We start from the raw sequence: 144,179 nt of genomic DNA, 5'->3' as shown, positions 1-144,179 counted from the left end.
CAAAACACTAACACAAATTCTTTACAGACGATTGGAAAAACTGGTAGAAGCCGACCTTGGGGAAGATCAGCTTGGATTCCATAGAAATGTTGGAACACGTGCGGCAGTACTGACCCTATGACTTATCTTAGAAGAAAGATTAAGGAAAAGTAAACCTACGTTTCTAGCTTTGTAGACTTAGAGAAAGCTTTTGACAATGTTGACTGGAATACTCTGTTTCAAATTCTGAAGGTGACAGGGGTAAAATACAGGGACCGAAAGGCTATTTACAATTTGTACAGACACCAGATGGCAGTTATAAGAGTCGAGGGACATCAAAGGGAATCAGTGGTTGGGAAAGGAGTGAGACAGGGTTGTAGCCTCTCCCTGATGTTATTCAATCTTTATACTGAGCAAGCAGTGAAGGAAACAAAAGAAAAATTCGGAGTAGGTATTAAAATCCATGGAGAAGAAATAACAACATTGAGGTTCGCCAATGACATTGTACTTCTGTCCGAGACAGCAAAGGACCTGGAAGAGCAGCTCAACGGAATGGACAGTCTTGAAAGCAGGATATAAGATGGACATCAACAAAAGCAAAACGAGGATAATGGAATGAAGTCGAATTAAGTCAGGTGAAGCTGAGGGAATTAGATTAGGAAATGAGAGGAGTTTTGCTATATAGGGAGTAAAATAACTGATGATGGTCGAAGTAGAGAGGATATAAAATGTAGACTGGCAATGGGAAGGAAAGCATTTCTGAATAAGAGAAATTTGTTAACATTGAGTATAGATTTAAGTGTTAGGAAGTCGTTTCTGAAAATATGGATGATAAATAATTTAGACAAGAAGAGAACAGAAGCTATCGAAATGTGGTGCCACAGAAGAATGCTGAAGATTAGATGGGTAGATCACATAACTAATGAGGAAGTGTTGAATAGAATTGAAGAAAAGAGATATTTGTGGCACAACTTGACTAGAAGATGGGATCGGTTGGTAGGGTATATTATGAGGCATCAAGGAATCACCAATTTAGTATTGGAGGGCAGTGTGGAAGGTAAAAATCACAGAGGGAGACCAAGAAATGAATACACTAAACGGATTCAGAATGATGTAGGCTGCAGTACATACTGGGAGATGAAGAACCTTGCACAAGATAGAGTAGCATGGGGAGCTGCATCAAACCAGTCTCTGGACTGAAGACCACAACAACCGATAGTTGGAATATATATTTCCTTAATATACAGAATTTAACCTTGCGGTCTTCAGCCATTTTATTGCGTTGATCTCTTTCTGTGCACCTTGTGGCCCAGCAGCCCTATTACAACCTTAAAACACTGTGGCCTTCTGTCTTCAGTAATCATCATAGTATATTTGGAATTTGGAAGCTTTAATCCGGCGGCCTTCACCCACTCCACATGCTCATATCATATATGTATACCATTTATTTTATTCGTAAATTTAACTGTGTCAAGTCTTTTCAAATTTGAACTTATTTAAAGCATCTGTTTAGAGGCCTTGAGCCGCGAAGCAAATTTAATTCTTTCAAAAGTGTGTTTGTGAACTAAATGATTGTAAAATACAACTGTGAAATGAATCCGACCGCAACTCCCTTGGCCCTTTCTACAATCCTAATTACCCGTTAGCCCTGCGTGATTTAGCGGTCGTCCTGAACAACCCTTCTGAAGTCCAAACTGCGATTTGATGAGGATATTACTGCCGCTCAGATCAGATACTCTTCTACAATACATCAAAATCTTAAAAAGGTGTAACTTAGTTTACTTTTGCTGAGGGTGACTTTTTATAACCATGATTTCCATGTGTAATGCAGTGTTCCACCCTGATTTTCAAGCTGCACTCACACACATATCCTTTCCTTTCATAGCAGTTGCATGGCTGAATTCTTTATCAGATGCGAACCATATAAAGTTTTGATGGTATCTTGTGAATCATTACCACAACACAGCTTCACAAATATCGCTACAGTAATGCATTTATTTATCTGTCATATGAAAATAACTCATGGGTCGCTCTTACTGGGGATGAGGGGCTTCAGTCGCATTTTCGTTGAAATACATTGGTTTAGTGATACTGAGAAAATTCACAATGCAGGTGACAGTGAAATAAGTGATATGGAAGGTTAAGTATTTAACAGTGAATTCACATGGTGAATCTTAAAATCGTAATTTGTGTAATAAACGCATTGCAGGAAGCGGTAATGAAGAGAATGCTTGGTAATGAAGAAAATAGGGCGACAATTACCTCGCGGTCCGAATAATTATGGCAAACAATAATTCTTCTCCTTATGAGTAGATTATTGACAGATAAAATTATTATAAATAATGAAAAGAACACTCAAACAAATTAGAATATACCAAGGTGTTGAAATACTGCTAAAATTGACTGAGAGACCAATCTGCCACATTAGCTGTTATGTTGCAGTCGCTCAGAAACCAGTTTCGAAACGTGCAGGTACATCCTCCTGCATATTTGAGGTTTCAGTGTCCCAGGTTATCTAAATTGTATAATACATGTTCCACAGCGTAATGAGGAGCAATACTGACACAAGCATCAGCAGAGGTCAAAGTTAAGAGAGCCTGAAACTTCATGGCAGATTAAAACTGTGTGCCGAATCGAGACTCGAACTCAGAACCTATGCCTTTTGCGGGCAAGTGCTCTACCAACTGAGCTACCCAAGCGCGACTCACGCCCCGTCCTCATAGCTTTAATTCCGGCAGTACCTAGTATCCTACCTTCCAAACTTCACAGAAGCTCTCCTGCGAACCTTGCAGAACTAGCACTCCTGGAAGAAAGGATACTGCGGAGACATGGTTTGGCCACAGCCAGGGGTTAAGAGAGCGTGTTGTTACCAACAATTTGCGTTTAAGTTTGACGTCTGTCGGTTGTTGTCATTAGTGCTCCTCAGTGCACACTGGAACACACATCGGCCAGCCGGAGTGGCCATGCGGTTCTAGGCGCTACAGTCTGAAACCGTGCGACCGCTACGGTCGCAGATTCGAATCCTGCCCCGGGCATGGATGTGTGTGATGTCCTTAGGTTAGTTAGGTTTAATTAGTTCTAAGTTCTCGGCAACTGATGACCTCAGAAGGTAAGTCGCATAGTGCTCAGAGCCACTTTTGAACATGCATTAAGCAATTTAGATAAAATGGAACACTAGACCTTAAATACACCTCAGGATGGACCTGCATGATACATAACCTCTTGTACCAGACTGTAAACGTCTACAATAAAACAGCTGACTTGGCAAATTATACTCTCTAACAATTTTAGCAGCATTTCAACACGTCTTTACATTTCAGTTTGTTTTAATGTTTCTTTCAGTATGTAAAAAAACTATTCCTCACACAGAAAGCAATTCCTTGAATGAAAATAAAGTTTTTACATGTTATTTTATACTGCAGCAACCAAAATACATCAAAAATACTGTACTGCATAACTGCTTGTATTTTTTCATTTGTGGGATACACAAAGTTGTGCAAAACTTTAAAAAGATATGTCGACTTCAGAAGGTAATAACATCACAGATAATGTTGTGTGTATTGATGTTAGTAAAACTCATTTGATTCAGATTACAGCAGCTCTATGAGTAAAGTACTGGATCACACTTTACATGTACGACATGGGCCGTGTAGCATTTGTGGGAAAAGTGATTCCAGATGACCAAAATTCAGTGTATTCACAGACTGATAGAAATATCATTTGGCAAATGAAATGGAGGAGAAGAAACAGACTTGACAGAAACAATAGAAAGCAATAAGACGGTCATCAGAAATAGAAAATAAGGAGAAAATGAAGAAATACTGAATGTGCAACATCATGAAAGTAACAAAGCATTAAGACCGTTTGACAGCTTGTAATAGCCCAGCCATATTTTTCTGTACAATAGAGTTTTGGTGGCCTAACCACATTACCGATGATGAAAATGTAGCAGCGTGCTTACTGGAAGGTGCAGTTGGGGCAAATAAATGAAATTGTCGACACACTAGCACACATTTCGATATTACAGTCTTATAGTTGCGTGTACAGACTGGAGTGTTCACGTAAATTGAAGTGCATACAAGTATACCGCAGAAAAGTATTCAATCTAAAAGAACATATCAATGAATCTATTGAAGCCGTTGACACTGGTCCTTGACAGTGATAAATTAATCAGAAAAATAATGTTCTTGAGTTGGAGCAAGTGTTGTATGCTGATTAAACACTGGAACTTGCAGAAAATAAACAATAGTTATCAAAATAATCACCATTACACAAAGTAACTTGAAGGTCTGAAGAATTTTAAGTTATCCTGGATTTAGTAATGTGGTTCTCTTGAAATGAGTGAGCCGTAGCTATGCTACTGCATGCTGCTGAGTATCCTGAATTATCGAGGTGTTTACTGGGACACATGTTCAGAAGTACTGTGTTGATAAGGACACTGGAACTGGAACAGATACAGCCAAAGTTAAATGAATTCTCATGACGAATTTGTGTGATTGACTTCTCCTGTTCAACTGTTCTTCATTCCCCACACTCGGTGTTTAACAGTTCTATAAAACCACCTTCGCTTGTCAGAGGAAAACCTTGCATCGCTATAATCTGTTTACTGAAACTGTGTTCAACTATAGACTGACCGTTTACGTGAATCACAGGTTTGCCCACGGAATGTCAGGTTAAACTGGCAGGACAATAGGTAGAGTCACATGTGTGGAGATTGTTTTGGGGCAGCATGGTACAGAGAGGTCGTGAAGCTGAGGACATATAATAAAAATAACAAATATGATATAAGAGTGCACACAGTGGGTATGTAATAACTGATACGGCCACAATAAAAATTTCCTGTTAACTGAGCTAATTATTAAACTGTTAGCTAGTTTTACCAATAAATCACTACAGTTTCTTGCAACAGTATTTCTTTTCCCACTCCAGTTCAGTGTCGTAGAGTTATCGGTAGTAACAACATTAAAGAACAAACGTCTAGTATTAGTAGACAACAGCAGACTGAAGAGGATGAAAGTTTATGAAATGATTTTTAGATATAATGCTGCCTGGTCACTGAGAAATTAGTTCTTTATGTTCCCCCAGGTAAGTGTTACTCGTTTGTTCCACATCATTATATAGTTTAATACTTTTTTTTGAAACTTCATTTACTCTTGTTTACTACGATCGATTTTTATAAATATTTTACCTCCAATTTTAAGGAAGATCTCTTGTATGGCTCTACTGCTTATGTTTCTCCTTGTGAATACACTAACATAAACTATATGCTGTGTCCTGCATATACTAACCATATACATTTGTACATTTCTATGCCTAATACTGTGTACACAGCTGGGAGCACGAGCATTTGCTACTCCTGTACTGGGTCATGCATCTATGCGGGCTTGATCCCGTTTTGGTGGATGTGGATGGCGCCACATAACTCAAAAGGCAAGACAATCTGCTCCCTATTTATACAAATATGCACTAGTGGACGAATCCGGTTATTTGCTTTCGAATACTTCTTGACAATTTTCGAGGTGATGAGTCTCATAGGACACCATGTGAGCTATTTTAAGTATCTAACAAGAGCCACAACCTGCTGGAGCTTTCATGTTGTCTAGATGCGGTTTCCTCTACATTTAACAACTTCTATTAAATAAGTTCTTTTATGTACTTTTTAAAATGTTGTTGTGTGTGCTTTGGTCTTTTAGTGCACTATACTGTTTACTGGCCTCTGAACATTTTGCCGGCCATATTCGGGTATAATTAGCTCTTAACTTAGAGGGCATTGCATTATGTTTTTAAATTCTGATCATGGTAGTTTCCTGCAGGGAAATTTGTATGCATGGCATCATTGGCGCTTAACGCCATTTTTTGAAAGTAACTTCTTCATTTTTTCTTGCTAAATGCTATTTATATAAAAGATTGTATTTTTTCTCGTAGTCAAGTTTGAAAATGCCTTGGCTGCACAAGTCATTGGAGAAGAAATAAAATAAAAACTCCAGTTTGGTACCAAGATCGTTTGGTACTTTCAATAGTTTTTCTGGCTGTCTAAAATTCCATTTCATGTATATACTGTTGCATGCAAAGATAACATGATAGGTAAGAATCATGAAGACTTTGCAGGAAGAGAGTAGGAGCCTGATGTTGATGATTAATGTATATAACCGACAAACAGCAATGAATCATTCACAGATAACGAAAAAATCGTTACAAGGAACATGTCATCTGTCTTTCCATTTTCCAGTTTAGATGACATAGGTCTAGCAGTAAGCAATCAGCTGACAATTTAAACTTGACGCAGAAAAACAATTGTATTGCCCACGAGATACTACAAGAAATTCAAAGCTACAAACTCATGTGTTAAAATGTACCAATATTTAAAATTTTAGCAAAAAGTAATTTGAACGAAATTTGGCTTTGTTTTCTTCAAATACAAAGGGAATAGTGGCTTATGCTTCTTACCACCATGATTAAAAGAACAGTACATCAACCGTTTACTGCAAATTGGCAAGAATATTGGACCCTTAAGCTACTGTTAATAGCTGTGACTCAAATTGTTGTGAGAATAATTCCAGATAATTCATTGTCAAAAGAGCTTTTAGGAACGAATCAGTGAAACTGTGAATACAAATTTACAGAAATGAATTCTTAAAAGATAGAAAAGCCCATAAGACTTTAGCAGTAAGATATACAATGCTAGATCACTGATCTCACAAAATGACATAAAAATATATTCAAAAGGAAAAATTAAAATGAGATACATTATCCAATTGGCGACTCTGTGCCACAAGAAGAAAAGTATCCTCTTTTATTATATTTGGCATTCTTCTATATTATTGTCGATCTTCTTCACATTATTCCACTGCAGCTTTGGAAAAAAGGTAGATATATGTGACTACTGAGTTACTTTCGTACTTTAATAGAGTTTATTAAACAACAGTAGCTATCTGACATTGACAACTTTGTGCATGTCAGTAAATTTCAGAGTTTGTATACCTTATGCAGATGTAATTATATTAATTTACTAATAGAGAAATTCATACAACTGAGGAAGTATATAATAAGGATTTCCAAAACGCCATGATGTGTGCAAGTTTACGACTAAAAGTTGAATTAAGTTTACAAATGCATTCTGTTTCACCACATTTAATATGTACAGATGCAGTAGTGTGAACTTTGTTCACTACATACAAATCTGTCACATTTAGAACACAACCAATAAAATTTATTTCAACATCACCAGATATATGAGCCTTCTGCAGTGTATAGAATGGGCTGCCGCAAAAATTCAAAGTAGCAATATAAGGTTTAAATAGAAAAGTAAGTCTGGTTTCCATAAAATAAGCACTAATCTATGTGCTATGGATATCAATATGAACTCTACCACTGCAACTAACATTCTTATTTCTGACACCTCGCTCTGCCAATTTCTACTGATCTAATTAAGGTCATGGGCAGGTCATGTAGGGTCTGTCTGCCATTTTATCTATGCCACAATGGTATCCTATTTGCATGATTTTTGGCTGGTTTCTTACTGATATGTATAAGGATACCCTACTTCAGATCTCCAGATGTAATTAAAGCTGTCCCACAAATGGCATTTGTATGTAATCTTAAGTCCTTACATACTAGGGCGTGCCTCCTGAGACTGCTAGACCTGGTAAATAATTTTCCACAGACTTCACATTTGTGTGCTCTGCATGCAGTATGTGTTAGTAAATGGCTTTTCAGAGTATCAGACCTAATATAGCACTTTCCTCAAACACTACATTTGTGACGTCTCTGGCCAGTATGGCATAATGTATGCATTTTCAGATGGGATGACTTACTAAAAGATTTCCCACAAACATCACATTTGTGTGATTTCTTGCTAGTGTGTGTTAATGTTTGTGTTTTGAGATCATAAGACTGACTAATGGATTTCCCATGAACTTCAAGTTTTTGAATTCCCTCACTGTCGTGTACTGTAGCCTGTTTTTTGAAAACATTTTATTAAGTTAGGGATTTCTCGATAACGGCAGATTTTTGTGGACTGAAATTTTCAGTTGTAGTGAAGGTTTCCTTAGAAAAATCGAATTTGGGTGGTCTCTCATCAGCACACACTATTTCATGGGACTGGGTTCTACGAAATTTATTGGTGATTGTGCCACATTGATATTCCTGTTCACCAATCTCTGGCATCGTCACAGAATGTGTGGTGAAACTGCTATGGGTGACAGATACTTCATCAGACGATGTACAGTTACGTGCAATTGACTGAACACCATCGGTGTTAAGCTTCTTGTCTGATGAAAAATTCTGCTTGCTTGAACTGCAGCTAAAGTCTTGAAACTCCTTTTCCTTTAGGTAGTGTTATTTGTAGTGTATGATGTGCTGTCCTGGGTACCAAATACTTGTGTTTGAACACCATTTCCAACGAAATGCGCCGATGTCTCTGCAGTGATCTCCAGATATTCAGCAGTCACTTCTTGTAGGCATGTTTCTTCTAGTAACGCTTTACCAGGCTCAATGAGAGTTTGCCTCAACCTTAAACGTGAATATGAGTGCAATAAGTAGCTATTCCACTGTATGCTAAGAAAACAATGTAACTAAACAATAATTTTTTACTATAAATTGAAACTATTTCACAAGAGAAAAATTATATTCAATTAGCTTCTCACAAATAATTACAACAAAATAAAATTACCACTGAGCTAATGTGTTTATATACATATTTGCTGAGTTTCCCCTCATGGTAGCTTAGCAAATCAAACAACAAAATGTACAAAAGGAAGCACAAATGAAAGGTAGATATACAAGTATCTGGAGTGAAACAAGAATTGTTGGACAGCTTGCTCTAAATACATAAGAACAAGAATCACGCATAATTCAGAGTGCCAATAAGAATCATATGTGTTTTGTGTGGTACTATGATCATCAGATAGCGTCAGTAGCTCATGTTTTAGGGACCGCACCAAAGGAAAGGCAGATGACTAATACGGTAACTGTAGCTTTTGAAATGAGTGTGATACAAAATTTAGAAAAGGAAGTGGCACAAAATTTGAGACAGAATGGAGCTCATAAATTACTATTAAAATACTAACATACAGATTTTAATATATCCCAGTTAATAGAATTCCTTCACATTTGCCAATGATCGATCTCACAGAGTAGATGAATGCTAAATATCTTCTGTCTGTGAAGATAAAATTGTGTTAGGAAGAAGAGTACAGAAAGCAGGTTTAATGTATGAGGGTAAACCGCAATTCCACTGATAAGCTTTCAGAGATTGTTTTGGTATATCTTTTGAGGATTTTGAATGAGGGACATTTGCTCTACAACACCTTATCGGAGTTATTGCATTTCGCATGGTTTATTGTCCCAGTTACCTTCGTATCTGAACTGCACTGACTATAGTTCACAACACTGCAAGTGTCCAAAGTATGCAGAGTGTGTCCCGTTCCCATTCGCTCATGGTACCTGCCGAGCACAACGGTTATGACCCCCTTCCCTCATTGCCATTACGTTTACATTCAGCACTGCTCGATTGTGTGTAGGGCTTTGTTCTCCAGCAGTGTCAGTTGTGCTTTACCTGTGATACGCCCCAGTACTATGGATACGTTTGCTGATGAGGATTTTTCTGTGTTTGAGTTCACTGAATGTGATGCGAGAGTGGCAGGGCGCTACTGTGCTGATCTACTGCCACACTGACGGCAACTGCGTCATAACACATATACTTCTGTACGTAGGCGCATATGAGAGACAGGATACTTCTATGTTAGAATGGAACGTAATGACTTTGTGGCGTAAGTTAGCTAAATAGAGAAGAGAATGTGGTAGATGCGTTTCGCAATAATGCTGTAGTCAGCACATTGAGCCATCTCTGAACAAAAGTAAATTAACAAGTGCATCCACAAAATGTGCAATTCTTGCAGCCATTAGACTTTCAATTCTATTGAGATTTACTGATTGTTTGCTGCAGCAATGTACAGAAAACCCCAGTTTTCCTGGTTGCGTTTAGCTCATAGTATATTTAAAAGGGTATGTTTAAAAGAGTGGGTACGTTCAGCAGTAACATTAGCCTTGTATGCGATGACGAAATCCATAAACACTGCTGCATCCTATCAACAGACACATACTGTGAATGTGTGGGCTCGTACAGTGAAACACTTAGTTACTCGACCATACCTACTAAATGATACAACGAACAAATTCATGTACAAAATATTCACTTAGTCTGTTCGTCCGCATTCCTTAGAAGTTTTGCCGCTTCTAATTTTCCAGCTGACGTGGTTTAAATATGATGCAGAGCAAAACGCTTTTAGCAACTACACTGAAATACTCTTTGGACGGCAATGTGTTCGTCGTGGTGGCCCTGCTCCATGGCCAGCTCCGTCACAGGGCATGACACCAAGTTAATTTCTCTTCCGGGAGAATGTGAAGACTCTAGCTTATGTTACTCTGGTCGATACTGACACGGACCAGGTTCCTAGAACTGTCGCATACGTATAACTAGTGCCAGAAACTCCTGGAATTCTTGAGAGTGTAAAACACTCGATGAGTCATTGTTGACACACTGTTGGGTTCACAGTGCTCTGAACTTCGACTAACTCTTACAAGGGAATAGCTCTGAACGTGTTAAACATGGTGCTGTATACTGAGAGAACAGATAAAACACCCAGTGATACAATTGTATGTGAGTTGTCTGAGGGTTGTTGCATTACTTTGTTGTTTGCGTTGTACATCTGTTTGCTATGTATAACAGGCTTCTTCCCTGTCGTCTATGTATTTTCACAGAAACATAGATGATTCAGGTAACTAACCCAAAAAATCATAATTATATTTTCACTCAGTAATCTGTGCCCGAGACGAGTTTCCCTTGTACCAAAATCTTCAGATACCCTCGTGAAGGACTTTTCGGAGTCTGTCATTGGAACTCGGGTTCATCCAGTTTATATACATTTTGTTGACAACGCTTTTACTCCAGTGGGATTCAAAATTCGTTTCATTATTTTATATATTGTAATCACGTTAGATCAGACTGTGATTACCTGGGGTAACAAGGAGTCAGTATTATGAAAACAACGAGAAACAGGCCATAAGGCAGTGCATCAAGTGTAATTCTTCAAAGTATCACTAAATCATAATAGTACATAGAAAGTGGTTGAAGGCAGCTGTCACTTTAGGCAATGTGGAAAAGGTGTAGTCTGATCACTGACAGATGAAACATGATCACAGAAGTACATGTCTGTCTGTGTCTGCAAGATGTGTATGTATTATATCAGTGGCTATAGAGTAAAATTACTGTTCTCTCTGGAGCAAAACGTTATGAGATATATGACTCTCATTTATTTTCTCAGTGGAGTGCAGAAACATATCAGGGACTTTGGAAGAAAAGACTTACGTTAACAAAGACATTTTACAGAAATTTATACACAGTGTGTTGGGAGAAGCAAACAATTGTGAAAGGCATTGATATTGTAATTAGAGATGGAGTTTATGAATGGAGAAAAGCATCAAGAGGAAGTAGTGAAGAATAGAGAAAACAGATGTATCAAACCTGCATGGACCATATACTACATCAGATTTTATGGTAGTAACCATTTCAGTTGCGAACTGTACAGCGTCTCTGCACGTTCGAGTAACTGTGATCAACTTTGACTCGGGTTGGTAAGGTCACCGGCAAGGCGTTGGGCGGAGGCAGGTCCAGAATGGCGAGAAAAGGCAGTCTGCTGGAGGCGTGGAACAGTAATACAGTGACGCGAGAACTTGACAATAAGTGACTGAGTTAGCTGGCGCAGCTGCAATAAGTGTGCCGAGGTTGTGCTCCGTCGTTTCTCATGGTATCCGGAGTGGGTGGCTCAGATGCTTTTGTATCCCCCTCCACATTACTGAGTAGTTCTGTTTGAAATTGGAATGAATCACGATAATGTGGTAAGTTACACATGCCAGGAGGTGTGTTCCTTCCCTATGGAGCGACGACAGTACAACAATTATTAAATACTAATGGCAGTTTATTTCCTGACATAATGTGCTTGGTTTATCCAAACTGTATGCTAAGTTACCTAGTCCTCAGCAATGGTGTTAATCAAAATCTGGAAATTTGTCATGCAATCCAATGGATGATGTACTCAGATCTGTATGTGTAATTAACTGACCTATGAGACCAAACAGCACTAAGGAGAATGACAAACTACAAATTTAGTTTGTTTAAGTAAGAGGACACTTGTTAGAATCGTCTTGAAAGACATTGAACGAAAGGAAGGAACTGATGATCTGCTGTCAACTATTTACATAAATATGTCAGCACCTAAAACATTGCAACAGTGATTATGCAAATGGCACAGTTAGCAGCAAAATTATGAAGAAAATGTTGCTAGTTAAGTGAGCAGAATAAGTAAAACGGTATGAGTATATATTTATCACATACTGAGACAAATATAATACAGTATTTATTGTAGGACCTAAAACCTGAAGATAGAAGGAGTATGGTCTTTACTAAGGCACCAGAAACTGTGATACCCTGAATCGATATCATCATTCAGGCGTCAGAGTTGGCAACGGAACTGCAAGTTTCCTTCAGACGCTGGTAGCGGTCCTATGGGCCCCTCGAAGCAATGCTGCTCACCCCCCGAGCCACGCTCCAAGCTGCCCCGGACTATGATAGCCCTCTGCCGCCACTATATAGGGCGGCAGCCAGATAGCCCAGTCGCGTTTGGAACCTCTTCGCTACAGGACTCAAATCAGACACCACCTAGTCGCAGTTCCGACAGCATTGTTCATCCTTTAGTTCACAGAACCTCATCTTTGTAGACATTGAGAGCTGCATTTTATTTCTTTGTGCATTATTTGTAATGAGTTTTCATACACTTGGAGGAATGCTAGTTAAGCAAATCCTTTGTTTACTGTTTTTTCTTCTTCGATTATCATTTCTGCTCCTGTCCAGCTTTCCTATGACTACAGTTGCTGCACCACTCTGTGGCCCTTCTCTTCTTACCGCTGTATAGGAAGTTTCCCACAGCGGCAACCTTTATGGAATTACTTTTCTACTGGCAGGTAAAGGGGACGAAATTTATGGGTGAGAGGAGACGAAAGGATAAAAAACAGGAAAACTTGCGCAAGGGGTTGTACATACTGCTTCAGGATAAGACGTACCCACAGTACCAAACTATTATCATAAGAAGCTGATACTGACATTTTTGCTTATAGAGGGTCCAGACTGGACATTGAGTTGTTGGCACTGCAGGATGGATCGACACTTGGGAAGGAATTGGAGAAAAAGTGGGATTCCATATAAAAAACACTGGTGGTGTAAGCCAGGGTATTTCACAATAAAAAATAAAAGTGTCATCCAAATAACTATAATTAAAGAAATTATTCATAGCATTTAGCCACCATTCATATGCTGTTCGATAAATGGAGGACCTGTATATGCCATACTGTATTCTGAAATTATTATACTATGATGGCCTTGGATGAATACAGGTTTGACATAAAATGTTTTCTAAATGGCCACCGACAAACAAGGGGCCAGAAAGCTACATGACATCAAATAACACGAATATGGGAGTAACAGGTCAGATTTTGGTAATTATTTGGATAGGTTCATGTAATTGGAGAACTAATACCAGAATAATATGGGGCTTTGCGGTCCAGTTCCTTTGGCATAGTAGGGCTGATTTCTGATTGCGCAAGTAATAACTCCTTTTTCAAACCTGAAGCAGAATATAAGACAACCTATTGTCAACAACACGAAAGCACACGGTCAGAGGTAGTCAAAGCCCAGGTAGACAATTTGACGTATCATCAAAATGAGCCACTTAGTGACCTACAAGGCGAGATTAAACAAAACATTATAATAATATGCCAAGAAGTTCCTAAAGTGCTAACTACAGTGCTTGGAGCTACCTCCTTAATTGAGTACTTATTCCTCTGAGGTGATGGACAATATTCCACTGCGGAAACCCTGTATTGGCTACGTCCACTGAAAATGAAAGAAAGAAACCAACTGTCTGTTGATAGTCTACATAAAGATGTTATTTGACGATATGAATGGTCATATGTCACACTTACATTTATAGTTCCCAAACAAAGTGGTGAAAGTAGGTCTGTTGTCGAGTGCAGAGAACTAAATAACGAAACTGCTGTATGATCAGTTCCCTTAGCCAATTTGCAGTCGAGTCTTAGATGGTTTAGAGAGACCAAGACATTCAGATTCACGGATCTTAATCAGACTACCAATCACATACCATTAGATGAGAAGTCTAGGCCTGTTACTGCGTTGTTGTTGTTGCTGTTGTGCTATTCAGTCCTGAGACTGGTTTGATGCAGCTCTCCATGCTACTCTATCCTGTGCAAACTTCTTCATCTCCCAGTACCTACTGCAACCTACATCCTTCTGAATCTGCTTGGTGTATTCATCTTTTGGTCTCCCTGTACGAGTTTTACCCTCCACGCTGCGCTCCAATACTAAACTAGTGATCCCTTGATGCCTCAGAACATGTCCTACCAACCGATCCCTTCTTCTAGTCAAGTTGTGCCACAAACTTCTCTTCTTCCCAATCTTATTCAACACCTCCTCATTAGTTATGTGATCTACCCATCTAATCTTCAGCATTCTTCTGTAGCACCACATTTCGAAAGCTTCTATTCTCTTCTTGTCTAAACGATTTATCGTCCATGTTTCACTTCCATACATGGCTACACTCCATACAAATACTTTCAGAAACGACTTCATAACACTTGGATCAATACTCAATGTTAACAAATTTCTCTTCTTCAGAAACGCTTTCCTTGCCATTGTCAGTCTACATTTTATATCATCTCTACTTCGACCTTCATCAGTTATTTTGCTCCCCAAATAGCAAAACTCCTTTACTACTTTAAGTGTCTCATTACCTAATCTAATACCCTCAACATCACCCGACTTAATTCGACTACATTACATTATCCTCGTTTTGCTTTTGTTGATGTTCACCTTACATCCTCCTTTCAAGACAGCATCCATTCCGTTCAACCGCTCTTCCAAGTCCTTTGCTGTCTCTGACAGAATTACAATGTCATCGGCGAACCTCAAAGTTTTTATTTCTTCCCCATGGATTTTAATACCTACTCCGAATTTTTCTTTTGTTTCCTTCTCTGCTTGCTCAATATACTGATTGAATAAAATCGGTGAGAGGCCACAAGCCTGTCTCACTCCCTTACCAACCACTGCTACCCTTTCATGCCCATCGATTCTTATAACTGTCATTTGGTTTCTACACAAAGTGTAAATAGCCTTTCACTCCCTGTATTTTACACCTGCCACCTTCAGAAATTGAAAGAGAGTATTCCAGTCAACATTGTCAAAAGCTTTCTCTAAGTCTACAAATGCTAGAAACGTAGGTTTGCCTTTCCTTAATCTAGCTTCTAAGATAAGCTGTAGGGTCAGTATTGCCTCACGTGTTTCAATATTTCTACGGAATCCGAACTATTCTTCTCCAAGGTCGGCTTCTACTAGTTTTCCCATTGGTCTGTAAAGAATTCGCGTTAGTATTTTGCAGCCGTGACTTATTAAACTGATAGTTAGGTAATTTTCACATCTGTCGACACCTGATTGGGATTATTATATTCCTGAACTCTGACGGAATTTCGCCTGTCTCATACATCTTGCTCACCAGATGGTGAGTTTTGTCAGGACTGGCTCTCCCAAGGCCGTCAGTAGTTCTAATGGAATGTTGTGTACTCCCAGGGCCTTGTTTCGACTCAGGTCTTTCAGTGCTCTGTCAAACTCTTCACGCAGTATCATATCTCCCGGAGGCAGATACCATAGGGTGTCGTCAAATGACCAGAAGTGGCCTACCTCTAAGACAGCCTGGAGTATTGTCCCCAATGCTGGTGGGAGTGCTCCCACGACTTTCAGGCCCTCTGCCACGGTAGGGCAGCGACTTCGAGACTTTTCCTGGACGAATGAGTGGTTTTCTTGGAGTCTGCAGGTGTCTGCAGGATGGCTGGACAGGGATCTTTCTTTCGAGAGATGTATATCCACTAACATAGTAAAACAAAGCCCTGCACACCTGGGTGTCTGACAGTCCGTCACCGTTCCAACTAGTGAATTTTTTGGATAAATTGGTTTCAACGCTAAGGAATTTTCCACATCCACTAAAAAATAAGCTCCGTATTGGAATCAGAGCCGTATCAGTGGCATCGGTGGCAAGCCTCTCGATTGGGGGAGTGTCTTTTTCCCATCTCCTGGAAGAGGAGGCCTTGTGTATTTTAGATTTAGCGTTTGGCGTAGAGGAATTGTGTCGCATGCAGTTGGTGGGCTGACTTTCAGAGGCACTCCATGTGAAGTAAAATTTATTGGAAGGGGGGATTTTAGAAAGAGACCGAGAGATTTTCTTTCGGAATGTAAAGAACAGGTGAGGAGTTCGTTCAAGGACAAAGTTGTGTGCGCATTGGGATCCATTGCTAATCTATCAGGTGAGTAGTTTGTTTGGAGACAGCTTTGTGTACACATCGGAGGGTTTAATCCATGGGTGGCGATCAAGGCAAAGTGTCATGTTCCAGTCTCAGAATGGGCATCCTGTTCACAGACTTGCAGATTCTTCACATTGCTGAGTATGGGTTTCCCTCAAAACGTTAAACAGAGTTTGCAAATTGTTGTGATTTCGGCGTTGTTCTGTTAGAGTGCCACGTGAATGGAAACTACCAAAAAACGAGGTTAATACCGGGAAAGAATAAAAGTAAACATTTTAACAGCATGGAACATAGCCAGAGTAGAGATGAAGTCACATCCAGTGAGGAGGTGATCAAATTTCCCACAGAACCGTCCGGGGCAACTGTGGACGATATGGAGAGAGGAAATTAGATAAAGTCAACTAAATAGTTGGAGATGAAGATTTAGTCTGTTTTTGAGAACTTCATGCGTTCCAGTATTAATTTATGGTATGTCAGTCATGGCAACAAACTGCTCTTCCACGAAAATTCGTGTGGCTCCACACCAGAATCCACGATGAAAGAAAAAGAAAAACACTCAGATTGACACCGCCCTAAGATCCCTAAAGTAGTCAAAAGAGAGGAGGCCGAAAGAAACTAAGGACTCAGTGAAGAGGGAGTGGGTGGAGGCTGCTGTTGTTGTGGTCTTCAGTCCAGAGAGTGGTTTGATGCAGCTCTCCATGCTATTCTATCCTGTGCAAGCTTCTTCATCTCTCAGTACCTACTGCAACCTACATCCTTCTGAATCTGTTTAGTGTATTCATCTCTTGGTCTCCCTGTACGATTTTTACCCTCCACTCTGCGCTCCAATACTAAATTGGTGATCGCTTGATGCCTCAGTATATGTCCTAGCAACCGATCCCTTATTCTAGTCAAGTTGTGCCGCAAATTTCTCCTCTCGTCAATTCCATTGAATTCCTCCTCATTAGTTATGTGATCTATCCATCTAATCTTCAGCATTCTTCTGTAGCACCACATTTCGAAAACTTCTATTGTCTTTTTGTCGAAACTATTTATCGTCCACTTTTCACTTCCATACATGGCTAAATCCATGCAAATAATTCCAGAAACGACTTAGTGACATTTAAATCAATGGTCGATGTTAACTATTTCTCTTCGTCAGAAACGCTTTCCTTGCCATTGTCAATCTACAATTTATATCCACTCTAATCTGACCGTCATCAGTTATTTTACTCCCCAAGTAGCAAAACTCGTTTACTACTTTAAGCATCTCATTTCCTAATATAAATTCCTTAGCATCACCCGATTTAATTCGACAACATTAAATTACCTTTGTTTTGCTTTTTTTGGTGTTCATCTTATATCCTCCTTTGAAGACACTGTCCTTCCGATCAGTTGCTCTTCCAGGTGCTGTGCTGTCTCTGACAGACTTACGATGTCATCGGCGAACCTCAAATCTTTTATTTCTCTCCATGGATTTCAATTCCTACTCCGCATTTTTCTTTTGTTTTCTTTACTGATTACTCAAAATACAGATTTTGTAACATCGGGGATAGGCTACTACCCCGTCACACTCCCTTCCCAACCACTGCTTCCCTTTCGTGCCCCTCGACTCTTATAGCTGCCATCTGGTTTCTGTACAAATTGTAAATAGCCTTTCGCTCCCTGTATTTTACCCCTGCCACCTTCAGCATTTGGAAGAGAGTATTGCAGTCATCATTGTCAAAAGCTTTCTCTTAGTCTACAAATACGCAGGTCTGCCGTTCCTTACTCTGTTTTCCATGATAAGTCGTACGGTCAGTATTGCCTCACGTGTTCCAACATTTCTAGAGAATCCAAACTGATCTTCCCTGAGGTCGGCTTCTACCAGTTTTTCCATTCGTCGGTAACGAATTCGTGTTAGTATTTTGCAGCCATGGCTTATTAAACTGATAATTCGGTAATTTTCACGTCTGTCAACACCTGCTTTCTTTGGGATTGGAATTATTATATTCTTCTTGAAGTCTGAGGGTATTTCGCCTGTCTTTTACATCCTGCCCATCATATGGTACAGTTCTGTCAGAGCAGGCTCTCCCAAGGCTATCAGTAGTTCTAATGGAATGTTGTCTACTCCCAGGGCCTTGTCAAACACTTCACGCATATCTCCCATTTCATCATCATCTACATCCTCTTCCATTTCCATAATAGTGTCCTAAAGAACATCGCCCTTGTATAGATCCTCTATATACTCCTTCCACCTTTCTGCTTTCCGTTCTTTTCTTAGAACTGGGTTTCTATCTGAGATCGTGATATTCGTGCAAGTGGTTCTCTTTTTTCCAAAGGTCTCTTGAATTTTCCTGTAGTCAGTACCCATCTTATTCCTAGTGATATACACCTCTACATCCTGTAGTCAGTATCTATCTTATTCCTAGTGATATATACCTCTACATCCTTACATTTGTCCGCTAGCCATCCCTGCTTAGCAGTTTTTCACTTCCTGTCATGCTCATTTTTGAGAAGCTTGTATTTTTTTTTTTTGCCTGCTTAATTTACTGCATTTTTGTATTTTCTCCTTTCATCAATTAAATTCCATTTCTCTTCTGTTACGCAAGGATTTCAATTAGTCCTTGATTTTTTACCTACTTGATCCTCTGCTGCCTTCACTATTTCATCTCTCAATGCTACCCATTTCTTGTACTGTACTTCTTTTCCTCCCCCCCCCCCCCTTGTCAATTGTTCCCTAATTCTCTTCCTGAAACTCTCTACAACCTCTGGTTCTGTCAGTTTATTTAGGTCCAATCCCCTTAAATTCCCACTTTTTTGCTGTTTCTTCAGTTTTAATCTATAGTTCATAACCAATAGATTGTGGTCAGAGTCCACATCTGCCCCTAGAAATGTCTTACAATTTAAAACCTGGTTACTAAATACCTGTCTTACCATTATATAATTTATCTGATACCTTCAAGTATCTCCAGGTTTCTTCCATGTATACAACCTTCTTTCATAATCCTTGAACCAAGTGTTAGCTATAGTTAACTTATGCTCTGTGCAAAATTCTACCAGGCGGCTTCCTCTTTCATTCCTTACCCCCATGTCATATTCACCTACTACGTTTCCTTCTCTTCCTTTTCCTACCACCGAATTCTAGTCACCCATAACTATTAAAGCTAAGGAGCCAAAAAAACGAAGGCAATTAAAGACTTAAAAAAGAGATCGACAGATAACTGAGATGAGACGAGATGACGGACGTGAAGAAGGTGTCAGCTCTGTCGAAACAAATAGCAACTGAAGCTAAGAAAGATAAATGCCACAGGAGCCAAGAACGTGGTGGTAGTAGCCAGGAAACATTCAACTCTGGCCTTGAAAGTAGCGAATCGATGTACGAAACTTCTGGCTGTACTGCAACCTGATGGTAAAAACATAGTAGAAAAAACTCCTGGACGAAATATCCAAGTCTACGAATAGACGAGATACATACAAATCAAACAGAAACACATGAGAACTTTAAAGAAACGAGGAATCCCGTAGGATATGTCATGTGGAAGGTGGCAAAATGCTCAAAGAGAACTATCTGAAACAAGTGAAACAGGAATTGCGAAAGAGAGGATCTCGAGCTGACGTAACACAACAGGTGTGTACGATAGACTTCCTAGTATGTTGTCCAGTAGATGCCTGTCACACACAAGTCAGCGTGCCACAGACAGCGGGCCACGAGACGGAGAGCGCTCTGTCACACAGCTATTGTCTCCCATTAAGGAGGTTTGGTATCCCCATTAACTAGGAAAATAGCGCAGGGAAAAGAACCAGCCTCTTGCACCAAAGTGTTATGTGTCATGTGGAGAAAATGAGACTAGCAGAAGTGGAGACAAGAATGAGCCTGACATGGCTTTCACCTACAGACAATATCATGGCAGAACATCCAAAATTATTGGGACAGTGGATACACGCTGTATCGGCAGTGTTTGATCGCCGCATTTGATAGGTCTGTACCACTATCCTGGGATTTCGAATATAAATTGGGGTTTATCTGCAGACACGTGGAAGGATCGGCAGCTAGGAAAATGCTGTTAATTGCTCCCGTCACCAGATCATACAGGGAGCTCAGAGAAGCTTCCCACACCACCTATTTGTCACGTGAGACGAAACGCTGAATCAAAGAATGATGTCTAAAGATTACGAATAGGCAAGACTGAGAAGCCCAATGAAACACTTCGAGACATGAGTTAAGGAAGATCAGTTACTGGGTGCCCCTGGTAGCGCAAGTTAATTAATCAGGTTCTGTTATCCGAACTGTCCCTGAACTTAAAGCAGTTACTTGCCAGGTAATGTAGGGATAGTGTGGAAGCTTTCAAGAATGTTCTCCGTCAGTTTGTGCATGCAACACACAATGCGAGGGAGAAGAAGAAATATTGGGAAGGAAACTAATGTGAGCCATCACGCAGAAATAATGAGTGGTGGATGATAGGAATGGGCGACCTGGTGTACACCGTCATGTGTGATCGCAAGCAGAATAAAAAGGCAACTGGGACAATTTTAATGGGGGGAAACAACAGTCGTCGATATGAACGAAACTGAAGTGGAAGTGAGATTACTCACCGACCGTCAAAACAGCACTTTATTAGTAGCACTTCTTGCAACTGACATAATGTAGATACAGGAAAGGCTCACAACGCATGTTTGATGGGAATCGAAACGATGCTGAATCAACGCGCTGTACTATGGAGATGGTGTACAATTAACATTAGAAGAGGGAGATGAAGTTAAATGCAGCGCAAGCGGAATCCGTCAAAACTAACATACGTCATGTATGTCACATTAAATAATATGTTTCATAAAGAGTTGATCTGGGCTCAGTCAGGGTAGGAATACCTGGTAACCTTCCAGTAATAGTGATGTTGGTATTAATTATCCATGGAATCACACAGTTTGTAAGGACCATATCGTGATGTCCAATCTCTGTACTTGCCCATTTATCCTATTACGATGATAAGAGTAATGAGTGGTGCAAAATCTATAGAACTGTATTGGAAATAAAACTTATGTGGTATGCTTACTTAGAACTGTGCCCCATGTTTCTCTGTACCAGGTTGACTATCATGTGGGGAAGTTGGGTGGCTAGGTTGTGGACATCTGGATGGTTTATCATTCAGAGACTTGGTTGTCTTTGCATTCATTGGTAACATCAGGGGTGTTCTTGACTGCTGCCAGACCTCTGGTGCGTTGATCCATGTTACTCTCTCGAGTTGGGACTGTGTCTACACCATTGTCGTCTGTTTGACGCATCTTGAGCCATTGAGTTAGGTCCACACTAAAGTTCTGGTGGACCATATTCGTGGATGATGGGAGGTATTTACCACGCCACAGCATACAGAATTATTCCTCTTTCACAGAGGTTTACAGTATGTCATAGAGGACGTACAGCCTTGTATAGGAAGTACCCAGGAAACACCTTCTGGATGACAATTATCTTGTCAGTTCAGAAACAGTCAACAATATCAGCTTTTACGACTCACTGGTGCCAACTTATGTAGTATCTCCATATTTTCTCGTTGATGTAGAAACAGATTAAATAGGGAGAGCATTAATAATTTCATATCTTACCATTGTTGTCACACAGTTAAATTTGTTCTTTTGTTCTGTTGACACATGCAACAGCTGTTTTGGTCTGGGGTCAATCTTTCGCAGTTTCCATATCATGTCACAGCTATCACACAACAAACATTTTCTTAAGACGCAAAAGCAACACAGACATTGGCTTCAAGTAGGCATTCATTTAAAGGAATGTGGAGAGTTGAGAATTTGTGCCAGACTGGGATGCAGACCCAGGTCTCCTGCTGACTGGGCAGTTCCCCTGACCACTGAGCCATCCGCAACCATATGGACTATCCTAATACGCCTCCTGTCGGCCTCTATTCCTCAACGTATCCACACAGTACTAATATACTGCCCCTTGTGCATTATTGTCATTACTGGCGACATTTCGCCAATTCCCATAAGAGTTCGAAGCTGTTGAGCACCTGCACTGAAGAGATCATTGGCTGTCTCGCCTTAATTTTATATATGTGGTGCCTGTTGTTTTGGACATATCCAAAATGACACAGCTCACACACAGACGCACACAGACACATCTGAAGTATGAATGACTGTCAGTGAGAGTGCTACAGTTAAACTAGTCCTTTTAGTGAATGGTGGCTGTGAGGATTTCCTCGCAAACTAAACATTTGTGCACATTTTTCGCTTTTTCAGGGAAACCATATGTTGAAGAGGTACAGGGGTTCCATTTCAGAGTCCTCATTGTTTTTAACTATCTTTACTTTCATCAATGGAAAAGCAAAAGAGCCTGAATGTTAATATTCTGCATACAATTTATTTGAGAGTTCTGATTGTCTAGACTGAGTCTGTCACATTAAATTTCTATAACATAAAAAATACAGCAGCAATGTATATGTCAGTCTAGCTAAGACAGTATCCGAGAGAATGTTTGTGTACTGGAATCTGATCTAATATGTACTGCACATATTCAGATTGCTAAGGCTGACTTCAAATTATCACTGCTATACAGGAAACAATTTGACTATAAGATTTATATTGCATTACTTTATAATCTGTGCTTCCTCATGGAACGCTACCTAAGATACGCCCATCATAAAATTTTACTCTTAATAGAGGGAGGACTAAAGGGGTTACCTCATTTTCACATTTGTTTTTATTATGTTTAATGAGATTGGATGACGGTGACTGCATAATGAGAGACTTGGCATCTAGCGCCACTGGGTAATCAGAGGTGACACGCCTCTTCCTCTGTTGACTAATATTGTGTGTTCTGTCTGTGCTGGCACAATGGGGAGAGAACCGCGGTCCTATCCAACAGCTGCCTTAACGAGTCAATTTCGGGGAATGCTGTAGAATTTAGCCAGAGATAGAATGTTGGAGAGTACATAGCACCTTTCATGTTGTGGCAGTTTGCGCGAGGGATGGGGGGATGTGCCACATGGAGTTTCCAAGGTACCGGAACTGGCCTATTGCTAACATGGCCCAGCATATTGTCCCCAATGCTGGCCAGAGTGCTTTACCACTTCCAGGCCCTCTGGCATAATGGGCCAGTGGCCTCAAAATCATTCTTGGGTAAAACAGAAATTTTTGGAACCTGCAGATATCTGCAGTTATAGCTGAGGAACTATTATTTAAGAGAAGCGCTTCTGCCAACATTGTGAAACGTTCCTCTCTGAATCTGAGGTAGCCCCTTGCTGACAGATGTCCGACAATCTGTCACCGATGCAGCCAGTGTAAGCATTCATATAGTCTTGCACACAAGTTTCGGTAGTGTTCTTAAGAGTGGTTCAGGGTTGAGAATTATTTTTGGATAGACATTAACCTGATGTGATTACCACACTACGAAATTCGCTGGCATGCTGTAAACTCACCACCTAGAAAGAAAGTATTAGGAACACAAAAGCGATCAGAAAGCATGTCTTGTGGTGTTCACCCACAGTCGTGATGTAGGTAATCCTTAATGGACACAGGCGTTTAAACTGCACCATTAAAGCACGTAAAGTAGCTTGTGGAATTCAGCATAAATAAACCACGATAATCTTAGAAGAGTGATACGGACAGCTACAACACCAGAGGGAAATTTGATTTTCATTATCCATTGTAAAGCTGTTAGCGGCTCGGAAAGGATTTAAATATGCACCAAGAAAATGTTTTGCTAATTTTCCCAGTAACATACTTTAAAATTTCTGTATGATACAAACCAAGTTTGAAATTTAAACACACACTATTCCTGCTTGACAGCTCTTTCCATTTCATGGACGAATTTGTGCTTCAAACCTGTTAGCATCTAATACGAAAATTGTTCCTTTAACTGTAATTGCAGGAGCAGAAATAAAAAAATTGAAAATGTTAATTAATGTAAGGAGCCTACATAACTGCTTTTGTACATATCCTAATAACGTAAAAATTGAGTGCAAATGATTTAAAAACAGTGTATGAAGCTACAAAATATTAGTATATCCCAATATTTGTCTTAGTTAAGTTATCTGGTAATTAACATAGTTCATTTTAGACTTTCAATTAAAATGTAATGAGAAGTCAAACAAGACATCATTAACGATCAGAAAAGGCCATTGGTAACGGTATATTTGACATCACAGACACAACTGAGCACTCTGAGTGGGAAATATTTAAGACTCGGATATACACATATACTTAAAAGTGAGCAACACAGATGAGTGGCTTGTCTTGTGCTCACCTGGCTTCCACTGGTGGATCAGATACCAGCCGACACACTTCGATCAAATCTTCAGGCTGGCCACGCATTGCATCTGCCCAGGCCTGCGTGGCCATCACACTCACCAAGTGGGCCTTGATGTAGGCGACGGCGGCCTGCTTCAGGCTGTCAGCAGAGTGCCTAATCGCGAGGACAGCGGTGGCCGCCGCAGTCTCGACGGACAGCTGTGCGGCCACCTGCTGCTCACACTCTGCCTTCAGGACGGACACTCCGTATCTGTCAGCGGCGGCCAGCAGCTGGTGGGCCATGCCGGGCAGCTGGGGCGCCTGCAGGGTGTAGAGGTAGCCCAGCAGCTCTTGCAGTACTGGGCCCTCCACGTCAGGGACTGTGAGCTGGCCGCTGCTGGTCTCCGGTGTGCCGTGGCGGAACATGGCGGCAATCACGGGGCTCCTGGCGGCCAGGACGGCCCTGTGCGCCACCAGCCGCGTGTCGCCGGCCACCAGAGCCACCACGGAGCCGTCCCCAGCGTCCAGCAGGGCGCCCAGGCTGGCCTCCTGCACTGCTTCCATTGTGGACGATTCTGAAACACGGAGTAACTTAGAAGAGCTTTGGTCTTACACAAAACTCTCGAGATGGTAAAGATTAAAGAAACCGACAACCTGCTGTGATGGAAAAGGACGAAAAAACTTGCTATGAATAGGAATCAGGAAATGCGTCGTAGCTATGACAGATGGCGCTAACGAATTCAGCTCCTCTGACAATGAGCCCTGTGTTTCTTGTGTTGCAGGCTGTGTGATTGTGTCAGGGTACTGTAAACAGCAGACTGGTCTAGTATTCACGTCAGGAACAAGCCGAGATGGTGTTTGTGTATGGCCAAGAAGATCGAAACGGTCGAGAGGCAGCTTAGGTATATCAAAACGGGTACTCTCCAGTAACGTAATATAACATTTAGGCCTTATATGGGCGTTTGTGTGTTCACAGGTCCTTTCAGATTGACGAACATGCGGAGAGGCAGCGAAATGTGCATACAACAGATTTGGTGGACCAGGTTCTATAAGTCATGCTGCCTCCCAACCGTTTCCATCTGCTTGCCTGTATACAAATACCATCTCGGCAAGTTCCCGACACGAATAACGGATGATTCTGCTGCTAGCAGTATGCTGCATCAATCACACAGCCTGCAACACGTAAGGAACACATGGAAGAGGAATATACAGTCATCAGCGTCAGATACCATGGCAATGATGCTTTTCAGACACATGTTCATGGGACCTCCATTTGCAGTCAGGAATCCGTCCCTGCAGATTTTACGTTTTATTAATGTTCACCCTACATATTCTGCTAACCAAAAGCAGACATATATGAAGCACCAATTGGTATGTCAGTTGCAACAATGTTACACTGAAGCGCCAAAGAAACGGCTATAAGCATGCCCATTCAACTACAATGTAAACAGGCAGAATACGACACTCTTCAAAATGGCTCTGAGCACTATGGGATTTAACATCTGAGGTCATCAGTCCCCTAGAACTTAGAACTGCTTAAACCTAACTAACCTAAGGACAGCCCACACATCCATGCCCGAGGCAGCATTCTAACCTGCGACCGTAGCAGCAGCGCGGTTCCAGACTGAAGCGCCTAGAACCGCTCTGCCACAACAGCCGGCAATACGACACTCTGATTGCCCACATCTATGTAAGAGAACAAGTTTCTGGCACAGTTTTTACATCGCTTACTGTTGCTGCACTGGCAGGTTATCAAGATTTAAGTGGGTTTCAGGATACTGTTATAGTCGGCGAACCATTAATAGGACAGAGCAACTCCGGGGTATCGATAAAGTGGGAATTTTCCCGTATGACAATTGTACAAGTGTACCGTCAATATTACGAATCCGTTAAAACGTCAAATCTGCAACGTCGGTGCAGGAAGATACAGATCCTGCGAGGACAGGACCAATGACGACTGAAGAGAATCGTTCAACGTGACAGGGGTGCGGCCAGTCCGCAAACTGCTGCAGATTTCAATGCTAGGTCATGAAGAAGTGTCAGGAACCATTCCGGGAAACATCATCGATATGGGCTTTCTGTGCTGAAGGCCAAGTGGTGTATCCTTGATGACCATGACACGAAGCTTTACATGTCACCTGTGCACATCATCACTGAGATTTACTGTTGATGACTGGAAGGATGTTGCCTGCTTGGACGAGTCTCGATTCAAATTGTATTGAGTAGATGCATGTGTGTGGGTATGGAGACAACCTCATGAGCTCATGGACCTGCTTGTCAGCAGGGTGCTGTTCAAGCTCGTGGAAGCTCTGTAATGGTGCGGGGTGTCTGAAACTAGAGAACAAGTTTCTGGCACAGTTTTTACATCGCTTACTGTTGCTGCACTGGTAGGTTATCTAGATTTAAGTGGGTTTGAGGATACTGTTATAGTCTGATATATCTAGATACGACTCTGACTGGTTACACCTACTTTCGCACCCTGTCTGATCACCTTCATCCGTTCATATTGATTGTGCATTCCAACAGCGTTGGCCAATTCCAGCAGGACAATGCGACACACGAGGCGTTCAGAATTGCTACTGATTGGCTCCAGGAACAGCTTCTGAGCTTAGAAACTTATGTTGGCCACCGTACTCCCTAGGCATGAACATTATTGACAATATGTGGGCTGCATTGCAATGTGCTATTCAGAAGCGGTCTCCACCCTGTCGCACTCTTTGGGATTTATGGACAGCCCTACAGGATTCGTGGTGTCTGTTCCCTCCAGGACTACTTTAGACATTAGTCGAGTCGATGCCACATTGTGTTGCGAGACTTCTGTGTGTTCACAGGGGCCCTACACGATAATATTTAGGGCTACCAGTCTCTTTGGCTCTCCTGGGGTTTTTCGGTTTTACTCCTATTCGCCCCCTTATATAGCGTGAGATACAGGCAGATTTTTATCAAGCAACAGTTGCTAACTGTTGTCCATTTTATTCCAGTCTAAATGACGCCATAGGTGAACAGCAGAGGCACAGCTGCTGAAGGTATAAGTAGACCAGTGCCCAGGATGCCCCCAAGCACACGGGACCTCTACACCTCCATGAACGATGTTAAAAAAATTTGTGTAGTGTCCTAGCTGAATCAAGAGTTTTTGACTTCTATCTTTTTGGAAACTGATTACAAAACCTCGAAAGGCACCAGCTGAAAACAAAATTTCTCCCAGCTACATAGCATAAACATAACAAGCCGTATTGCTTGTCCGCTAGGACTGGAACCTTTCGCCGTTCGGGTGTTGTCGATTGAATTCGGATTTGCCGTGGCTGCCAATCTTTGTGAACGGACAGTGAGTGGCGCAGCATTACGATCAGTGTGTTTGACAATACAGTGCGTGATCACGTTCGAATGTGAAGTCCCTACAGTGTATTATTACGGAACATTGTTGCTGCCGTGCGTCGTTTCTATAGTCAAAAACGACAGAAATTGCACGCGAAATGGCAGGCCATGCCGAGCACCGATCTTTACTTCCCACGTCTGCGAAGGCTTTGCTCCACATAATCCCAGAATCCTCTGCGGCATCGAGTGGCCACGTCGTAATGGGGAAGCCATAATACGACATTAAGCATGGCGATTCAGCAGTTTGTGTACTGAATTCCAATAAGCGAATGATCCTTAAAAATAGATCACGATAAAGTGTTGTAAACAGTGGCCCTCTGAATTTGATAAAAGAAGAAGCGGAAATGTGGATCTCGGTCTTGGATGGTATAGTGGATTGTGTTAGTGATCGGTTCGTCATCAGCGTAATAAGCAACAGCTGGAGTGGCGACGTGCGATCGAATGCAGATATCGAGGGCATTAAAGGAATACTGGATGAGTTAATGACGATAACTACTTCCCTCAGCGCCTTCACTTTCTTTACCTGCTCTTTTTCTGAACTGACATATGCTTTCCATCTGACTGGTAATCTGTCTATTTGCGAGGTTTTACCGTATTTTAATTCACTGTCTTTGCTGTTTTGTTGTTTCTCTGTCAGTCGTCGTTTCTACAAATTATCTGCAGGTGTTCACTTAACTATGAGTTAACTAGTGTGGCTGGCCAGTCAGCGCAAATGTGCTGGTAATATCTGTGTGGTTGTCAGATATTTTTCGGTCTTATGGGCGACATTAGAGCACGATTTATCTTATCATAATCTTACTTGAGCGTACTCGAGACGGCGTGCCTTAACGTCCAAGCGAACGACAGGCCAATGAGGTAAGAGCAAACGCGGAACTATACATGGTGGAATGTCTGCATCAGGGGTTATTATTAACAACATATAAAGTATATGCAATGCAGAGCAGTGCAGGGGGTGTAAAACCGACGTCCCATGCCTTTGCCCGCCGTATTGAATCACGATCTGTGACGTCACCGGGAATCTACCGCTGTTTAGTTAAGACTAAGGTCTCTCAGTGTTTCTCTTGTGTCGTACGTGTGAGTTCGTGTTACGTGTCAGTTTGTATTCCTTGCTCTACCGAATCTTCAGTTATTTAGCACGTGGCTTTGTGAGTTTCTTGCAATAATCACTACAAGTATGTCGTATTGTGCAGTTGCTGAATGTAGCAATAACAGACATAAGATTGAAGGAGTAATTTATCATCTTTTCCAACAAAAATTTCGAACTACAGCGTAAGTAGATTGCTCGTTGTAAACGGAAGGACAAAAGTAAGAATTTCTTCTGAACATTTTTGTGAAACTGATTGCAAATAAAAGTTGCAGAATGAGTTGTTACGTGTACCTACACGGGAACTGCTGCAAGATAGTGCTGTCCTGTTTTAAAAAATTGCAAACAGGCACGGATATAAATTTGAAGTTGCAGGTTCTGCCATTTCCCATATTACTGGAGGCGTTGTTACAGAGACAGGACGTCGTCCTGAGACTAGAACAGTGGACAAAAGAGCTCTCTCAAGAGCTGAAAATTCTGTCTGTGAAGAAAAGTAAGCTGAACAAACATGATAATTTCACTTAAAGACGAGGAAATTCAAGAGCTAAAGAAAGAATTGGTTAGTTGTAGGATTAAAAATACTCCACTGAAAAGAAAAATTAAGTCTATGAAAAATGTTACAAAGCAGGCTGCATCTATAAAACGTAATATGTCTCACACTAAGAAGCATAAATGTGTATGCTTGGATGTGAGAACTATACTTCCTCACTCTTTCAAATCAAGACAAGTTCACCGTTTTTGAAAGAACAGAAAGAATATAACGTGGAGCTCAGAGGACACTGCAAATGCTTTTACTTTGAGAGCTTTACCTCCTAAAGAATTTACGTATCTGAGAAGGAACAACCGTCCTTTTACCTGCAGGTCAACACTCCAGAAAAGGACAAAACAGTTGAAGAGCCAATCAAGTATTTTGAAACCACTTTCGGAGTTAATTAAGGTTAATTAAAAATGTTCACGTCGTTAGAGGCAATTTCCGTCCTAAGCTTTGACGAAATGAACATTGATGGGCGTGTCTCGATTCATCTGACGATGTGGCATTCGGACAGCACAACAAAATCCAAGTCGTTATGGCCCGCAGCTTGTTTTCAAAGCGGAAGCAGCCAGTGTATCACGACTCTGACGTTGCAATGTCTAGTTATTTGTTGCAGAATGTCACAAAAGGAGTTCTGTTGTGTGTGAACTGAGAGTAAAAATCTGACAGTGTGGAACCAACTTGGTGTCCACACCCGGTAGCTGAGTGGTCAGTGCGACAGAATGTCAATGCTAAGGGCGGGGTTCGATTCCTTTCTGGGTCGGAGATTATCTCAACTCAGGGACTGGGTGTTGTGTTGTCCTAATCATCACCATATGATCCCCATCAACGCGCAAGTCGCTGAAGTGGCGCCAAATCGAAAGACTTGCATCCGGTGAACGGTCTACCCAACGGGAGGCCCTAGTCACACGACATTTACTTTTACCAACTTGTTGTGTCTACATCCAAGGCATTTTATTGAACCCTCTCGATCATAGCAGAAAATTCTTTTTTTATGGTCCACATTTGCTGAAATTATTAAGTAATCGTGTTACTGATGATGGTATCTCTTTTCCTGATGGTACTGTGAGTGCCGAAACTGTGGTAGAAGATCTTCTGCGATGTCAGGAAGGATATCTTTCGATCACTCATATCGAAGGTGCACACTAAGGTTAGTGGAGGTGATCGCCAGAGTGTCCGAATGGCTGCACAGCTACTGCCACGTTGTACTGCCCAAGCTGTGGAATATGTTGTGCATTAAGATAGCGAAGGAAGCTTCTTTGAGCTGGTGAACGATGTTTTCGATGTTCTGAACTCGGGATACCCTCAAGATCATACAGCTCCACTTACAAGTGGTTATGGGTTTAATAACAGAAGTCAGGAAAACTCTCTAAAAATTTGTTGTAATATAGGGAAATATATGGCGTAAAACTCAAACTGGCAATCCTGATCTGTGAAAGACTTACAGTTTGTAAAGTAAAATTAATGGGAAAAATTTCACAGCCTTTCAAAATAAAAACTGGCATAAGACAAGTTCACGACTTATCCCTATTTCTTTTTAATAGTGAGGTAGAGAAAGTAACAAAGATTTGGAAAGAAAAACTTATTGAACTCAACATCCAACCTATAAGGTCATGAAGAGGAAGCAGAATCACCGAAATCAACTGTCTTGCATTTGCAGATGATTTTGCCATGCTTCCCGAAAATGTCGCATGAGCTATAACACAAATGAATATCCTGGAAAAAATAGCGAACAAAAACGGCTCAAGAATTTCTGCAGAAAAAGAAATTTTGTAACAAATGTTAAGGGCGCTCCTAAATTTATTGAAAGTGATATTGGCCAAATGGCGGGGGGGGGGTAACAAAATTCAAATATCTAAGAGAGATAAACCAAGAAAATGCTTTGGAAAAATCTGCAGTAGAGAAAAGTTTGCACAAAGTGGGGAGGACATATGGTATCACCAAAGACTTCTGCAATACAAATTCCCTATGCAAAAACGAGGCACTACATCACAGTAGTAAAACTAGAATGCCTAACTACAAGAGAATGCCTGGCACTGAACTATAATTCTGGCAAATTAGAAGTAGTAAGGAGGTAAATTGTACGGAAAATATTAAGACCAGAAAACACAGCCGAAAGTTGGAAATATGAAGTATACCAAAATTTAGAAAGTATTTCAAATTTATTGAGACAAAGAAGACTAATGTTTTTTGGACATTTATTTCAGAATGCAAGACAGTAGATTAACTAATAAAGTTTGCCAATATTTGTTGGTAAGAAGTCCACATGAAGCTGGGTCAACGAACTAAAAAAAAAAGGATTTTGACAGAAATAGCTTACAAATACGCCATATAAACAACAGAGGACCCTTTCGGGAAAAAGTATTGAAAATGAAAAAACTCCATGGCAAATAAATAAATAAATCCATGGCCGGGTAGCTAGAAAGAGTGGATCAAAATTAGAAAGAAGAAAGACAGCGAGTAACTGTCTCTTCGCCTTTCGAAAGGGATTCATGATATCAATAAATTGACTTTTTTGACTTTATAATGATGTCAGAAATTTTGGAGTAACTTACACATCTACAGCCTAAGTGAATCAAGATTCCCTGGAAGATTTCTCTTCTGGAATTGGAGGTCTTGGTGTATTTTATAACCACCCCACACATTTCGAGGTGAGGAGCAGAACTCGTTTATTAAAGCTAACCGGAAGTGCAAGTGATATACCTTTGTCTCCTGGTACTTCGACTGCTGTTGACAACTATCCGACACCTGCCGATGAAACTGAGGAAGACTTTGCACACTTCTTCTCACGTGATATATCTTACCAGAGTAACTAAAGAAGCATTCGACGTCGCTACAGATGACGAAAACTTGATCTTCGACCCCAGTGATTCGGTTTTCAACAGTAAAGACGTGAATGAAGTCAGAAGGAAGGTTCTTACAGCAATATTCTAGCCATTATAGAGCTTATCCCCTTTTATGATCACATATTGCAGCAAGTTTTTGATATGCCCAAAGGTAATTTTGATTATATTATTCTCACTTCTAAGTAACTTCTTAGCGTTTTATTCTTTACTTTTTCAATTGCTTGCATTAGAAAATATTTTTTAAGAGAAGCCATTTTGTTTTTAGTTTCCACAAGCAGTCTCATCCCAACAATTCAGAACGAAATGATTGCTTAACGAACGAAACTCAAAAAAAGCTGCTAGCAACAAATTAGAGCATTATCGATTCCTCCATCGTAATGGTTCATTCGAATGTTCACTCATTACAGAAACATCTTCAAGAAGATGCAAAGCACCACAGACACCAGGTTGATCGACTAATTTTGAGCTGTGATGAGAAAAGAAGAAAAAAGTCAGGAGTGGAAACTGACGAAACGACTGAAAAAGCTTTAAAGAAACTTCAAACGGGTTGGACCTTAAAATCATTTGTGTGTTTTGTGGCCTTGACGACTAAAAAGTCAGAAGCATAGAAAAATTTGTTAATATTGAAAATTAGTTTAATGTAATTATTGAGCCCGCATCTTGTGGTCGTGCGGTAGCGTTCTCGCTTCCCACGCCCGGGTTCCCGGGTTCGATTCCCGGCGGGGTCAGGGATTTTCTCTGCCTCGTGATGGCTGGGTGTTGTGTGACGTCCTTAGGTTAGTTAGGTTTAAGTAGTTCTAAGTTCTAGCGGACTGATGACCATAGATGTTAGGTCCCATAGTGCTCAGAGCCATTTGAACCATTTTTTTTGTAATTATTGACAATCTTGTAAATATTCCAGTTTTTCTAAATAAATTTAATAGGAGACAAAAATACACTACAGTTTTGGTGGTGGTCACTGGAAACGACACACTGTGAGCTAAATGTCTTTCGAAAGTTCTAAAATATTTTAAAATGCAGACTGACAAGACAATGTGAAAGTCCATTCCTTTTCCATCGAATATTGGAGCTGTCGCTTTGAGAGGTTCTTAGAATCGAAACCTATGTGGACGGACACCGAATACAAAATGTATGCTATGGAAACGCAGGCAAATGACAACCAATTAAATCCATGATTGACCTTTCCGTTAGAAGATCAGTGAACCAGCATGAAATGCGTAAAGACAAAATAAATTATGATACGAAAGTGACCGGTCACAGTTTTGCAACCCTTCAACATACGTTGAAAATAATTGCTAGTAACGGTTAACTGCAACAGGCCTGTTCTGGATGCGGCTGGGCGAGCCAGGGCGCTCACGCTTGCTCGCCGCGTGGGCTGTTGTAAGTAGGCTGTTTAGGTTTCTATGTTGGAAACGCCACGTAGCGCTCTGTATGAAAATCACTGGCTATGCTGTGTGGAGACTGTGGCTGATTTGGATTGTTGGAATATTTGATATTGTAGTGTCGGGCAGTTAGATGTGAACAGCGCGAAGCGTTGAGCAGTTGGAGGTGAGCCGCCAGCAGTGGTGGAAGTGAGGAGAGAAATGGCAGATTTTTGAGAGCGGACGATCTGGACGTGTGTCCATTAGAAAGAGTAAATTTTTAGTACTGTATATCATGAACTGATATAAATATGATGACTTTAGAATATTATTTAGGTGAATACAGTGTCTGTTCTCTATCAAAATCTTTCATTTGCTAACTAAGCCTATCAGTCGTTAGTGCCTTCAGTAGTTAGAATGTTTTACTTTGCTGGCGGTATTGGCGCTCGTTGTATTGCAGTAGTTTGAGTAACGAAGATTTTTGTGAAGTAAGTGATTCATGAAAGGTATAGGTTATTGTTAGACAGGACCATTCTTTTGTAGGAATTATTGAAAGTCAGATTGCGTTGAGCTAAAAAATATTGTGTGTCAGTTTAGTGATGATCAGAATCAGTAAAGAGAGAAATGTCTGGGTACGTTCAGTTTTGCCCAGCTGTTAGAAAATCAAATAACGTAAGAGGTTTATCAGCACTGTAATTGATAAATTTTTCTAAGGGGATGTTCCACTAGGAGCGCTCGCTGTACAGTTTACGTGCCGCAGCACAGCCCACTGGTAGCACAGGACGAGTGCAAATAATATGCTGCCTTCAGAGGAATGAGCATAATGAATTTCGGCGTTTTTATGGTGCGGTGCGTACGCGTACACTTCACTCAAAAATTTAACTTGTCTTCCACTTTCCCGAAAGCATAATACATTTTAAAATCGTGTGTATTATGAAAAGATGTAGCAGTACCTAAGTTATGATGTACACAGCGTCATAGCTTTTCGAGTTCTGAAGTTTTAATGCGATTTTCATGGTGTTCTTGAAAACCAGCTTTTGTTACTGACACCACAATTTTCGCATGCTGGATTCTGTACGTACATCCACCAGTCATACCTCAGTGGTTCAGTGCATTCATTTTATGAGAAATAATAGTAATTTGGTTTCAGCGTTTATTTCAAATTTCAGCTTTAAATTTTCTTTAATTATCGATACATTAATGTGATGATGAAATAAATTACATTTTCTATAATTTTAATAGGCAGAAGTATGTCAACATTTCCAGACTACTTTCTGCAAAAATTTCAGTCAGGTTGGTTAGTATTTATAACAAAAATATTGCCACTCAGCTTATAAAAGCAAAACAATTTTTTTTAATTTATCAAGAAATGTATGTAGCTACAGGACACATAGCCTTTGAGATTCACTGTCCCCGTGGTGGTTTCCCTTCCTGGTTACATGATGCTTCTTCTTATCATTTGAAAAGCAGGGTAACCTTTCCCTTGAATTTTCTTGATAAAGATCTACTCACGGTCTTCTTGACGAGATGCAGTGGAAGGGATATCTGATTGTAAGCTAATGCCAATGTGCTTGGAACTCATTCACTGTACTGAACAGGACTTCAATCTATTCCTCAAATTTAATTTACACATTCAACAATGAAAGTAACGGATTTCCAATGACTGGCTTCACTGGCTGCCAATTGTTTCACTTCAGTTTCCCTGGAAATCTTGCAACTTGTTTTTCGCACTCTGAGTTATGCCAAGGCCAAAGTAAAGATGGTTGTGTTTGATGCTGATAGAAATGAGACATTATTTTTGGCATCTTTCGGTATGCCACAGCCCCTTTCGCAATCAGTAATTCAAATATTTCTTAGACGCACTTGTAATTGTAATTGGGTTTTAAGAGTCAGCTCTGCAAAAGTGTGAGTTGCCAGTACTTTTTTCTAAATGAAAGGGAAGTTTTAGGCTCAAGTCTTCCTTAAAAGGTAGGGATGAAAGCTAGCATGGTTGTTCCGTTAGGAGCTTCAAAGCGGTTAGAACATCAACATCTACGTGAGAGTGTAGGATGCCTAATCTACATGTTTCTTATATGCTACGGAGCCACGATAAGTTACAGTTTTATTAATACACTTAAAAACTCTGAACACGACGGATAAATTCAGTTTACAACTACAGCACAACAGATTTCAGTGCAAAAGATTATGGACACTTGGATGGCAAGCACTGAGAAGCCGAAGTGAAGAAACAAAAGAAAAGAATTCTCTTTTAAGCAATATGATTGAAGAAAAAACATACGAGACCAAAGAAAGAAATGTCTCAATAATTTTCCCAACAATTTCACTTTGAAAATACATTTTTGTTTTAAGGAGGAACTCTCAGCGAATGAATATGCAGTTGGGTCAAGTTACCATACTGCTTTTCACGTTGCAAAGGATAGCGCAGTTCCACTGATTTTCCGGTTATGTTGACAGTGTGGAAACTCTGCTACAGCAGGAACCTACACACCTACATGTTTCGCTGGATGAGTAGTTTCAATGCGAAAGAGGTCTCCTAGACTCCAGTTGAGCCAAAGTAGTGTTGTAAAACATTTCAAGTATGTTGGTAAGATTACGTCGCTGTTTAGAATTACAAGTAGATGCTGCTTTTTTACGCGATAAAGAGAAGAAATCCACCCACAGAAGCTCACTGCAGACTTCAATGTAACAGCTTGTCTTCGAATTAGCATTACTCGAAAAATGGTAACAGACATTGGATCGTTCAGTGAACAGCAAAATAAGTAATATTCATTCATATTCCGCTTGTTTATGTTTAACGTTAAATAAAATTGTAAAAAAAATTAAATTGTCAGTTTAAATTTCGTCCCAAACCGGCAACAGTCGTAAGAAATATCAAGTTTCTTTCTTAGCTGTACTCAGTTCTTTACATCAACAAGATATTAAAAAGAGGAGTTCAATTTCATTGTCGGTTCTCATTAATGCAGCAGTCTTAGAAATAAACTAGGGAGGAAGTGTTTTAATGAGCCACCTTGAGGAGATGTACTTGTCTGTCTGTATAACACACTGGGCTGTATAAGTGGCTAATCTAAGATGTAAGCATATGTCTGAGGAGATTTTCTCTGAATTACCGTTCTAAAAGAGGAGCAGCATCAGACATATAGACAAATTTTCGTAATGCCAGGGTACCCGTGTCTGCTGTTTGCCGGATGTCACGTTTGATGGAGAGTAACGGTGTGCGGCCGCTACTTGTGCAGGCGGTGACCTCTCGGCTGCTCCGTCTCCCTCAGCTCGACACTCACTGCCACAGAAGGACGTGGAACGCCGCAGTGCTGGGCTGCCATCACCTGTGGGCAATTCCGATAACGGGGACTCGTGTATCAGCTTATCTCTTACTGGGAGTGTCTTATTGCCAGCTGCGGCGTTTGTAGATAAATCCCGCTGAACTTGACGACAGACTCGCAACAAATTAGGTAGTCCTACTTTCTCTTTTTCCGTAAAATAATGTAATTTTTGTTTAACAGTATATTCAATGTCTTTAAGATTTATAAATTATGTTCCTGCTCATCCACCTATCAGAGCTGTAGAACATCTCTTGTTACTAGAATCTTTCAACTGAAACGGCCAATCGTCTCGAAAAGAGCTCAGAAACAGATGTTCGATTCAAAGCATCATCAAAATATTTTTAAAACTTTCCTTGTAATTCCTTCGAGACCACCATGAATTCTCCAAACCTGATGTTTTCTTTAACACCAGTGATCGTAGGGTACTGGACTGTCTCTGTCAGAGTGCGGTCCTTCTACAACGCGATTTTCTTTTTAAATGCCACCCCGTCAAATTAGAAGGAAGTGGCCTTGCAGTTTCTTATTGAGGGCAGTGCGCAGTCAATTCCACTTAAAATGTAGCTTCTGCAGATCGTTGCGAATGGTCTAATTGTCGTTCTTTCATTGCGTTTTCCTTCATATAGCGTGTTTTACGTAGAAAAATCGTGGCACGCATGCCTCTTGACTTAGCATACTTTCCAGTAATAAATCAAGTCTCCGTACCCTTCGTTCAATTCGACTGAAAACTGTTCCAACTCACAATGCATGTGACTTCAGAAATTTCGCCATTCTTCAAATGCTTCCGGTCTGGAAATTTCATAAAGTGCTTCTTTATATACAGGACAATGAATTCCATCTCTCAACTATTGTAGTTTCCGCCCATTCATTGTCAATTAAATTTTTAAATTCTTTCCTTATGTTGTTGTAAAGTTGTTTCACAACACGTATGTAGTACCTGTCGCTTGTGTAAACTGAGAATTCTCATCCCTCCTCCTTCTAAAACAGCCACTGGACTTGTGAACGTCCTTCATATAAAGAAAATGTAGCGAATGTTGAACAGAGCTGACAGCACGAGTCTGCCGAACACGAGACTTGTGCCGACCTAAAAATGCCGCCCAGCAATGCTGAATGCAATGCAGTGCTCTTCTGCATACTTGGAGAGGTTCCGAACACAGACGAGTGACGAGCCTAACCTTGGCTCACACGTGGCACGCACACACAGCACGTGTGAAGTCTGGCACGCCGCCGCCGGTCCTGCCCTCCATAAAGGCTTCCAGGTGAGGGCTGTAGGCGCCAGAACACTTCACACTCAGCTGTTCAATGAAGTGTACCACGTGCTGCTCAGTTACTCTGCGTGGCACCGAGTCTGTGCTTTATCGGCTGCTTTGGACACTGAAAAGTAACCATAATGAAGTCTAAAAGAAAAATCGTTAAGAAATAGTTGAGTGAGGACGACACAAATACTGAAACATTCTAAAATTTTCAAAATTAATGTGCTCTGTGACAAGTGGTATATTTGATGCTTTAAGATCACACTGAAAATCTCTAAGCATTGCTAAGTATGAAGAATTCAGAATACTAGGACACAAAATAACTGTTATGTCACCATCTCCCGCTTCAACAGAAAATACGACACTCTTGATTTAGGCAAAATTTTCGGAGGGAAATCAAAACCTTGGAACGCAACATTAAAATTAAGGAAATTTGTAAGCTGATTTCAGAATTTTCTACTGATAATTTCGTGAGGGACATCGGCTCTAACCGCTGAATACAAGTCGTGATGCGATACTATCAGTAGTCACTCAGTTTTATTTTCCATTCAACATCATAACCATTAATAAGAAATCTACTACCAATCTAGGATTCATTATTTAAATAAACGGCTTGACTACCCATATCCTGTTGTTGTAATTGAGGAATGATAATTACGTACATTCCTCTTTAGAATAAAAAAGACTAACCTCTGATTACGATATTGCTTCCAATTAATCACCTGCTACCGTCTGCTGGTAACAGAAGCTGTAAATAAGCAGTGTTTGAGAAATACGAGTTGCCTGCAGAAACTAAGTTCCCAGGGCCTAGAAGTCGCATCAGTCTGCACCTGAGAGTCGTTGTGGTGGATGAGATGAAAGTCACTAGGGGCAGGTCGGGGCTGTAATGTGGATGGTCGAAGACCTCTCATCCAGACTGACTCAACACATTTCCCGTGTCGTTTGCTGCATGGTGTCTTGCATTGTCATGCACAAGAATAGTGCCTCTAGTCAACATTCCATGTCTCTTGCTCTGGGTCACCCTCCTCAGATATTTCAATGCCTGATAATATCAATCACCATTTCACGTCTCCCCTCGTGGTAAAAACTTGCACAGAAGGACACCTGGTCGATCCCAGGACAGTGCACGTGATTTTTTGACAGGCTGCCTTGTTCAATTTGGTCTTTACACATGAAACACTATGTCACCAATACATGGAATCCTGTATCGTTTCTGGTGTGGTATGCGATACGCCTGTCTCCTCTCCAGCGACAACATGGTTGAGCAACTAGTCATCTTTCCCTGCGTGCTGCTGCAGGAATACCAATGCTCCAGTCTGACTTTTATTTTTGTGTTTATGTTTCAGTTGCCTTGACACCATCCTGCTCGCACTTTACGAAAACCAAGCAAGTGGGACACAATTTCGGGAAACAACGAGCGAGACGTTTTGGGAATTGACGAGAGAGTTCAGTAAATTTGAAGCGCCGATTCTGCAAAATTCCTCGCCGCACACATTTCCAGCTGTTCTGGTGTCACCAGGCACGGTCGACCACCGACCACTGAGGTGGTGAATACTGGTTCGTCCTTCAGCGAATCGCCTGCACCATCTTCTGACAGTACTGTCGCTCATAGTGTCGTGTCTGTACGTATGGCACACCTAGCGCTGAACCTCTGCAGGAGTGAGCTTCCGAGCATGCAAACATAGGATAACTGCACGAACCTCGTAGTTGGTGGGAGACAGTGTTAGGGCAACCATTTTGTCCTAGCACTGTGTGGTAACCATTGCCGTCACAACACTACAACTGCAATATATTATTTGAGACGAGCTTCTCTCCGTCTCGTTTAAACAGCGCCCTAGTTACGCCTTGGCTTCCCGCCGGCGCTTTTCCGCGTGGCAGCGCCGTCTGTTCTCCTTTGTCTCATGCCCCGCCCTCTAGGTCGGTGGGTTGGAGTGACTGAGTCGTGAAACGAGGTAGTACGCCATCGACTCTAGAAGTGCTTCTTTGTCTTACTTGCGGTGGTTTGTTTGGTGTCGGCCGGCTCATTCCACCGGGAGGTTCTATGGCATAGCGTGTCTGACTTTGAAAAGCCGTTAGCTCCGATTATGCTTGTTCTTGTCGGAAGACAATTGAAATAAGGAGCTGTGATGTTGCTGTTCCGGAGAATAGTGGGAGTCGCCGAGGACGGTTGCTCCGCGAATGTTTTGAGCACTGAGGGCGGCAGGTTTTCCTCCGGGACTGAAGTTGGGTATATTTCTCTATTGCCGTTGTGCTTTTGACTTGCTATTGCCTTGTATTAGTGTGGTGTTTGCGACTTCCTTTATGTTCCTGCCGCCGACATTGTGTGTTTTCCGTCCACCAGTTAGCTCGCCGGTTCTGAACCTATGAAGGAAAAGGTTGCGTTTGCGGAATTTGACTTCGAGTGTGTAGGTTGTTCCTGTACTGCTTGGCTGGTTCCTCGGTTAGGCGTCGACGTGAGCGTGAATTGATTGGTTAAAATTTGCAGTAGGCACTCCGGGCATGGTAGACGCTGTACAACGAGGATAGTAGAACATGTTGAGTCAAAGGCTGTGAATGTGAACGGTGGCTCTGTCATGTCACACTAGGAGACTGTCTAATTAGGAACTGATGTATTGGTGGCTATCTATTGATTCTTGTGACCAATTTGGTAGTCAGTTCCAAGCCTACGTGTTCTATGTATGTGAGAGAAAGAAAAGAAGTTTGTGTAGTACGTGGGTGTGCTCACCTTAAAAGTTGTTGGTGCATGCGTTTATCTTAAAGATTGTTTTAATACCGTATGTTATTATCAGCACCCTTTCAGACTGAAAGTTTTACGGGGTTAGAGAATTTTATTTGCATGTTTGTCTATATGAGCAGTGTCGATTGAGCTGGTGGCTTTTACGCCAGTTTGTGAAATGTGGCAGCTTTACGCTGCGGTTTAATGATTTGTAATTGAAGGGCATCATTTCATTCCTCTTTGGGGCTCGCCTTGTATTTTTCCTGTTTCGTACTGCTTGAAGATTGTAAATCATGATATTGGGGCACGATGACTGATTGGTAGCCCTGCAGCTGCTTGTATCTCGTAATCAGCAACTGTGGTTAAACTTTTGTAAATTTGCTGGCCATGTTGGTGTGCGATTGTTTGCATTTTAAATTTAGATTTTATGCAAGTTTACCTTTTAGAAGTATATGCATGTACTGTTGTCCCTAGGTTTTAAGCTGTACAGTATCAATTTATTTATATAAGGTTGCTAAGTTTTAGGGAATTGCTTCGCTGTATGATAGTTCTTAATGCTTAATGTGGATTCTAAATGTACTGTGGTCCTTAAGGCTCGATTACTGATATATTTGTTGATTTGCCTTCTATTTTTGAGAACTTGCCTAACCTCAACCATCGGCCAGCCCTTCAGGCTGAGCTGTTTATTAAGTACCTTGATGAATTGGCCCTTCACGCCCCCCTTTGGAAGTTCTACAGCCCTTAAGGCTTTGAAATCCAGTTTTAATACTTAACCTCCCTTGTTAGCGTACTGGGGCCCTTAAGGCCGGCTTACTGATAAATTCCTGGCCATTAATTATTTATGGCAGAATTTGTTTGACTAATTTCATTTATTACCAGGCCCTTAACGTCGAGTTGTTAATAAGCACTTTTTATTTTCCAGTTGATATTTTTAAGATTTTCTTATCTTGTTAATTTGGCGCTTCAGGCTTTCTTTGTGATTGCAGCCCTTAAGGCATACGCAATATTATGTTGCGTGGTACAATGTTAAATTGTTGATGAACTAGTTTCTTAAGGTTGATTCTCCCGATATTCATTATCTTGGCAGATTGTACATTGTATTTTAGCTAGTTTTAATAAATGCATTAGAAGTAAGGTGTTGTGTTACTTCTACCAGCACTTGGCCCTGCTTCCTCGCTCGATCCTAGTGGCTCCTTATTTCCTTGATTGTTAGAATTTTTGCCCGTTAAACTGTTATAGGTATCACATCCCGTCTCTACTCCTTCGCGTGCACATCCCTATCACACGACTCAAGCCATCTCAGCACGTGACTGGAGCTTACTTTATGTATGCACCTCATACCATCTCATATAATGGAGCGAGTCCCATCTTGAATATGACTGTATCCACGTCTTCTCTTGTTGTTCATTTTCCCGTTTCTTCCACTTCTTTATGGGAGACATATTAGCTTTAAAGAACTAGTAGTGACATATCTACAACTTCACTCATTTTCTCATTTTCTGACCTTAACGAATCTTAGTGTTCATTTGATTTTGTTTTAAAACCGCTTCTTATTCTGCTCATTCAGCATCATTTTCTAAACACAAGAAGTTCAGACCGTTGCGGCTTTCGAAATCAAAGAATTGAAACCTCTACAACGTGTGGCTAATATGTCATGTCATTGTGACGTGAGGAATGTACTTAGATGCACTACGGCAATTGATAAATGGCCTGATAAAGCTAACTGGTACCGCTGTACTTCATTAGTCACACGAATCAAGAGATAACACTTTCCTGAGATGTCCTCAGTTGATGAAAAATCTCAGCTACACACAAGTTGGCAGTTTCTGAGGGTCTCTCAATTTTTAGAACTTTCTGCATTGTTTTATTGGTAATTGACATTGTGTCTTCTTTCCTTTTCAGACAACAAATATGCACTGTAGTACTAACTTTAATAGGTGTTAAGGAATTACAGACCTTGGCTGCCAGCGTATATTGATTCAAATCAGTGAGAAAAGTGGAAAATTGGTGGCAGACTGCGATTTGTATCCGGGTCTCCAGCTTACTAGGTAGATTCTCTTATCATTAAACTTCCCAGATGTGCTGGTCATTGCAACCGCACGAATTGACCTAACGCCTTCTGTCCAACCGAAATATTCAACTTCTCCACATACTACTAATTTAGAGCACCTTCCCCATTATCAATATTACTCGTGGAATTTTGCAGATTCCCGTAAAAGTTAGAGCGTGCAGTGCATGTGCACTGAGGAGATCGTTGACCATCTCACCTTAATTGCAAATACACTGGAGACGCGAACAAACAGGTCCATATACCTAATATCGTGTAGCGCCCCGCGAGCTCGCGAAAGTGCTGCAACACGACATAGCATGGACTCGACTAATGTGTGAAGTAGTGCTGGAGGGAACTGACACCACGAGTCCTGCAGGGCTGTCCATAAATCCGTAAGAGTATGTGGGGGTGGAGATCTCTTCAGGACAGCACGTTGCAAGGTAATGATCTTGTCTGGTGAGGTTGGTGGACAGCGGGAGCATTTAAACCCAGAAGAGTGTTCCTGGAGCCACTCTGTAGCAATTCACCACGTGTAGGGTGTCGCATTGTCCTGCTGGAATTGCCCAAGTCCGTGGGAATGCACAATGGACATGAATGGATGCAGATGTTCAGACACAATGCTTAATTACGTGTCACCTGTCAGACTCGTATCTAGATGTATCAGGGACCCCATATCACTCCAAGCGCACACGCCGCACCATCCTTCACCAGCTTCAACATTCCCCTGGTGACAGGCAGGGGTCAGTTATTGTGGCAAAGCAGTTCTAGACGCTTCAGTCTGGAACTGCGCGATCACTGCAATCCCTGGTTCGAATCCTGCCTCGAGCTTGGATGTGTGTGATGTCCTCAGGTTAGTTAGGTTTCAGTAGTACTACGTTCTAGGGGACTGATGACCTCAGATGTTAAGTCCCATACTGCTCAGACCCATTTGAACCATTTTGACAGGCAGGGTCCATAGATTCATGAGGCTGTCTCTATACCTGTACATGTCCATCCGCCGCATACAATTTCAAACAAGACTCGTCCAAACAGCCAATATGTTTCCACTCATAAACAGCGCAATGTCGGTGCTGATAGGTCCTGGTGAGGTGTAAAGCTGTGTCACACAGTCATCAAGAATACACGAGTGGGCCTACGGCTCCAAAGGCTCATATCAAAAACGTTTCGTTGAATAGTGCGCACGCTGACACGTGTTGATGGCCCAGCATTGATATCGGCAGGAGTTTGCGCAAGAGCTGCACTTGTATCATATTCAACAATTCTCTTCAGTCGTTGTTGGTACCATTCTTGCGGGATCTCTTTCCAGCCACCGCGATGTCGGAGATTTGATGTTTCACTGGATTCCTGATATTCACGGTCCGCATCTCGTGGTCGTGCGGTAGCGTTCTCGCTTCTCACGCCCGGGTTCCCGGGTTCGATTCCCGGCGGGGTCAGGGATTTTCTGTGCCTCGTGATGACTGGGTGTTGTGTGCTGTCCTTAGGTTAGTTAGGTTTAAGTAGTTCTAAGTTCTAGGGAACTGATGACCGTAGATGTTAAGTCCCATAGTGCTCAGAGCCATTTGAACCATTTGATATTCACGATACACTCGTGAAGTGGTCGCACGGGAAATTCCTCAGAGGTGCTGTGTACCCATCGCTGGTGCGCCGGCTATAACTCTGTGCCCAAACTCACTTAAATCTCAATAACCTGCCACTGTAGCAGCAGCAACCGATCTAACGAATGCGTCAGACACTTGCTGCCTTATACTGCCGTTGCCGATCGCAGCGCTATATTCTGCCTGTTTACATATCTCTGTGTTTCAATACGCATGCCTATACCAACTGCTTTGTCGCTTCCGTGTATATGTGGTGTCTGTTTTGCCGGACATGACCGAAAGAACAGGCACCACCTGTTTATTTAACAGGTGTTTTTGTCAAACTAACATAAATATTTCAAATAACGACGTGATACCAGCAAAGTCGGTAAGATGAGTTGTGGTATTTCTGTCAGTAGTAGGCTTGAAGTGAGTTATAAAGGCTCCTCTTATTAAATTCGTTTGTGTTTTCCATGTGGACTCTGTGGTTTTTATCAAAGGCTGCCCAGTCTTTCCTGTGTCGAGCGTCAATACGATCACTGCCTCCTCTTCCATATCTACGTCAGCATTCCGTTAGTCGCTTACGGTGTGTGGCGGACGGTATCTCTGCTACCTCTATGATTGTTTGCTCCCCTCGCCTGTTCCATTCGTGAACGGTGCGTGGACAGAACGGCTTCCTATAAACATTCGTATGAGCTCTGACGTCTCTGATTTTCTGGTCGTGCTGACTTACATGTGGGAGGAAGTGATACATTCCTCGTCTGTGATCGCGCGTACTCGGACTTCCAACAGGAGCCCTCTCCATGGTGCAAAGCGCTTGACTTGTAGCGACTGCCACTGCTGTCTGCTGGGAATCTCTGTGAGATTCACGCTGCGAGTGAACGATCCCGTGGCAAAACGCGCAACCCTTCATCGAATCTTCTCCGCCTCTCCCGCTCATCCTTCCGTATGACTCGTACGCTTGGGTCGGTGCTCTGCTGTAGGGGCAGAGGCTGCGCAGTTCACCCTTACAGCCAGGAATGACGCTCTGTGTGTTTGCGTGAGCCCACACGAACACTAGTTAGTTGACCACATGATTTCTACCAGATTTCCGCTGTCAGCAGCTCATCCCACTACCCTTTTCCATTTCTTGATTGAAAATGTTTATTTATACAATTTTGTATTAAAGGAGATACAAAAGTATCACAGAGGGTATCTGGCATGTAGCTTAGTAGTGGAAAGTAATTAAAGAAAAACAGCATATTTTCAGTGGACCTGCAGAACTGGGAAAAGCGTCCGAGATTGTAGAGTCGACACCTAAGGAAATGTAGGAACAGAGTGACAATTATTCGACTATACGAAACAAAGTCGTCACAACTTCTGAACGGTTTACGCGGGGCAAGATTGGAATTAGTATGCGCCTGCATGGTTTGTCTTAGCGATGAAGCCCACCTCATTAGGTTAGGTTCGTCAATAAGAAATACCGTCGGATTTGGGGGGCTGGGAATCTGCATTGCCTCACACATGGTTTATGTAAGTCGAGATAACTGGGTGTCCTTATGTAGTGTCTTCCGACACACACACGCTGTAGGACATAGGTTTCTGCTGAGCTGTCTTTTCTGTATGAGGTATGATAAAAAATTTCCGTAACGTTTTTAATTTCGGACCAGTGCTGTGCTGGAACGAATTGGGTTGGCATCTCTGAACACGCCTGTGTTAAACGTGTAACTGGTGGAAGTTTCATTGCTGTACGTCCGTTAGTTATGGTTCAACGCTGTAGTGAATAGAAAGTTGAGTCCGACAGGGTGCGAATTTGGAGATAGCAGAGTTAGAGGAGCAAAGCGTCTGCATTACATTTTACGTCAAACTCAAGAAACCTTTACAGAGACACAACAAACGATGTGGGAGTAGTTAAGCTGTACTCGGCGTTACGGATGGTTCACATGGTGTAAAAAGGGCTGGACGGAAGTTAAAGATGATCCTCGTTCAGGACGCCCTTCCACGCCTACCGACGACGCTCATGTCAGGAACGTGAAAGAAATTGTGCCTGTCAATAGAAGACTGATTACCCGAGAGATTGCAGAAGAATGTAACATGTCACGTGGATCATGTCACGAAATCCTCACACAGCATCTTGGAATGCTACTTGTTGCCGCCAAGTTCGTCCCACAGCTTTTCGATTGGACAAATGAGAACGTGATGTTCTTTAAAAGAGTAATAGCTGGTGATGTGATGTGGATTTCTTGTTATGATGTTGAGACCAAGGGATGACTGGGTGGTGTGTAAGGAAACACCAGGGCCCTAGGAATCAGAGGATGGAGAAGGAAAGTAAATGAGAGTGCACAATTGAAGGAAACTTCTGAGAAGGCTAAGACCCATGCAGCGTTGTGAAGGGACAAAAAGAATTAAAATGGTTCTGCAGCAGCATCAAATGTATATCTCATTTTTGTGTAGTCAAGAGTTTATGTAATGAGAACTGCGCTGTTTTTTTCAACAGACTCTGTTAACACGTTGTGTTGGTAGGTAATTAATTATTGATTCCTCTCTCAGAAATCTAACTCGTATGTATACTGGGTGTTTGGAACAATCAATTACAAACTTGTAGGACTTGTAGAGGTGAGTGAATTCATAATATCTCGAATAGGTTCTCTTCTATTACACTTTTAGTTCAAATGTTTAAGTCATGCACTTCTACTTGACGAATTGAATGATCCGTGACACAGTATAGATATCAGGTAACAATTCGAAATGAAACACAATGAAACAGGGCTTCATTTCTTAAGTAAATTTATTTGTATTAGAACTTAAACATTAACTGTTTAGATTATACCGAAACAAAAATGAACCCAGCATGCTGTATGCACAGAACACTGCTGAAGCATTACAACAGGTGCTTGATGTGGCGACCACCTGCGTTGTTACAGACACTGTGCCTATGAAGCATGTTCTGCTACACACTCTCCTTCCCACCAAGCGTCTCTTTAATTCCTAGTGCAGTGGCCAGAGCTAGTGCCAGCATATCTTCTTCTATCTCTGCAGGAGTGTTAGATAGAAAACCTTGCATACGACATTAATGACATCAGGTGAACATCAGATGTAGTGCACGTCGTCCTGTGTACCCCGTTGCACACAAGGACATGAAAATTCTGAGGCTTTTTTCTTCCCCTCAGCAGATGTGTACACGTTACACATCTGAAGTGAAACTGTGATAGAACAGAAACAGTTCATTTCGGGATATGAATTCCTATTCAAGATATTACACACTCACTCCTCTCTACAAGTCCTAGGAATTTGGTGTGGCGAGTATAAGTGCAGATACTTTTATATGCGGTGCCTCACACAGCAGTGTAGTGGTTGTTATTTCTCTGCGATGAACAGTCGTCACACAAGCATTTGATATAATTTACTGTCCGATGTTTTCTGCATCGTTCTAGCTGCACCTCTAAGTGGACTACCTTTCTTAATCTATAATGTCTACCTATTTTGCATCCACATGTCCATACTTCATCACCTACCTTCTGCCCAGGACATAGTAATCATTAATGGCTTGCTGTTGCCAAAAGTACTTGAGTTAGTAGCGAACCTAGAAACATACTATTTGTAATTGCTATAATTGTCAGTCTGCAAATGATGTAAATACTGATGTAATGGGTTCAGTACATCATACCCAGCGACCAATAGAAATATCAGAACTTAACTTCCAGTATGTATATATAGAGGGCGATCAGAAAAAAGGTTCAAATATTTGCTGAGGATGTGGTATGCATCCAGAAACGAAAAATGTTCCGAGAAACATTACTCATAAACCACGTATCTTTAACATGATGGCCTGTGTGTGTGTGTGTGTGTGTGTGCGTGTGAAGAGCATATGAGGCCCACCATGTACTTTTACACAATATAAATGAGGAAACAGCATATGTACTTGACATTTTTGCAACACAGTGTGTTTTTATTCGTATTAAGCATCCACCCAACACAATAAGGTTTACAGTATTCCACAGCATACTGCAGTATGTGATGTATTGGTCAGGTATGTTATTTACATCTGGTGTACCCATAGGGCTCACAAGGTGCATTGTTTGCTGTGACACAACAGTACATTCCTGCAATTTGTTTGCATGTCTGTCACTGGATGTACAGTACCCAATGGAGGCCTGTCCTACTACTCAGCATTGGAGATGGCAGGTATGGTCTTCTCCTTCTGGCAGGAAGATGGAAACAGCTTATGGGCATGTAACCTTTATGTTACAAAATATGCATGACATCATACACCATTTTTAAGGATGTTTATTACCCTGTTCCAGTGGCATTATAATATGGGATTCTTTGCATGATGAACACATGATAGTGGTAGACCTCCAACAACTTACAAACCTGATATGGAGAAATGGACATTAGAATGTGTGGAGAACAGTACTGGAACGAGTGTCTGAAGAATGGCTGCAGCAGAAGGTGTTGCACAGTGTGTTGTTTCGACAATCGTCCACAAACAGTGTCTCCTACAATTCTACTGGGTTCAATATTTGCTGCCACACAATCAGCTTGCCAGATTGCAGTTCTGCCATTGGTTTTTACAAATGTGCGCTCATGTTCTGTAGTTTACAGCAAAGGTGTTGTTCACTAATGGACTGGGCTTCAGATGAGATGGTATCATAAATTGCCATAGTACACACACATATGGGCCATTGCCAACCCATGTTAGCTTGAAGAGAAGTGACACCACCACATGTTTAGTATCAACATTTGTGCAGACATCCGTGGGAGCAGAGTGCTAGATCCTTACGTTGTGCGCCACACACTGAATGGTGCTAGGATTCGTCATCTTCTTTGGAACCAATTACATGTGTTGCAGGAGAATGTTGGTACATGCATTAGGTGAAGCGACACCTAAAACGAATCTTGGCTGAATCTTTGAGGAGTGATGGACTGGTTGGGGAGGACCAATAGCTAGGCCTGCCTGTTCTCTTGACCTTAATGGTGTGGGCTTTTGGCTTTTCTAACATGTAAATACCTTGCCATATGCAGTCCCCATAAATGATGTCGATACACTAAGAGAACTCTTGTTCAGTGCCTGTGACACAACCTGACAATAATCAGAAGTGTACCAACGAATAGATGATTGCATCTGCTGTAAGACTGCAATGGCTGGCGGTCACATAGAGCACATATTGCGAAGACTAACGCAGCGACATGGTGATCGTTGAGAGTAGTGACAGTAGACAATAACTCGAAAGGTACAAGGTTCACAACCAATTTATATCGGAGAGAGAGAGAGAGAGAGAGAGAGAGAGAGAGAGAGAGAGAGAATTTATCTGGTTTATGAAGGTGCTGATCACTTAGAATCTTATCTGGCTAGGCAGTTTTGCCTTTCTTATATTCTGTTATTTATGAACTAATGTGAAGGGCATTGTCATGCTAGGCGACCTGAGTTGAATCTGAACTGATGACCTTAATACAAGTATGTTACGTCATAGGTGCAGAAAAAATATTGAACCCTGTAGAAGCCATTTCTCTAGCTGAACAACCAAACAACAATGCTCGTTTGCCTGAGAAGCTGGCAAGTGTGTGATACAAAGGGGTTGCCACATGCCAAGGTTTAAGATGCTACTGAAAAATTACGCATATCTGTAGAGGAATTTGGGAGAACATGATTGCACTTAACAATATCCTCAACGGTGTTCAAAAATGGTTTGAGGGCTGTCGAAATGACTACTGTATTGTAATTGATAAGGAACAATGAGTTCTGTAGAACTGCTAGAGGTGATCTCACATGGTGCAGTTCTGAAATCACATATCGTGGACTGATGGACTGATGTGAAATCAAGATATATCAGTGACAAACAGTGTATGGGCAGCGTCATGAGAATAAAAATGTCAAGTGCGCACAGACTGCTTACAAGCTGATGCTGTGTGTGGCTACCCCGCTCCTTCAGAATCACATCATTGTGTGTTGTTGCCACAGAAGTGGAATGAGAGTGTATCGCATTTGAGAACTTTTCTGAGTTATCTCAGATGTTGTGCTGATTTGAAAGACGCTTATGTCTGTACCGTAAACGCACAAAACTAAAACTGAATATCGAGCAGAAGGAAAATCTCAACATGATGCCGGAAATCGGACAATTTTATTATCAGTATTCTGAAACTATCAAATCATACAAAAAGCTGCTCTTATCGTAAATCCTGTGAAGATAGTATTTCAAAGTTAAAATGTTAGACGAAACACCACTGCGATGTATTAATCCATTCCTTTTCAAATAACACTAACTTGAGTTTTTCCTTGTATTCATCTTCAAATTTTGATGTAGCACAGCACCATGTGAGACATGGCACCTTTTAGAGTTGTGTTGTCCACCCCTAAGAGTTTGCTGTCACAAAATGGCATACATGCATTGCTGAGGTTGCAATATGGCTGTTCTTCGCTGATGTCACAGTGATGTGCAGAGTCGGGTACTTCCATCCCCAGGGGAAAAGAAGACTGGTTAACTGAAGGAATGGTCTATTCCTTTGCCTGTATTCTAATAAAAGTCCAACTGCTTCACTCATCACAAAACAAATGTACAGTATACACAATTCAAACGCTCTTACTGGATGAGCATGTAAACTCAAGAAAAATTAAATCATGTGTGTAACGATCAGCTCAGAACTTGTATGTTGTATAATTTAGGGTGTTCAGCTTCAATTTATAATAAACGATCAGATGCCTTTACCACAATAATCGCGTTATGATACCAAAAGTGATAACCTTGCTGAAATGTACCAATTCGCTACGGGTTTTTGACCCTTCATTTTCCTCAAAACTGACCTAAATAGGGAGTATATTTCCTGTAAATCTAGGGAATATATGAAATCTTACCTTGAACCACCTAATTGCCGGTAGTAGAATATACTAAATGTTAAAAGTGCCTTGTGTTCACAGTTGGCAGTCTGCCTTCTGTCTGAAGTGTCACTTCAGTTCTTTTGACGGCTGTACTTTGGTGGCACGAAAGAGAAAGGACAATGTTAATCAAATACTAATTTTATTTTTCGCATACGCCATCTTTTATTCACGGTTGTATTAGTGCTTCTGGTCACTCCTTCAGCTTTCTTTACGCTAAACTAAATTGATCTGTTGTTCATATTTCATTGAATATAACTTGGTTTCCGATACTCAGTGTCAAAGCTGATTGTATTACATTGCAATTATATCAAAGCTTCTATCGGAGACTGTTTGCTATTACCTGGCAGTCTTGTGTTTAAGAACAGAGTCTGCTGAGTGTAATCTTCCACTGTCTGTTTTGTCAAAAGTCAAAGTTCTCTCGATCTTTGTAGCCATTTTTTAAATATTATGAGTGCTTTCACGTTTTACCCCTTGAGAAAGGATTGGCATTCACGCACTATCTGACATGTTAAATTTTCTGACAGGATTGCTTACACAAAGTCCTCATTCGGTTCCACACTTCCAGCAAGCCGTAGTTGGGCAGACCGATGCCTGACGCAGTGGAGACGCTGTCGGCAGGGGCGGCTGTCTGACCAGGGCTGCTGTGCAGCTGGTAGCAGGGCGGCCCCTGCAGACGCGTTGTAGACGTGATGCCTGACAGAGGAAAATGCACTGACGATGGGCAGAGGAAAGTGTGGATAAAGGGAAAAAATTCTGTAGCTTTCAGTAAGGTGATAGTGGATCAGTGTTACATGATACATGGTAACACAAATCGTAAGTAGAGTATTACAGCTGTGTCTTGTATTTGTGATTATTTGTTGTTCTACTACTTTTTTTCTTACTTTAAGATAAACTGTTGCACTTTTCAAATGATCATCATCATCATCATCATCATCATCATCGTTTAAGACTGATTATGCCTTTCAGCGTTCAGTCTGGAGCATAGCCCCCCCTTATACAGTTCCTCCATGATCCCCTATTCAGTGCTAACATTGGTGCCTCTTCTGATGTTAAACCTATTACTTCAAAATCATTCTTGACCGAATCCAGGTACCTTCTCCTTAGTCTGCCCCGACTCCTCCTACCCTCTACTGCTGAATCCATGAGTCTCTTGGGTAACCTTGCTTCTCCCATGTGTGTAGCATGACCCCACCATCTAAGCCTGTTCGCCCTGACTGCTACATCTATAGAGTTCATTCCCAGTTTTTCTTTGATTTCCTCATTGTGGACACCCTTCTGCCATTGTTCCCATCTACTAGTACCTGCAATCATCCTAGCTACTTTCATATCCGTAACCTCAACCTTGTTGATAAGGTAACCTGAATCCACCCAGCTTTCGCACCCATATAACAAAGTTGGTCGAAAGATTGAACGGTGCACAGATCACTTAGTCTTGGTACTGACTTCCTTCTTGCAGAAGAGAGTAGATCGTAGCTGAGCGCTCACTGCATTAGCTTTGCTACACCTCGCTTCCAGTTCTTTCACTATGTTGCCATCCTGTGAGAATATGCATCCTAAGTACTTGAAACCGTCCACCTGTTCTAACTTTGTTCCTCCTATTTGGCACTCAATCCGTTTATATTTCTTTCCCACTGACATTACTTTCGTTTTGGAGATGCTAATCTTCATACCATAGTCCTTACATTTCTGATCTAGCTCTGAAATATAACTCTGCAAACTTTCATTCGAATCTGCCATCACCACTAAGTCATCCGTGTATGCAAGACTGCTTATTTTGTGTTCACATATCTTAATCTCACCCAGCCAGTCTATTGTTTTCAACATATGATCCATAAATAATATGAACAACAGTGGAGACAGGTTGCAGCCTTGTCTTACCCCTGAAACTACTCTGAACCATGAAATCAATTTACTGTCAACTCTAACTGCTGCCTGACTATCCATGTAAAGACCTTTAATTGCTTGCAAAAGTTTGCCTCCTATTCCATAATCTTGTAGAACAGACAATAACTTCCTCCTAGGAACCCGGTCATATGCCTTTTCTAGATCTATAAAGCATAGATACAATTCCCTGTTCCACTCATAACACTTCTCCATTATTTGCCGTAAGCTAAAGATCTGGTCCTGACAACCTCTAAGAGGCCTAAACCCACACTGATTTTCATCCAATTGGTCCTCAACTAATACTCGCACTTTCCTTTCAACAATATCTGAGAAGATTTTACCCACAACGCTGATTAAAGAGATACCTCTGTAGTTGTTACAATCTTTTCTGTTTCCATGTTAAAAGATTGGTGTGATTACTGCTTTTGTCCAGTCTGATGGAACCTGCAGACTCCCGGGCCACTTCAATTATCCTGTGTAGCCATTTAAGACCTGACATTCCACTGTATTTGATGAGTTCCGACTTAATTTCATCCACCCCAGCCGCTTTATTGCACTGCAATCTATTGACCATTTTTTTCACTTCCTCAAATGTGATCCTATTTCCATCATCATTCCTATCCCATTCTACCTCGAAATCTGAAACATTACTGATCGCATTTTCACCTACATTGAGCAACTCTTCAAAATATTCCCTCCATCTGCCCAAGGCATCCACAGGATTCACCAGCAGTTTTCCTGACCTGTCCAAAATACTTACCATTTCCTTCTTACCTCCCTTTCGAAGACTGCTAATTACACTCCAGAATGGTTTTCCAACAGCTTGACCCATAGCCTCCAACCTGTTTCCAAAGTCTTCCCACGCTTTCTTCTTGGATGCTGCAATTATTTGTTTGGCTTTGTTTCTTTCTTCAACATAACTTTCTCTGTCTACCTGGGTTCTGGTATGTAGCCAATTTTGATACGCCTTCTTTTTCCTTTTACAGGCTGCCTTGACTGTATCATTCCACCAAGCTGTTTGCTTCATCCTACTTTTACACACTACTGTTCCAAGACATTCTTTAGCCACTTCTAGTACTGTGTCCCTGTACCTTGTCCATTCCTTTTCCAATGACTGTAATTGACTACATTCAACTAACTGGTACCTTTCTGAGATCGCTGTTATGTACTTGTGCCTGATTTCCTTATCCTGAAGTTTCTCCACTCTTATCCTCCTACATATGGACCTGACCTCCTGCACTTTCGGCCTCACAATCCCAATTTCACTGCAGATTAAATAATTATCAGTGTCATCAAAGAATCCCCTGAATACACGTGTGTCCCTCACAGCCTTCCTGAATTCCTGATCTGTTATTATATAGTCAATGACAGATCTGGTTCCCCTGCCTTCCCAAGTATACTGGTGAATGTTTTTATGTTTAAAAAAGGAGTTTGTGATTACTAAGCCCATACTGGCACACAAATCCAAAAGTTGTTTCCCGTTCCTGTTGGCCTCCATATCCTCTCCAAATTTACCCGTAACCTTTTCATACCCTTCTGTTCTAATTCCAATCCTGGCGTTAAAATCACCCATGAGCAGAACACTGTCCTTGTCCTTTACTCTAACAACGACATCACTGAGTGCCTCATAAAAACTATCCATCTTATCTTGATCTGTCCCTTCACAATGCGAATATACTGACACAATCCTAATTTTCTTGCTAGACACTGTCAAATCTATCCACATCAGTCGTTCGTTTACATACCTTATTGCAACTACGCTGGGTTCCATTTCTTTCCTGATGTAAAGCCCTACACCACATTGTGCTATTCCTGCTTTGACTCATGACAGGTAGACCTTGTATTCTCCCACTTCCTCTTCTTTCTCACCCCTTACCCGAATGTCACTAACAGCTAAAACGTCCAGCCCCATCTTACTTGCAGCCTCTGCCAGCTCTACCTTCTTCCCAGAGTAGCCCCCATTGATATTAATAGCTCCCCATCTCATTACCATTTGTTTGCCAAGTCGTATCTTAGGAGTCCCTGGTTTGTCAGTTAGAGGTGGGACTCCGTCACCTCCAAAGGTCCGAGGCATTTTGCTCTGATTGTTGCCAGCATCATATTTAAAGTACCAGGGAAGCAGGTTGCTAGCCTTACTTGCCCCGAGTCTCATTGGGTTTTACCCGTAACGGCTGAGGGACTAACCGGTGGATTTGGTAGTCTTTGCCGTATGAGCACAAAGGTGACCACGACTGAGAATATGTCCGAGATGCCCAGCCTTATTCCAAAGTAACTGGTACCCCGACTGTCGGGACCACTTACTTGGCCACTCTTACGTTGCCTGTGGTTCATGAACTAGGACATGACTACAGGAACCGACACCATGAACCACACTTCAAATGATCAGCACATAATTTTGTTTGATTATTGCTGCAGATGCCACATTAAAGTTATACTCATTAATCACTGAACTATCTGGTGTGCACATACATGAGTAAATTTGTTCCGGTGTAAAGTCGGAAACGTTAGAGCAGAGAGCGCTGTGGAGAAGACGTCACCCAATACCACACTGACTGACACCTCTCCTGGACAACGCAATAGTAGCGGCCTCTGGGCGAAGAGAACACAAGCTCAGCTCCCGGCTGGTCGTGGCTACTTCTACAGTAGCATCGAGATTAGGCACATCAAGACCAGCGACTTAAGAATTGTGCATACTGAAGAGACTTTTCTTGCGACACTTCTGTGTTATTTTCAAAGTTAAATATTGTCATTGACTAATTTAGTAATACAATTTTTTAATATGGTTTGCTTGAACTGCTGTCTAGCGATCCGAGAACCAGGTTCCCTAGGCACCCGATATTCGACATCGAGGGAGGATACAGCATTGGCGATGAATCTTAAGAGGAACCCAGTGGCTGATGGCCAAGGATTTTCTTTTCTGTTTTGCTGCCGTCTTAATTCTACATTGGCTTTTCTATTCAGAGGTGTGTTTACATGCTTTAATAACGTCTCTTATAATGTTTTTGCTAATCAGTGTTTTCGGGTGAACTTTGCGAAAATTTCATTTGTTTTTGTACTTATTTTTTATTGCTTGCCTTGTCTGTTTATTGCATTTCTCTCTTCCAAAATGAACAACCCACCTCTCTTATCCTCTGCTCCAACGCCACAGCGGCAAGTGATAGATGGAGCGCTGCTGAAACAGATGTTTCAGTTTCACAGTCAGCAAATCGCAAATCTACTGAGTACGGTACAGTATCTACTCATCGCTCAAGCCACAAATGCAGCACAAAATACCACACCTCTAGCACCGAGTGCAGTACCGCCTTTTCGCCAGTTTAATGAACAACAAGAGAAAAGTCCAGAAAGGTTTCACAAGTTTGAATCCCACGTAATTCCTCACAGCGTACCAGGTACTGTGAAACTTTGTTATTTCTTATCAACAGTAGGAAGTGCAGTCCTTTGCCTCATCCAGAAATTATTCCCTACCGCAACTCGAGTGAATTTACCCATGACAAGGTTGTACATTCGCTAGTTAACTATTATGACCAACAATTGGATATGGTAGTAGCTAGGTATCAATTCTGTCATTGCAAGAAACGGTCAGAACAAACTTACTATGAGTGGATAAGAGATTTTCAGGGTGTGACGAGGAAATGCAAATTCAAATGTGGATGTGGTGCTTTGTATTCAGATTTATGTTGCGTGATGTGAGCGTGTACATTGTAACTGATGTCACATTTAGGGAACAGATTTTGAAACAGTCTGATCCAACAATTTAGCAAGTAGGGCAAACTTTAGATCAGGGCAATTCAGGTACCATGTCGGCTGATAAATTTGGGCCACCAAACTGTCAGGTAGAGTCCCTTGTTGCTCGCGACGGGCAAATTAGGCAGCGGCCACTTGCGAGCGCCACATGTTAACAGTTCTCTATGCAGCATAACCAGCTCTCAACACAGGCAAACAGAGTTAAGTCATGCCCTTGGTGCTATTCATAGCACAAATGCCATGACTGCCCGTCTAAACAAGCACCATGTTAGGCTTGTGGAACGAAAGATCACGTACAATCTGTATGTATGCTACAGAAAAAAATTCTAGTCAAAAGGCCCATGTAAACAATCCAGTGTACTCAAAGCCTGCTGCAGGCATCAGCATAACTAGCAAGCGAACAGTTTCTTCAGTGCTACACCAGTCCAACAAACGTTTTGTTCATTTGCATATTAGTGGAAAACATGTGAAATTTCAGATGGACACAGGCTCCTCTGTTACATTACTGAATCGTAATACATATGAACTTCTGGTCTCCCCACGCCTGTATAAACCTAGCATGGACCTAATGGCTTATAATAGGCAAGACATTCCTGTTCCCACAAAATATACTTTGCCTGTCATGTATCGCTCACATACGTGAAATGTAAGTGTGCTACAAACATGTGATTGTGAGAACATATTTGGACTTGATTCATTTGATTTGTTTTACTTTCAAATTCAGTACAATGTGTTGGCAGTGAATGCAATCAATGCTAAAGACAGTGTAGCTAGCTAGTTAAAATAATGCCCTGAACTCTTTTCTGAAAGTGTAGGCAATGCTAAAAATTTTGTTCCGTATATTACTCTGAAAGACAATGGTCAGCCGAAATTTTTCTGGGCTAGAACTGATCCTATTGCATTACTGGACGAAATAGCTGCTGGACATAAAGAATTGCTAAATAACAGAGCTATTGTCCCTATACAAGCTAGTCAATGGGCAATTCCATTAGTTTTGCTGCCAGACTTTCAGGTCGCATTCGCCTCTGTCTCGACTTCAGGTCCGTGGTCAAGCCACAAACTGTGATTGATACATATCCCTTACCTCGCCCAGAGGATCTCTTGGATGGATTAGACGCTGGGCGCTACTTTTCAAAAATTGATTTGTGCGATGCGTGTATTCAAATATCGCTCGATGTAGAATCTCAAAAAGTGTGTGTAGTTGGCAGTGCTTCCATATCAGATGTTTTCCAATGGTATTTGGAATAGCTGACTGCTCGAGTGCCAAACTGTTACAACTATTTGGACGATCTGACAACGAAGTGTGTCATGAAGACGTTATGATCCGGCTGCATACCCGAGAAGAATATTATCTATTTGGACGATATTACCATAGCAGGTCATACACCTGAAAATCATAATGTAAAATTGTTGTGTGTTGTCTGATGCAAAGACTAAAGTGCAGGCTGGATAAGCGCGATTTTTTAAAACCTGAGCTGCAGTATCTTGATCATGTCATAAACAGCCAAGGCGTACATCTTCTTCAGTTGCATTTGTCAGCCATACGAAATTTGCCTGTTCCTCGCAATGTGCCAAATTTCAGTTAGCCTTAATGAAAATGAACTACACTACTGGCCATTAAAATTGCTACACTACGAAGATGACGTGCTACAGACGCGAAATTTAACAGACCGGAAGAAGATGCTGTGATATGCAAATGATTAGATCTTCAGAGCATTCACACAAGGCTGGCGCCGGTGGTGACACCTACAACGTGCTGGCGTAGGGAAAGTTTCCAACCGATTTCTCATACACCAACAGCAGTTGACTGGTGAAACATTGTTGTGATGCCTCGTGTAAGGAGGAGAAATGCGTACCATCACGTTTCAGACTTTGATAAAGGTCTGATTGTAGCCTATCGCGATTGCGGTTTATCGTATCGCGACATTGCTGCTCGCGTTGGTCGAGATCCAATGACTGTTAGCAGAATATGGAATCGCTGGGTTCAGGAGGGTAATACGGAACGTCGTGCGGGATCCCAACGGTCTCGTATCACTAGCAGTCGAGATGAGAGGCATCTTATCTCTATGACTGTAACGGATCGTGCCGACACGTCTCGATCCCTGAGTCAACACATGGGGACGTTTGCAAGACAACAACCATCTGCACGAACAGTTCGACGACGTTTGCAGCATCATGGACTATCACTTCGGAGACCATGGCTGTGGTTACCCTTCACGCTGCATCACAGACAGGAGCGCCTGCGATGGTGTACTCGACGACGAACCTGGGTGCACGAATGGAAAAACGTCATTTTCTCGGATGAATCCAGGTTCTGTTTATAGAATCATGATGGTCACATCCGTGTTTGGCGACATCGCGGTTTAACACACATTGGAAGCGTATATTCGTCATCGCCATACTGGCGTATCACCCGGCATGATGGCATGGGGTGCCATTGGTTACACGTCTAGGTCACCTCTTGTTCCCATTGACAGCACTTTGAACAGTGGACGTTACATTTCAGATGTGTTACGACCCGTTACTCTACCCTTCATTCGATCCCTGCGAAACCCTGCATTTCAGCAGGATAACGCACGACCGCATGTTGCAGGTCCTGTACGGGCCTTTCTGGATAAGCCAGTCACTGCTCTTGATGAACTGCATGAAGTTGCATGGGCAGTTGTACCTGTACACGCCATCAAAGCTCTGTTTGACTCAATGCCCAGGCGTATCAAGGCCGTTATTGCGACCAGAGGTGGTTATTCTGGGTACAGATTTCTCAGGATCTGTGCACCCAAATTGCGTGAAAATGTAATCACATGTCAGTTCTAGTATAATATATTTGTCCAATGAATACCCGTTTATCATCTGCATTTCTTCTTGGTGTAGCAATTTTAATGGCTAGTAGTGTATTACACTTGGGTCATACCGAATGCTGCGCATGTCGCAGCTCCATTGCATCGCTTGCCTTGCGAGAATGTCCTCCTTGTTTGGAGGGATGAGTGCCGTTTGCTTTCCAAAATCTGAAAGATGCGTTGCTTAGTGATCGATGCTTACTTCAGTTTGATCCTGACAAATCAGTTGTGTTGCAAACTGACGCTTCGTCTTATGGAATCAGTGCAGTGATTTCACACAGAACTGGTGACATAGACAAGCCTACCGCTTTTGCGTCAAAAGTGTTGTCCAAGGCTCAGTGTATCTATTGAAAAATTCAGAAAGAACTCTCATACCTGCTAGTCAATTGGCAGGTCCACTGGTTTTGCTCCCCAAACCTTCCAGTCTCATTTGCCTCTGTGTTGGCTTTAAGTCTACAGTCACCCGACAAGCTGTGCTTGGTATATATCCATTGCCACTCCCAGACAGTCTCATGAATAGATTAGACGCTGGTCGCCACGTTTCAAAAATTGATTTGCGTGACGCATGTCTTCAAATACCAATAGATGAAGAACCACAAAAAGCATCTGTTGCGAACACTCATGTGGGTTTGGTTAAATGTTTGCGTTTGCCTTTTGCCAGTGCCTTCGCACCTCCATTTTTCAACGGTATTCTGAACAGCTGACTGCTCAAGTACCAAACCGTTCAAACTATTTAGACGATATTGTCGTTTCAGGTCGTACACCTGAAGAACACATTGCAAATCTGCTTGCTTTGTGTGTTATATGATGCAGGACTAAATTGTAGACTGGGCAAGTGTGATTTTCTTAAACCTGAAGTACAATATCTTGGTCATGTCATAAACAATCAAGGTTAACATCCTGTTCAGTAGCATTTGTTAGCTATACGAGACCTGCCAATACCTCGCAACGTCACAGAATTCCAGTCAGTTTTAGGAAAAATGAACTATTATTTTCGGTTCATACAGAATGATGCATAAATTAGGTGCATGTTTGGTGGTATGTGCAACTTCTATAAAACTGAGCCGAGTTCCCATGCCATTTATTGTTTGTCATCTTCTCTTTTGGTACTACCACCTCGTTTTCCTATCCATTTACTTCCTGTCTTACTTCTCCCTGAGCGGCAGCAGCAGCTCGTGTCGATAAGTGCACTGTCATACGGTCCGTGGAGCGACCAATGGTATTTCCGGGTCGTCGTACGTCTGGCAGTCTGTTGGAGATGGACCAGCAGTGCAGTCGGGATGCAGCAGCAGTGAAGTCGGGGACGAAGCGCCGATGAGGCGCCGACAGCCAGTGCTCACCGACCGCTGGCGACACACACGAACAGTCCAACAGAGGGAGGTTGGAGAAGGACGACCGTTGGTTGGTCGTCCGCTTGGCCGTCTCCTCGGCCGACGTATGTTTGGTCCTTTCACCGTTTCCAGTTGACATGGAGCAGCAGGGAAGTCCCCGTCGCACGGAGTAGGGTCAGAGCCACTGGCGGCATGCACGCGCGGTTGGAGTTTCAGACGCTGCTTTCAAGTGCTACAAAGTTCGTCGCCCACCGATCTAGGACATGAGAGTTGAGTCCTCACTTAACATACTATCAAGCCTCAGCTGTTTACATTTGTTCGTTTGAACCTAGTAGTTGCTTTTGTGACATTCTTGCGAGCAACAACGTGGGTGTTTTCAAGTTGGCTAATGTTCCAGCCATCTTCCTGTGGAGTTTAACTTAATTTATTTTCTGTTATTGAAGTTGACGAGCGGTATCATCTGCCTTGTGGCCCTTGACGTTCCGGTTACCTCTCCTGGTCGTTGACGTAATTTTAGGCAGTGTATTTTCCTCGTTGTGTTGTTGCTGTCTAGCACGGTGTGTAGATAGACGGCTGAGGTGTTATTGGTCGTTGCGGTCGCCAATATTCTGTGTGTCGATGTATTGAAATCTTGTGGTCGTTTTGCTGGCTGCATGGAGCGGAACTCATATTGTTCATTGGTCGATCGTCTGTCTGTCGGTTGAGTTGCCGTGAGATTAAGAAGTCGTTGCACAGGCTGGCTGTCTTACCTAAATGAGAGTTAGCGTTACAATCCCAGGTCAACCCTTGGAAAGTTCTGAGCGCCGTCCCTTGTGTGTTACATAATAATTTCCCTCTTTGGGTTTTAGTTACTTGGTTAATGTGTGGCCTTCAGCCGAGTATCAATATCTCTCAATTAATGTTGTTGTCTTGCCCTTAAGGCATGGGATTGTTATTCTTTTATATGGGGCCTTTATCCCAATTTTACACAAGATGTTTTAAGGTAAGGCTTTCTGCCTAAAAGGCCTTAAGCCGTTAAACATATTTTGTCGGTATGTGGCCTTCAGCTGAGTATTAATATCTCTTAAACGAAATTTCTTCTCTTGCCCTTAAGGCATGAGATTGTTATTCTTTAAAGGGCCCTTCAACCAACTTTCATATGAAATGTTTTAAGATTCGGCCTTCTACCTTTTAAAACCGAAACTTTCCTTTCTAGGGATTAAGCCGTTAAATTATTTGTAGATGTGCAGCCTTCAGCCGAGTTTTAATGTCTCATAAATTAATGTTCTTGTCTTGCCCTTAAGGCATAAGATCGTTATCCTTTTGTTTTAAGATAAGGCCTTCTGCCTTTTGATTTCAACTCTTCTTATTTCTTAATATGCAGCCTCGAGCCAAGTTCAATTAAAATTAAATTGCTAAGGCCTTCAGCCTGTTTAGATTGAAGATTTAGAAACTATTCTTGGGTGAAAGCTCCAGAAGAAGCTTGTCCTTCAATTTCTTACTTAGGTCTTGAGTCTTGGATTTTGAGTGTGGCCTTCAGCCGATCTAAGGTTAATCAAAGGAGGTCGATAAAAGTTTTGAGTGGTTTGCTCCTTGTTGTAATATTGTGTGTGTTGATTAGTAAAGTTTGTATTTTAAGTGAAACTGGCATTAACTTATTTTGGGCCCTTTCCACAACCTCATCTGCTCTGTCCTGTTAGCCCTGGCATTTCAAAAACATCTATTAATTTTGTCATTTTATAGAAGTTCCACATAGCACCAAACATGGACCTAAAAAGCATTTTCCACTAATAAAATACTGTAGAAACCTGATGTTTATTATTAATGAGAATTATTCAATTTCTTTTGAATTTTCAGCAAAAGGAGTGCCTCTCCTTTTACCTGTAATAGTCTAGAAGCATTCTTGTTGTAACGGTACTGGGGTCGTTGTATGTACTATGTAAATATAGGTGCAAAGCAATACTGCAGGATTTTCGTAATTCTTTATGTTAAAAGTAGCAGAGGTCGCATAGAAAGCTTTATTTACTCCAGATTCGTTTTCATTACACTGAACTTCATCCTAGGATGTATGTGAGCTGCTGGTGGTTGTTCTGCTCGGCTAGGTCCAGCGGGGTGTCCGCATCGTCATTCCTGACTTCCCTGTCAGCCCCTGCCTCCAGTAGTGCAGTCGCCGCATCTGCGTGTCCACGCCATGCCGCATCGTGCAGTGGTGTGTTCCCATCGCCATCCCTGGCGTTGGGGTCAGCAGAGGATTCCGCCAGGAGCCGCACCACAGCCGCATTGTCATTCCATGCAGCCTGATGCAGAGGCGTGTTCTGCCAATTGTCCCTGGCGTTGACATCTGCTCCATCCTCCAGCAGACACCTCGCCACCTCCACGTGTCCCCTGGTTGCTGCCCAGTGCAGTGGTGTCCGCTTGTCGTCGTCCTTCGCCTCCAAGTCGGCCCCCACAGCCAGCAAAGTTCGCACCTTGCTCACTGACCCCTCCTTAGCGGCCACGATCAGCATCTGGCCCTTCTCTTCTCCAGAAAGATCCCTACATCAAAAGAAAGACACTTACAAATTGCACCCAACACATAAGTCAGAGGACAAAACACTATCGCAGAACTGTGATGAGTTCCAAAAAGTCATTTCTCCAAGAAGGTTACCACAATAGACTGGTGTCCAAAATTAAAGCAAGAAACTGTGATTTCCCCATCGTGTGTCTAATTCCCAATGTAATCATGCAAACTGGCAGCAGATGCCTGAACCATGGTGTTCTGCATGGAAGCTGGCATTCCAGTCAATGAACAATTCCAACGATGAAGTCAGCGAAACTACAAAATGGGGTATTGTTTGCTGGGTTGTCCCACATCCACAATCGCTGTAGACACAGTCACAGACGGTGGAATATGGTACAGAGAAGACGCCTACCGGCTCCCTGCGCTCTGGTGTTTCTCAGATGTGGGGGCAGTTTGTAGAGACAGAAACTGTATCTCAAAGGCGAGGGCAGGACCCAACATGTGTGATACCAGAAAGGGAGGACCGCTATCTGGCTAAAAGGGCATCACAGCACCGCCTTGCTACTGCATGGCAACTGCCATCTAACCTCGTAGCATGCACTGGGTGTGTTGTATCGAGGTAGACCTTATACAGAAGGCATCAGCAGAGTGGCCTTTATTGACAGAGACCTGTTGGATATGTACCTCTGACACATATTCACAGAAAGAAATGTTAAAGTCGTCAACATGCCACCTAGATGGCCGAGCAAAGGGTCCATGTCCTTTTCGCAGGTGAGTTCCAATATAGTCTGGAGAGTCATTCTCGACGGATTTCCACCAACAATTCTATAAGAATTGCGAGTAGCTCTGCAGGAAGAATAGTGTGATTGCCTCCAAATGAGAACGATGACATAATTCACAGCTTTCCCTGTCACTGTCAGGCTTGTATGAGACAGAGGTGGTCACACCCGATGCTGAACACATTAACCAGTTGTCGATTGTGTGTGCAAATCGGTTAAGTTAAAAAAAAAAGAACATTTTTATCTACCTTTGTGGATTTTGTAGCTGTTTATGTCTTTATATTTTGCATCGTTTCTGTTTTACTATCACCTGTTTGTACAATTTTATGGCAAAATATACGCAACCTTGCAAAATTTCCGTTTGTTGCTTTAATTTTGGACACCAGGGTACATCAAATTTCACGCGCTTTTTATACCATTCAAATTACTAGCCGAGCTGCATGTTGGCTTCGTCAACATACTAAAGACCTAGTGATTCGGCCGAAATGTCGGTTTTAGTTTATTATTGTTGTTAGTTTTTAGCAATGACGCAGCATAACACCCAGGAGTATTTTAATCACTATGACACCGGCCGTGGAATCCTACATTCTTTTAACACTAAATACCTGACAGCATTTATGTATATTGATGTTGTTGTTGTAGTATTCCGTCCAGAGACAGCTCTGATGCTGTTCTCCATGCTACTCTTGCCTGTGCAAGCTTCTTCAACGACTAGTAACTTCTGCAACCTACATCTTTCTGAATTTGCTTAGTGTATTTATCTTTTGGTCACCCTCTACGACGTTTATCCTCCACGCTGCCCTCCAATACTAAATTGGTGATCCCTTGATGCCGCTGAACATGCCCTAGCAACCGATCCCTTCTTCTAGTCAAGTGGTACCACAAATTCTTCTTCTCTCCAATTCTGTTCAGTATCTCCTCATTAGTTACCTGATCTACCCATCTAATCTTCAGCATTCTTCTGTAGCACTGCATTTCTCTTCTATTCTCTTTTTGTTTACATCGTTTCCTGTCCATCTTTCACTTCTATAGAGGGCCACACTCGATACAAAAACTTTCAGAAAGTACTTCCTGACACTTAAATCTATACTCGATGTTAACTAATTTCTCTTCTTCAGAAACACTTTCGCTTCCATTGCAGTATGCATTTTATATCCACTCTCCTTCGACGAAGATCAGTTCCTTTGCTTCCCAAATAGCTTTACTCATTTACTACTTTAAGTGTCTCATTTGCCGGCCGCAGTGGCCGAGCGGTTAGCGGCGCTACAGTCTGGAACCGCATGACCCCTATGGTCGCAAGTTCGAATCCTGCCTCGGGCATGGATGTGTGTGATGTCCTTAGGTTAGTTAGGTTTAAGTAGTTCTAAGTTCTAGGGGACTTATGACTACAGCAGTTGAGTCCCATTGTGCTCAGAGCCATTTGAACCATTTTTGTCTCATTTCCTAATTTAATTCCCTCAGCATCACCTGATTTGACTGCATTCCTTTATCCTCGTTTCGCTTTTGCTGATGTTCATCTTATATCCTCCTCTCAAGACACTATCCATTCCATTCAACTGCTCTTCCAGGCCCTTTGCTCTCTGTGACAGAATTACAATGTCATTGGTCAACGTCAAAGTTTTTATTTCTTCTCCATGGCTTCTAATTCCTACTGCAAATTTTTCTCTTGTTTCCTTTACAGCTTGCTCAACATCAGGGATAGGCTACGAGGTACGCTACACTCTCAGATCAAAAGTATCTAGATACCTCTATCTAATGTGTGTCTGACCAACAAATGTAATGAGAGGCCGATCCGCCAGTATAAAAGGAGACAGAGAGACTTGTGTTGTCAGTACAGAACCAGAAATAGCAGAATGGGTCAATCAGGGGGTTAGGGACTTAGACTGTGCACTAGACGTCACCTGAGTCGACTTTTGGAGACGCTGTTTTGAAGTGGAAATGCAAAGGAACAACCATAGCAAAAGGTAGAAGAGGCATGTACTGATGGACAGGGACCATGAAGCTTTATGGAGGGTCGCTGTAAAAAAATCGCTTGAAGCACTGCAGCCAGCACAACGACTATGCATAGGGAGGTAAAAAGAATGTTGTAAAATGGTCGAGCAGCCCCCCCCCCCCCCCCCAATGAGGCACACATTTCTGCAGTCAGTGCTACGCAACACTTAAATTGGTGAAAAGGGTAACGCCACTGGACAATGGATGAATGGAAACAAATATCCTGCACAGATGAACCACCTGTGGCAATCTGATGGAACGCTCTGTTTTTGGCTTATGACTGCTACCTGCCATCTTGTGTAATGTCAGAAGTGAAGGAGAGAGGAGATGGCGTTAAATTATCGGCATATTTCCATGGTTATGGTATTATTCCCCTATTGAGCTTAAGAGATCACTTAATTCGACAGTATAGCAAGCACGTTTCCCAGCTCTGTGTACTGCATACTGTAGAGCAACATTGTTTCCGTTAGCAAGACAGTGCTTCTTATCATAAATCATAATCTGTCAGGCGAGAATTTTTGGATAACAACATTCTATTAATGTACTGTCCGCCCAGAATTCCGAGCTGAATCCAATGCAATTGCTCTGGGATGAGTTAGAAGCTGGCTTCGCTGTAGACTGAAGCGTCCAACGTTGAGGAATAATGGGTTCTCATTTCTCCACAGAAGTTCACACCCATTACTCAAATTTCCCTCAGCAGAATAAAAGCCGTGATAGAGATGAAACTTTGACACACCCTTTATTAATTTTCTCTAATAGGTGTCCATATACCGTCGATGAAACTGAATGTCTACTGAGAAACAGGCCATGTTATTTACATGTGACATAAACACCTACATTTTGATACTACGAACTGGGTGTTGCATGCTCAAGAATAATATGTAGCACTTCCTTTACGAACTAAAGACAATTAAGTACAGATACATTCTATTAATCTGTCAAATGAGATTATTTTAGCCAGTAGTTTTCTACTCGGTTTGATGTGGCCTGCCACGAATTCCTCTCCGGCACCAACCTTCATCTGAAAGTAGCACTTACGCCCTACACACTCAATTAATTGTGGGATGTATTTCAATCTCTGTCTTTTCCTTCAGTCTTTACGCTCTACATATCCTTCGTCTTGTCAGTGTTTCCGTATGTCGCTGATTCTGGAGAGTACCCCCTCATTCCATATCTGACAAATCCACCTAATTTTCAACCCTTTTCTCTAGCACCACATTTCACACGCTCCTAGTCTCCCGAGTTCCGGTTTTTTGCCACTGTCTACAGTTCAATATCATACAAAGTAGTAATCCAAACATAAATGTTTCATAACAGCAGAATTATGTTGGCTATTTGTACCCATATTGCCTTTGCTACTACGCTTCTCATGCCCTTCTTGCTTTGTATATCAAGGTTTATTTTGGCTCCAGAATTTCTTAATATCGGCTACTTCATGACCACCAATTTAAGTTTTCTCACATCTGCTATTTCTCAGTAGAATTTTCTTTTAGTGATTCATTCTCAATTCACTTTCCTTGCTCACCAGACTCTCCATTCAATCAACAGATCCTGTAACTCTTCACTTTCGCTGAGGATAGCTATGTCATCAACCAATTTTTTCATTGGCATCCTTTCACCGCGAATTTTAATCCCACCCTTGAACTTTTATTATATTTCCATCACAGCTTCTTGAATGCGTAGATGGAATAGCAGGGGCAAAAGACTGCTCCTGTCTTACACACTTAATCTGAGCACTGTGTTCTTTATCTTCCAGTCTTACTGTTCCCTCTTGGTTCTTGTACATGTTGTAACCTACCCATCCTTCCCTGTAACTTTATCATACACTCCTGGAAATGGAAAAAGGAACACATTGACACCGGTGTGTCAGACCCACCATACTTGCTCCGGACACTGCGAGAGGGCTGTACAAGCAATGATCACACGCACGGCACAGCGGACACACCAGGAACCGCGGTGTTGGCCGTCGAATGGCGCTAGCTGCGCAGCATTTGTGCACCGCCGCCGTCAGTGTCTGCCAGTTTGCCGTGGCATACGGGGCTCCATCGCAGTCTTTAACACTGGTAGCATGCCGCGACAGCGTGGACGTGAACCGTATGTGCAGTTGACGGACTTTGAGCGAGGGCGTATAGTGGGCATGCGGGAGGCCGGGTGGACGTACCGCCGAATTGCTCAACACGTGGGGCGTACATCGATGTTGTCGCCAGTGGTCGGCGGAAGGTGCACGTGCCCGTCGACCTGGGACCGGACCGCAGCGACGCACGGATGCACGCCAAGACCGTAGGATCCTACGCAGTGCCGTAGGGGACCGCACCGCCACTTCCCAGCAAATTAGGGACACTGTTGCTCCTGGGGTATCGGCGAGGACCATTCGCAACCGTCTCCATGAAGCTGGGCTACGGTCCCGCACACCGTTAGGCCGTCTTCCGCTCACGCCCCAACATCGTGCAGCCCGCCTCCAGTGGTGTCGCGACAGGCGTGAATGGAGGGACGAATGGAGACGTGTCGTCTTCAGCGATGAGAGTCGCTTCTGCCTTGGTGCCAATGATGGTCGTATGCGTGTTTGGCGCCGTGCAGGTGAGCGCCACAATCAGGACTGCATACGACCGAGGCACACAGGGCCCACACCCGGCATCATGGTGTGGGGAGCGATCTCCTACACTGGCCGTACACCACTGGTGATCGTCGAGGGGACACTGAATAGTGCACGGTACATCCAAACCGTCATCGAACCCATCGTTCTACCATTACTAGACCGGCAAGGGAACTTGCTGTTCCAACAGGACAATGCACATCCGCATGTATCCCGTGCCACCCAACGTGCTCTAGAAGGTGTAAGTCAACTACCCTGGCCAGCAAGATCTCCGGATCTGTCCCCCATTGAGCATGTTTGGGACTGGATGAAGCGTCGTCTCACGCGGTCTGCACGTCCAGCACGAACGCTGGTCCAACTGAGGCGCCAGGTGGAAATGGCATGGCAAGCCGTTCCACAGGACTACATCCAGCATCTCTACGATCGTCTCCATGGGAGAATAGCAGCCTGCATTGCTGCGAAAGGTGGATATAGACTGTACTAGTGCCGACATTGTGCATGCTCTGTTGCCTGTGTCTATGTGCCTGTGGTTCTGTCAGTGTGATCATGTGATGTATCTGATCCCAGGAATGTGTCAATAAAGTTTCCCCTTCCTGGGACAATGAATTCACGGTGTTCTTATTTCAATTTCCAGGAGTGTATTTATATAAGACTTTCGAAGATCTTGCAGAGTTATATAATGTCGAACGCTTTTTCTAGGTCAAAAAACTTTTTACTTGCTTTCCATTATAACGTACAACTTTCGAACAGTATGTCTGGTGCCTTTACTTCTCCTAAAGTCAAACTGACCGTCATCTGACAGTTTCTCAATTTTCTTTTCACTATTTCTATATATCATTCTCGTCGGCAACTTGGATGCATGAGTAAGAAAGGTGATTGCGCACTAGTCCTCACACGTATCCTCCCTTGCTATCTTGGGAAATATGTGGATGACATTTTTGTAAAAGAGTGATGGTATGTCGCCAACTTACAGATTCTACACTCCATCTTGAATTGTCGTTTGGTTGCCACTTTACCCAATGAACTTAGTAGTCCTGATGAAGTGTTAGGTACCCTGTCAGTTTTATTTGTTGTCAAATCATCCAGAGTTCTTTAAACTACTGGCTCTAATAGTAGATCCTGTATATCTTCCACGCCGACACAGATTCCTTCCTCTATCAAATCATCGAACAAGGTCCCTATTCGTAGAGGCTCTCAATGTAATCTTTCCACCTATGTGCTCTGTCTTCTGAGGCTGGCAGTGGAATTCCCATGGGGTTTGTAAATTTGATTTTTCTATATTATGTGTCAGTCCTGCAAAAGACAATTTCTTTTTAGTTTTTTCACAATTTTTCTGCAGTTGTTTCACCTAGTCTATGCGGCACATCCAACATATGTCATTTCTAAATGGCCTACACTGAGGTGACAAGCCATTCAATAGTGGTGTGCACATATACAGACAGCGGCAGTATCACATACACAAGGTAAAAAAGTGCAGTGCATTGGCAGAGGTGTCATTCATGTGAACAGGTTTCCGTCGTGATTATGGCCACACAGTGGGGATTAACTTTCAACACCAAATAGTAGTTGGAGGTAGATGCATAAGACATACCATATCGGAAATAGTTAGGGAATTCAATATTCCAAGATACACAGTGTCAAGAGTGTGCCAAGAATACTAAATATCAGGCATTATCTCTCATCACAGTCAATGCTGTGGCTGACAGCCTTCATGTAACGACCAAAAGCAGCGGCTTGTGCATGTAGTGGTCGGTGCTAAGAGACAACCAATACTGTGTGAAATAACCGCAGAAATCAATGTAGAATATACGACGAACGTATCCACTAGGACAGTGCGCCAAATTTGCCGTTAAGTGCTGTGGCAACAGATGACCAATGCGAGTGACTTCACTACCAGTATGTTACCACCCGTAATCCCTTTCCTGGTCTCGTGACCATAATGGTTGAATGCTAGACGACTGGAAAAGCGTGGCCTGGTCAGATAAGCCTCGGATTCAGTTGGTGAGAGCTGATTGTAATGTTCAAGTGTGGCGTAGACCCCACGAAGCTATGGACCCAAGTTGCCAACAAGGGACTGTGCAAAATGGTGTTGGCTCTGTAATGGCATGCTCTGTGCTTACGTGGAATGGGCTGGGTCCTCTCGTTAAACTGAATGAATCATTGACTATAAATGGTTATGTTTGGCTACTTGGAGACCATTTTCAGCCATTTGTTGACTCAATTTTCTCAAACAACGATATAATGCCCGTGGGCAACAACTGTCCACGATTTATTTGAGGAACGTTGTGGACAACTGGTGTAAATGATTTGACCACCCGGATTGCACATCATGAATCCCACCGATGATTTATTGGACGTAGTAAGAGGCCAGTTCTTGTACTAAATCTTGCAGCAGGTACACTTTCGTAGTTGTGGATGGCTATAGAGGCAGCCTGGCAATATATTTCTACAGGGGACCTCCAACGACTTCTTGGGTCCCCACCACCTCGAGTTGTTGCTCTAGGTTGCGCACAAGGAGGTCTGACATGATATTAGGAGGTATCCCACGACTCTTGCCACCTAAGTGAATGTAGCTGTCTTCCTGTCTTTGTCTGAACATTTACATGCTTTCTTATTTCGTTGATCAGTTGCAGTCTATCTACAGTTACTCAAGGTTTCTTCGAAGTTAGCTTCCCTTTATCTGTGTTTATCTGTCCACCACCACTGATTTTACGTTCCAGAGATGTCCACTCCTCTTCAATTGAATAGCCTACTGTGATATTCCTTACCGCCATTTACACATCGTTCATTAACTTCAAGCACATCTCATCATTTCTCATTACTGCATGATGCTACATCCTTCTATGCTGATTCTTCTGGACGATTCTGTTAAACTTCACTCTACTCTTCATAATTATTAAATCTTTGTGTACATCTGGGTACACCTTACGTTCCAATATCTGATGTCGGAATCTCTGTCTGACCATGAAGTAATCCAGCTCGAATCCTTCAGTGTCTCTGGATCTTTCCCAAGTATATTTTTCCTCACATGATTCCTGAACAGAGTATTCGTTATTACCATTTCAATTTGACTGCAGAATTCAATTAGACTCTTACCCCTCTCATCACTGTGCCAAGCCCATAATCCCCATGACAATTTCTTCTTTTCTTTCCTCTACAATCGCATTTCAATCCCATGCTTCATCTCTTTTCTCTTTTTGCTTGTGTCGTTGCCATGTGTACATAAACTACTGTTGTCGGTGTTCTTTTGATGTCGAATCGCCGGCCGGTGTGGCCGAGCAGTTCTAGGCGCTTCAGTCTGGAACCGTGCGACCGCTACGGTCGCAGGTTCGAATCCTGCCTCGGGCATGGATGTGTGTGATGTCCTTAGGTTAGTTAGGTTTAAGTAGTTCTAAGTTATAGGGGACTAATGACCTCAGATGTTAAGTCCCATAGTGCTCGGAGCCATTTGAACCATTTTTTATATCGAATCTGGTGAGAAAACCTCTGTCATTGAGCAGTTCACAGTAGCCCACACACTCCCCTGATTTCCTATTTATAACGAATCCCATTATATAATATGCTGTTGATATTATCCCAATGTGTCTTATGACAAATCCTTTGCTTTCTTCTATTTCACATCAACGACCCCCACTGTATCTACACTGGGTCTTTGCAGTTCCGTTTTTAGACTCCCTAGCTTTCCAACTACAATCAAACATAGGAATTCAAAGGTCCAAGTCATAGAATGTTATCCCTTTGTAACTCATTCCGTCTCTTTTCTACGATCACTTCCACCTTGATAGTCCATTCCCAGGGATCCAAAAGAAATTGAAATAGAAGGTTCTTCTGGAGGTTTCACCCTTAAATATTTTCTAAATTCTCAGCCGAAAGAGGCTGAAGGTCTTAGCAATTTAATTTAAATGGAACTTGGCTGGTGGCTGCATATAAAAGAATAAGGAGAGTTACCATGAAAAGGCAGAAGGAGTTATCTTAAAATATTTCATGCAAAAGGGCAAGACAAGAACATTAATTTAAGAGAGATTGAAACTTGGCTGAAGGAAGCACATCAGTAAATAATGTAATGGTTTAAGCCCTAGAAAGAAGAGTTTGAATTTTGAAAGGCAGAAGTCCGTGTCTTAAAAATTTTCATACAAAATTAGGCTGAAGGCCCCTATACAAAAATTACAATCCCATGCCTTAAGGACAAGGTAAGAGCATTAATTTAAGTGATATTGATTCTTGGCTGAAGGCAACATATGAAACAAATTGTTCAACGGATAAAGGCCTAGAAAAGAGTTTCAATTTAAAAGGCACAAAGCTTTGTCTTAAAACATTTCATGCAAAAGGGCAAAACAAGAAAATTAATTTAAGAAATATTAAAACTCCGCTGAAGGCCGCACATAAACAAAATAACTAAAACCCAAACAGGGAAATTACTATGTAGCACACAAGGAACGGCCCTCAGAAGTTTCCAACGGTTAGCCTGGGATCGTAACACTAATGCAGCCTGACCAACAGTCTCTAAATCGGAAGGCAACCCAACCGACAGACAGCCAACGAAACAAGCACCTGATTTCGGTCACCGGACCAAAAACACTACAACGAAATTGCCAGCGAGGCGAAGAGACCATTAACCCTCGTCTTCAAACATTGTTGTGTTAATAGGCCCAGGCACAATAACTACTGACAGATATGAACATCGCAACGGCTGTGGAACTACACGTCGTGGGGGACAGCATCAACTCAGTAGGAAAACATTCACTCGCTGCTGTCTTAGCCGATCAACTGGCTACTGCAGTAAGCAAACAGCATTACAGAACTTCTACACCTACATCGATACTCTGAAAATCACATTTACGTGCCTGGCAGAGGGTTCATTGAACCACCTTCACAATTCATTATTCCAATCTCGTGTAGCACGTGGGAATAATGAACACCTATATCTTTCCGTATGAGCTCTGATTTCCCTTGTTTTATCTTGGTGATCGTTCCTCCCTATGTAGGTCGGTGTCAACAAAATATTTTCGCATTCAGAGGAGAATGTTGGTGATTGGAATTTCGTGAGAAGATTCCGTCACAACGAAAAACGCCTTTCTTTTAATGATCTCCAGCCCAAGTCGTGTATGATTTCTGTGACACTCTCTCCCATATTTCGAGATAATACAAAACGTGCTGTCTTTCCTTGAACTTTTTCAATATACTCCGTCAGTCCTATCTGGTAAGGATCCCACACCGTGCAGCAGTATTCTAAAAGCAGACGGACAACAGTGGTGTAGGCAGTCACCTTAGTAGGTCTGTTACATCATGTAATTGTCCTGCCAATAAAACGCTGTCTTTCGTTATCCTTCCCCACAACATTTTACATGTGTTCCTTCCAATTTAAGTTGTTCTTTACTGTAATACGTAGGTATTTAGTTGAATTTACAGCTTTTAGATTAGACTGATTTATCGTGTAACGGAAGTTTGAAGAGTTTCTTTTAGCACTCATGTGGATGACCTCACACTTTTCGTTATTTAGGGTCAGCTGCCACTTTTCGCACCATTCAGATATCTTTTCTAAATCGTTTTGCAGTTTGTTTTGATCTTCTGATGACTTTATTAGTCGATAAACGACAGCGTCATCTGCAAACAACCGAAGACGGCTGCTCAGATTGTCTCCAAAATCGTTTATATAGATAAGGCATAGCAAAGGACCTATAACACTACCTAGGGGAACGCATTGCTCAGTCGAACTGACATAGGGTACACAGTGTTGCACCGAATACCGCCACAAGAAACTCGAACACTCGTAAAACGAATGACTGATGAAGAACTAGGACATACCACAGGAGGACACACACACAAAACCGAAGGACAGTCGGTGACCAAACACGTCGTCTGACCACACGACCGACCAGCAGGCAACCAAGGCCATTGGCACTCAAACCACGTGTATCAGCAATGGTCGGGCGAGTCTTGCCTATCCGGAGCTCACTGCAGCTCCAAACAGACTGAACCCGATGTCTGTCGGGAAGTGGAAGACACGGCGATCCAGGCACAATGGCTCTGACCCAATCACGCAGAGATAGCTCTTGCCCATTGGCCAAGACGTTCCGCACAAGAAGGAACCGAACCACATCCAGCAAGATGACCCAGTGATGAGGCCCAGAAGCGGTGAAAAGATCAAATATATGTCGGCCGATGAGACGACCAGCGGTCGTCCCACTCCAATCTCCGTCCGTCAAAGAGTTCATCCTGTGTCACGAGCGGTCTGCGAGTACTGGCTGTCCGCGACTCACCGGCTCTCCGTCCCCGACTTCACTGCTGCTGCGTCCCGACTGCAATGCTGGTGCGTCTCCAATCCAGCCGACTTTCTTCGGATGGATGACGTCCCAGAGACACTGGTTCGGACACAACCATGCAGAGGGAACACAGCCGACATCTCTGCACAGGAAGGAACCGAAAGAAAATACACCTCGTCGATGAGGTGACGGACCGAACGCCCAACCAACGGTCGCCCTCGCTGGTACCAGCTGTGTGGACCTCCGAGGCTCAGTATCTGACTGCACCTACGTTTCGACTGCACTTCTGCCGCGTTCCTACTCCAACCGCTCCAGGTCCGATCACCCTCACTGACTACCAGACACACGACGACACGGAAATACTGTAGGTCGCTCTAGAGATGGTACGACAGTGCACTTATCGAAATGCGCTGCTGCTGTCGCTCACGGACAAGTAAGGTAGGAAGTTATTGACGCTAGTAAGTAGAATAAGTAAACGAGGCGGGAGTAATGTAATAGAAGATGACATCGAGTAAATGGCATGAAACACGAGCCACCACAGAAAATATCTCATTATAGTTCAGGGAGAGTAATCGTGGAAATGCAAGACAATGCAAGTTTCAGAAAGTCCTGCTCATGTGCTGAGGCATCCTAATAGTGAAGGTGATTGCTAGTCATAAGCAACAATCAAGATCCAGCCCCTACAGAATTAATTCATAAGATAGGAAGCCATCCCTGAAAACAGAAACTGCCTCTAACACACCAACACAGTTGCTATATTTGGGGATATATTCAGTATTATTGCATCTTACAACAAATAATTTCATTAAGCGGCTCAGTTGTGTTAGGAATTGAAAATACGCCAAGTTTCAAACCCATAGAAGAGTGTAGAGAATCCCTTGCATCCTTGCCTCGTCGAACGTCACAGTTATAAAAGCAGTAACTTTATACGAGAACTATAACCTCTGCTTTGTCAAAAACAGGAATCAGCGACATTCCATGTCTTTACTGTAACACTAGGCTATCCTCCCAACATGTCGCACTTTGACTGTGTACAATCTGCACAAGAAGTGACGGAACTCACCGCAGCAGAGAGACGGCGGCGTCATCAGGCTGTGGAGTGGCCTGGGGAGTGGTGGGGGGCGCAGCTGCGGCTGGGCTCCGGCCGTCGTCGCTGTGGCCACTGTGCGGCTGCGAGGAGGGGCCGGTCCTGCCCTCTCCAGCGCTTGGCGTGCTGCACAGAAGGAACACTGCTTCCAAAAGGGTTTTCACATCGAGTCCAGTTGGAAGAGTACCACAGACGGTACAGCTGAGGTACTGTCCGAGCCCGCTAAGATGAATCACTCAGAACTCAGATAATCAGTTTACACATTGCTTCTCCTAATTTTCTCGTACCTGTAACCTAGAATATTACACAGTATTTGGTACAAAATGAAACATAAACATAAGGCTCGTACGAAGCTCAACAATTATGCTTATGACAGCTATGTGTTGACATAGTTTCAAAGCACAACAGCATAAATCACAAAGGAATTGGAACGACAGTTCCCCTTCAATGCACTTAATGTGTTGTTGCCGTCATGAGATGATGTTTGTAGTTAGTGCGTTAAGGGGGGTTGGACGTCAGATGGGCAGACTTGGAGCAGGAGAGGCACCACAGGACACTTTAATATACACTGTCTATACTTTTACAAATAAATTCGTGAAGCTGTGTCAGCACGAGCAAGAAGTTGTGGATTCACACTCCTAACAGTGAAAGTTCAAAAACATAACAAAATAATTTTTTTACCTGTGAAATTTCATAATTTTTTTCACATACTGTTGGCTGCATTTATTGCTATAGGTACACTTCCCTTCATAAGCAAGAGAGATTCTTCGGTGAATTTCGCACACCATACAAACCACAGTTATAGGTGTATGAAACTAAGAAATTTATTTAATTAATGAAAAGATGAATTAGGTGTTTCATTTTGAACTTCGTCTTTAGAAACAATTCAAATTTTATAGTTAAATATTTCAATTATTACCATAATTTTTAATAGCTTTGAAAAACTCTACAATTTTGCACTAAAGATTTTGTATTTAACAAACATACCAGGTTAGAAAGTAATAGGATATTTATTTTGGATGTTATATGTACCTAAGTACAGAAATCTTTGTTTTGCGGAAAATGGCAGTTAACGTTTCTCCTTGTATCTCTTATTCATTTACAGCTGCCCACCTCCATAAGCAGGTCCTTTTCAATTTTCCTAAACCAGTTTTCTTTCTTTTCACATTTCTATGATACACTCTTCTCTCATCCCCAAAAATAATTGATCTGTTTCACTACACTCTCTCTGTCCATTGCATAGAAAGCTTTGATGGAGTTCCCTCCTGCCTTGATTCTCAATTTCTCTAAAGCATGTTTCCTGCTTTTTTCACCATCATTATAACACGAAACTGCATCATAAAAACCAATAGCAAGTCCATTTACTCCCGCAAAATATGGTTTTTATGACTCCTACACACATTGTTTAAAATTTTGATTTGGCTTTTGGGTACCGCCACAAAGACTTTTCTTCAATAAGTTTTCATTTGCAAGTCTCTGAACATAGGTTTGATGGCTTCCATTACAGCAGTTGGTAGATAATTCCTGTGATGATATTCTTCACTACTAGCACTAAGAGATTGCTGTCCTGAGCCACTAGTGTCATATTTGTTGCAGCACCCTTTACTGTGTATATGTTGCCCTGGTGCCGTTGTTCACAGTTGAAGCAACGAATTCTAGGCATCTTGTGCGATAATATGCCACAAACGAACACAAAACTTTCTGTGTAAATTTGACCCGATTTTTCAACCACCGAAATAACATCACGTACTGTCTCAACCCGTGAAGAATCATTTCGTTTCGTCAGCCATTCTCGATACTTCGGTTCTTGTTGAGGCATTGTATACTTAAAGATAGACTCTACATCATAGTCTTAAATGGAGGTTACCTTTCCTGTCTTACCTGCTTCACTGTCTACAGACTCTACCCTTCTCTTCTGCTGCTGATAAACCCCATACATTTATGTTCATGTATGTTACTCGTATAGCAGTGCACCATTAACCTGCTTCCACTTCCATTCTCTTCAGGATTAATTTGGGACATACATAACCAACAATGAAACTAGAAACTCTATCCACTACATCAATATATACAGTATTGTATTCTATTGTATGTTAACCAGGGACCTAGAACGAAGGAGAGGCTCCATCCCCACCGCAGCCACAGTGGTTCACAACCCCACGACGACTACCGCAGTCCACTTCACCCCTCCACCGCCCCACACCGAACCCAGGGTTATTGTGCGGTTCGATCTCTCGTGGACCCCCCCCCCCCCCCTAGGAAACGTCTCACACCAGATGAGTGTAGCCCCTATGTTTGCGTGGTAGAGTAGTGGTGGTGTACACGTACGTGAAGAACTTGTTTGCGCAGCAATCGCCGACATAGTGTAACTGAGGCGGAGTAAGGGGAACCAGCTCGCATCCGCCGATGCAGATGGAAAACCGCCTAAAAACCACCCACAGACTGGCCAGTTCACCGGACCTCGACACAGATCCGCCAGGCGGATTCGTGCCGGGGACCAGGTTCTCCTTCCCGCCCAGAAAGCCGTGCATTAGACCACACAGCCAACCAGGCGAGCTAATATATACAGTAACTTCGGAAAAGAATTTAGATTAGCAAACATTCCCCATACTACTACACTGAGCGAACATTTGGTATGAAAATAATCTACACAGTCAGTGCAGATGAATACGTGGAGATTCAAAGTCCTTACATGAAATCTCTAAATTGAACGCCATTTCCTCTCTGAATCCAAAGAAAGATGTCGACATCGATTAAAACAATAAGTTTACTGTTAACCATCACAACCTCTGCTTTTAGAAACTAAAATATTTTTTCACCATAACACTTCGGTAACGCCACCCCCTCTAATTTGTTTCATATATCGTTATGTAGTGACAGAACTCAGGACATGAAAGAGACGGTGGTACCATCATGTGCGGGGGTTGAGTGGGGACCTGTGGTCTGCACAACAGTGACGAGTGTCTGGCAGTAGTTGCTGTGCTCGCTGTGTGGCTGTATGCTGGTGGTTGGTCCTGCTGTGTCCAGTGGTTGGCATGCTTTGCAGATGTAGACTGCTTGGATACGTGTATTGACACAGAGACCAGACGCCATCTGTCCATCCACCCATCCACAGATAATGGGACAAATACAGCCGAAGACAACAGCAGGTCCACTAGTTCACTAAGGTAAATGACTTACTAGTGAGACAATCACTTTACACGCTGCTTCTACTGAGTTCCTCATACCAGCAGGTTAACATACCAAACAACAATCACACAGAGATTAGAAATGCAGTAACTCTTAAATGTACTTAATATGCTACTATGTCCATCAGATGGTGTTTTTAGGTAGAATGCTACAGACCAGGCTGTAGGGGGAACATACAGTAAATATGATGACAGATACTTCTGAAATGACCAGTGAAGGACATTCAGAGAAAAACGTTTTATCGCATTTGTCATATTACGAAGCTACTACAGTAAAAATTTGACTTCCACTAAATACTTTATTACAGATTTGAAACTTCAGCCAATAGATGCATTTGACACCAATAAGCACTCACACGAAATAGGTGAATGTTGAATATTACCTGACTGGAAGGATGAATGAGGCTATGAGGATGATCAGTAAAATAAGCAGACACATCAATTTTATATATATATATATATATATATATATATATATATATATATATATATATATATATTAAGAATTTAGACTCGTTACTGTGTTCAGTGTATTACATAAGGCTATGCACAAAATATATCTATGTGAAGACTCATGAAATCATGCTTTTATATAAAAATTAGGGAAAGTCCATTGAGTGTTCTCCTAGAAAAGAGAAGATACAAACAAATGTCTGGAAACTGAAAGATTGGCACTGAAGTCAATGAACGTGTCTGTGTGTGTGTGTGTGTATGTGTGTGTATCTCTGTGTTTGTGTGTGTGTGTCTGTTATATCAATGTTTATTAATTGTAGATGGTTTTTGGATGACATGGAATTTACAATTGGTTCATATGAAGCAAGTGTTGTCACGGAAAAGATAAGAAGCAATTCAAGAGTTTTGTGAACCATGTTACATGTAACAGCGGTGTTTAATGGCTGCAACTGTTTGGAAATCCATGTATCAAATGAGAACTACGTTATTGAAGATGTGGCACTTTCTAGTTTTGACAGCTGTAGTTGTGTTAGGTGTGTGTGTGTGTGTGTTGGTTAACGTTTGTGATTTCTCATGAGAAAACTGGGCAATGAATATAACATTGACATAACAAGAGATTCTTCATGTATATGCGTGTGACATGGATGGATAAGTGTGTGTGAAGTGGTTGTCATGGTAAGCTGATGATTTGCTACAATGCAATAGTGTACATAGCTTGAGGCAATGAAGAAGATAAGGGTTAGGTCTAGTGACATGCATCCTATTTACGTTAGGAACTGCATTTCCCAACTTTACTTCTAAATAATTCAGATAAAATTACATATTTAATGTGTAAATAATGGGCATCTTGAAAACCTAGCTGTGTCGATATGCATTTTCGTTCAAACATTAATTTTCGCTTATAATTACAGAATGCAGTTCTATAATAATAAAAATAAATGAGTGATATGTCATTCAGTGTTAGGAGTATTGTGTGAAAGATAAGAAATCCAGTTTCTCAAGCAACTCAGTGAGTAGTGCATAAATATTCAGATATATGTAAAAATAAAAGTAACTTATAATAATTCCTAGTCAGAAGTATTGTAGACCCGCCACATTAGCTGAGAGCGCTAATGTGCTGCTTCATGAACTCGGGTAGGCGCGTCAGCCTCGGATCGAATCCGCCTGGCGGACTAGCGAGGACGGATACGGTTTTTAGGCTCTTTTCCACATCCCCCTAGGTGAATACCGGGCTGGTCCTCACGTCCCGCCTCAGTTACATGGCTCGCAGACATCTGAACACTTTCGCATTATTCCACGGACTACACTAGTCGCAAAAAGGTGGGGTACACTAATTCCATCCAGGGGGGTACAGGGAAGGGCATCCGGCCGCCCCTTAATCTAACATTGCCAAATCCGATTACTCATGCTGATCCTGTATACTGCAGGACGAAGGCACAAGCAAAAGAAAGAAAGAAAGATAGTGAGAAGCATTGTAGTAAGTATTTATAATTTGAAATGTTTATAACGAAGACAAGAAGGATCCCAAAATCTCTTTCATATTGACGTGGTTAGGGATGGACCTGTAATTGGAACAGGCCATATATGGAAAATTCTAAGATCTATCATAACAAAACACTGCAGGACTAACCTTTACTAAAGCCGCATCGAAAATTAAGCGAAGATTGGTCACTAGATATTTGACAGCCTCTAAGAGGCAAGTATGGAGTTTTCACACGTAAGAGTGCCTTTCTTTGTTTGTTCCACAAGGGAGTGCACCGAAGTATGGCAATATCATGAGAAACAACACAGTGGAAGTGGGAAGGAAATGTGAAGGAAGACAGATAGTTATGTGGAACCGCCTGAAGTGGCAGTGCTGTTGTGGAACCCGGTCTCCTTTCCTGTGAGGTGTTTATGCGGTGTTTACGTTCTTACATGACCTTCTTTGCCGGCCGGTGTGGCCGTACGGTTATGGGCGCTTCAGTCTGGAATCGCACGACCACTACAGACACAGGTTAGAATCCTGCCTCGGGCATGGATGTGTGTGATGCCCTTATGTTACTTAGGTTTAAGTAGTTGTAAGTTCTAGGGGACTGATGACCACAGATGTTAAGTCCCATAGCGCTCAGAGCCATTTGAACCATTTTTTTTTTTTACCTTCTTTAAGAGAAATATTCCATATATGCTCCTACAGAGAACGACATCAATTTCCTTCAAGCATAGTATACTTCACAAAAGTTATTTCTAATTTCCTTCGACTACATGATTAGAGTGAACGAATTTTTGTAACAGAAATTGTCACTGAATCCCTCATATGTATGTATAAAGTAAAAGGGAGATACACAACACACATAAAACTCTATTACTGATATGGGTCTAGCGTTTAATGTGACTGTCTACTCTCCTACAAGGAAGATTTCAGGATTTACAGAATAGAAACATCATGAAAGGGGAATTTGAGGTACGTTGCTAGCAATGTTGAGCCGCGCTGCAGCATACTACCGTACACTATGTGATAAAAACTATCTGCTCACCTGGCTGAAAATGAATTACAATGGCGCCCTCCATTGATAACGCTGGAATACAATATGGTATTGGCTGACACTTAGCCTTGATGACAGCTTCCGCTCTTGCAGTTATACGTTCAGTCAGGTGCTGGAAGGTTTCTTGGGGAATGACAGCCAATTCTGCACAGAGTGGTGCACCGAGGAGAGGTATCGTTGTCGGTCGGTGAGGTCTGGCACAAAGTTGGTGTTGAGAAATACCACAAAGGTGTTCTGTAGGATTTAGGTCGGGACTCTGTGCAGGCCAGTCCTTTATAGGGATGTTATTAGCATGTAACCACTCCACCACAGGCCGGGCAGTGTGAACAGGTGCTCGATTGGGTTGAGGGATGCAATCGCCATCCCCGAATTGCTAGTCAACATAACACAACCGGCTCCGAATTTTACTATTGGCACTACACACGCTGGCAGATGAACTTCACCAAGTATTAGCCGTACCCACACCCTACCATCGGATCGCCACATTTTGTGTCGTGATTCGTCAATCCGACAACTTTTTCCACTCTTCAATCGTCCAATATTTACGCTGCTTAAACCAAGCGAGGTGTTGTTCGGCATTTACCGGCATGATGTGTGGCTTATGAGCGGCCCCTCGGCCATGAAATCCAAGTTTTATCACCACTCGCCTAACTGCCATAGTACTTGCAGTAGATCATGATGCAGTTTGGAATTCCTGTGTGATGGTCTGGATAGATGTCTGCCTATTCCATATTATCACCCTCTTCAACTGTTGGCACTGTCTGTCAGTCAACAGACGAGGTCCGCCTGTATGCTTTTGTGTTGTATGTGTCCCTTCACGTTTCAACTTCACTATCACATCGGAAACAATGACCTACAGATGTTTAGGAGTGTGAAAATATTGCGTACAGACGTATGATACACGTGACACCCAATCACCTGACCACGTTCGAAATCCGTGAGTTCCTCCTAGCTCTCCATTGCGGTCTCTCATGAAGTCCAATGACTACTGAGGTCGCTGACATGAAGTATGTGACAGTAGGTGGCAGCTCAATGCACCTAATATGAAAAACGTATATTTTTGGAGGTGTCCGGATACTTTTGATCACATAGTGTAAATGTTTCTCTGGTGCTGATAAGGAGCGACTGACTTGCTCCACTTCTTCACTTTCACTTTATACATCATAGCGCCATTTATATGTACCAAATTGTCAGTAGCGGGGTGGACAGCAAACGAGTACAAAGATTACTTTGAACTAATTGCCCTAGGTACCAACAGTACATGTCACTGCGTCTCACTCTGATCTGAGCCGCCCACCATTGTGTCCATCACTAGAATGGCACCTGCAGTGTCCACAGCTCATTTTCCTTGTTCTTTAAACACATGATGACGTAAATAATAGATTGTTGTACACATGCAATTTAATAGAAGTGACGACTGCAATTAGGACCTAAATAATTCATGAAGTTATTAAAATCTTATCTATTGCATGATTTTTGCGGGCTAACCTATCTACTAACAAACTCTGTTCTGTGCAGAGATTTGATGAAACTGTTAGGAGAATTCAACGAAAGCATCGTGAGCCATCAGAAAATGCTATTGCTTTTTCCAGTGTCTATGTTTAAGGTCTACTATGCAATGGCCTGCAGACATGCATGCATGTTTGAAGAAACAGGTACAGCTGTGACCTACAGCTGCTTGAAGTACAAGAAACGTATGCACAATAGAGAATACTGTGACACTCTAACTGTACAGGTACTGGTGACGTAAGAAGCTTGATGGACCTGGACTGGAAACCGAATTTCCCACTTCCTCTATGTGTGCATGCTTCAGTGATCGACCCAAACCTGCAAACATCACCATCAGTTCCCATGTCTTGCTGTAGAACGATCACTGTAACACAGGAAGAAACTTACTCATTTTTAGTGCGGCCTTTGCCTGGGCATGTAAATACTACTTAACATGCTTGCACTTAAGAGCCTTCTATGGCATATCCCTCAGACAAGGAAGCATGCATGTCTGAAGGAACGGACACTGCTGCAGTTCACAGATCTACAAAACATAAGAAATGTGTTCGGAATAGAAAATACGATGAATACAATTTATTGGTGACATACGAAAATCTGCGCCAGACTAGGACCTGAACCTGGGTTTCCCACTATATGCGAGCAATAGCTTTAACAACTTCTGCTATTCGAGCATACTTCTATCATCCGGGTTGGAGTCTCAGTTTCGAAAAAAATTTTGCTGTTTTTATACAGTGGATTGGTAGTCCGGGGCTCGTATTTGAGCCATGCATGGCTCATGTTCCCACTATCATCTATTTTACGCCCTGTTTTTAACGTACTTGCACCTCTCTACGTTAATTTAAATTACTACTGTCATTGAGTTGTTGTTTTGCCTGACCGTGAGTGGCGTTAGCAGCATGTATCGATATACCCCCTCTCGTAGTACCTTTGCTCGACTGCTATTACTTCCCAGATGTTGTCTGTCGTAAGCTGTTCGGCTCTGGAGTTCGTGACGGGAGTTTGGGTCTGCCACTCAGTTGGAACGCGTGTGCAGCGCAGTCCAGTCATGCCAGTCGAGGGTTGCAATGCGGCAGTAGTGCAGTCGGGTTGGAGCAGCAGTAAGGTTTGCGTCGACATGGCTCGCCCGACCAAATGCCGCCACGCATCACTTGAGCCGGGCAATGGTCTATCGTCGGTCGGTCGTCCTACCAGATGACGCGTTTTGGCTCGCCAATCGTTCATGAGTCGGCTGTGGAATTGTGCATCGCCTCCCGATTTGTCTTCCTGTGTGCTTAGTTACCGTTGGGTATCGTTCAGGTCTTCGTGCAAGTGTTTGTCAGGTTGTGTGTGTAGTGGCGTTATTTCCACTGACGAATATTTTAGATGTTGTCGGCATTCCAAGGTGGTCTGGAGTGAGTCGGTTGGTTGTAGCAGACGAGGGAAGGTATCTCCATGCTACGTGCTTCGTGGTTCACCGACCCAGGACGTCAAGGTTGAGTAGCGGTTCCAACTACCCAAGCCTCATCCATTTATGTTGTGGTGGTTCGCTTCGATGGTTTTCTGTTAGGGAGATTTTCCGGTGAGCAACATCGAATGGTTCTACTGCTGAGAGTTAGCTGGCATGCGGTGCAATTAACTACTTTGGTGGGGTACGATTTGAGTGCACCAGTGGAATTTTCTGTCTTGTGGCCATTAGTGTTCTGGTTACCTGGCTGGCCACTATCGTAATTTCAGGCAGCGTTCTTTCCTCACCTGTTGTCACAGTCCAACATGGTGTGTAATTTTGACAGCTACTACATACTCCACTGTCGATTTTCACGTTTGTAACATTGCCGGTTTCAGTTCTCATGTACTGATTGGCAGGAAGCAAGTCGTTGTGTCGGTCGGTCCGTGGCTGTCCCCTGGTTGGGTTCCGATGGATCAAGTATAGTTGGGCTTACCATCTGTCTCACCTAAGTGAACGAGGGCAGACCGACCTCTCTGGAGGCCATCTAACTCCCACCGGTTTTTAATTATCTGTTGTCAGTTATTTTAAATTTTAGGCTTATGGTTATTTGTTTTGTTTTCTTAAAATTTTGCAAAATTAAATTTTAAATTTATCTTTCAAGCTTAAACACTGCAGCCTTCTGCCTTTAAAGATTAAGATAATATAATTTAAAATTTTGAAGTTTAATTGTGGCCCTCTGCCATTGGTACTGCACTTTGCATATGTTGCCCCTTTAAATTATTTTGTTGCTATCTTAACTGGATATTTATCTTGCTGATTTTTAAGATTTTTTGTTGTTAAACATGCTGGCTTTGTGCTTTTAAAGGTCTATGGCAATATATTCTGAAGTTATGAAATTTGTGTCCCTCAGCCATTTCTGTTGCACCTTGCATATGTTGCTTTTTTGAGGTTTTAAATTATTTTATTGCCATCTTAACGGAATTTTTGGTTTTTGTAAGGTTTCTTGTTCGCCTTCTTCCTTTAAAGGTCTATGCCAATATATTCTGAAATTTTCGAATTTAATTGTGGCCCTCAGCCATTTGTATTGCATTTTGTGTATGTTGTTTCTGAATTATTTTATTGTTTTCTTAATTGGGTTTTATCTTTAAGATTTCTTGTTGGAGGCCTTCAGCTATGGAAGAGTTACATTCGGTAAAGATTCGGCTATGTGCCATTTTGGTTGTAAAGGTTATTAATGTAGAATGAATGACAGTTGGAAGCAGTAACTGACTGCAACCCTTGGCCCTTCCCACAATCTTATCACCTGTTCTGCCCAGCGGGTTTAGCGGGCGTATCAATATTGTTAGCCAATCAATAGATTGTAGTAATACCTAGGAATCGTATTTTTGTGCAAAGATACACGTTTTTAAATAGAACCACTCCTATTGACATTAACAGACTAAAAGTAGCGTAAATCAGAATGTCAGTGGTGGTTGTTGCAGTAGTCCTTTACGAGATACCGAATTTTGAAATGTTCCAGATCGGCACTTCTTTGAGGCATCTATCCTGCTTAGCTGCTAATTACAATTTCTTTATATTTGCTTACATTGTGCTTGCATGTTCTTTGAGAGCATTTCAACATGCTATTCAGTTAGTGTGTGACAGTCCAATGGTAACAACGCCGGTGTTTGTATGACATACATATGTGACCAAAGGCATCTGGACACCCCCAAAAACATTCGTTTTTCATATTAGGTGCATTGTGCTGCCACATACTGCCAGGTACTCCATATCAGCGACCTCAGTGGTCATTACACATCGTGAAAGAGCAGATAGGGGCACTCTGCATAACTCAAGGACTTCGAATGTGGTTAGGTGATTGATGTGTCACTTGTGCCATACGTCTGTAAGCGAGGTTTCAACACCCCTAAACATCCTTAGGTCACTGTATCCGATGTGATAACGCAGTGGAAACGTGAACGGACGTACACAACACAAAAGCGTACAGGCCAACTACATATGTTGACTGACAGACTGCCGACAGTTGAAGAAGGTCTTAATGTGGAATACGCAGACATCTATCTAGACCATCACATAGGAAATCGAAACTTCATCAGGATCCACTGCAAGTACTGTCACAATTAGATGGTAGGTGAGATAACTTGGATTTGACGGTCAAGCAGCTGCTCTTAAATCACATATCACGTTGGTAAATGCCAAATGACACCTCGCTCGGTGTAAGGAGCGTAAGTATTGGACGATTGAACAGTATAAAAACGTTGTGTGGAGTGATTAATCACGGTACACAATGTGGCGATCCGATGGCAGGGTGTGGGTATGGCGAATGCCCCAAGAACGTCTTCTGCCAGCGTATGTAGTAACAACAGTAAAATTTGGAGGCGCTGGTTTTATGATGTGGACGTATTTGTCATGGAGGTTTTGCGTGGCACTATCACACCACAGGCCTACATTGATGTTTTACGTACCTTCTTTAATTCCACTGTTGAAGAGCGATTTGGGAATGGCGTTTGCATCTTTCAACACTTTCAAGAACCTGTTCATAATGCGCAGCCTATAGCGGAGTATTTACACGACAATAACATCCCTATAATTGACTAGGCTTCACATAGTCCTGACCTAAATCCCATTGAACACCTTTGGGATACTTTGGAAAGTCGACTTCGTGCCAGACCTCGCTGAACGACATCGGTACCTCTCCTCAGAGCAGCATTCTGTGAAGAGTGGGCTGCCATTCCCCAAGATACCTTCCAGCACTTGATCGAACGAAAGTGTAAGCTGTCATCAACGTTAAGGGTGGGCCAACACCATATTGAATTCGAGCATTACCGATTGAGGGCACCACGAAATTGTAAATCATATTCAGCCAGGCGTCTGGATATTTTGATCACATAGTGTATATCAGAAAATGGATATCAATTTTACTGTGCAGGCACATCTAATTAAACTTAGTGGTGGACATTTTATACTTGGCAGTACACACACTCAGAGCTGTGCAACGTAGATGAATGGCTTACCTGGTGTCTGTTGGCGTCTCTGCAATCAGGTGAGTCAACTCCACAACAGTTTGTGGGTCGTTGACAACAGCCTCACCCCAGCCCTGCGTCGCCACCACACGGAGCAAGTGGGACTTTATGAAGGCGATGGCGGCCTGCTTCAGCCTGTTAGCAGAGTGTCTAATCGCGAGAACACCTGTGGCTGCCGCAGTCTCGACAGACAGCTGTGAGGCCACCTGTTGCTCGCAATGCGCCTTCAGTACCGACAAGCCGTATTTATCGGCGGCAACCAGCAGCTTTGGGGCCATGCTGGGCAGCTGGGGCACCTGCAGGGTGTAGAGGTATGCCAGCACCTGGCGCAGCACAGGACCCTCTGTGTCCGAGAGTTCGAGCTGGTTGCTGCTGCCCTCTACAGTGACGCGACGGAACATGTCCGCAAACACGGGACTCCTGGCGGCCAAGACAGCCCTGTGAGCCACAAGCCGCGTGTCCCCAGCCAGCAGAGTCACCACAGCGCCGTCCCCAGCGTCCAGCAGGGCTCCCAGATCCTCGGCCGTGGCCTCCTCCGCCTCATGAACTCGTCCCACTGTGAGCGAGTCTGGAACACAGTGTCACTGATCACTTCGTTGCCCTCACACAGTACTCTCTATACTTGTATGAGCCGCAATCAAATCTGTATGAACCTGCAGTTAGGATATGTTTCCAATCGCATGCCAGTTGCAACAATACGATATCTTTGCTGTGTCAGACTGATGCCGAAAGTGAATAGGTAAAAATCATTAAAAATACTTTATAAGGGGGGATGTAACGGAAAATGATAACATTTATTTAAAAATCATTACTGTCTTATTTATTAATGAGCAATCTAAAATTTTGTATGCATAAAGCAAAAGAGCTGTGTTTCAACGGCAAAATATAATAAAATATGCATGATTAATATTTTGCCAAAATTTGAATTTTTCATTTTTTATTGTCTTTTTTATAAAAAGCCATAGCTCATATTCTAATCATGCAATTAATCTGAAAATTTTATTGTAGTGTCCTGAAAATGTTATAAGACCACTGAAGCACAGTTATTAATTGTGGTACAAATTGTATCATTAAGAGTTTTTAATTTTGCGCATCCAAATTTCCTTTTTCTACATACAATCATCTAAATATCCGAAAGTAAGTGGTGGATCCAGAAATTTTTAGTTCCAACGAGACAGCAGAGCGTTGTAAACAGTTCCTGAAAATTTCATAGCATTAGAGCATATACTTTTTGAGGCAAGGCTTCCAATAAAGTAAAAAAAATGTAAAACAGAGAAAATAATGTTCAAAGATTTTCTTCTCATACTTCTAAATGTAATAAGCTTACCACAATTTCAGAATCCTCCATACTGATATTCCTCATTCTCCAGGTTTATCTTCTCTCCTCTTAGAATATGCATGGCCTGTATTTGCCGGTAAGACACTGATCTGTTAGCTTTCTTGACCCTGCTCTCGTCGATGGTGTAAAATGCTTTTCTTGTATACACAGCAGGATCTGTACCAACTCTCTTCAGAACTTCAATTCTGCCATTATTTCCATTATTGTAACATATAACGGCATCATAGACACCCATTTGAAGTACTTCAAGTCCACAGAATGTCCTTTTTGAGCATGTAATCCAAATTAAATTACTGAGGCTTTCATATGCAATTTTGTGACTTTCCATGAAGACAGTTCCTCAATAAATCAGGGCTTGCAAGAAACTTGAATGTGGGATTAAATGCATTCATAACATATTCTGGTAATGAGTGTTATGGGAATACATCTCATTTTATATTGTTCAACTTACACTGATCGTCTTTTAGACACAGATTGTACATTGGTGCTTTGTCACTGGATAAGCTAAGAGCTTAAGTTCTTCACTTCTAATTTCTTCCTCTTTTTTTATGGTAACCCGATTTCCATGAAACCTCCATTTCCTAAACATAGTTTTGCCACCATCAATTATGCATAAATCTGGACTCCCACGTAAAGATTTGTGAATTCAACCTTCCACCTACTAATATGTGTTAGTACTGTCAAAACGTAAATGAACCACATGCAAGAAAGTTTTCAGGCAATGATATAGATGTCAACCAAAGGAATCGAAAGAAAATAGCTTTGACACTGACAAATATTCCGCTGAAGCAACCAGTTTCCCAATTGTTGGAAAAGGTACTGGCTGTGTAGAGTTAATCAGTTTTACAATTTAATGGCATTTCTAAAACCGCTATCACGATAAAATTCACACACAGCATAGAGTAAACTGTGTAGATGAAGAAAATTATACTTTTGAAAAATCCATTTTTGGACCAAAATCTATTACATCCCTCCTTAGAACTTTCCTATTTGCTTGTACAAAAAGCCCAGAAGGAACAGACCTCTTATCGTTAATCTCTTTCTACAATTACTTGTGCAGAATATCAAAATGGAGATCTAGCACAATACTAAGAGCGTCAGAAGGTAGTCTATTCAACACACAGTCCTGATTTCTGCAGTTATTTAAGGAAACAACGATATTTCGCCCCTGAAATCTGTATCACTCTGCCCTTAACCGCTAATCCAACATGTCTCTCTGCAGGAACTGATACTCACAGGGGATCAACTAACTGCTATCATGGTCTGATATGACTTTCTAGAAACATAACATGGAGATGGCGGGCATAGCTAGATCCAAATCCTGACATTCTCCAATCTCACAACACCCAACATTGTGTAGAGTTGAGGCATAATTAGCCCCCCTCCCCCAATGGATAAAATTAAATTTATGAGGGATGGAAACAAATGTGTCTAAATGTGTTTCGCTCACAATACTAAATTATTTCCAAAAGATTACTTTTATTATTACTATTTCATAATGATGTGATAGTTATTGCATAAGTTACCATTAATTAATGGTTATTTTCAAATAATAGCATTAACGAATTACACGATGTGGTGCAAATAGAAGTTTCCAAACGAATGTATGGACTTCATCTTCCACACATAATCCTCCTGCTATACACAGTAGTTTGTACTTTGTACCATGGACCAATGGTAAAGATATCGAGGCACATAAATTGCATATGGTAAATGTCTCATAAAATGCACAGTAGTTTGTACCATGCACGTATGATAGAGAAATCGAGATACACAAACCCCATACCTTTAAATATCTCCATAACAATAAATGAATTAAATTAAACTTTAACTCAGCACATATTATGTAGTGGCCCCTGTTCTGTTGTAGGGTGTGTACAGTATTATTATTATTACTATTATTATGATTATTATTTGTAGCACCTAGTAAGACAAAAAGCATTGGCAAAATGAAATAGTTCGATTTCTGACAGTACAGGAGTAAGGAGTCCAGCAATCAAGTGATTCAGAAAAAGTAGGTAGAGTGCAAGGATTTTAACTTGATTGATTTTAAATAAGGCTGTAGGTGATGGTGAAGCAAGTGTCATGAGAGAGAGAGAAGTGGTGTGGAGGAAGCATGTTTTGCAACAAGTATATACCTTCACTGGAGACAGTTAACTTTCGTTTTCAAGGAGTAGTAGATGCAATGAGAAAGGCTACTTCATACTACGAAATATGGTTGTTACAAATATGATGTACCAGACATGTCATTGACTCATTCGTTAGGGTGATGGGTATGACGCACTGAGTCCTCCCTGATGCATGGAGCCCAGTCCTGCCACTGACAGGCTTCTCAGAGCCAAGTGGAAAAGTGGTGACAGATCATGTACTTCCTGTAGAAGCTGCTGACAGTCCAGTGGATAAGCGGCGACAGATCATGTTCTTCCCATAGAAGCTGCTGACAGCCAAGTGGATAAGCAGTGACAGATCATGTACTTCCTGTAGAAGCTGCTGACAGTCCAGTGGATAAGCGGCGACAGATCATGTACTTTCCGTAGAAGCTGCTAACAGCCAAGTGGATAAGCAGTGACAGATCATGTACTTCCTGTAGAAGCTGCTGACAGTCCAATGGATAAGCGGTGACAGATTATGTACTTCCCGTAGAAGCTGCTGACAGCCAAGTGGATAAGCAGTGACAGATCATGTACTTCCTGTAGAAGCTGCTGACAGTCTAGTGGATAAGTGGCAACAGATCATGTACTTCCCGTAGAAGCTGCTGACAGCCAAAAGCTGCTGACAGCCAAGTGGATAAGCGGTGTCAGATCATGTACTTCCTGTAGAAACTGCTGACAGCCAAGTGGATAAGCAGTGACAGATCATGTACTTCCTGTAGAAGCTGCTGACAGTCTAGTGGATAAGTGGAAACAGATCATGCACTTCCCATAGATGCTGCTGACAGCCAAGTGGATAAGTAGTGACAGATCATGTACTTCCTGTAGAAGCTACTGACAGTCCAGTGGATAAGCGGCGACAGATCATGTACTTCCCGTAGAAGCTGCTGACAGTCCAGTGGATAAACGGCGACAGATCATGTGCTTCCTGTAGAAGCTGCTGACAGTCCAGTGAATAAGCGGCGACAGATCATGTACTTTCCGTAGAAGCTGCTGACAGCCAAGTGGATAAGCAGTGACAGATCATGTACTTCTGTAGAAGCTGCTGACAACCAAGTAGATAAGCAGTGACAGATCATGTACTTCCTGTAGAAGCTGCTGACATTCCAGTGGATAAGCGGCGATAGATCATGTACTTCCCATAGAAGCTGCTGACAGCCAAGTGGATAAGCAGTGACAGATCATCTACTTCCTGTAGAAGCTGCTGACAGTCCAGTGGATAAGCGGCGACAGATCATGTACTTCCCGTAGCAGCTGCTGACATCCAAGTGGATAAGCAGTGACAGATCATGTACTTCTTGTAGAAGCTGCTGACAGCCAAGTAGATATGCAGTGACAGATCACATATTTCCTGTAGAAGCGACAGCAAGAGGTGATAGTAATGCAGGTATTTGTGGTATATCTGATAGATGAATGACTGTTGAGAACTCTCCAGAAACACCCATGCACAGCAGCTTCCAGTCGACCCTAGCTTATGAACGTCAGCTGACTCTTCCAACTTTCAAGGATAGTTTACAGAGTGTGGCTGCAGTATGGTTGGTGTAATGTCTTACAGAACGGCAAACAAGTATCGCTAAAGTAATCCTGCTATTCTTTTTTATACTCTGGACCAGTTAAGTTCGAAGGATAGCTAGTTACCGTTAAGATCTGAAGCAGTCTGTACACAAATCGAGATTTTCTTTATGGCAGCAGTAGCACCTTCTATAAAAGCTACTAATCTCCTGAAAGTGTTTAGATGTAGTAGTCGAAAACAAAATCAAAATCATCGTTAGTTTACAGCAAATGCAGACAACAGAACACGACATGTTACTTACAACAAGCACTACACACACACTGGTTTTCTATGACGTACCAATACACATCATTGGTAACTTACGGAAATTCTCAAAAATTTACGTTTATTCACGTTGATACACAATGAAATATTGGGTAAATGTTTCTTTGAATGGGGTTGCTAGTCCAAAGTTTTTATCGAGGAGAAATGTTAAACGCAACTGACGTTATAGCACAAAGTACGTTTCCCGTGGCACACAGCGTACGAAAATACTTAATGTATTGCAACACAAGCTCGGATTTTGATGCAGTTGACACAAAGAACATGTTTAAAATTGATGAGAAGTTTTGGGACCTGAATTTTAGAGGCGAATTAATCTGACACGTCTGATTTTACTCGGACACGAAGGAAACAGAGGAAATTGTGAGTAAATAGCCATGGGAAAAAAGTGCGGCGTGGAGCACAACACAACTAAAGGAGTGTTGGTAAACTTTTGTGAAAATTCCATGTACAAATCCTAGGAGTCGATGAATGGGAGTATACGGAACAAAAAATGTCTAATGATGTCCAGAAATGCATGCTAGGCACCATTTATTGAATCATACTTTGTTCCAGAAGCTACAGTGTAATTCCATGCAGCCATGGTTACAGTATTCACGGTTTCCTCCTAGAGGGTGATACTGTTTCTCGCACATCATGACCTAGGATGCAAGAAGTCATGAAGGACGTACCCTAAATGATCGGACACTAGAGTTGTAAGAAAATTTAATCAGCACTGTGGAAGGCGACCGCCATATCAGTAGCAGGCAGTTAGCCCACCACTACAGGGTATGCCAGACGACCGTGTAGAACATTCTCCATGACGACTGTTACTACCCTTATCAGTTAGAGCGTGTGCAGGGCTTACTAGCGACAGACTTTCCACATCTGTACCAGTTTTGTCACTTGTTTCTTCACCAGGTAACCACGATTCCGGGATCTGTGTCATTCGTCCTATTCACAGATGACGCCATCCTTACGTGGAGTGGTATCTTCAGCTTTTACAACAGGCATCTGTGGGATGGTATGCAGAAGGCCCATGGTATGATGACAGCGAATCATCAGCATCGTGGCAGCCTGAATGTCTGGGCTCGGATAATTGGCTACCTATTTTGGGACCAGTCTTCCTCCCACGTCGCCTGACAGGTCGGAAAAATCGGCGTTTCTTGTGGGTGACTTGCTGGAAACAGTGCACTGATGATTCTAAGGGTTATGTGGCTGCTACACGATGGTGCTCCAGCCCACTTCGCCATTAACGCCTGGACACATCTCAATCGCATCTTCTCAGGTTGAAGGATCGGACGAGGAGGTCCAGTTATACGGTCTGCTCGTTCACAAGATTTCAACACGCTACATTTCTGGTTACAGGGTCAACTAAGGAGTAGCGCGTATGAAAAGTCCATTCCAGATGTGGAGACACTGGGGCAGCGTATTTATCCTGCCTCTGACACTGTTCGGCTGCAGCCTGATCGATGTGAGCGTGCGAGACAGAGCACGCTACGGCGCGTATACACGCATGCGTTGGAAACGATTTTCAGCACACACTGTAATTGTCGCTGCGTGGTACAGCGCGAATTATACGGCAGTCTTTGTAACAGTATGTGACTGAATAAAGATTCTCTAGCGTGGAAACCATGCATTTTCGGACATACGTTCGTTAGACATTTCTGTTCCGTATCCCCTCATCGATCAATCCCTAGAGTCTGTACTCTGTGGTAAAAATCACCCAGTATGTGCAACATGACGACTAAATGGCATTCCAACGGGAGCTTTCTGCAATACCAAAGGCAATGATACACTGATACCCAACGGTGTTGCGTAGTTCGGTCGCAGAATTCTTGTGACTTCCCCTTGAACAAAGCAGATATTCCAACAAGTCCACGCCGGCGTGTACCACGGGTAGGTCACGCCCGACTCTGCCAGTTATGCTACTGGAAAAACAGTAGCGTCTGAGGTACGTATTGCCTATCATGTAGGAGCAACGAACAGTGCTGAATACAAGTTTGTGTGACCCTTGGACGAGAGAGATTTCTGAACAAATGAGATATCACATAATTTGTGATTAATTTAGTGTACAACTATCTTACATCGTCTTTCGCCGTTCTAAAAATAGGTAGCAATGCAGTGTGTTTGAATACGACCGCCACGCCACGGCGAGAAGCAGGCAACAAGTGCCGCAGGCAGCTGGAGGGAAGCTTGCGCACGCTCGCCTCCCCACGGCGCCGGCGAGGACGTCTCAAAACACCAGATAAGACTACCGTGATTAAATAAACTAGTACCAAAAGAACCACGTGGACCATGAGGTGTCTATAGCAGCAATGGATGAAACACTTACCTTTGTTGGTTGTTAAACTATGTGCGGTGACTTCGGTATAGAATTCTGAAAGAGAAATTCGTAACAATCTCAATGAAAAAATTAAAAATATATTTTATTTCTTATGGTTATCTACTATCATACCCAGACTCATATGGATCGAACAAAGTAAAATTTTTACCTGTAACAGAAATTGGGTGGCTGCAGCCAGTAGATATGACTACCGCCACAAAAATGCGGATGAACCAACTAAAGCCTCTGCAGAACATGGCGGAATGTCTCAGGTGTCGCGACAAGTAAGGAACTTTTCTGTCAAAATAACCTCACCAAACTTGCGGTCTGCTGAAGAACCTGAAATTTACGGAATAAGTGTAACCTAAAAAGACATTTTCTAGCAGCTAGCTTCATAATAAATAAATTAGCGTAAATTAATCTTGATTACACCATTTTACGAGGCGGCTGCCACTCCGTTGTTCCGAATATACTGGGTGACTCACGAAGATATACAGTTGTTTTAATATGTTATTCTACAAGTAAAGTCAAAGAAAAAAGTTCATATAAACATAGGTCCGCAAATGTTTATTTACGCAGTTACGGTTAATAAAGGTTTTTGCCTGAAATTTACCAACTTCGCTAATATAAAGGCATCGCAAAACTGTACGAAGTTAAAGTAAAGCACGATTTCCATTTATCTTGTTGTTGTTGGTCTGGTGAATCTAATAAAACATGTCCCAGGCGTGTATCTGCAGTAATTTTCCAGAACATCCAGAAAAGAAAAGAAGTAATTTCATAAAGTTTTCAATTTATAAACTAGTTGGCCCAATTTGTTTTATAAATTCCAGATGATTCCGCAAAGTATTTAACAGAAGTTGTAGAGAATTTGATTTTGGAGAATAATGCTAATAACGTTGACTGAAACTCTATGAATGTGTCAGATAATCTGGTTTAATTAATACCATAGCACACGTGAATTCCTGTTAAACCAGAAGAGACAAAGCTCACTGTTAAGGAAGTTGTACAGTGAATAAACAATTTCTTAATACATTCAAAATAAATGTTCAAAAATGTCTCCACCGAGTTCAGTGCTTTTACCTGCACGTGTAGGAACAGATTTTGTTGCTCGTTTCAGTTTCACAGGGTTGTTCTCAATTTCGTCTATTGCATTCATAACGTGAGCAAGTACTGCCTCACGTGTACTGACTTTTTCCTTACAAACTATGTCTTTCATCCATCCCATACAAAAATACATTGGCGTTAAATCGGGCGATCTGGGTGGCCGCAGACGTGTAGCACCACGACCAACCCATTTCTGAGGAAAATGATCATTTAAACGTTTAGTAACGGCGTTGGCGAAATGTGGAGGCGCACCGTCATGTTGAAAATACATTTGCAATCGCGTAGCTAGTGGAACACCTTCGAGGAAGCGGGGCATTTCTTGTTGAAGGAATTACAACTACGTCTCGCCTGTTAGACGTCGTGGGAAAATGTTTTGTTAGATTCACCTTATTAATAACAACAAAGTAAATGGAAATAGTATTTTACTTTAACCTCGTACAGTTTTGCGAAGGCTTCATATTAGCGAAGTTGCTAAATTTCAGGCAAAATCTCTTATGAGCCGTAACCCTGTAGCTAAATATTAGTGGACCTATGTTTATATGAACTTTTTTCTTTAGTTTTACTTGTAGAATATAATGTTAAAATGTTCGCATACCTTCGTCAGTCACCCTGTATACTGGCTGATCAGCTGAACTGTTTACGTCAGTTTCGAAACCATTTAAGAGATCGTTATCAGGTTTGCAGCTGCTTAACTGCGAGGAACTGCTGGATGAGCGACGTCCTACTCGTATTAACTGCAGGGGACGGGGATCAGCCTCTTCTTTTCAAATTAAATTGCAGTATGTGTCAATACGTGGAGATGTATTGCGCAGAGCTGGAGGAGGACAGGGGGCGGTGTCTCGCCTACAGAAGTGTCGTTAGCCGGCTAGGCGAGCCTCAGGCGGCTAAGGACACGCCAGCGGGTACATCCGAGTGCGGTGCTGGTGGGAACTGTGCCCTATGAAACACAGGGTGTGTCAAAAAGTGTCACCCGATTTCAAAAAGATCATAGCTGTTATGGTATTTGAGATATGTGAGCCGGCCGCTGTGGCCGAGCGGTTCTGGGCGCTTCAGTCCGGAGCGGCGCTGTTGCTACGGTCACAGATTCGGATCCAGCCTCGGGCACGGATGTGTGAGATGTCGTTAGGTTAGTTAGGTTTAAGTAGTGTTAAGTGTAGGAGACTGATGACCTCAAATTTTAAGTCTCGTAGTGCTTCGAGCCATTTGAACCATTCTTTGAGATATGTGGGTGAATAACACACACCTGGAAAGAGCAAACTCTCGAGTTTTACATGGTTACCACTAGGTAGCAGCGGTGTGCGCCACCTTTAGTTCTCCTAATAGTAAAAATGGTGTCGGGACAACGGAAAGCGTTTTGCGAACTGCGTGTCAGTAACAACCATTCAGCGTGACTTTCGTACTGTATATGATGTGGATCAAAAATGGTTCAAATGGCTCTGAGCACTATGGGACTCAACTGCTGTGGTCATTAGAACTTAGAACTACTTAAACCTAACTAAGCTAAGGACATGACACACATCCATGCCCGAGGCAGGATTCGAACCTGCGACCGTAGCGGTCGTGCGGTTCCAGACTGTAGCGCCTTTAACCGCTCGGCCACTCCGGCCGGCTGATGTGGATCCTCCTACAGCACACAGCAGTAATCGATGACGTGAACTATGCCGAGAAACAGGTTGTTTGTGTAAAGGCAAATCGCCAGGTCATCCCAGAGTGTCTGACACACACGTCGAAAGCATCCGCCATAGTTTCACAAGGAGTATGCACAAATCCGTTCGCCGTGCATCTCGATAGCTTAACATACCCCCGATGTCCGCCTGGCGTGTGATGCCTACACCTTTACTTACGAAACCGTACAAAATTCAGCTACTGCAAGCTCTTCGAGAAGGTGACAAACAACAACGTGTGGTGTTCTGTCATTTAGGTCTTAGCAAGATGGAGGATGAAAGTTTTCTTCCACGCTTAGTGTTTAGTGACGAGGCAACATTCCATTTAAATGGAGAGGTGAACCGTCATTATGTGAGGTTATGGGGTAGCGAACAACCACATGAACTTGTACAACACGAGAGAGACTCTCCAAAATTTAATGTGTTTTGTGCAGTTAGAACAGTAAAAGATGTACGTCCGATTTTCCTTGGCCTAGAACACTGTTACAAGAAGTACATATTTCGATATGTTGGAGAAAGTTCCTACGCCACCGTTGGAGACTGGATTCGAAAGACTTCATTTACCAACAGGACGGGGCACAGCCACACTGGCATCTGGAAGTGCGGGAATTTATAAATCAAAGGATTACCGAACGATGGATCGATCGCAATGGACCAAATCGTTCACCCTTACACTACTGGCCTCCAAGGTTACCGGACCTGACTATATGTGACTATTTCTAGAGGGGATCTATGAAAGACTCCGTTCATGTGCCTCCATTACCAACAAAGGGGAATGAACCGAGACATCGCATAACAGCGGCTGTGGAACCTGTAACTCAAGACATGCTCGCTGCAGTGTGGGAACAATCTGAATACAGCATTGACATATGCCGTACATTTCAAGGCCGGCATAATGAACACTTATCAGAAGGAAGGAAAAAAAAACTTTTTGAGTTTTCCGTTCATCAAAACACAAAAGTCATTGTGTATGTTTATTGGTTACAGAAATATAGACGTGTCAAATAGGATAAATATTTTTGATATATCCTGTATATGGTGACAACTGAGTGCTGACTCGAATGGGGGCAATCTATCATGAAACCGAAGATATCACAGAGATATTGGTGAAGAAATGAGCTCACCGCAACATTGATCACAATTTTGTGACAATTATTACAACATTTACGAAGCTTTTGATTACAGATATTGTCAGAGGCCACTGACAATTAACAACTAACACGCTCTTCGAGCTGTAGCAGCATATGAGGTGTCACATCAAAGCTAAACACTACAAAAACCAGATTTCATTTACGCAACTTGCTCTGTTTTGTAGCATTACGGTTTTTTAAATGTGCCAATACTCTGAACTTGCCACAGTTGCAAGTAATAAGGGGAAGGTTGAGATATTTAGATTCAAACGTAATCATAATCGATGATGATTACTGCAGCTGATGTTGAATGCTATTTAATCCAAGGTTTACTGATTAATGGAAATGGGCATTAGTGAAAATTCTGAATAAAAAAGGAAAAGCTCCACTATATGTAACTTCTTACAGAACAAATGAATAGATGGCGGATGGGCACTCCTCTTACATTAGCGACACGTTAATCGTATATCTCTAAGTAGCATATTTCGTGTGAGCACAGAACGAGTTACTTGAATATGATTTACGTTTTTGTTAATATCTTATGTAATATCACACTGCTCATGCTTCGAGTGGCCACAAAATGTCCGTGACGACTAAGATTATTTTGAATTTAACTATTTTGAATTTAATGTAAAGTACGCATGTGGGACAGCCTTAAATATGAATATTTCTCAGGGTCAACACCGAGTCAGTGTTGGGCGATGCCACAGAGAATGTGGAAGGGCGTGGATCACTGCGCGTGTTCTCTTTGCGTCTTTCGGTTCATTCGGTACTTGGTGTTTCGTCGTTCAAGTTTCGGCAGCTTTCTGTCTCGGAGGGTCGTTCCGGTGATCTCACGAGAGGTAAAGCTGTAGAGAGATCTAGTCGGCGAGTTAACGCGCACTGTTTCTGGGTGCAGAGCGTTTAACTTCCCTTAATTCACTGAGCTCTGCCCCACACTCTTACTTGGTGCAGGATTTGGAACACTCAAATACAGTTTCGATTATTTATTTTGGAGAACTTGTTGGAACTTTAGCTTCGTGCTAGTGAGAACCAAGGCAGAAACGAACTTGCAAGGTGAATATTATTGAACTGAATGAAATAAAATCGCCATAACTTGTCAACGGTTTGCTTTAGGACGTTAAAACTGCGCGGTTAGCCACGGGCCATGATGGGAATTAACATGTGCATGCGTTTGGTTCGCTTTAGCGACGAAGCCCACTTTAATTTGCGTAGATTCGTCGATAAGCGAAACAAGCGCATTTGGGGGACTGAGAATCCGCACTCCGCAGTCGAGAAATCTCTCCACCCTCAACGGGTCACGTAGTAATCGGTGTGATACTCCTCGATGGCACGGTGACTACCGAACGGCAAAGTGCAGGTTTTGGAAAATGATTTCATCCCCATTATCCAAAGACGCCCTGATTTTGACAAGATGTGACCCATGCAAGGCAGAGCTCGATACCATCGAAGCAGGAGAGTGTCTGATGTCCTGGAGAAGCACTTTGGGGACCGCATTCTGCCTCTGGTGTACCCAGAGGCTACTGTCAAAGGTCTCTATTGGCCGTCATATTCTCCGGACCTGATCACATGCGACTCCTCATTGTGCGGCTATATTAAAGACAAGGCGTACAGCAGTAACCCCGAGACCACGGCTTAAATGAAAACAGCCATTCAGGAGGTCATCGACATCATCGACGTTCCGACACTTCAGCGGGCCATGCAGAATTTCGCTTTTCGTGTGCACAATGATGGCAGGCATATCGAACGTCTCACAACCCATGGACGAATATCAGTAGTGATATTCACATGCTGAATAAAGTGCGTGCACGCCCGACAGCTTGTAACTAATTCGCGATTTTTCTCATACAGTTGAATAATTCTGACCCTGTAGATTATTTTGTTACAGCTGTGTTATTGGTTGCATGTGAGCAGTGAACGATGTTTTGCATCGTGTGAAGGATCAAAATTTTTTGAAATGTTTGCACACAGTTTTGATAATTACCGCTTTGAGAAAAAAGAAATCTGCAAGCATATGCTCTGCTTTTACGCTGTACTTCTGCACTTTATTTATGATTATTTGTTAATGACTTTGCTTTGAATCCACAATGAAGTGAGATCACCATTCACAGATATTTCAGTAATATCAATAAATATTTATGAATGATGTGTTAGTCAACTTTATTAGCCCTACGGTTTTGATTGTTCAGTCCATTTCTCAATACATCCTATAAACATCCTATAAATTGTTAGACAAATGGATCATTTCTTATCTGCGTACCGGCGCATTAAAACATCAGTGCGCGACCAACCTCTGTGACACATAAAGGCGAGTAGTCAGCCCGCAGTGCAGGTCAGATATTCTGGCCTTGCGACGTCCAGACACCGCTGCCAGAAGGTAGGGAAGAGACTCATTTGCAAATAAAATGTACAGCTTAGGATTTATCTCCTTTGAACACCGAACTGAAAGTTTTGTTATATGTAAATTCGCGAAGTCTTTTGACAGTAGCGTAATACGAAGTTTTCTACTCACAGTACAGAACTCTAAAATAGGATAAATAAATTATTTAATGAAGCAACTCAATTCTACTGCTCTGCAAGTCCTGTGGACAAAAGAAAATAAGAAGATTCAACGAATTGGAAAGATACATTACATCTGCTGACTTCAAATAAAATGCTGAGTGGTTTTATCCTTCTGTTAGGTCAGTGAAAATATTGAAGTGATAAGTCCCCACATTACGGCATCGAAATGGAGGATGACAGGGATAACCGACATACTACACTTTTTTCCAAAATTGTTTCTCTGAGGAAGATCTTACAGTGGTTCCTTATTTAATTCGTCAAGAGAACGCCTGAATGACATTTGCCGAAATAAACGTCCATTGGGCACAAAAACTACTGAAATCACTCTACAGAGCAATAGCCACTGGATCCGACAGAATGTCAATCTGTTTCTATTTAGAGTATGCGAAAGAATTTTCTCCTCTTCTAGAAGCACTGTACCGTATGTCATTTCAGGAGCGAAGCGTTCCTAGATTTGGAATTGTCTCTTCTCAGTTTCTGATTGTATTGTTGTTGTTGTTGTGGTCTTCAGACCTGAGACTGGTTTGATGCAGCTGTCCACACAACTCTATCCCGTGCAAGCATCTTCATCTCCCAGTACCTACTGCAACCTACATCCTTCTGAATCTGCTTAGTTTATTCATCTCTTGGTCTCCATCTACGGTTTTTACCCTCCACGCTGCCCTCCAATACTAAATTGGTAATCCTTTGATGCCTCAGAACAGGTCCTACCAACCGATCCCTTCTTCTGGTCAAGTTGTGCCACAAACTCCTCTTCTCCCCAATCCTATTCAGTACCTCCTCATTAGTTATGTGATCTACCCACCTAATTTTCAGCATTCTTCTGTAGCACCACATTTCGAAAGCTTCTATTCTCTTCTTGTCCAAACTATTTATCGTCCATGTTTCACTTCCATACATGGCTACACTCCATACAAATACTTTCAGAAACGACTTCCTGACACTTAAATCTATACTCGATGTTAACAAATTTCTCTTTTCCAGAAACGCTTTCTTTCCCATTGCCAGTCTACATTTTATATCCTCTCTACTTCGACCAAAGTCAGTTATTTTGCTCCCCAAATAGCAAAACTCCTTTACTACTTTCAGTGTCTCACTTCCTAAACTAATTCCCTCAGCATCACCCAACTTCATTCGACTACATTCCATTATCCGCGTTTTGCTTTTGTTGATGTACATCTTATATCCTCCTCTCAAGACACTGCCCATTCCGTTCAACTGCTCTTCCAAGTCCTTTGCTGTCTCTGACAGAATTACAATGTCATCGGCGACCTCAAAGTTTTTATTTCTTCTCTATGGATTTTAATACCTACTCCGAATTCTTCTTTTGTTTCCTTCACAGCTTGCTCAATATACAAACTGAATAACATCGGGGAGAGGCTACAACTCTGTCTCACTCACTTCCCAACTTTCATGGCCCTCAACTCTTATAACTGCCATTTGGTTTCTATACAAATTGTAAATAGCCTTTCGCTCCCTATATTTTACCCCTGCCACCTTCAGAATTTGAAAGAGAGTATTCCAGTCAACATTGTCAAAAGTTTTCTCTAAGTCTACAAATTTTGAAGTAATAGGTTTAACATCAGAAGAGGCACCAATGTTTGCACTGAATAGGGGACCATGGAGGAACTGTATAAGGGGGGCTATGCACCAGACTGAACGCTGAAAGCCATAATCAGTCTTAAATGATGATGATGATAAGTCTACAAATGCTAGAAACGTAGGTTTGCCTTTCCTTAATCTAGCTTCTAAGATAGGTCGTAGGGTCAGTATTGCCACACGTCTTCCAATATTTTTACGGAATCGAAACTGATCTTCACCGAGGTCAGCTTCTACTAGTTTTCCCATTCGTCTGTAAAGAATTCCCGTTAGTATTTTGCTGCTGTGACTTATTAAACTGACAGTTCGGTAATTTTCACATCTGTCAACACCTGCTTTCTTTGGGATTGGAATTATTATATTCTCTAGAAGTCTGAGGGTATTTCGCCAGTGTCATACATCGTGCTCACCAGATGGTAGAGTTTTGTCAGGACTGGCTCTCCCAAGGCCGTCAGTTGTTGTAGTGGAATGTTGTCTACTCCTAGGACCTTGTTTCGACTCAGCTCTTTCATTTCCCTGTTTAACTCTTCACGCAGTATCATATCTCCCATTTCATCTTCATCTACATCCTCTTCCATTTCCATAATATTGTCCTGAAGTACATCACTCTTGTATAGACCCTCTGTACACTCCTTCCACCTTTCTGCATTCCATTCTTTGCTTACAACTGGGTTTCCATCTGAGCTCTTGATATTCATACAAGTGGTTCTCTTTCCTCCAAAGGTCTCTTTAATTATCCTATAGGCAGTACCTATCTTACCCCTAGTGATATATGTCTCTACATCCTTACATTTGTCCTCTAGCTATCCCTGCTTAGCCATTTTGCACTTCCTGTCGATCTCATTTTTGAGACATTATATTCCTTTTTGCCTGCTTCATTTACTGCATTTTTATATTTTCTCCTTTCATCAATTAAATTCAATATTTGTTCAGTTACCCAAGGGTTTCTACTAGCGCTCGTCTTTTGGTCTACTCGATCCTCTGCTGCCTTTACTATTTCATCTCTCAAAGTTACCCATTCTTCATCTACTGTATTTCTTTCCTCCATTCTTGTCAATCGTTCCCTAATGCTCTCCCTGAAACTCTCTGCAACCTCTGGTTCTGTCTGATTATGCGGGTCCCATCTCCTTAAATTCCCACCTTTTTGCAGTCTCTTCAGTTTTAATCTACAGTTCATAATCAATAGATTCTGTTCAGAGTCCACATTTGCTTGATGGAAATGTCTTACAATTTAAAACCTGGTTCCTAAATCTCTGTCTTACCATTATATAACCTATCTGAAACCTCCCAGTATCTCCAGGCCTTTTCCATGTATACACCCTTCTTTCATTATTCTTGAACCAAGTGTTAGCTATGATTAAGTTATGCTCTGTACAAAATTCTACCAGATGGCTTCCTCTTTCATTCCTTACCCCCAGTCCCATATTCACCTACTACGTTTCCTTCGCTTCCTTTTCCTACTATCGAATTCCAGTCACCTATGACTATTAAATTTTCGTCTGCCTTCACTGTCTAAATAATTTCTTTTATCTCATCATACATTTCATCAATCTCTTCATCATCTGCGGATCTAGTTAGCATACAAACTTTAACTACTGAGCTAGGCGTGGGCTTCGTATTTATCTTGGCCACAATAATGCGTTCACTATGCTGTTGGTAGTAGCTTACCAGAGCTCCAATTTTTTTTTATTCGTTATTAAACCCACTCCTGCATTACCACTATTTTATTTTGCGTTGATAACACTGTAGTTACCTGACCAGAGGTCTTGTTCCTCCTGCCACGGAACCTCACGAATTCCCACTATATCTAACTTTAACCTAACCATTTCCCTTTTTAAATTTCCTAAAATACCTGCCCGATTAAGGGATCTGACATTCCACGTTCCGGTCCGTAGAACGGCAGTTTTCTTTCTCCTGATAACGCTGTCCTCCTGAGTAGTCCCCGCCCGGAGATCTGAATGGGGGACTATTTTACCTATGGCATATTTTACCCAAGAGGACGCCATCATCATTTAAGCACACAGTAAAGCCGCATGCCCTCGGGAAGAATTACGGCTGTAGTTTCCCCTTCCTTTCATATACATTTAATTTAACTTAATGATTCCTTCATTTTTTGACAAATTATTTCATTCTGTTTGAATTTAACTAAATGCCTGTCTCGGTGTAAAGTTCGAAGCAACCTCTGCTGTGAAGCATGAGTAATGTTGCTAGATGACCTCAGAGCAATAAGTACATTTAAATTTTGTTATCATGTAACACAGATAATTCTGTAATTTTTCAAGACATCGAGTGTGTTTGATGAATTCGTATTGTGTTGTAAACTGTTTCAAGTAGTAGCTTACCCCTCCAACCGAGTTCCCTGCCGCCTGAAGTACTGTACGCAAGAGATAAACCGAATGAGGTAGCACTGTCTTAAACTGACTGGCCTTGTATTCGGGAGGGTGGATGGTCCGCTCTTCATTCTCCCACCCTAATTTAGATTTTCGTGGTATCCGTAAATCATCTCCGATAAATGCTAGGTTTATTCCTACTATAAGGCCACGGCTAACTATTTGTCACACTCTTGCCATTCTAGACCTATAAGCCTACAAATGTCTCTATATGTGAATTATCTTATTTTATCGTTCCTAGATTGTAATACCAGGACGTGTCCGATATGCCTGTAAATAGTGATCTACTAATAAACAACAACAACTACTACTACTACCACCATTACTACAACAACTACACACAAATGCTAAAGTACGCTCACATACCTGGTCAATACATTCATGGGAGTGTGATCACGTGTGTTCTGGACATAATGTAAAGCGCTCATGCGGACTTGCTACCTCATTCCTTCCTCAGTTTATCTGCAATCAGAAATACAGTTTTCAGCCCTTTCTGGCCTTCTACAGATAATGGTCGACCTATCGTAGTCGCTAAGTAGAGCGCCATACAGCTATAACTGCTGTAACCAAGTGCGTACTTAGTATCTGTGGATGGGGAATGTGTGGAGAAAACTAAGCATAATTTATCACGACGAGAAACTAAGGAATTATGAAAAACAGTTTATCAGTGCCACATCGTCGTAGTAGGTACCTACCAAAATAAATAGCTCCCTCATAACCTGATTACCGTGTGGGTCCGACCCGCTACCGTGTCAGTCTCTGCCATAGCGACTCTGGTTACTTCTTCAAAGTGGCTACAAGCCCAGTACAGGCGCATTAGATTTATTTCTATTTTAATCTGGTCCAGAGTTGATAGGAATATAATTAAGTCTGTTTGTAATCATTTAACGACTGGGGCCGTACTTGCTGACAGACTTCAATGACATTTGGAAACAGAGATCTGTAAAAATGCAGATAAGCGAAATTAGTTACAGACCTATTAGAGTCCTTCAATTCATTTCAAAAGTCTATGAGAATGTGGTTCGGATAGAATACTGATTTGTGTGACTGACCAAAACTTCTTACCAGCCACACTGTTTGCCTTTCGCAACGAGTTCTGTATAGAGAAAACACTACCGAACCTCAGAAACTGAACGATTGCAGAGGTAAGCAAAGTTAAATATCCCGCTGTATATTTTGCGAAGTTGTCAAATTCTTTCACTCTGTGAGCCACAAAGCTCTACAGAGCAGACAATTAGCTGTGGCATTAACGACGTCATTTCTACACTGGTGGAGTCAGAACTTCATAACAGAAATCATAGGGTGTCGCAGGAATGAAACTGCCTCGGAATCGGAGAAAATGTCGCGCGAGATCCCTTAAAGGCACACTCTTGTTGTTAATCCTCATAAAACTATATCGCCTTCTAGCGACTTTAAAGTGAGGTTTCAGACATGCAATAATTACCTGTTGCCAACACAAGTAGGCATTACTGATCTTAAACTAAATTAAACGCAGTGTGTATAAGATTCCTATTGCTCTGTGCGTAAACCAGAATACTTTAGACCGATATGAGAATTTTAACCCGTGCAAATTTTGTGAAGACGAAAGCGAGTTAGCTGAACCAGGTGTGTGGCTGTGTAAAGGTGGGCAGAAGGGAAGTCTTGTTTTATGAGTAGGAAAAGTAATAGTCGGAGGGAAAAGAACTAAAGCACGCAGGGAGTTGAAGTAGTTTGAGCACCCAGGGACTAATGAAGAGGTTAAGTAGCCAGCAGCACTATCGCATTACAGTACCAAAATGTAAGAGGAGATCACACTATTCGTTTCGAAACTATCGACGAGGAAGAAAAGTCCGAAGACAAGGAGGAGGAAAGAGAAAAGGTCCAAGAACTTAAATTTCAGCTGTGTATCGACGGAAACGATATAAGATTATCAAGAAGACGGATGAAGACAAAGGAAGTACGAGAAGGTACCAATAGTTGTTACAGTAAACAAGTATACGTTACACTAAGAGAGAATGTGTACGAAATAAAACAGTTATATGGTCTCAGAAATAGAGTGAGATTTTGAACTACAGCAATGGTGCAGACTTTGATATAAAACGTGAGTGTGTACCTACTTGGAGCTTGAGCGAATGGGAAGTAATAAACTGATTAAGTATTGCACAAATTATTTAATGACAGGACCAAAACACACGTTCTCAAAAGTGTGAGTTCAAATAAAGTGACACCATCCAACGTGAGTGATGGACTGTAAATTGTACGGCAACATGTGTTAACGAAACTGAACTTTTACAGACACCGTGTCATGTAGACGATGTTGTTGATATGACAAGAGATAGAAAACATTAAGAGGCGTCCGATGAGGGGAGCGCAGGAGACATGCAAATTGGTCTCCCCATTCGATCTAGTGACTGGGATATGTGGCATCGTGTATGTCACGTACTTGCACAAATAAGGCTGTAGGCGTTCCAATTAGTCGTCGTTTCGAACACCTACTGTTGTGCACAACGTTGCTGAGTAAACTTTTGGTATCAGCCTCTACATAAATTCAACATCCAACTTTCCTCCATGTTGTTACTTAGTTTAGTAAAAACATTTATGAATCCAGAGCATCTGAATTTCTTCCAGCTGGCAGATAGATGTTGCTTACATTACCACTCTGTAAAAGTCTTCCAGCAACTGTCGCCTGAAACGTCCTGGCAGATCAGAGCCGTGTGCCGGACCGAGACTCGAACTCGGGACATTTGCCTTTCGCGGGAAAGTGCTCTGCCAGGTAGTTTCATATTAGTCACACTCTTTTGCGCAGTAAAAATTTCATTGCGGAAGCCTCGCCTGCTTCAGTTGTCATTTATGTCCGACAAGCATACATCAAAAGCAACATTCGTTCTGGAACCTGTATCAAAACCATCCAATTCCGTACAGTAATAACTAATGCTGGCAGCACCATTATTTACATTGTGCCGTAAGAAGGTGTATTTACTAAAGATCATAACTGACGTGAGACAATACAGGAGTTAATAATAAGAGCTGTCGCGCTACAGATAGAGGAAAATAGTTGGGAAAAGTGAAAAACATCTCGGTCTCACTTTAGTTTTCCCCATTTTCATAGCCGGCACTCTTCAGTGTGGACAACACTGAGAACAGGAGACTGCCAAATTGAGGGAAGTTAGACGCACAGTATACACCTACCGTACGTTGATGGAGGGAGTACGTGGAGACTCACCAGACAGGTCGGGCGCCGCGGCAGCCAGTGCAGTGGTGGCCGGCAGCGAGACCCGCCTCCTGTGCTGGACTGGGCTGCCGCCTCCCACCCACTCGGTCCGCAGTTTTCCTCGAGACCCCCTCCCTCCCCCACTCCTTCCCCCCCCCCCCCTCCGCACCGACAACGATAACCCTTGCATAGGTCTGACGTTCGAAATATTTCTGCCATGTGATCTTAGCCGAAACACTAAGAATTCTTGCTCTTACGCAAAGGCTGTAAGTGAATTCATATCGCGTATTCTGTCGCCAGTGGCCATTCTGGCACCGTAATGCAAAGTGATGCATTCGGTATTTCTAAACTGTTTCACCGCGAAATACGGTCCCTCCTTTCAACCATCGCACGAAGCCCCAAATTGCAGAGACTGAGATAAGCGATCGCGGAACAGAGTGGCTGGAACCTCTGACTAGCAGAAAGACACGTGGGCCACATCAGATTCCGTTCGTTCCCAGCCTCTGCCCACTCCATTCCCCGACATCGACGTACTTGCCCACCATGAGGTGTTCATTTCAGTGGCCTTTCTCTCTCCTTCTCCGAGATTCGCCCTCTGGAGGCGCCTCCCACTTGCCGTCAGCACTACGTCCAGCCGTGGCAGTGGTCCCGGTCCAGCGATGCGCCCTACAATTGATGACCAGATTTGTAGAGCTACAAAATTGAGAAGATCTTGACTGCTACATTTCGTTCGCTGTTCCAAACGCTCCTTGGCCTTCTCTATATCCTTCCTGTTGGAGGAGAAGGCGTTCGCGCCTGAAAGTGTATAAAGATGTCGATAATCTTGTGATTGAGGGGGGAAACCACACGAGGAAGCTGTTTGACGCCGAATTTTCGAGATTCTTTTGGGGTGGGAAGATTTAATCAGAATTTTAAGCAATTTTTATATCAGTTAATTCATATTTCGAACAGTTTTTTAAATTTTTTGAATAATTTCAGCCAAAATTAACAAAGTTAGGCTTTGATGTCCGCTGAAGGTTGTGGGTATAGTTCTCCAATTGCGTGCAATGCAGCCATTCCGATTTTCATCTGAAATCAAAAAGACTTTGATTTTACATTAATAGCTTATTTTCTAAGAATATGAAGCTCCGTGCAGGTGAAAATAATGAATATTAAAATGTCTGCAGGCGTCGGAACAATTTACTTCGATTTTCTGGATTGTTCTTCTCTAATTAAACAAAGAAAAATACCCTTGAAACCATGATATCATCTCACACGGTGGTTCAATATGTCATAATTTTATAAAGAATCATCTACCAAATTTCATAATGATCGGTTCCGTACTTTTTGAGTTAGATCGTACGCAAATGTCAAAAAAGTCATTTCGAGATGAACGTCTTTGAAAATAAATTCTCGGAAACCAGAAATTCAAGGAAGTTAACAATAATGTAAAATGCTTTCCGAGCAATCTGCGATTCCAGCAACAAATAGTAAACCTTACTCTTCCTCACATGCTTCGTTTTGCTCTAGCAGCTCTTCTTTCCGAGTTTTCTGACTTCTTTCGATTCCAATCAACTAAGTGTAAAATACGATGACCCGATAAAAATGCACCTATTCCGTTACTTGAGATATGTGCGTGAAAATGTACTGATGGAAAGAGCAATGCGGGACGGTAATAACTTTTCAGCGTGACTTTCGTACTGGATATGGTGTGGATTCCTACAGCACAGAGCGTTGGACGATGGAACGAACAATTGCGAGAAACAGGTTGTTTCCGTAAAGGCAAATCGCCGGGACATCTGCGAGTGTCTGACACAAACATCGAACGCATCCGCCACAGTTTCACAAGGAGGCCGCAGAAATCCGTTCGCCGTAGAGGCCGACAGCTCAACATGCCTCCGATATCCGTCTGGCGTGTGTTGCGTAGACGTCTACACGTGAAACCGTACAAAATTCAGCCACTGCAAGCTCTTCGTGAAGGTGACAAACAACAACGTGTGTTCTGTAATTTCGTTGTCAGCAAGATGGAGGGTGACAGTTTTCTTCCACCCTTAGTGTTAAGTGACGACGCAACATTCCATTTAAAGGGAAGGTGGACCGTAATGCTGCGAGAGTATGGGGTACGGAACAACGACATGAAGTTGTACAACATGAGAGGGATTCTCCAAATTTTAATGTGTTTTGTGCAGTTAGACGATAAAAGATGTACGGTCCATTTTGCTTTGCCGAGAATACTGTTACAGGAAGCATAAGCCTCGATATGTTTGTGAGCGATCCTACCCCACAGTTGGAGACTGGATTCGAACGACTTCATTTACCAACAGGATTGGGCACCACCACACTGGCATCTGGAAGTGCGGGAATTTTTAAATCGAAGGATTACTGAACGATGGATCGATCGCAATGGACCAAATCATTCACCCTTACATTACTGGCCTCCAGGTCACCGGTCCTGACTGTATGTGATTATTTCTTATGGGGGTTTATAAAAGACTGTGTTAATTTGCCTTCATTACAAACAACAATGAGTGTACTGAGACATCGTATGACAGCAGCTGTGGAGGCTGTAACTCAGGACATGCTAGCTGCAGTGAAGAACAGTTTGAATACAGGATTGACATTTGCCATTCATGTCAAGGGAAGCATACTGAACACCCACGAAAAGGTATGAAAAAGAAAGTTTTTCAGTTTCCCGTTAATGAAAAAAGAATATTCATTGCACGAGGGTCACCGAGTAAGTAATGTTCCACATTTCTTTTTTTTTGAAAATGCGTTAATGTACAAAGACAAATGTCCTTGTTGATGCTTCACATTTTATGTTTGTTATGTGCCCGGTGAAGTTTCGAACCGTTCTGGCAGATGGCAGAGCCGTAGTACAGCGTCAACATGGCGTCTACATACGACTAACGTTACAAGCAGCGTGCTGTTATTGAATTGTTGTGTGCGGAAAGACGAACTGTGGTGAACATCCATAAAATTTTTCGTACAGTCTATGGCGATGATGCAGTTGATAGGAGTACAGTTGGTCGATGGGTAAAGAAAGTTACAGCTTCAGAAAATTCAGAAACAGAACTCCATGTTTAGCCATGCTCGGTACGTCTGGTCACAGCCACTGCTCTAGGCATGCTGAGTCGTGCGGAAGCCATTATTCGTGCCGACCGGCGCATCACAACTCAACAATTGCCTCGACAGTTGTCGGCCAGCATTGGAAATGCGTCTGCAATGATCGAGACTCACGGATATGCAAAGAGGTGCTGACGATTGGTTGCACGAATGCTCTCAGCGGACCACAAGATTCAAAGAAAAGCCATTTCATCTGAAGTTTTGAGACCGACGGAGGGACGTTTCTGTCACGGATCGTTACCGGTGACGAAAGATGGGTGCGCCACTTGGCGCCGGATACAAAAAGGCTGTCGATGGAGTGGCATCATCCTCATTCACTACAAAAGAAGAAATTCAAGACAACCCCCTCTGCCGGTAAAGTCATGACGGCAGTATTCTGGGATAGTGATGGCGTCATTCTGGTAGATGTGATGCCAAGGGAGTCAACCACCAATTCATTGGCATACCTGAAGACTCTGAATAAAGAACCGTTTCCGACATGTCCGATAGGACAAGAATCCAGATCTTGGTCGTACACGATAATGCACGCCCGCACATAAGTATGAGTACCCGGGAACACATCGCCAAACTGGGTTGTACATCATTGCGGCATCCATCCTACCGTCCAGACCTCCCCCCCCCCCCCCCCCCCACTTCCATCTCTTTGTGCCGCTTGAAGATTCTCTACGGGGAACACTGATGATAACGAAAGGTCCGGTTATGCAATGAAAACATGGCTACACCCGCAGGACAAGAGCTTTTACCGGCAGGGAATAAATGCTCTTCCACAACATTGGGGTACAGCCAAAGATAGTGATGGAGACTACGTAGAAAAATAGGACATGAACAAGACATGTTCATATACATTGTCACAAAATTCTGAGTCTTAACAATATATACGTTCTGAGGAAAAAATGTGGGGCATTACTTAATGAACCAACCTCCTATATATTTGTTACTTTCAAGAATGTAGACGTGCCAAATCGGATGATTCTTTTTCATACACCCTGTATAATGAAAACGGTGATATAATCTGACGTGAACCTGTATATTAAACATATCATAAAATGTGCTGACAGAGAGTGCCTTTACGTCTTTTTCCTCATGTGAAGCCCCCTTCTTCGCAGTTTGTTTGTTGATCAGCTGCACTGGTGGGTAATTACTTCTCAGAAAAGAAAAAATAAACCTTGATAGCGACTGCTGGCGGTCGAGGGCACAGGTTCACAAGCGATATGCGGCGCCTCGCCTTCGCTAAGTCGGCGGCTCCCTGCGTCACACCGACAAAGCGCGGTGCACTCGAGAGGCTGTTTCAGTCCGCAGAGCTGCAACATGGCGGGTGAGGCAGGGGCGTAGCAGCTCGTTCATCTTGTACTGAACTCATTTCTTCTTTAACTTTTCCGGCCCTGGATCTATGACTTTTGCGAACTGGAGCCAGAACTTGATAGTGGAGCCCATCCTCCCCCCACCACCTAGACTGTTTGTGATATGTCGTCAAAAATTTAAAAAAAACTCAATTATTCAAACATATGTTCATTTTGTACCGCGCATCTTCCTGAGGAGTTTGATGTAGAAAATATATATGTCCCAGGATATGTAAAACAAGTTATTCGGTCTTAAGTCTCCCAAACTGGAGTGCCACGCCTCTTCACACAGCAGTCTTCCATCACACGTGACTGTATTTTGCTCTGTGGAATTCGATCGTGTATATTTTGCAGTGGAAGCCATCAAACGTATATTCTGGGCAGTGGAATTTAAATTGTCCTGTAGTGTCTTTCCTGCTCCTAGTCATTCGGTTTCATATCCTGCCTCCTCCTAAGGAAGAAAAAAAAAAGACAGTAAGAAACAAGAGACCATCAAAACAATACACATTTGTTCAATCCTTAGGTCCCAGAATTTTTTTGTCTCTAATCTTGCTACAGATTTCCATGGTGTGCCTTCCTTTCTGTGAATTAATCTACTACCTCATCTAAGTCCGTCAAACGGTCTGCTATATGCAAAATCAGGATGTCGTCTTCTAATACTGTAAAAACAGTTAATACGCTTAGTACTCAAGACTTGTGTGGTTTTTCGACTTGATTATGTCTATTTTTCCACTGTCTGCTAGATAAAATGAACTGGCCTTCCTAATATTGCTGCAATTGTAACACACACCAAATAAGTGATTCTGTTTTCGCACAAATGATCATTTTTATTTAACTCGCTTACGTAAGTAACATGACAGCATAATTCACGAAGTATCAATATGAAATGCCTATTAGGCCTACTCCAAGCAGAAAGTTTTATATTAAGAAATAGTATCACGTTTCGTTCATGAGATCGAAAACTAGTACTACCAAATCTTTTATATAAATTTGCAGTCGTCATATTCTTCCACATAATTTGTGTGGTGTCGCCGTTTCCTCTCCTTCCTCGTTCTAACAAGAATCTTTTCATCAAAAATTCTGTAAGTATTCCTTCCATTGTGAAAGCTTATTCTCTGGTTAATTTCAGTAACCCTGCCAGTCCCACAGGTTCAATTATCGCGCGTTTATTCCCCGTTCAGGCGTCATTACGTATTCGTACGACTCGTTTTCCGCTCTCTACCGAGAGCAGACCTCAATGCGACTGCTAACCGGGGAGTGTACAACTGGTAATGTAGCGATCTGGCAAAAATTTTCTGTCTAAATTTCCTTTTATTGGATAAGCGCAGAAATATAATATGTAATCCGTCTTACCAGTTATTTCCACTCTGACAGTCTGAATTTATGGATTTAACTAATAAAATAACGCTGATAATTCGCACTGCCAATCAACCATATAAACAAAATGCAAATAGCATTCACCCATTCGGGTTTATTCGGCTCAGCTCGTATAGCACCGTTCTCTGTGTTTATTTCTAGACGCGAGGGAATTCCCTGGTAGAGATATCACTTACACTATGTATACATGCGAAAACAACTTATCATTCTTTCAGATACCAACTTAAAATAGACAACATGCAATGGATGCTCAGGCGACATGTGAAACAAGGTTTCTTTCTTCAAGAATATGAACTTGGCGCCCTGTGAAATTGCCGCTCTGGGCAGCAAATCCGGGCCTGAACTATTCTCGTCGAGCCGTCCTCAGGTGCGTGCAGTGTATGTTGATATTTTTCACGTTAGGTTCAAATGGTTCAAATGGCTTTGAACACTATGGGACTTAATATCTGAGGTCATCAGTCCCCTAGAACTTAGAACTACTTAAACCTAACTAACCGAAGGACATCACACACATCCATGCCCGAGGCAGGATTCGAACCTGCGACCGTAGCGGTCGTGCGGCTGCAGACTGTAACGCCTAGAACCGCTCGGCCCCTCCGACCGGCTTTCACGTTAGGTCGTTCATAGTCATGTGAATTAACGAGTTTTATGAGGCTATTAGCCTTGATTTTTTTCAAACGGCGTTGTCATAGGTAGGGTGTGTGAATCATGTTCTGGTTTTTGTTCTATTCTTGTCCTTCCTTTTGTTCGATGGATCAGAGCTGGCAATCTGAAGGTTATGTCACCTCACGTTATCTTTTGAAGATAACACAAAGAAAACGAGTGTTCTTACTGTCAGTGGCGTTGAAAATTCCAATGGCAGGAAGATGAAGAACAGCGCTGAATCCTGAACAAGAAGGACCTGTTTATCGTAGGTCGCATGGAGCAACCAAGCGTAGCCAGCGACTGAAAGGAAGCCCAGGTCATTTTCATTTCGAAGAAGGTTCATAAGACCGAGGTAAATAATAATACGCCTGTATCGTTGACATCAACCAAGAATTACAGAATATGAACTACGCTCACGGAAGCCTACTGTATTAAAAATCAGCATGGATTCCATGTATAGAGATCTTGGGACACTCAGCTCGCTGTGTTCTTCCATGAGGCCCACTACGGTGTATACACTGGTGGCCATGTTTGTGACGTTTTCCTTGACTTCAGGGAAGCATCCGACAGAGCTTCACGCTACCGTTAGTGATAAAGTAAAATCGACGCTGTTATAGTGGGAGACCAAACACTTCCTATCTCAGACTGCACGAGCGTCTTTACAGCATCTGAAGTGAGCTGCTGAGCATTGTCATGAAGAGGGACACTGCCCAATGGCAGGGTTCCTCTTCGCTTCTTCTGGGCTGCCCCTTAAGGTCGATTTTCTCAAATCGCCTTATCCAACCAGTGAACAAGGACATCGGCTGTCATTCGCTTCCTTCCCTGACCGCCTGAATCATGGACATCCTGCTTCAAAGATCTCGCATGACTGCCACTCTCTGCTATCACACTTGACGGCTGTGTTACATGGGCCGCATGAGATCAGGCGGAATTCCTCAGCATAAAGAAATCGAACTGCAGCACACACTTCTCAGCTGGAGCGTGTCTCTATTGCTTACGCCACCAGTAGCTGCTCATTTTGTGCTCAGAGTTGGAAAGTGCGACGGGGCGCGACCAGAGACACTGCACAGCACAGCAAAGTTGCCTGGAGTCCATTTGACAATGATATCCAACAAATAACCAGCATTTCTCCGGAAATATGCGCAACCACCGTTGTGATCCTAAACAGCAGCGAACGAAAAAAAGGAAAAATAAAATCAAGTGCAGAAAAATCGTCCAAAGAAATCTTAAAGCGATTTTGTACAAGCTTCAGTTATTACTGCTTACATTGATCAAAATTATGTTTGCTTCTAGATATACGGCAGCATCAGGCCTAGGATGTATAGTTGCTGTTTCGTCCGTACATTGGCCGTGAAATGCACATTTGGTTTTGAACACAGCTTGGAACGCACCAATTGGTGTTACACTTTTGCCAGTGTGATAAACTCGACCATACAATATAACAGTACGGTTTTAGTGAGAGGGAAAATATCTGCGAAAGTATGTCGAATGAGGGAAACTAATATCTTCAGTCGTGATTTCAAATCCATGAGCAGAATTACAGGCTTCATCGTTCTACTTATCTAGAGCTATATTGTCGTTGAAAAGTGAAGCTAACTGTCTGCAATATGAGGATTTCACCAAACGATATGCTGTACTGCACCACACGGCTCATGCTCAAGGCATTCGTTTGTTTAATTTCTCCTATTGAGCTCAAGTGAATTAGGTTCAGGTGGAATGGAAGGAACGAGACCATTTAAAGTGAGGAAACTATTACTGCACTTACCTCTGACAAGACTAGCAACAGCAATGAATTCAGATGATGAGCGAAACGGTGACCCAACATTGCATTAGAAAACGTGTCCACACAAATAACCGATAATAACTGCAGCTCCGTCGTAGCTCTGAGAATGTTCATTACCTTTAAAAAAAATCTTTGTTCGACTTCAGCTACAGCTATGACCTAGCGAAGTATTGGGAAGACTACAAGAAAAACTAAGGCAAAATTCGATTCACATATCCCTTTCTGTAATTTATGCGTGAGCACCTCTGAAACAGAAGTATTTGGCTCATTCTGTGTTAGATTTTACACTCCTGCAGGCACACCAAAAAGCTCCTAAATTTTGCTTAAGCTGTTTATTTGTTGTATTCACAGAAAAGAAATTCAGTAGTCCAGCGTTAAACCAGCTTCTTTATAGTAGAACAGTTTGAAAGCCTCTTTCGATGTATGATTCAGGTGTAGGTTACTCAGTGTTATGTTCCTCTCCTGTTGCGAACTGCGGGCACAAAAACTGTGCCGCAGAGTCCCACGCACATACTAGCGCAGCACTGCTTGAGGTTCCAATGTTTCACCACCTAGTTGTGGCTGCGCGGGGTAGCTGCGCGGTCAACGGGGGCGCGTTTCTACGGTTCGGGCGGTTACCCCCGTCGGAGGTTCGAGCCCTCTCATGGGCGTGGGTGTGTTTTTCTTAGCGTAACTTACTTTAAGTTAGGTTAAGTAGTGCGTAAGCCTAGGGACCATTGACCCCAGCAGTTTGGTCCCATAGGAACCTACCACCACCACCGCTTGCCTGTCCTCCTGTGAATCGGTGCTTAGTTACTATGTTTTCTAAGAATCATAAAGAAAACAGCATTTATGGAAATCTATTGTATAACATCGAATGTGATTTTACCGAATATTATGTCTGCCCCCTGTAGCTCAGTGATCGGCGCGGAAAAAGGGCAATACGAAAGGCCCGGGTTCGATTCCCGGTGGAGTTGGAGATTTTTCTCCGCTCGGGGACTGGGTTTTGTGTTGTCCTAATCATCCATATTTCATCCCCATCGACTCGCAGGTCGCCGAAGTGGCGTCAGCTCGAAAGACCAGCATCCGGCGAACGGTCTACCCGACGGGAGGCCCTAGCCACACGACATTTATATGGAATATTATGTTATTCAGTATGTATAGCGAGCAAGCAGTAAAGCAAACGAAAGAAAAATTCGGAGTAGGAATTAAAATCCATGGAGAAGCAATAAAGACATTGAGGTTCGCCGATGACATTGTAGTTCTGTCAGAGACAGCATAGTAACAGGAAGAGCAGCTGAACGAAATGGACAGTGTCTTGAAAGGAGGATATAAACTGAGTATCAACAATAGCAAAACGAAGGTAACGGAATGTAGTCGAATTAAATCAGGTGATGGTGAGGGAATTATATTAGGAAATGAGACACTTAAAGTAGTCCGCCGGTCGGTGTGGCCGTGCAGTTCTAGGCGCTTCAGTCTGGAATGACCGCTACGGTCACAGGTTCGAATCCTCCCTCGGGCATGGATGTGTGTGATGTCCTTAGGTTAGTTAGGTTTAAGTAGTTCTACGTTCTAGGGGACTGGTGATCACAGAAGATAAGTCCTATAGTGCTCACAGCCATTTGAACCATTTAAAGTAGTCCATGACTTTTTCTATTATGGAGGCAAAATAACTGATGATGGCCCAAGCAAAGAGGATATAAAATCTAGACTTTCAATAGCAAGGAAAGCGTTTCTGAAGAGGAGAAATTTGTTAACATCGAGTATAGAATTAGTCTCGTGAAGCCTTTTCTGAAAGTGGTTGTATGGAGTGTAGCTATGTATGGAAGTGAAACATGGACGAAAAGTAGTTTGGACAAGCAGAGAATAGAAGCTTTCAAAATATGGTGCTACAGAAGAATGCTGAAGATTAGATGGATAGATCACGTAACTAATGAGGAGATACTGAATAGAATAGGAGAGAAGAGTAATTTGTTCCATAAGTTGACTAGCAGAAGTGATCGGTTGGTAGGCCATGTTCTGAGCCATGAAGGGATCATGAATTTAGTATTTGATGGAAGAGTGGAGGGTAAAAATCGTAGAGGGAGACCATGAGATAAATACACTAAGCTGATTCAGAAGGCTGTGGGTTGCTGTAGGTACTAGGAGATGAAGAAGCTTGTACAGGAGAGAGTGTCACGGAGAGCCACATCAACCCAGTCACTGGACCGAAGATCACAGCAATAACAACAATACCGAATTTGTTAAACTATCTAAGGAGTTATATTAAATTCTGATTTTCGTTTTGGCTTCACCTTTGTTCAGAGTTTTAAGGTGATGGGGTGGTGGCAAGTTCCTTTGGAATCAAACTGCTGATGTCATCGGTCCCTAATTTTACACACTACTTAACCTAACTTAAACTGACTTACGCTATGGACAACACACCCACCCATGCCCGAGGGAGGATTCGAACCTCCGACGGGGGAGCCGCGCGGACCGTGACTAGACCCCTGAGACCGCGCGGTGTAGCAGCCTCTCCAAGGTCCATACCTTATGTCACTTACAGAGTTAATTATGTGTGTTCCTTGTCATATTGCATACCGTCAACAACTATTTTGTTAATTGCTGTTCTTCGTGGAGTAGCGATTTTAGAGGAAGGTAGTCAATATACCGAAGCAGAAGTTGCCTTGCCATCTGGGCAAGCGAGAACATGGCTACTGTGCATCGAATATACTTTTCAGCTAAAACAAGTTAGCCATAATAAGCATTGCCAAAACTGAGGTTTAATGTCTCTTGCATCAGGGAGAGAGGGTCGTATCTAATTCAGTGGGCAGGCTGTAGAGCTGAACTTAACAACGACCTGCAATAAACCCTAGTGCCAACGGCCTCGCCGCAGTGGTAACACCGGTTCCCGTCAGATCGCTGAAGTTGAGCACTGCCGGGCTGGGCTAGCACTTGGATAGGTGACCATACGATCGGCTGATTGGTGTGGCCAAGGGGGCTGCACTCAGGCCTTGTGAGGCAAACTGAGAAGCTACTTGACTGAGAAGTAGCGGCTCCGGTCTCGTAAACTGACATACGGTCGGGAGAGCTGTGTGCTGACCACATTCCCCTCCATATCCGTATTCAGTGACGCATGTAGGCTTACGGTGACACGGCGGCCGGTCGTTACAATTGGACCTTCATGGCCTGTTCAGACGGAGTACAGTTTTAGTTTATAAGAATCCCTATTGTGTGTCGAGGGAACATAGATGTGTGGAGAATACATACATACTTCATTAAATATTTTGTCGTCTTTTGACGCTGCAGGATCAGGAAGAAAAGCTATTAACAAAATATTACTAGTTGTCTTCTCTTTTCTGAGCGCCTGCAGCTTTGTTGAAATGTGTGTGAAATCTTATGGGACTTAACTGCTAAAGTCATCAGTCCCTAAGCTTGCACACTATGTAACCTATATTATCCTAAGGACAAAGACACACACACACACACACACACATCCATGCTCGATGGAGGACTCGAACCTCAACTGGTACCAGCTGCACAGTCCATGACTGCAGCGCCTTTAGACCGCTGGGCTAATCCCGCGCGGCGCCTGCAGCTTTGCTGTATAGTTAAATAATGAGGGCACACTGTCGGGTAAAATGTTATGGAGGTGTGGTAGTCCTCCATGAGGATCTCTGGGCGGGGGAAACTCGGGAGGATGTCATCAACAGAAAAAAAAAAAAAACGAAACTGGCGTTCTAGAGGTCACAGAGGGGAATATGTTAGCCGTTTAAGTTGGTTAGAGAATTTAAAAAGAAAATGAACAGGTTCAGTTTATATGCAGTGGGAGTAGTGAAGTGTGGTAGGACGAAGTGTGGTGACACCGCCAGACACCACACTTGCTAGGTGGTAGCTTAAATCGGCCGCGGTCCATTTAGTACGTGTCGGACCCGCGTGTCGCCACTGTCAGTACTTGCAGACCTAGCGCCACCACATGGCAGGTCTAGAAAGACGGACTAGCACTCGCCCAGTTGTACGGACGACATTGCTAGCGACTAGACGTACGAAGCCTTCCTCTCATTTGCCGAGAGACAGTTAGAATAGCCTTTAGCTAAGTCCATAGCTACGACCTAGCAAGGCGCAGTTAACCATATCTGGAGAGAGTCTTACTTGTATTCACCATAAACGAAGTATACCACAAGGATAATAAAGTTAAGTAAACCGACATTACGTTCTTTTCTTATTAGCATTCATTGAGCATCCTGTTTCAGACTTCACGATATTCTGGGTGAGATTATAGCGTGCCTATTCGGCCCGTCTAAATAACACTGTGTCGGCACTTCTGTCGACACATAACACGAAGGATAGGACTTCTGGGGAAGTCAGTATAGGTTTACCAATACAAAGTCAAATGGGGTAATGTAGAGGCAGGTCTAACAATGAAGAAGAAAACGGAAACGTGGCTAACGCACTGTAAACAGCGCAGAGAATGCATTATCATGGCGAAGATAAACAGGAAGCTAAAACCAACCAGAGCAGTACAAGTTTTATACGTCAACCAACTTCGCAAATGATACATAAAATGAAACAATTTAATATGAAACAATACAAATTATTCATAAGTTAACGCAGAGCAAAATTTAATATTGGTAGAGGACTGGTATTCGAGTGTAGGAAAAGGAAGAGAAAAAAAATTCGCAATGTGATCAAAAGTACCCGGACACCAGCAAAAACATACGTTTTTGGTATTAGGTACATTGTGCTGCAACGTACTACCAGGTCCTCCATACCAGCGACCACAGTAGTCATTAACCATCGTGAGAGAGCAGAATGGGGCGCTCTGCAGAACTCACAGACTACGAATGTGGTCAGGTGATTGGGGTATCACTTGTGTCATACGTCTGTACCCTAGATTTCCCCATACCTAAACATCCCTAGGTCCACTGTTGCGGATTTGATAGTGAAGTGGAAACGAGGAGGGAGACGTACAGCAGAAGAGCGTACAGGCCGACCTTTTGACTGACAGAGAGCGCCAACAGTTGAAGAGGGTCGTAATGGGTAATAGTCAGACATTCATCCAGACCACCACACAGGAATTCCAAACTGCATCAAGATCGACTGAAAGTACTACGACAGGTATGTGAGAGGTGACTGAAACTTGGATTTTGTGGTCGAACGGCTGCTCATTAGCCACACATCACGCCGGTAAATACCAAACGACGATTCGCTTCCTGTAAGGAGCGTAAACACTCGACGATTGAACAATGGAAAAACGCTGTGTGGAGTGACGAATCACAGTACACAGTTTGGCAATCTGATGGAAGGGTGTGGTATATCGAATGCGAAGTGAACGTCTTTTTCCAGCGTGTGTCGTGCCAACAGTAAAATTCAGAGGGCCAACAGTAAACTTCTACACGTGTTAGTTGTAAATAAGCTGGAAAACAGTAACACTAGACAGAACGGTGGACGAGTATACTCCCATATCTTGTTAAGCTGGTTTTTCAGACCCCAGCTTCCATACCTCAAATTGTTCAGTGGAGCAATCTCTATGTCCTGTTGAATTTTTGTTCGGCCTTACGCAAACACCCGGTATGTAATGTTAACAGTATCGGTCCTTTGACACGTCCTTCTGATGCGAATGAAATCACCTTTCCACTTGACGATGTAGTTCCTTTAAGAGCAGCGTGCTGAATTGTGGCCGCAGGGAAGGCTTGAGCCTGGTCCCCTGACCGGCGACGTCTTGTTTCCTCAGCAAACGGAGAGCCGGCACTGTCCCAAGTGACTTCCTGAAGTCAGTAAACTAGGAGGAATGAAGCTGGCCGCCGATGTCTACAGCGCTGTGACACTCAAGGAGAGTATGTGATACGCGAGCCTGTAACGTGTTCCATAACTCAACAGCAGCTTGACGTCAGCAACGATTGCTTCTGATTTAATTCTTGGAAAATGTCATGACTTGCGCTTTTTTCATTTACTTCGTTGCTCCACTTGTTCTTGTTTTAAAGCTGTTCTTTTGGTTTTTTCCATTCGAATTTTCATTAGAACGGCAACAAGAAATAAACTCTCCTTTACTTCGTGTTATCTGGTCGCAAAACGGCACGCTCTGGTGAAGACGAGGCCAGCGCTATCGCTGGCGACCCCTACGCTGTTGACCCGCGACGAGTCCAGGGAGCGCCTGAGTGTTTTCCTGGTGGACAGTCACTCATCAGTGCAGCTGGCCAGTGATTTTCCAGCAAGCTGCGAAGCCACAACTAAATAATTCGACTGTCATTCCACGACGAAAGGAGTTCCACAAAACCTTCAAAAATAATTGTATCTTAATGTCTGATGATGTGTTCATTGCACTGGTATGATTTCACGTTGTTACATTTCATCTCTCTCATTCTATTAAGTCCATTCATTTCAGATAATTTATTTTACTCAAATATGATATATTATATTTATTTTTCTCATATTAATTGAAAATATATATGGGTTTTGGGAAGATCAGCTATTAAGATTACCATATCTACAGCATTTATTGCAAAATTACAAAAAGTCTTAATTGCATCATATATCCTCTAGGAGCTGAAGATACTGGTACTCCTACCTATTTTCATAGAGGGCCCCAGTGAACACGCAGAAGTGCCACAACTCGACGTGTCATGGACTCCACTATTGTCTGAAGTAGTGCTAGAGGGAACTGACCCCATGAATCCGGCAGAGCTGTCCATAAATCCGTAAGGGTACGAACGGGTGGAAAGTTTTTCTGAACAGCACACTGCAAGGCATCCCACATATGCTCAGTAATGTTCATGTCTGGGGAGTTTTGTGGCCAGCGGAAGTGTTTAAACTCAGAAGAGTGTTCCTGCAGCCACTCTGTAGCAATTCTGGACATGTGCTGGTGTCGCATTGTCCTGCCAGAAATGCCCAAGTGCGTCAGAATGCACAATGGACAGAAATGAATGCAGGTGATCATACAAGATGCTTACATACGTGTCACTTGTCAGAGTCGTATCTATACATATCAGGAGTCCCATATCACTCCAACAGCGCACGCCCCACACCATTATAGAACAGTGAACAGACCTCCGCTGACATGCAGGCCCCATGGATTCATGAGGCGGCGTCTAGACGCTAGATACAACTTCAAACGTGACTCTTCCGACCAGTCAACATGTTTCCAGTCATCAACAGTCAATATCAGTGTTGACAGACCCAGGCGAAATATCCTCAGACCACTGGAAGGATGTGAGAGTTCCTATTTCACATAATGCAGATGCTCACAAGTGAAATTTCTACAGACCCACAAATTTAGTGAGGTACAGTCGCCATATGTTCAGACGAACTATTTACGGAAGAATGGAAAAAGTGACAAAAAACCCATGTCAGGAGAGATAAGCATATGCTCCAAGGAAATGCAGGCATACACCAGGCTGCACTTACCCTGCAACTTTCTCTAGAACAGAAAGGCTAACATTTTGTTATAGCGTTTGTAGATTTAAGGAAATTTTTTGACAATGTTGATTGAAATACCGCTTCGAGTTCTCAAAGACACTGAGATGAAATATACACTCTGTGATCCAACATATCCGGACGTCCCCAAAAACGTGCGTTTTTCATATTAAGTGCATTGTGCTACTGCCAGGTACTCCATACCTTCGACCTCAATAGTCATTAGACATCGTGAGAGAGCAGACTGGGGAGCTCCGTGGAACTTACGAACTTCGAATGTGGTCAGGTGATAGCGTGTCACTTGTGTCACACGTCTGTACTCGAGATTTCCACACACCTAAACATCCCTAGGTCCATTGTTTCCCATGTGATACTGAAGTGGAAACGTGAAGGGACCTCGTCTGTTGAGTTACAAAGACTGACGACGGTTTAAGAGGGTCGTAATGTGTAATAGGCAGACATCTATCCAGGCCATCACACAGGGATTCCAAACTGCATCAGGATCCACTTCAAGTACTATGACAGTTAGCCGGGAGGTGAGAAAACTTGGATTTCAGGGTCGAGCGGCTGCTCGTAAGACACACATCACGCCAGTAAATGACTAATGACGCCTAGCTTGGTTTAAGGAGCATAAACATTGAATAGTGGGAAAACGCTGTGTGGAGTGACGAATCACCGTACACAATGTGACGATCCGATGGCAGGGTGTGGGAATGGCGAATGCCCAGTGAACGACATCTGCCAGCATGTGTAGTGTGGTGGTGTTGCGGAGTGGTGGTGTTTTTCTTGGAGGGGGCTTGCACCCCTAGTTGTTTTGCGTGGCACTATCACAGCACAGGACTAAATTGATGTTTTAAGCACCGTCTTGCTTCCCACTGTTGAAGACCAATTCGGGATGTTGATTGCATCCTTGAACAAGATCGAGTAGCCGTTCATAATTGACGGCCTGTGGCGGATTGGTTACACGGCAAGAACCGGGATGAACTGGCTTGCACATAGCCCTGTCCTGAATCCTTTAGAACACCGTCGAGATGTTTTGGAACGCCGACTTCGTACGAGGCCTCAGCGATCGATTTCGACCCCTCTCCTCGGTGCAGCACTCTGTGAAGGATGAACTGCTGTTCCCCAAGAAACCTTCTAGCACGTAACTGAAGGTATGCCCGCGAAAGTGTAAGCTGTCATCAAGGCTAAGGGGGGGCCAACACCAAAAGGAATTCCAGCATTACCGATGGAGGGCGCCGCGAACTTGTAAGTCATTATGAACCGGGTGTCTGGATAGTTTTGATCAGATACTGTACGTAGTGAAAGGTTATTCACATTAAGTACAGAAACAAGAAGGTGGTTATAAGTGTCGAGAATGGAGAGAGACGGGATTGTAAACAATCGCCGCTTCTATTGAGTCTGTACGTGGAGCGAGCTTTGAAGTAAAATCAGGAGATATTTTGGAAGGTAATTAAAGTTCAGGGTAAAAAAATAAAAACATTTAGGTATGGTTACGACATCCTAATGTTATAAGGCTTGCGAAGGACTTGGAACAGCACTTGGAATAAATGGATAGCGACTTGATATATTATAGGATGAACATCGAGATTAGTAATCAACGACAATTAAGTGTGGCAGAATTACATGAGGCAGTGCCATGGTAATTCGATTAGGAAATGAGACACTAAAAGTAGTAGATGTCTTATACTGTTTGGACAGCAAAATAACTGATGAAGACTGTAGTGCAGAGGATATTCAGTGTAGGGTGACAATAGCAAGGATAGCTATACTGAAGAAGAAGTGTTTGTTAAGGTGTAATATCAGTTTAAGTGTTAGGGAGTATGACATGTATATATTTGTTTGGCAGTAAATCGTGGATGATTAGCAGATCAGACAAGAAGTGAATATAAGGTTTTACAGCATGGTTCTATTTTTAAAAATGTTGAAGGTACGATCGACTGAATAACAAATGAAGAAGATAGAAGAGACAGACAAAAATTTGTACCAAGGCTGGGATTTGAAATGAGGATCCTGCGCACTACGGAGAAGCAGTAACCACTACGCCACGCTGGCACAATGGCTTTGCACAACTCCACAGACTGTCCTAGAGCACCTCCCTCCCCAAACCAAATCCATATTCACACCTGAGGCCGTTTGGTAGGAATGGGAACTTTAATTGAACATTGAGGCATGCAAGGGTAGTGCACACTGTTCTGCAAACCCACTGTAGCAGGGCGCCGTACTAACCAGCACATCTGCCTAGTGTGCAGGCCAGGCAGGTTCAGATCCTGGCCTTGGTATGAATTTTCATTTCTCGCTCCAGTCTACATACACACACACACACACACACACACACACACACACACACACACACACACACGCACACACACACACACACATATATATATATATATATATATATATATATATATATGTATATTGTACACAGATGTTTCAGACTTGAAGAGATCTCTGGAACCATATACTTTCATTTGATTAGGTGACGAAGTACTTAACGGAATTGAGGGAAAGGAAATTTATGACGCAACTTGAGTAAAGGAAGAAGCTGGTTGATAGGAGACGTCTTGATACAATAATGAATTGTCGATTTCATTGTGGAAAGATACGTGGTCAATGGTGGTAAGAGTTGTGGAAGGAGACAGAGGCTTCAATAAAGTAAGTACGTTGAAATGGATATAGATTGCTGTAGTTATACAGAAATTAAAAGACTGACGACCTCATCAGAAACAATCAAGGGAAGTATGAGGTAGGACTACAACTTGAATAAAGGTGGCTGATTTGAGTGTATACCAAAGCGGACTGCCCAACGTGTCTTAACGTTCACCTCCATGTAATGCGACGTGGGGACAGTGATCGTAAGAAGCAAGACGAGTGTCACACCTCGTTAATGACAGCAGGCATCAAACCTATTATTAATTGCTGCTGTCACTGTGTGTCTGGCCATTTCGACAAGTTTGCGAGTGAACTTTGCGAAGAGAACCGTATACAATGGCCATTTAGCGCTAGTAGACAGCAGCACACGAGACTGCAGGTCTTCAGCTGTGCCAGACAGAACAGGAACAGGGCGGTAGCCGGCTGGAGGTGTGCCGTTTGGCCCGACGTATCACAGGTCTGCTCCCTCGTCAGATGACGCGAGGCCCTGAGTGCACCGGAGAGCTAACGAGGCGTTCTGCCCGGTACGTGTGGAGGCTGCAGTTCACGCTGGAAGCGGCTCAGTCAGCTTTCGCGGTGTTTCGTGTACCGTCACTCAGGCCCGTTCATTCAGGTTACCGTGAACGTGGACCACCGTGTGTACTTTCGTACAATCTCGGTATCCAGGTGTTGCCGTTACTGAGCCGTGATTTCCTGCCTGCGATGCTCTTGGCAGGATAGTTTCCCTGTCGAAGTAACGCACTTCGCGGCGTCCAGGTTGGCCAGCGCCCTCTAGTTAGGACGGCCGCGGCTCTGGAGGAGAGGCGGCAGCGACAGGGGGAAGGAGGCAGCGCGCGGGGCGCCGCGAGCAGCCGGCCGGCGCTCCGTGTACTGCGGGGACGCACCGCGCTGACACTCCGGCGCCTGGGTGTGGCGGCGAGCGCAACTGGAATGGAGAAGCAGTCACCGGCCAACACAGGCTCTGCTTGAGAGCCGGGTCTGTCTGGAATCCTGAGCAGAGCGCGGGGATTTACCCTGGCGTGCAAGTTAACGGCGATCTCCTGGACAAACTCTAAATGGTGAGCCATTTGTTGTAGAACTTTAGAATGTCATTGCTCCGTGTAGCCTCTTTGATTTTCGCTAGTCATTCCTTAAACCACTTGGACGTGGGTTCGGGATATCAGGTACTGCAAGTCCATCTAACTGCCCTGGTTCCGTTGCCTTACGAGTGTGGCCGATAATTGACGATTCCTTGTTTTATTACGGTTGCTAATTCGTTAAGTGGTCAGTTTTATGAATCAAAGTTTATTGTCAGTATAAAACTTCAGCCACCAATTTAAGTCGGAATCGCCAACTTCCTTGTCGCTTTCAACTATAACAGTTACAACTTTGCACCGTCAAACGACGCTTTGGTATTTAAGGTTGTGTGCGGATTGTCGGATCATTATCATCTTGAACTGGTTGTGGTTTGTAAATTTACCAAGTGAAATTTGACATCAGTCGAGATTGTGTAATCAACTATTGCTTTAACAGTAACTGCAATTGACACACTACAACTTGTAACATCTCCTCCTGCGTTTGGAGCTATCCAGTGCTCGGCTGTTAGTTTTAGTATTTTCGTGAACAGTGTATTAATACTGGGCCTGTGTGTTCTAGAAGCCGTTTTTAGCGTGCGCGGGTCCTCCTGCGTGTCGTTCTGACTTGGGCTCTCGAGCACGGAATTCACACGCGCGGCCATCGAGAATGTGCTGATCGATGTGTAAATCTTTCAGGCTATCATAACATCATATTCCAGAACGTTTTCCATAATAGTTAAATCACGTATTTATGAGACCTTGCTGTTTGAGTATTCTTCTTGAAACCAAATACCTTTTACAAATTGTAATTTTTCATATTCACAGGTCACTAGTGAACTCAGATCTGTAGTTATGACACGGTTATATTTGTGTAAAGTATTTTTTTATGAATTTAAAGTTATGGCCATGTGGCTGTTTCTCTTTAAAATTATGTTCTGAATTATTCTCATTGTTTTATACAATTGAATAAACGCTGTAGATCATCCCAATTTGCAAATCCTAATTAAACACTGTGTTGTTAACAGTGCTCTGTTTTAATTATCGTTTTGAAAATAAATTCTTGTGTCCACAAATGAGATCAGCATTCCACTCCAGAAGCCCATGTACCCTGCTTACCACTTACTTTTGCACTTCCTGCTGAGCGTGCTTAGACACTCCCGTTTGGATAGATGCCAACAGCCACATTCACAGGACTGAATGGTCACGTCCCCCTCTTGACAAACGCTCAGGAACGCGATCACATATTAATAGCCCCACTAAATAAATGGATCTTAGTCCCATAGAAATGCGAGTCTGTGAGTTCCTGGGACAGCGTGTGATCGCAGCTCACCACCGACAACTAGCTCTAGAGATGTAGTCATCATTTGGTGTATATCATACGAAATCCTTGAACTTCATTAGTCGCCGAATGGAGGCCACTGCCAAGGGCACACGCAATGTTGACGGTATTTGCATCCTCAGGGCGTGCCTCTCAGGGAATGGGCTGGAACGGGCTCTGATGTGAGCAGGTACCTGGCTAACACGGAGTCGTTTTGGAAGATGCCGCGAGGTCAGAATGGGCAGCAGAGCGGTTGCCGTAGTTATCACGTGCCCTTGAGGTCAGTGCTGCGAGGCGTTGCGCAACAACGCTTCCAATGTCGGATGTCAGGAAAGTTTGACGACGCTTGAGGGGGAGGGGGGGGTGAGAGGGGGAGGGGTTGTGGAGCAGAGGGCAGACTGCGGATACAGTAGGTGGGACGTGTCAGCCGAGTCCAGCAGTGGCCAAGATAAGGATAAAAGGCTGTCTTCGCGACAGCCCACTACACTGGCTGCAGTGGCACAGAGCAGAACTCACACATCTGGTAAGTCTCTACGTGTTTCTTCCAGCACTGTGGCGGAGTGCTCAGCGTATCACTTTCCTCAACTTGACGGTCTCCTGCTCTCAATGGTACCCCCCTCAAAAACGGTACCTACGACCTATAGCGCAATAGCTCTTGATATGCATTCCGTCATCGGTTCACGTCATCTACGCATTTAAGCAGCTACTGATTCTTACGGCATAGTCTACGTAATGGCGTCACTAGCCGCACTAATTATTGGTATATGTTGTATGCCGTCGAAACAGATTCACGAAAGCATTGTACTTTCGATACAAACTTGTCAGATCGGGCAATAGAAGTAGTAGAGATCTGCTGGAATACGGCTGTACAGGCCTAATTTACAGGGTGATTCACGAAGATATGAAAATACTTTAATATGTTACGCTACGTTTAAAACTAAAGAAAAAAGTTCATAGGTCCGCTAATGTTTAGTTACAGAGTTGCCTGAAATTTAGCAACTTCGCTAATATGAAGCCATCGCAAATCTATAGATGGTTAAAGTAAACCATGATTTAAATTTATTTTGTTGTTATTGGTCTGGCGAATCTAGCAAAACATGTCCCATATGCGTATCTACAGTAGTTTTCCAGAACATCCAGAGAAGCAAAGGCATAATTTCGTAAAATTTTGAATTTATTAACTACCTGGTCTAATATGTTCTTTAAATTCCAGACAACTGCACAAAGTTTTCAACGGAAGTTGTAGAGAATTTAATTTTGGAAAATTTATGGTAAAAGCGTTATCTGAAACCATATGAATGTGTCACATAATTTGGTTTTATGTATACCACAGCACACGTGAATTCGTGTTAAACCGAAAAAAAAACAAAGCTCACTGTTAAGAAACTTGTACAAAGTACATACAATTTCGCAATACAATCACAATCACAGTAAATGTTCAAAAACGTCTCCACCGTGTTCAGTGCATTTAGCTGCACGTGTACAGATTTTGTTGCTCGTTTCAGTTTCACAGGGTTGTTCTTAATTTCTTCTATTGCATTCATAATGCGACTGAGTCGTGCCTCACGTGTATTGATTTTGTCATTATAATCATTGTCTTTCACCCATCCCCATACACAAAATCCGTTGGTGTTATATCGGGAAATCTGGGTGGCCACAGACGTGTAGCACCACCACCAATCCATCTCTGGGAAAAATGTTCATTTAATTGTGCAGTAACTCCGTTGGCGAAATTGTGGAGGCATGCCGTCATGTTGAAAATACATTTGAATTTGCGTAGCAAGCAGAGTATCTTCGAGTAAGTGGGGCATTTCTTCTTGAAGGAATTGTAAGTACGACCCGCCAGTTAGACGTCCTGGGAAAATGAATGGTCCAATAAAGTGTTTATACCATCTCGAGTAAACTGTGCCTCATCAGAAAATAAAACGTATTTGTGTAACTGTCAATTAGTTTTTAACCAGTTGCACAACTCCAAGCGGAGGGCTGGATCTCCCGGATAACTGATGCACTTTTTGTTTATGGCAGAGACACACATTATTTTACTTCATTGTACACCATACCTTACATTGTGAAATGCCTAATAGTTGAGAGATACGCCGTGTACTGTACACAGGCTAAGTTGAACAGCATCCATAATATCCTCATAATCGTCTTCACGTATCGAGCTCTCGTACTGATTATGAAAGCTAGGTAGAGAACATGTCTCCCGTAACATCGAAATGCTCCACTAATGATTCGTCCATTTCGAAGCCATCGAGTTGAATAACGTACGCCATATTCGTTAATTTCAGCTGTATCATTGCCATAACATTTTCCATAAATAAACACCATAGTGGCGTATTCCTACGTCGTAAATTTGAAAGGCATTCCTATTTCATAAATAATCTACAAACTACAACAGTTACTATGTGGTTTTACTTAAATACACTGTTCTTATTGTGTTCTTTCACTGAACAGTACAGAAAACTAACTCGTTTCAAGGTTAGGGAACGTCTGCAACAACTCACTAAAGGTAGCCAACAATGATACACACGTTTCTACATTCTTAATGAAAAATAAACAAATTTACTTGTATTACAACCTTTCCTTCTCTGGACGATACACTGCAGATACACGTCTGGGACATGTTTTATTATATTCAGCACACCAGTAATAACAAAATAAGTCGAAACCGTGTTTTACTTTAACCTCTTAAAGTTGTGCGATATCTTCATAATATCGAAGTTGCTAAATTTCTGGTAAAACCTTTTATTACCCGTAACTCCGTAACTGAACAATTGCGGACCTATGTTTATAAGACCTTTTTTTCTATATTGTTACATGTAGAAAGACATACTAAAATATTTACATATCTCCGTGAATCACCCTGGATAGAAGATGTATTTGCGATGTGGCCCAGCTTGAGACATTCAGTATTGATAACTGACCCAACATGCAAATTCTTGAGCTTTGTTTTCGAACGTCGGACGTCATTAAAGCTTGACAGCGATGCGGGAGGAGGCTTCATATCAAAGGCCCCAGGTATGTACCACCAGTTTCTGACGTTGGACCTCTTCTCGCCAGGATACCTGCTGCATCTGACGAAGGTTTTGCCCCCCGTAGATGCCTAATGGACTTGGGAGAGCGCACCAGACTTCTCTGCAAAGACGTTATGCACTGCAGTGAATGTGACACTCGCAATATTGAAGACATTCTGCTGGACAAAACGCAAAATGTGATTAAAAGTGTCTGGACACCTGGCTCAAAATAACATACAAGTTCGTGGCCTCTCCATCTGTAATGCTGGAATTCAATATGGTGCTGGCCCACCCTTAGCCTTGATGACAGCTAACCCTCTCGCAAGCATACGTTGAATCAGGTGCTGGAAGGTTTCTTGGGAATGGCAGCCAATTCTTCATGGAGTGATGCACTGAGGAGAGGTATCGATGTCGGTAGGTGAGGCCTGGCACGGCGTTCCAAAACATAGCTAAGGTGTTCTATAGGATTCAGGTCAGGACTCTGTGTAGGCCAGTTCGTTACAGGGATGTTATTGTCGTTTAATCTCTCCGCCACTGGCAGTGCATTATGAACAGGGGCTCGATCTTGCTGAAAGATGCAGTCGCCATTACCGAATTGCTCTTCAACAGCGAGAAGCAATGAAATATTTAAAATATAAATATAGGCCTGTGCTGTGGTAGTGCCACGCTAAACAACAAGGTGCGCAGCCCCCTCTATGAAAAACAAGACCACACCATAACACCACCGCCTCAGAATTTTACTGTCGGCACTACACACGCCGGCAGATGACGTTCACTAGGAATTTACCACACCCAGACCCTGACATCTGATCTCCACATTATCTACTTTGAGTCGTCACTCCACACAACGTTTTTCCACTGTTCAATCTTCCAACGTTTACACTCCTTACACCAAGCGAGGCGTCGTTAGATATTTACCGGTGTGATGTGTGGCTTATGAGCAGCCGCTCGACCACGAAACCCAAGTTTTCTCACCGCCCACCTAAGTCATAGTACTTGCAGTGGATCGTACTGCAGTTTGAAATTCCTGTATGAAGATCTGGGAAGATTTCTGTTTATTATACATTACGACCCTCTTCAACTCTACGCGCTCTCTGTAAGTCAACAGAAGAAATCGGCCTGTACGCTATTGTGCTGTATCACATTGGAAACAGTGGACCTAGTGATATTTAGGATTGTGGACATCTTGCGTGCAGGCGTATGACACATGTGACACCCAATGACCGGGCCACATTCGAAGTCTATGAGTTTCGCAGAGCGCCCATTCTGCAATCTCACGGTGACAAATGACTACAGAGGTCGGTCATATGGAGTTCCTGGCAGTAGGTAGCAGAACAATTTACACAATATGAAAAACATATGTTTATGGGGGTGTCCCGATACCTTTGTTCACGTAGTGTATGTCTATGATCTCCCATTAAATCACTGGACCCATTTCACCGAAACATAGCAAACAAACAAACTACATGACAGTACGAGCATCATCACTGCTTGTCTTGTAGCCTTCCAGCTCGACAGGAGTGGGAATAGGGACAATATCGTACACTCTTGGAAATGGAAAAAAGAACACACTGACACCGGTGTGTCAGACCCACCATACTTGCTCCGGATACTGCGAGAGGGCTGTACAAGCAATGATCACACGCACGGCACAGCGGACACACCAGGAACCGCCGTGTTGGCCGTCGAATGGCGCTAGCTGCGCAGCATTTGTGCACCGCCGCCGTCAGTGTCAGCCAGTTTGCCGTGGCATACGGAGCTCCATCGCAGTCTTTAACACTGGTAGCATGCCGCGACAGCGTGGACGTGAACCGTATGTGCAGTTGACGGACTTTGAGCGAGGGCGTATAGTGGGCATGCGGGAGGCCGGGTGGACGTACCGCCGAATTGCTCAATACGTGGGGCGTGAGGTCTCCACAGTACATCGATGTTGTCGCCAGTGGTCGGCGGAAGGTGCACGTGCCCGTCGACCTGGGACCGGACCGCAGCGACGCACGGATGCATGCCAAGACCGTAGGATCCTACGCAGTGCCGTAGGGGACCGCACCGCCACTTCCCAGCAAATTAGGGACACTGTTGCTCCTGGGGTATCGGCGAGGACCATTCGCAACCGTCTCCATGAAGCTGGGCTACGGTCCCGCACACCGTTAGGCCGTCTTCCGCTCACGCCCCAACATCGTGCAGCCCGCCTCCAGTGGTGTCGCGACAGGCGTGAATGGAGGGACGAATGGAGACGTGTCGTCCTCAGCGATGAGAGTCGCTTCTGTATTTTGTCAGCCCATGCCATATTGGCTGAGCCGTATAATAGGCAAGTTGTGTTTAAGTAGTAGTGGCTGGCCTTAGGAACCTGCTTTACTGTGAAGCCTACTAACCGAGAGTACGAAATGGTTTAACAGTGGGTAGGCTGTTCTGAACGATAGTGTGTTGGGTTCAAGTAGAACCGACCTGCTTTATCGATCTTCTTTGCATGACAGGAGCAGTGATTGGTTTCAAGCCCCTGATGTGTAAGCTGCACTTCACAATACGTATGTGGTGGGAATATTATCAGCCTGCTTTATCGACATGTTTAGTGGGGGCTACATTTGTGAGTGGGCATGGCTGAGGAACGTTGAAATACACTCCTGGAAATTGAAATAAGAACACTGTGAATTCATTGTCCCAGGAAGGGGGAAACTTTATTGACACATTCCTGGGGTCAGATACATCACATGATCACACTGACAGAACCACAGGCACATAGACACAGGCAACAGAGCATGCACAATGTCGGCACTAGTACAGTATCCACCTTTCGCAGCAATGCAGGCTGCTATTCTCCCATGGAGACGATCGTAGAGATGCTGGATGTAGTCCTGTGGAACGGCTTGCCATGCCATTTCCACCTGGCGCCTCAGTTGGACCAGCGTTCGTGCTGGACGTGCAGACCGCGTCAGACGACGCTTCATCCAGTCCCAAACATGCTCAATGGGGACAGATCCAGAGATCTTGCTGGCCAGGATAGTTGACTTACACCTTCTAGAGCACGTTGGGTGGCACGGGATACATGCGGACGTGCATTGTCCTGTTGGAACAGCAAGTTCCCTTGCCGGTCTAGGAATGGTAGAACGATGGGTTCGATGACGGTTTGGATGTACCGTGCACTATTCAGTGTCCCCTCGACGATCACCAGTGGTGTACGGCCAGTGTAGGAGATCGCTCCCCACACCATGATGCCGGGTGTTGGCTCTGTGTGCCTCGGTCGTATGCAGTCCTGATTGTGGCGCTCACCTGCACGGCGCCAAACACGCATACGACCATCATTGGCACCAAGGCAGAAGCGACTCTCATCGCTGAAGACGACACGTCTCCATTCGTCCCTCCATTCACGCCTGTCGCGACACCACTGGAGGCGGGCTGCACGATGTTGGGGCGTGAGCGGAAGACGGCCTAACGGTGTGCGTAGCCCAGCTTCATGGAGACGGTTGCGAATGGCCCTCGCCGATACCCCAGGAGCAACAGTGTCCCTAATTTGCTGGGAAGTGACGGTGCGGTCCCCTACGGCACTGCGTAGGATCCTACGGTCTTGGCGTGCATCCGTGCGTCGCTGCGGTCCGGTCCCAGGTCGACGGGCACGTGCACCTTCCGCCGACCACTGGCGACAACATCGATGTACTGTGGAGACCTCACGCCCCACGTGTTGAGCAATTCGGCGGTACGTCCACCCGGCCTCCTGCATGCCCACTATATGCCCTCGCTCAAAGTCCGTCAACTGCACATACGATTCACGTCCACGCTTGCGCGGCATGCTACCAGTGTTAAAGACTGCGATGGAGCTCCGTATGCCACGGTAAACTGGCTGACACTGACGGCGGCGGTGCACAAATGCTGCGCAGCTAGCGCCATTCGACGGCCAACACCGCGGTTCCTGGTGTGTCCGCTGTGCCGTGCGTGTGATCATTGCTTGTACAGCCCTCTCGCAGTATCCGGAGCAAGTATGGTGGGTCTGACACACCGGTGTCAATGTGTTCTTTTTTCCATTTCCAGGAGTGTAGATAGAGGAGGTGATAGACTGAGGTAGGGACCAGGAAATGATGGACAGGGTAAGTGGAGGCAGGGGGAGATGATAGGAGGTGATGGACCGAGAGAGGAGGGGCAGGAGAAAACATAAAGGGAGATGGGTGTGGGAGGAAATGAACACTGATAGGCTGGGAGTAGAAGATGAATGAGGAGAGGGGACTACAGTAGATAGGTGGGAGAGATGGGCAGGAGGAGAGGAACAAAGATAGGGGAAGAAGAGATGGTTAAAAATGGCTCTAAGCAATATGGGACTTAACATCTGAGGTCATCAGTCCCTTAGACATAGAACTACTTAAACCAAACTAACCTAAGGACATCATACACATCCATGACCAAGGCAGGATACGAACCTGCGACCGAAGCAGCCCTGTAGTTCCAGAATGGAGTGCCTAGAACTGCTCGGCCACAATGGTCAGCGAACAAGAGATGGGTTTGGAGAAGAGGGAGATGAGGACAGAAAGGTAGAGAGGTGTAGGTGATGATGGAAAGAGAAATGGTGGCAGAAGGAGATGGATAAGAGAAAGAGGCCAGGAGGATATGGACAGGGAAGGATTGAAGATGCGAAGGGAGAGGGTGCAAGAGGAAATGGATATAGAGTGGGGGCAGATTTAAATGGAATAACAGATTGGGGGCAGGAAGAGATGGAGAGGGAGAGTGAGGAGAGGGTGTTGACAAAGTGGGGTGGAGGATATGGACAGTGAGAAAAGGGGAAGGAGAAAATGGAGAGAAGGGGTGGAGAATATGGACAGTGTGAGAGAGGGGAGGAGAGGTTGTAGAGAGAGAAAATGGAGGAGATAATCAGAGATGGAGGGAGAATGAGATGGGGGGATGCAGGAGCCAAATGGATAGTGTAGATGAGTAGTGTTAAGATGGAAAATGATGAGAGCATAGGATGAGATGGACAGACAGGGGGGTGAAGTGGAGATGGGTGAAGACAGTGAGTAGGCAGAGATGTATACAATATATGTGCCATACAGGTTCGCAAGTGAAACTGTGGGGACAATGACATACAACTGGTCGTCTAAACTGTACACATATATCACAGACATTATAGTCAGTACGATTTAGGAGCATACGGGCTGTTCCAACTTTATAAAGTACCTTGAATTATTGGCACATGGACAGCACTGACTCGGAAAATATCTTTCTTATGGAACGCTAGTGGATTTTTGTTCACACAAAGTAATTACTGCTATCGACAGAGGACCTGCAGTTGATTTCATAATTCTAGGCCTACCGATAACTATTGAAACAGTTGCTTACAACCAGCTTCTAATAAAATTACAATCCTATGGAGTATCATCTGCGACCGAATTCGTGATTTCACGCTATAAGGCTCTCATTATTCATCTCTTGGTGCTCCATCTCTCTTTCCATTCCTCTTTATCCCAATCAATCACCATCTGCCCTTCTCTCTAGCATCCCCTTCTCCATGTATTTCAACCTCCCCCAGCCATGCTCACCCAGACATGTAGCCCCTATTAAACGTGACGACAAAACAAGCCGATAATACTCCCACAACACACCTATAATACTGGGTGGCTTGAAACCAATTAATTCTCTTGACATATATGTGGTTGTGCTCTGTATGGCGTCTGCAGGGTGAACCATCTAAAGCTTGGACTGCAAATATTATGGAAATGGAAAGTGCTATTGACGTGCAGTTTTCACAGAATGAATTCGAAGCCAGGGTCTCGTACTGTTATCCAATAAACAGATTGTAATAATACTTAGAAAGTGTATTTTCTGTACCTGCGATTTTCCTAATGAAAAAATCTTATTGCCAGTAACAAACTAAAAATAGGGTAAACTAGAATTTCGGTGCTGTATGCTGCAGAAGTCCAGTGCAAGCCAGTTATGAAATACCACATTGTGAGAAGTTTCCACACTGACACTTCTTTGTGCCATTCGACCTGCGTAGTTGTTAGATCGATGTTGTTATGTTCGTTTACAGTGTGCTTGTGTGTTCCTAGAGAGCAGTGCTATCAGTTTTCTATGTGACAGTCTAAGCAGTAGCTCATGTGTATACAACGGGATTTATCAGTGCAGAAAAAGCTGACATGCTCATGGTGCATGGAGAGTGTAGGAAGAATGCAGTTTGTTCTTCTACAGCGCTTGCGGCAGGATCCCAATTTCGACCATCTTCTCAATCAGTTGTGTGAAAGTGATAGTGTAAGAACTAGGGAACGTAACGGAATGAAGCAAGTGATGACAGAAGAGCGGGAAATTAACGTTCTTCCTGTTGTAGCAGTTGATCAACACTTTACCTCCTGTGCAATCGCATGTGTAAGTGACATGGGTCAGGCAAGTGTCCTACACATTCCCCATCAGCCTAAATTCCATCCCCATTACATCTACCTCAATGAAGAGCTCCATGGAAACAATTATAAGAATCGTGTTAACTTCTGTACATGGGAATTGCGACTAGTACTCCATATGTATTACGTACCTTGTTTAGTGGTGAAGCCAGGTAAACCACCAAAACGTGTGCTATTGGTGTGTTGACAATCCCCATTGGCTTCCTCAGGTGGAACATCAGCGCCCATGGAGTGTAAACATTGCTGTGGGATAGTAAACCGTCAGATCATAGGCATGAGTTTCATAGATAGAACACTGAATGCGTACAACTATCACAGCTTCCTAACAAACCATCTCCCACAGATACTAGAGGCTTTCCTCTGCACACAGAGAGGAACCTGTGTTACCAATATGACCGCTGTCCAGTACATAGTGCGTGGAGTATTACAGCATGTCTTCACAAATTGTTTCCAAAACGTTAGATTGGATGCAGAGGACCAGTACGTTAGGTGCCCCATTTTCCAGATTTGATGCCTGTTGACTTTTTCTGTGGGGAAAGCTGAAAGACGCTGTCTGCAAGGACATACCAACTACACCCAATGATACATAACGACGCATAACTGCAGCCTGCTCGGAGATGTTCGACGAAACGCTAGCATGTGTGCAGCAGTCGCTCCATACCAGATTGGAAACGTGTTCTGCCACTGCTGGTGGTCATTTTGAACACAACCTGTGATGGTCAGTTACCTCGTTACGGCCCAGAATGCACATAACTAGTGCATGCATTTGTGTTGTTCTTTGGTGTGTACTACTACAGGTATTGTACAAGTGACAGTGTGGCAACTTTCCAAAGTATTTATATTGTAAGCAGCTTGCACTAGAATCCTGTAACACATCAACTAACATAATTTACGCTATTTTTAGTTTCTTAATGTCAATAAGAATTGTTCCATTCAAAAAGTGTACTTTTGCACAAAAAATACACTTTATAAATATTATTACAAACTGTTTATTGGCCAACAATAAACAGCCCCTGACTATCTGCACGTTCTGTGATAACTGCGCATCAACAGCACTTTCCATCTCCGCAATATTTTCGGTGCTAATTTTATTTTAGTCGCCCTGTATGTATACTTTAAATTTTCTTTTACACACATATCTGCAGCCAAGCTGCTGTCCTGGAAACTAGCATGAGTTTTTGCAGCGCCTATGTGACCAATCGGTACATCCGAACATTATGAAGCACCGAGAAGAAAACGATTTATTGACACATAATCAGCACGGACTCTGAAAATATCATTATTTTAAAACACAACTAACTCTTTTTACTCACGAAGTAATAAGTGCTATCGACAGGGGATTCCTATTTTTAGATATCCAGAAGGCTTTCGACACCGTTCCTCACAAGCTTCTTCCAACCAAGCCGGCCGGAGTGGCCGAGCGGTTAAAGGCGCTACAGTCTGGAACCGCACGACCGCTGCGGTCGCAGGTTCGAATCCTGCCTCGGGCATGGATGTGTGTGATGTCCTTAGGTTAGTTAGGTTTAAGTAATTCTAAGTTCTAGGGGACTTATGACCACAGCAGTTGAGTCCCATAGTGCTCAGAGCCATTTTTTTCTTCCAACCAAACTGCGTGCCTATGGAATATCGCCTGAGTTGTGCAACTGGATTCGTGATTTCCTGTCAGAAGGGTCACAGTTCGTAGCAACAGACGGAAAGACATCGAGTAACAGAAGTAATATCCGGCGTCCAACAAGGAAGTTTTATAGGCTCTCTAATGTTCCTGATCTATATTAACGACATAGGAAAAAAACTGAGTAGCCGTCTTAGGATCTTTGCAGATGTCTTGTAATGTCATCAGATGACCAAACCGAATTGTAAAATGATTTAGATAAGATATCTGTGTGGTATTGAAAATGGGAATCGACACTGAATAAAAAAAACTGTGAAGTTATTCTCATGAGTACTAAAAGAAATCCGCTAAATTTCGATTACGCGATGGCTCACACAAATCTGAAGGCTGCAAATTCAAGTAAATACTTAGGGATTACAGTTACAAATAACCTAAATTGGAACGAGCACGTAGATAAGGTTGTGGGTAGACCAAACCATAGTCTGCGATTCGTTGGCAGAACACTTGGAAGGCGCAACAGGTCTTCTAAAGAGACTGCTTACACCACGCTTGTCCGCCCTATTCTGGAGTATTGCTGCGCGGTGTGGGATCCCCATCAGGTGGTACTGACAGATGACACCTGATAATTTCAAACAAGGGCTGCTCGTTTTATATTATCGCGAAATAGGGGAGATAGTGCCACAGAAATGATATGTGAATTGGAGTGGGAATCATTAAAACAAAAGTGTTTTTCGTCGCAATGGGATCTTCTTATGAAATTTCAATCATCAGCTTTTTCCTCCGATTACGAAAACATTCAGTTGGGTCCCACCTACATAGGGAGAAATGATCATCACTATAAAACAAGAGAAATTAGGGCTCTCACAGAAAAATGTAAGTACTGGTTTTTCCTGCGCACCATTCGAGAGTGGAACGGTAGGGAGACATCTTGAAGGTGATTCATTGAACCCTCTGCCAGGCACTTTATTGTGAGCAGCAGAGCCATCACGTAGATGTAGATGTAGATGTAGAACCCTGCATAGCATATGGGGCTCTATCTAGAAAAATCCGTTGACAGGGTACGATTTCATTCCTCTGCTGAATGTACCCCACAGCCATTTGGGAAGCTTGAGAAAGGGGTCACATGTTGCCACTGGGCGCGTCCTGTGGAGCAGAGGACACTGAAGTGTCGCCCTCTTGTGACGCAGTCGCCATGCAGAGCAGACGCTCCTGTGTTTTCAGCCTTCTGTCGTAGCTGACCGCACTTTGCAGACTGTTCCCTTCTCTGCTCTCTGGTACCAGAAACCAGCTTTCTCTAAACGTGCGCTACCTTCTTCTCTCTTTCCTGCACCAGTACTTCACTAACAGACTGATGAACGACCCTCAAGTCCAGCCTGGACAAGACCTCGTGTACTCCGTAATTTTCAAAATGTACCAGAATGTTGGTTTCTCTGCCAGTGCACTTCTCTCGCATTCTTGACACAGTGCACTTCCACAAGTGGTGCGATTTGTACAATTATTGTGAACTGGTTTTGACTTTACCACTATACAGGAAACTGGTAACATTCTGTGTAATGATGTGTAAATGCTTTGTTGTACATAAAGACAGTGAGTGAGTAATGTATGAGGGAGTGCCTGATTTTCTCTTAATATATGCGAGATGACTCATGTAAGATTTTGACCTTAAAAACACACAATGCGATCAAAAGTATTCAGACTCCTGGCTGAAAATAACTTACAAATTCGTGGCCTCTCCATCACTAATGCTGGAATATAATATGGTGTTGGCTCACCCTTTGCTTTGATGACAGCTTCCATACTCGCAGGCATACGTTCAATCAGGTGGTGGAAGGTTTCCTGGGGAATGGCAGCACATTCTTCATGGAGTGCTGCACTGAAGAGATATATCGATGTTTTTCGGTGATACCTGGCATGATGCCGGTGTTCCAAAGCATCCCAAAGGTGTTTCATAGGACTCATATCAGGACTCTGTGCAGTACAGTCCGTTACAGGGATGTTATTGTCTTCTACTGACGCCTTAGACTCTGCATTATGAACAGGTGCTCGATCATTTTAAAAGATGCAATAGCCATCCCCGAATTGCTCTACAACAGTGAGAAGCAATGAGATGCTTAAAATATCAATATAGGCCTGTGCTGTGATAGTACCACGCAAAAAACAAGGGGTGCAAGCTCCCTCCATGAAAAACACGACCACACCATAACACCACCGCCTCCGAATTTTACTGTTGCCACTACACACGCTGGCAGATGACGATCACTGGACATTCTCGATAACCACACCTGCCATCGGCTCGCCACATCGTGTACCGTTATTCGTCACTCCACGCAACGTTTTTCCACTGTTCAGTCGTCCAATGTTTACGCTTCTTACAGCAAGCGCGGCTTTGTTTGGCATTTGCCTGCGTGATGTGTGGCTTACGAGCAGCCGCTCGACTGTGAAATCCAAATTTTCTCACCTCCCGCCTAACTGTCATAGTAGTTACAGTGGATCCTGATGCAGTTCGGAATTCCTGTGTGTTCGTCTGGATAGATGTCTGCTTGTTACACATTACGACCTTCTCCAACTGTCGGCAGTTTCTGTCAGTCAACAGAC

The 144,179-nt window shown here is 42.9% G+C and overlaps 2 protein-coding genes across 2 annotated transcripts; both read right to left on the bottom strand.

Annotated features, from left to right (window-relative positions):
- Positions 1 to 24,606: 24,606 nt before the first annotated feature.
- Positions 24,607 to 25,158, bottom strand: LOC124553278 (speckle-type POZ protein-like). The gene has a single exon (XM_047127162.1). It carries the CDS (start codon positions 25,156 to 25,158, stop codon positions 24,607 to 24,609), a length of 552 nt encoding a protein of 183 aa, XP_046983118.1.
- A 38,229-nt stretch (positions 25,159 to 63,387) lies between these two features.
- LOC124553277 (speckle-type POZ protein-like) lies at positions 63,388 to 123,980 on the bottom strand. The gene is made up of 6 exons (XM_047127161.1): positions 123,771 to 123,980; positions 96,466 to 96,635; positions 96,306 to 96,350; positions 88,660 to 89,236; positions 76,524 to 76,673; positions 63,388 to 63,868 (listed from the first exon to the last, which is right to left on the bottom strand). The coding sequence occupies exons 2-6, from the start codon at positions 96,551 to 96,553 to the stop codon at positions 63,388 to 63,390; spliced, it is 1,341 nt and encodes a 446-aa protein (XP_046983117.1). The 5' UTR covers positions 96,554 to 96,635; positions 123,771 to 123,980.
- Positions 123,981 to 144,179: the final 20,199 nt, after the last annotated feature.

This window comes from Schistocerca americana, chromosome 11 (assembly GCF_021461395.2).
Source record: "Schistocerca americana isolate TAMUIC-IGC-003095 chromosome 11, iqSchAmer2.1, whole genome shotgun sequence".
Classification (NCBI taxonomy): Eukaryota; Metazoa; Arthropoda; class Insecta; order Orthoptera; family Acrididae; genus Schistocerca; species Schistocerca americana.
This window is presented reverse-complemented; position numbering and strand designations above follow the sequence as displayed.

Excerpts from the sequence above, each read along its gene's own strand:
- LOC124553278 (XM_047127162.1), bottom strand. The coding sequence starts at position 25,158 with ATGGAAGCAGTGCAGGAGGCCAGCCTGGGCGCCCTGCTGGACGCTGGG.
- LOC124553277 (XM_047127161.1), bottom strand. The coding sequence starts at position 96,553 with ATGTTCTGCAGAGGCTTTAGTTGGTTCATCCGCATTTTTGTGGCGGTA. Across the intron at positions 96,351-96,465 it reads CCACCCAATTTCTGTTACAG|AATTCTATACCGAAGTCACC; the intron begins GTAAAAATTTTA and ends TTTCTCTTTCAG. Across the intron at positions 89,237-96,305 it reads TAGTTTAACAACCAACAAAG|ACTCGCTCACAGTGGGACGA; the intron begins GTAAGTGTTTCA and ends ACTGTGTTCCAG.